The sequence below is a fragment of the Syngnathus acus genome, chromosome 19, assembly GCF_901709675.1.
Source record: "Syngnathus acus chromosome 19, fSynAcu1.2, whole genome shotgun sequence".
In the NCBI taxonomy this organism is placed as follows: Eukaryota; Metazoa; Chordata; class Actinopteri; order Syngnathiformes; family Syngnathidae; genus Syngnathus; species Syngnathus acus.
In genome coordinates, this window is record NC_051103.1 from 8,010,423 (window position 1) to 8,118,225 (window position 107,803).

The 107,803-nt window shown below is 41.1% G+C and overlaps 8 protein-coding genes across 26 annotated transcripts; 3 read left to right on the forward strand and 5 right to left on the reverse strand.

Annotated features, from left to right (window-relative positions):
* The first annotated feature begins 8,152 nt into the window (after positions 1-8,152).
* On the forward strand, positions 8,153-22,422 carry myocd (myocardin). Of its 8 annotated transcripts, XM_037278708.1 has the most exons (14): positions 8,155-8,509; positions 12,264-12,329; positions 15,170-15,316; positions 16,878-17,062; positions 17,472-17,576; positions 17,641-17,945; positions 18,098-18,251; positions 18,344-18,859; positions 18,960-19,436; positions 19,572-19,721; positions 19,920-20,033; positions 20,627-20,684; positions 21,350-21,893; positions 21,930-22,422. In XM_037278708.1, exons 1-13 carry the CDS (start codon positions 8,455-8,457, stop codon positions 21,856-21,858), a joined length of 2,841 nt encoding a protein of 946 aa, XP_037134603.1. In that variant the 5' UTR covers positions 8,155-8,454; the 3' UTR covers positions 21,859-21,893; positions 21,930-22,422. The 8 variants fall into 8 exon arrangements, with proteins under 8 accessions (XP_037134604.1, XP_037134603.1, XP_037134602.1 ...); XM_037278709.1 differs by having other exon boundaries at positions 8,153-8,509; positions 19,575-19,721; positions 21,350-22,422; XM_037278707.1 differs by having other exon boundaries at positions 21,350-22,422.
* Positions 22,423-24,547: 2,125 nt separating this feature from the next.
* map2k4b (mitogen-activated protein kinase kinase 4b) lies at positions 24,548-32,361 on the reverse strand. 4 transcript variants are annotated; one of them, XR_005101171.1, is made up of 14 exons: positions 32,127-32,361; positions 30,935-30,970; positions 30,526-30,558; positions 29,782-29,884; positions 29,432-29,606; positions 29,192-29,311; positions 29,005-29,124; positions 28,871-28,922; positions 28,633-28,760; positions 28,479-28,556; positions 28,256-28,404; positions 27,798-27,843; positions 25,608-26,308; positions 24,548-25,577 (listed from the first exon to the last, which is right to left on the reverse strand). XR_005101171.1 is itself a non-coding variant. In XM_037278886.1 (13 exons), exons 1-13 carry the CDS (start codon positions 32,359-32,361, stop codon positions 26,195-26,197), a joined length of 1,389 nt encoding a protein of 462 aa, XP_037134781.1. In that variant the 3' UTR covers positions 24,548-26,194. The 4 variants fall into 4 exon arrangements, 3 of the variants coding, with proteins under 3 accessions (XP_037134781.1, XP_037134782.1, XP_037134783.1); XM_037278886.1 differs by having other exon boundaries at positions 24,548-26,308; XM_037278887.1 differs by lacking the exon at positions 30,526-30,558 and having other exon boundaries at positions 24,548-26,308.
* Positions 32,362-32,657: 296 nt separating this feature from the next.
* On the reverse strand, positions 32,658-38,224 carry adprm (ADP-ribose/CDP-alcohol diphosphatase, manganese-dependent). The gene is made up of 4 exons (XM_037278967.1): positions 38,101-38,224; positions 33,847-34,613; positions 33,592-33,717; positions 32,658-33,475 (listed from the first exon to the last, which is right to left on the reverse strand). The coding sequence occupies exons 2-4, from the start codon at positions 34,475-34,477 to the stop codon at positions 33,171-33,173; spliced, it is 1,062 nt and encodes a 353-aa protein (XP_037134862.1). The 5' UTR covers positions 34,478-34,613; positions 38,101-38,224; the 3' UTR covers positions 32,658-33,170.
* Positions 36,436-45,541, forward strand: LOC119138428 (myosin-4-like). Its single transcript, XM_037278437.1, has 37 exons — positions 36,436-36,633; positions 36,701-36,844; positions 37,092-37,248; positions 37,319-37,346; positions 37,411-37,525; positions 37,629-37,721; positions 37,838-37,901; positions 37,964-38,062; positions 38,129-38,232; positions 38,314-38,452; positions 38,517-38,635; positions 38,724-38,873; positions 38,944-39,114; positions 39,184-39,490; positions 39,568-39,647; positions 39,716-39,803; positions 40,053-40,170; positions 40,274-40,397; positions 40,472-40,608; positions 40,679-40,934; positions 41,014-41,256; positions 41,321-41,497; positions 41,574-41,719; positions 41,791-41,881; positions 42,113-42,502; positions 42,561-42,687; positions 42,749-42,867; positions 42,962-43,158; positions 43,225-43,408; positions 43,484-43,649; positions 43,723-43,847; positions 43,987-44,295; positions 44,358-44,561; positions 44,645-44,770; positions 44,851-45,021; positions 45,098-45,298; positions 45,365-45,541. Exons 1-37 carry the CDS (start codon positions 36,436-36,438, stop codon positions 45,539-45,541), a joined length of 5,844 nt encoding a protein of 1,947 aa, XP_037134332.1.
* A 984-nt stretch (positions 45,542-46,525) lies between these two features.
* On the forward strand, positions 46,526-61,358 carry gas7b (growth arrest-specific 7b). 2 transcript variants are annotated; one of them, XM_037278881.1, is made up of 15 exons: positions 46,526-46,672; positions 46,779-46,920; positions 51,169-51,286; positions 53,715-53,792; positions 54,187-54,275; positions 55,129-55,182; positions 56,467-56,556; positions 57,498-57,613; positions 57,821-57,895; positions 59,125-59,203; positions 59,659-59,787; positions 59,877-60,000; positions 60,876-60,955; positions 61,016-61,114; positions 61,184-61,358. In XM_037278881.1, the coding sequence occupies exons 2-15, from the start codon at positions 46,822-46,824 to the stop codon at positions 61,295-61,297; spliced, it is 1,344 nt and encodes a 447-aa protein (XP_037134776.1). In that variant the 5' UTR covers positions 46,526-46,672; positions 46,779-46,821; the 3' UTR covers positions 61,298-61,358. The 2 variants fall into 2 exon arrangements, with proteins under 2 accessions (XP_037134776.1, XP_037134775.1); XM_037278880.1 differs by having other exon boundaries at positions 46,526-46,920.
* A 1,021-nt stretch (positions 61,359-62,379) lies between these two features.
* Positions 62,380-79,354, reverse strand: LOC119138529 (myosin-16-like). Of its 7 annotated transcripts, XM_037278671.1 has the most exons (24): positions 79,137-79,354; positions 76,812-76,919; positions 76,740-76,781; positions 73,651-73,866; positions 73,105-73,191; positions 72,817-72,986; positions 71,781-71,871; positions 69,062-69,118; positions 67,593-67,679; positions 67,089-67,334; positions 66,882-66,999; positions 66,663-66,790; positions 66,358-66,554; positions 66,155-66,287; positions 65,828-66,044; positions 65,572-65,708; positions 65,401-65,504; positions 65,017-65,209; positions 64,741-64,944; positions 64,517-64,642; positions 64,278-64,448; positions 63,594-63,794; positions 63,348-63,494; positions 62,380-63,269 (listed from the first exon to the last, which is right to left on the reverse strand). In XM_037278671.1, the coding sequence occupies exons 1-24, from the start codon at positions 79,206-79,208 to the stop codon at positions 63,117-63,119; spliced, it is 3,405 nt and encodes a 1,134-aa protein (XP_037134566.1). In that variant the 5' UTR covers positions 79,209-79,354; the 3' UTR covers positions 62,380-63,116. The 7 variants fall into 7 exon arrangements, with proteins under 7 accessions (XP_037134566.1, XP_037134565.1, XP_037134569.1 ...); XM_037278670.1 differs by having other exon boundaries at positions 76,740-76,919; XM_037278674.1 differs by lacking the exons at positions 76,812-76,919; positions 79,137-79,354 and adding an exon at positions 74,825-74,835 and having other exon boundaries at positions 73,651-73,863; positions 76,740-76,810.
* A 1,277-nt stretch (positions 79,355-80,631) lies between these two features.
* On the reverse strand, positions 80,632-83,657 carry pts (6-pyruvoyltetrahydropterin synthase). Its single transcript, XM_037279045.1, has 6 exons — positions 83,503-83,657; positions 82,727-82,806; positions 82,447-82,469; positions 81,766-81,822; positions 81,511-81,581; positions 80,632-81,067 (listed from the first exon to the last, which is right to left on the reverse strand). Exons 1-6 carry the CDS (start codon positions 83,589-83,591, stop codon positions 80,944-80,946), a joined length of 444 nt encoding a protein of 147 aa, XP_037134940.1. The 5' UTR covers positions 83,592-83,657; the 3' UTR covers positions 80,632-80,943.
* Positions 83,658-83,833: 176 nt separating this feature from the next.
* LOC119138601 (glucagon-like peptide 2 receptor) lies at positions 83,834-89,019 on the reverse strand. 2 transcript variants are annotated; one of them, XM_037278852.1, is made up of 13 exons: positions 88,598-89,019; positions 87,611-87,710; positions 87,330-87,434; positions 86,977-87,104; positions 86,666-86,772; positions 85,931-86,087; positions 85,696-85,855; positions 85,390-85,450; positions 85,234-85,300; positions 85,066-85,154; positions 84,712-84,850; positions 84,591-84,632; positions 83,834-84,470 (listed from the first exon to the last, which is right to left on the reverse strand). In XM_037278852.1, exons 1-13 carry the CDS (start codon positions 88,694-88,696, stop codon positions 84,099-84,101), a joined length of 1,626 nt encoding a protein of 541 aa, XP_037134747.1. In that variant the 5' UTR covers positions 88,697-89,019; the 3' UTR covers positions 83,834-84,098. The 2 variants fall into 2 exon arrangements, with proteins under 2 accessions (XP_037134747.1, XP_037134748.1); XM_037278853.1 differs by having other exon boundaries at positions 86,977-87,098; positions 88,598-89,018.
* Between the last annotated feature and the right edge of the window lie 18,784 nt (positions 89,020-107,803).

A 107,803-nucleotide genomic window follows, 5' to 3' on the forward strand; every position in this document is an offset into this window, starting at 1 on the left:
TGTTCTTCTAGCATCATTTTTTTTTCTCCAAATATAAGATATTGGTCTAATTTCAAATCTAAGATAAACATCTGACAATGTGACAATCCAAACATCCAATCACAATTTCTTGTGCCCAGCCAGCATGAGAAAATACCGTGCTTTGATTCTGACCTTTGGATTCTTTGTTCTTCATTAAAGTAGGGAACCGCGAATCCATGAAATGTTGCCTCCAAATATCTCCTAAATGCTGTCCATCCCATAGGCCAAGTATAACATGGAAGCACGGGTTATATTTTTAGAGTTTGTGCCTACATACCAGAAGCTATGGGAATCAGCTTCAGCAAAAATAACACAATATCAACTTTTATATTGCCATCACGCTCCGGCCAATTGGATGTCGATGCTATCAGGGTTTAAGTGAAGATGTTCTTCAATTAACGCCCAGGACAGCAATCTAGTCTGATCATTTTCTGTTTATGTACCTTGTTCTTCATTTTCAGAAGACCTTGGAAATTTCATTAAAACCAAGAAGCAGGTATCTGGCTTTTGATCCACTGTTTGCTTTCGTTTGACAGACGGCTGTCCGATGATACTAAGACACGCGCTACTTGGCTTTTCGATCAAATTATAAACAGCAAAATCCTGCTGAAAGAATGTTTTGCATCGAATAAAAAGAGAAGAATTGGACCAGATGAGTTTGTTTTATATGTAAAGTTGATATCAAACTATCTTATTTACTTATGTAGAACCAATCTCAAAATATCTCCAGTATCCTGAAATTAACACTTCAGAAATCCAGGTAATATCCAACGTAGATTCCAACATACTCTTAAAAATAATGAATAAAAAAAAAATATAAATCATAAATAAAAAATTATATAAATATAAAAAGGAAAAAAAAATGTTATCAATAAAACCTAATGAGATCCAATTCTGAGTTATGAGGTCTGTTTTTTTTTTGGTGCTCCTTTTTTCCGCAATGTACACCCTTCCCACGTTCTTTGTACATTTAAAGTATGCCAACTTTAATGAAAGAGAATTTCTTTTGCTATATCAGTATGTTTTATTGATGAATGTGAATGTAGTTTTTCATCAAATACCAAGAGCCCTTTCACAACTGGCCTGTCTTGCTGGTATGCAAGCTAGTGGCCAGCGTGCTCTCTGACCTGTAGAGTCTGGAGCCAACAGCAGACCTTTGGAGAATTTCAGACAGCCGTCCCCACAGGCCATAAGTGTTCCTGTGTCTGACAGACAGGAATGATAAGGGTCGCCGTGTAGCACGTTTCCAACCACTAAGCAGCCAAATCCAGCCATTAAATACAAGGTCAAACAAGGTATTCAAACCCATCACTAGATGAGCAGGATTCCAACAAGGCCAAACTGGTCTAAAAAAATTCAATCGTATACAGCAGCGTCTTCCTCTGTAAATCATTTGAACACATTGTAATTGTTTTCATTTATTTAATACAACTGACAATTTTCTGTACTTTTCTAATGCAAGTTGCAATAATGACTGAATTTAAATTCACCTTGTAAGGATTTCTGTGCTTCTTTTTAACTATGTACCATTGCATCGTGAAAAAGAGCAAGCCGTTTTCAAATTCTTTCATTTGTAAAACACCACTAAAGCTAGACTGACCAAAAGTATAGATTTTTGAAAAATAAACTTACTAAAATGAGCTTATCATGAGATTTTGGCCCAACCAACAAACACTATGAAAGTTCGTATCAGCCTTATATTATTGTTTCTAAGGGAGATGTGATTTAGGTCCAAGGGTGGATGTGATAAGTTGAGAGGCCTTCACAGAACGAGTGGAAACGTGATCTCGACGCGTACATTTCTGTGCGGTCGAGGACACTGTGGGGTCGTCACAATCTCTCCCGCCGCCGTTTATGCTCCGTCCCTCCTCCCCCTTGTCCTCCTAGCCCGTGTGGAGTCGCTGAGTTATTTGGCCTGCAACGGTGGCGCGATTCCATGACTCAGGCAGCCAGTGACATCATTTGCGTGTGTGGAAATTGACACCTCTGACACATCATCGCCTTCGTCACAATATGAATCGGAGCTGAGTATGTCATAAGATTATCTGACAATGAGAACGCCATAATGATTTTGCAGACCACTTCAAGGTTTTTATTCCATAATAGAACATGTCTAGAAAGGAATGTTGGGCTAATAATGAATGGGAAAGCACTGTGAGTTTTAAACTGCGTGACATTCAGCATAATTTGTGATGCCATCGCTGTCATTTCAGAGTCTTTAGACACTGTTCCAAACATTTTGGACACGGTGACCGTACACAGGGTAATAATCAGGGAGTACGAGAGCAATACGTGTTGCAAAGCCGACGACTCGGCAAAGAAAGGTCAGACATAACTTTTGGGAGATCCTGAAAAGGTGGCAGAAGCTCAGTGTGGAATTTTCTGGACTGACACATTGCAAAATTTAGAGTTTCATTGGTATGGTTACACGTATTCTAAAATGGAGCTTTCCAAAATGATTAAGATTTATTTATTTGTAAGATCCACATCTGTCTGATTTGGTAATGATTATATATCATTATCTACTTTCAAATAGTAAGCTTATCAGGGGCTTCAAGTTCCTGGTAAAAATCCACTATTCATTTTGCACGAATACTATCGAATTTTGTATTTTTTTTAGTTCTACGGTGTACATTATCCAAATGAATAGGATAATGATTGCCTGTGAATTTATCCGTGACTGTTGGTGCTTTGTTTTGCATCTACTCCCCAAGGTTTGATTTAACCAGTCGACTGCTGAGATGTGAAAATTGCCATCAACAATGAAGTCAAGGCGATTGTTTTTCCACCAAGCCGAATTAGCCGGGGCTTCACTCTCATATATAAACATAAAGAAACACGGCAGGCTGGGAAGGTGCACTTGGGTTAACAAGTACACAGACTGCACTTAAAGCAAAACAATACATCATCGTTTTTCCCCCTTTCGAACATCTGATGACAATTAAACATAGTCAGGGTGTCAAAAGCTACCTCGACTGTGTAACGGGTGAGCATGCAAACACATGTGACACACGTGCACGTATGAAACACACACATACAGACTCAGTCCTATAAATAAGTCTTTGGTATTGAAGGGTCAAGTGGAGTCCAGACCCGCAGATAGCAGGAATCAGTCTGTAGCCCTTGGCAACCTCTGGGTTCTGTTTTCGATCTGTCAACCACTACCAATACTGTACCCAGATCAGATGACCATTTCTGGGACAATTTACATCTATCTCATAAGTGACGTGTGTGCTCATACCATTGCGTATATGTCCTGCGGGGTTGTGGGGAGGACAGGGTAGGTAGGGGCATACCAACAACAACATGGCTCTGTTTGACCATCATTGAAAGAAAGTATGTGCTGGCTGACAGTCCATGTCAGTGACACAACACGGCCAAATATTTGGGTCTTTATATTGGCAGCACTGTGGACAAGTGGTTAGCACTGTCAACCCCACAAAGACATTTCTGGGTAGGGAGATTTCAGCTTGGGGGGGTTGCTTGTTCTCAACAAGTACTCGCAACACCTCCCACTGTCTCAAAACACGTACAGTTGAACCTCTCAATTCGAACTCTCGCTCATATGTCGGAACTATCTACCAAAGACAGTTCGCACATTCATGGTATTCAGGGAAAATATAAAACATTGAAAAAGAAAATTCAACATTTAATGTTAATCTAATTTAATTGGTCTCTGGAGTGTATGTAAGAAAACATTTGGAAAATCTTTTTAACTGCGTGACAATTCATTTCAGTCAATTGTATGAGGTGGATGTCTCTTTTATACGTATTAAAAAAAGAGCTCAAAGCCGACACGCACCATGTTTCATTTTATCCATAGTGTTTAACCCAATATTTTCAACTAATATTGACACGCTTTATTTCAATTTCACCAATTTTTACTTAATTAGTTTCTCTTTATAATTCGTCAAGCGTGATAATCGAAATCAGATGAGAGCCGATTGCTCCACTAAATGCGCCTTTCATCTGCTCCAGTTAGTCACGGGTACACACATTACCAACAACAAAGTAGACTTTAAGTTATTAAATTTCTGATCGAGAAAATTCAGGAATGCCGCGCAAAGCCGACACATAGCCTCTCGGTAATAGGCAGGTGTTAGGAGTTAAGCTATGGTGATGCGGGGCTCGTCTCTGAGCTTGAAGCCTCGCAGACGCGGACCCTCGCTCCTCCTTCGGCCGTGGCCCCTAGCCAGGGCCTGCAGACTCCATTTGAGTCAATTGCAAAAAGCAACCAAAAAAAACAAAACTAAACAAGCAAAAAACATAAAACAGTATCTCCCAGCTCTGTGTTTATGTACATGATGGGAGACAAGCTATCTCCCTCACAGAGCTCTTGCAGTGTTTGTGGATTCCATTTGGAATTGGCGGCAGACATGCGGCGCTCGCGCCCAATGCAAGTGAAGGTGACCGAGCCACGGCCCAGATAAAGAAAGCAGCAAGATTTAAGAAGGGGGACGGGACAGGAGGGGAGAGTCCTGGCTAAGCCTTAGTTCGGTTTTCTATCACTTTTGGTTTGGCTTTTCATGAAACATCTCTCTTCTGAAGCTCAGTTTAAAGACAGAGGAGAAACTGATGCTATCCTGGCTTTCCCACCTCTTTGCCTCAGCTCATAGAAAAATATAGCTGGTTTATTTTGCACGCGATGCCCTTGGCCTCTGTTTTCTATTTTTTTACGGTACTTCATTTTGTTTGCCTTCATAATTCCTCCATCCCCATCTTTTTCTTTCGGAACCGCCAGCTCGTATCGTGGGAAAAGCCCTCGGTTTTTCTGATAACACTGATTGAGTGCTGAGAAATGACGGAGTCACGCTCACGCTCGCTGATGACAAATACAAGTTCCATCAATCAATGTCACGTGGCTTTGTAAATTGGCAAAAACTTAAGAAAATGACAAATGATGAAAAGAAAATTACACCAACTGAAAGGCAGGAATTTTTCAATGATCTAAGAAACTGTCTTTTTTTTTTTTTTGCTCCCAGGCTCTACAGTGGTATGATCCTGTCATGTCTGCTCATTTATGACAAATGTAAGGCAACGTCAACCAGTAAGCAACTCTCAACTCCCTTTAATTAGGCATAGGACAGTAAATCAATTAGCCAAATCAATGAGGCCGTTTTGTTGTTGTTGCTTGTGAGCCCTCATTCCGTCAATAATCCACTCTCAAGTCACTGGTGAAAGGTGTGAAGTGGAAGCAGACAGGCAGGCAGGAAGAAGATAAACGGATAAAGAACTTCTAAGCCTTCCAGTTTCCTCTCAGACCATATTACAGGCATCTACGTATCACACTGGCTCCAATCAAAAAGTAGAGTGCCTACCGAGATTTGGTTGGCAGAGTGACACTTAGATGCCAGCGCTGCTTGAGAATAACTTCCATGTGGGCCCCTTATCAGCAAAGAAAAAACATGCCAGTATTTCATAATTCATTGGAACTGATTGGAACAACGTGACATTCCAAAACTGTGTTTGTAATTCTTGTGTTGAATCCAGATGTTAATGACATGATTTTTGTGCATAGTTTGAGCAAGTTATCTAAAACACAAGAAATCACAGAAAACACAAAATGTCATTTAGTTGATCTAGATGTCTGTGCAGATGGCCAATAAACATTGTGGTGTGCGTGTGCATGTGTGTGTGTGTTGGCTAATACAAAGGCATGTGTCATTTGCATCCAACTAGTAGCAGCAGGCACACTTATTATGTACGATCCATTCAAAATGTGCCTTTAAATCTCTCTATTTGACATATGATGATCATTGGCTCTCTCTTTGTCTCGACCGGCCGGTCCAGGCGGTTCAGATGAGACTTGTCACGTCTGTTGACATAGGGCCCAATTAAAGGGGAGGATTAAGCCAGGGCTGGGTGACCTCTTTAGGAATCTCTCCAAAACACTGTGTGTACACTGTCAAAACCTCAGACAGACCTTCCCTTAAAGCACTTTCACCTGCTAATTAAAGATGTCCATGAGTGCTCTAGTGTGCGTACACTAGTGGAGTGGAGTGTGTGTGCTTTCATTCACAGTCAATTGGAGACAAATGTCTGCGTCAGCGATAGATTTGTAGCCTTAGTAGCCTTTGTGTAAATATTTGAATTTTGTAGCATTGCATGGCTCTCTGGCGTACGCTCCGGCACACGTCAAGGCGCGGGCTCGTAGCAAACGCATAGGGGGTTATTTATGCCACGAAATGATGACATGTTGCGGCGCTCCGGTCCATGCTCCTCGGCAACAAAGGCCAAGCAGTGTTTATGCCGGGAAGAGATTAAAACGGCTAGTAAAGAGCAGTGAGCTGGACAAAGCTCTCAATGCTCTGTGACTTATTAGTGCTGTGTCCCAGCGGTCTTTTACAGAATTTGTACAAAAGGTCTGCAGGAAGATCACCCGAGGCAGTGAAGCTTAACATGTGGCCCAAGGGGCCAAAAAATAGTTGTTAAGCCATCCGCTTTGAGACTAACACTTGGAGGTTTAGGTAAATTAAAAACACTAATGTTGTCAAAACTGAGTGTGACTTTCTCTATAAAATCCAAATGATTAATCGGTTTAATCCATATCGAGAAATACATTTTTGTCTCCAAATCAATGAAAAAATATGTACATACCCCAATTCCAATGACTAGTGGACATCATTTGGTGTTTTTGATTGCAGTGCTGTCCGAGGGATCAAAGGTCACAGACATTCCATGGTGGTTTTTGGCCCAGAGATTTGCCCAGTTTGTCTAAATCTTTTGATGATCTTATGGAGTGGATTTGATGAAATTTAAATTCCTTGAAAAGGTACATACTGTTTGTTCACACAGTGGTGAACCTCACCCCATGTATGTTTGTGAACAAGTGAGCTTTAGGGGGCGGGGCGTTGGTCTTTTGACTGAGACTCACCTGTTTCCAAATAAGCCGTTAGAAAGAAAAAAAAGTTTGCCCCTTTTTTTGCCTGCTTGAATGATAATATATGCGCAAAAAAGTTCAATCGTTAAATCTCAATTCAAAACGTAGGTTTGAAATGATTGTTAAACCATTATTTTTTTATTTACATTTGTCTTTTTTTTTTTTTTTTTTCCCAAATGAGGATAAGATTTCAAAATAATGGAAACTCCAGTTACAAAGGAGAGAGTTTGTTAACCACGATGCTTTTGAAATATTGATCGACAGGCTGGTCTACAGTATGCCGCCACTCATTAGAAAATCAATTCATATTGTTGTGTTATCATGACGTGAGTAATCTGGTAGCCCCCTAGAACAACAATGTCTTTTTTCATCACTCAAACAATCTTTCCTGTAAATGGTTTTTGTGTCAGTGGTTTATGTATTACATTGCATTCCAGCTTCAAATGGATAAACAAGCTCAGAGAAGGCCTTGGCATGACCAACAGACGGACGGATCTTGTTGACGGATCGCTTAAAGAGGAGCGGGCAAGCAGCTTAGTTCTGCTCGGGCAAATATCTGGCCGGTATGTAGGAGCTGGGCGAAAGGGGGACTTGTTAAATACAGAGTGGAGCATCTGCATCCAACTGCTGATAAGATAATCCTGTAGCTCAGCTGCTGGGAGAATGACTAGACTGCCACTTTTATTATACAATGCCACGAAACTTAACTTCAGCTATTCAAATTCAGTGCAAATTTAGAGCTACGATGAATTTTCCAACCGATGGCCTCTTGACGTGCCTTTATTCAACCTCTCTGTTCTGTTCCACTACTATTTTGCGTTCAAGAGTAATATCACAGCTGGATGCTTCTAGAAAAGATCGGAGGAAGCATGAAAAGTTGCCTTCTACACCAAAGACAAATTTTTTCCCCTGGTCTTAAAAATATTATTTCTGCCTATAAGTGTTTCAAACACTGGAAGTTTACTTGTGACAGGTCGAACTAATAATTTTCACTAAATGTACTCGTACATTTATACGTGTGTAGGTCTGATTCATAGAGAGTGTAAAAAGTTTTTGGAAAACTCAAGCTTGAACTTTTTCTGTGACTCTCCCTCTGCTCTCCCCTCCAATAACACACAGCAGGGCTGATAGGCAGATATATTTACACTGGTATCATGGGAGGAAGAAGTCATCAGCCAAACCCCGTCCAGCCTCCGGCTCCTCTTTAGCGCAACCCCCGGGCCGCCTAGCCCCTCCCAGAGCAGGGCATATCTCTGTGTGCTTCTCCTGACTCCGAGCTCAGAGCTCTCCGCTTAGATGGGACCAAAGCCTTAGCAAGACTCACACACTTCCACATCAATCCCCCGGGGGAGAGAAGGGGAGCGCTCGGAGATCCATCCGCCGGCTGCTGTAAACACTGGCCACTTGAAATTTCTGCAAGGTCTGTAGACGAGATAGGCAGAGTCTACTCCGAATCATCTCAGTCTCGGGGTCCAGAAGACACCAAGACGGGCCCAGGTGTGCGTGACTGTACCTTGCAACTTTTGAACCCTGGAACTGTACTCTAAAGCATTATGACTCTTCTGGGCTCTGAACACTCCATACTCATACGAAGCAAGTTTAGATCAGGTAAGGACTTGATGGTTTTACACACCTGTTCTTTTCGAGATTCTCTAGATCAACGTGTGTGCCTTTTGCAAGTGGTTTGCCTGTCAACACATCTACAGGCAACGGTGGACTCATTATGCCCTTTGCCTGTCCCCAAGAACGACTTGTGTTGACACTCACGATGTGCTCCTTAGCTCCGAGCGACAGGTGCTCGGAATAATCCCGCAGTCAAAAGTAAAAGGATGCTCAAAGAACTTTCAGTGGCTTGGATGTTTTCCAGTTGGGGAAAAATGGGACATTCAAGAGTGGCGAGTGCACTTGTTGCACGTCAGCCGCTGAGAGAAACCAGTTACTTTGACACTCTGGCTGGGTGCATACTGATAAAGGAGATTGGGTACTGCTGCAAGGTTGGAGGTTATCTTAATAAGGTTGAATTGGAAGCTAATGGTGCATGTATGTGGGTGAGTGGACCTGGTCTGTTGAGGTACTGATTTAAATGGCCACTTACAACTTTTTTTGGAATCAGCAACATCAAAATTACATTTTGTCTTAAAGATTTATTTATCATTCACTGGAAAACAAAATGTCCAGAATGCAATGTGTAAAAAGCACTTCCTGGATTGTTAAATTGTGACTTGCCAAAATTTGAAGCGTTCATTTGAGGCCGCAAAATATTTTGCCAACAAACAAAAACAAACGGCGTACACGCCGGCAGCTCCTTACAGGAAGGGAAAACTGCAGTTTGATTTTTGTGTCATAAACAAAAAATAATGAAGATAAGCAGTAGCTTGTCAAAGATGGATGGATACTTTCCAAGATGTGATCTGAGCATGTGTTTGTGCACTCGACTTTGTGTACAGTACGTACGTACGTACGTACGTACGTATGTGTGCAACACTGCCACCTCCCTGAAGAAAATCAAACTGATGGTGGCACAGATAGAAGCTCATTTTGGTTTCCACAAAGCTCTTCTTTTTCAAAGTAAAGAAACTTAATGCTGCACGTACTGAGATAACAAGAGCATGTGTCTGAAAAATGTAATTGCATTGGAGGAGTGGCGGACTAAATGGGGCTTTTCCTTTTATGCTGTTTAGAGTAGATTGGCAGGGTGGGAAATGACCCAGCGTGCTCAAGGGAACACGGGCGGGATGCTTCACTACAAACGTGATGTTCAGGTTGTGTGAGGAGCTAGCTGCCTTAATTTGTCACAGATGTGGAGACAGACGTCTTTATAAAGGTCATCTTACTCCAGATCGAATTGATGATACAGTCAGAATGGATTAAACTTGACAAGGCTGAATTCATGAGTTGAAAAACTGTGCGTAAGTCGGGTAAAACTACTCGTAAATTCAACTGCGGTCAGGCACTTTTGGTTTTGCTTTTTCGTCAGGGTAGAAGCTGGCATTTTATCGAGGCATTTAGACTACCAATTTGCTGATCATTTTACAAGCCACATTATCAAAGCCATGGGAACTGTTGCTGCATGGTTGAATTTAAAAGATAAAGATCTGACTTTAAGTGTTCCCCGCGGACCGTCCAGTGTTTTGGGCGAGCGCGTAACGGACTGCTTCTCATGTTGCTTTGATTAGCGAGTCAAATAGCTGACTGATAAGGTGTCAAAAAAAATCCAACTGATGTCACAGGGTGTCCCCTACTGCCAAATCGACCGAGTTAGAAAAGCAGATCTTACAAATAACAAATATTTCTATGGTCATGTCGCAGTTGTATTTTTAGTGATCCGGACTCTTTAAAAGTTGCTTCCTTCTCAATTATGATCAAGTGCGGACCTGAACATCACTAAAAAAAACAACAACCCAGCTGTTGACTTTGAGTCAATGTCAGTGAATCCGATCCATGGTTTTTCTGCAATGACCTGTTGACTCTTCTCCATACTACCTCAGGCTTCCTTTCACAAATCTGCCAAAGATTGTCCGGCGTGCATCGGGATAAGATTGGCGAGTTTATATTCATGGGAATTCACGGCTATTGCTCTAAAATAAACAGTAACATTCGATTTAGGAATACCTGTTTATGAGAACGTATACAGTTGTGCTCGTACATCTCTCCTGAGCACATTTCTGTCTGCTTGAGGGGAAATTCTGGGAATTGATGTTGGAAATTCGACCTGCCTCATTAGCAATATTGACTTTGTGTGGAACTTCTTTCATTCCTACATTGTGCCTTTCTCAAATCACAATCTCACCGCATGTAATTATCGTCACTTGACCACAGCCCGACCGGGCAAAGAGACGATTTATTTACACAATAAATCTGAAATGTTGTAAATATGGTATTGCGTTTGTGTACCGGGACACCCACATTGGAAAACAAATGTCGCTAAGAGAAAAAAGGGCTCATGCGCTCTCCATAACAATGAGGCAGCTGGTGTGTGTCTCACAAAGAATGATTAACTTTGAGACGAAGAGTTAAAATAAAATCATAGACGGTGCGGAGGCTTTTTGGGACAGAAAACACCTGTTCCCTTTCGCCGACTAAATATGTGCTGCTTTTGGAGAACATAGAACCAAACCCCAATGGGGGCCGTTTCCGTTCCGTGTTTTGGTCATCGCACATTCCGCAACTCCATCCTCTCTGTTATGATGCGGCTAACAGGTCATGACTTGTGTCACTGTAAACTAAAGCAGATGTCAGATGGAGAAGCTTAAGCGCTGCCACTTACATAACAGAGATGCTTTACTGCAAATGCGTCGCGCTCGCTTACCTGTTGTACAGACTGACTTCAAATCCATATAAATGGGAGCAAAGCACCTGAAAGAGAAAATGACCCAAGAATGAGAGTCTGGAGAAAAGGAGGAACATTTCATACTTGTGTGTCACATCCAGGATGTCAGAAGACCTTCAGATAGCAGCAGGGAGGGAAACAAAGACAGAAAGGATAGCCACCGACCGACACAAGTCGACCGACAGACATGGGGGAGTCTTGATGTTTATGACCTTCTACTCCCACATAGACTCTTCTTGTACAATTCAACATACACACATGAAACATGCAGGAGTGTGCGCACACCCTCAGGACCACACACTGCTCAACAGATCTGTTTAAAGCCAGAAGCACTGTTTATCGCTGCCGACATCCTGCTCGCAGAAATATTTGTGAGCAAGCTGCTTTGTTTTTTTCTCCCTGTTTGCACAGAATACATACGTGTGTTCATTCCATCACGTTGCGTGAAATTCACATTTTCTGTCAAAATTACTTCGAAAACTAATCGATGATAAAATTCAACACATCAACAACTATTTTAGTAATCTGGTCATCGTTTATAGACCTTTATCGATATTCCCTAATGTGAGCCTATTCATAGTAATGATTTATTCATTTGTGTAGTCATCCATGTTTCTCTTTCGCGTTTAATCAAAAACACGATATTTGCAAACATCTGCTTTTACTTTGGAAAACAATCACCGCATCAGTACCAGAATTGATTTAAAAAAAAGTCATTGTTGATAAATAGTAAATGGGAAAAAAATCATGCAAAATGAAACTTTACCTGATTATTCGATTAAACGATGGAATCATCAAAAGAATAATCAATTGTGAAAATGTAGCGTTCATTTCATCAGCAACGTGTCAGTGTAAAATAAACATGCATCATGCTTTGAATTCATGGAAGGCTAAGCAAATATCATTTCCCCTGCTTTTTTTTACTGTCCCTTTCATTTCACATCTTTATTTCTTGCCTTCTGTTTGTCTTGGCTATCTGTCTGCCTGACTGTCATCATCCTCTTCCTCCCTCCCTCCCTCCTCCACCTTCAGTGCTACAGTTAAGACTTCAGCAGAGGAGGACACGAGAGCAGCTGGCAGACCAAGGCATCATGCCTCGTGAGTAACACCCGCCAACACAGCTGCAGACGGACACATACACACATACACGCTCTTGAAAATAATATCCCGACATGGACTCTTGGTAGGCCCCTGCATCGTTCTTTGGTCTTTACATTGAAGACGATGAAACCGATCAGTGTGCCGATATAATATTTTTTTTTTATATTACCAATATTTACGGAGAGTAGCATTTTTATTTATTTATTTTTTTAATTTATTTCATAATTAAGGTAAAAAAAACATCCTTACACATAAAAAAATAAAACACAACTACACAACCCAAGAAAGGCTAAGAAATAACAACAAAATCGAAGTCCACAAATGTTTCAACATGGTCAATAAAGATCAAAGTCCTGTGTATCCATATTAGTCTTTGGGGCCAAAACATAAACAACTTTTTAGAATGCCTCAGATTAATTTAAGATTTTTAAAATAAAAATAAAGGCTTCTTGTAATAGTATAATAGAGTTCAGTAAGACGATACAATGCTTCCATATTTAGCATCTTGGAGGGTTTTTCCAGCTAGCTTCTGCCATTCTGTGCATGCCGCAACAGCGTTGCATGCATGAAACTTCATTTTGGTTGTTGCTCCTTACAATTCTTGATTGTGCTGCTGATTCTTTATATTTTGCATGCTTGTTTTGTCTGCTTATACTTAAGCAACACAATAACTGGGATAGGTTGTGAATTTTTCATCTTATATATCGAAACTAATTCTTCCAAAAATCTTCACAGTACTAAATATTTTTCCTAATTCAAAGTGGATAAATAGTATTTTTATTCCACTAGCAGCTGGACTATGCAAAAACGGTGCCATTGCAGCGAGACAGCACGGCCAGTGAGTCAGCAGACAAGTGGCTGAATGACCACCGTGGAATGCTTTCATGTGGAGGACGCACTCAGTCCCACGTTGATATGCGACCACATTCGCATCGACCTTACCTGTTTACAACACTGCATTTCCGTACAGAGCGGCACCAAACGAGACCTGCCAAATATTGACTTAAATACTCGAATGTCACCTGAGACATAATGATGAGGACACGTAGACCCGACGGGATTGCCAAGTCTTCATCTTCATTGTATCTAAATTTGATGCTGACCTTTGGAAATACACACAATTAAGACTCGGTTGGCTTTGGTATGAAAGAACCCAAGGAGCTACAAATGTGGAAAGGACTCCTTCAAATGTATTCTTTCCAGTTGTCCTGATCTCGATTTTGTAGGATTTGTATTGTTGCGTCCATATGATTTTCCCGTGTCTCAACATGACGGTTGAACTTCAAGCAAAGGATTTGTTGAACCATATCTTTGCCATCCCCAGATAAACGGTTGGTAAGTGTGCAAGGGAACAGAATCCAGAAGTCCGTCCGGCACTGTCCTATCAGGTTGCAGGAGGCTGTCACTGATAAGGCAGCGAGCGGAAATACAAATGGCTTTTTATCTATTGATTACAGGAAAGTGGCATGAGTTTATTCCATTTCATTTTCGCCAGCCTTAAACCCAATGTGATGAAAGTTTTCAGAAGAGTGCTTGCCTGGCAGCATTATTTTGGCCAGGTAGACGGACGGACATGGCACTGGGCACGGAGGGAACATCTGCTGTTTATTCGATTTAGCAAGCATCCCAATCTACCCCTTCGGACTGGTGTGTAAATCCTTTGTGGATGGAACGATTCCTGCCTAATGCACCATACGTTCGAGCTCTTAGTGTTGTGTTTACCTTTGACAAATACAGTCAAAAGGTATATGTATTACAATGGCTTTCAAGTGTTTTAATTCGACTGGTGAATGTTTGAAAGTGTGTAAGCCAGCTTCAAACTCAGCGGATCATGTTGCAGTCTACCTATGTGGGCCAGTTTTGCAGTTGTTGAGCCGGTTTTTAGGCAGTTTGGTTACATTGTTTAAACAATGTTAAAACTCTGTGACATTAAATCAGGCCGGCTCGAGACAGGAGAGGTGTTTGGGACAGCAGGACAGACTCCATGGCTATAAACAGACGATGATGTCATCTTGACGCTGGGCAGCAAATGGCTTTTCAAAGTTACTCTTGAAGGAAGACTACTTCATCCCTTTGATGGATCATTTGTGCACTTTAACAAGTTCATATTTTTTCTTCTTCAAAATCCAATTTGATGTGTACAATAGTCAAATCAGATCCCATGAAGGTGAAGTTGCTTGATTTTTGAGGTCACACATGATCAGAGAGCCAAAAATTAATCAAATATGATAGCATCTTGAATTCGGGATTGCTTTTTTTAAATATGTTATACATTTTTCATCAGATATGTTCAGCACAAATATCCTTCATTTGCTCAAATTCAGTTTGACCATATAAGTTTTGTTACTCTTTCTCACACTAAGATCATCCAAATGATTTGGTGCGCTGTGCTCGCCTCACTTCTCATCCAAGCAGGTTTGCCCGGGATGTGATTATTTGTACTAGCTTAAACGGAGCGAGATTGTGAAAGATTGAAAATTTCACCTGCTGCAAGACCTTTAATTACAGCCAGTTGGTTTATTTGTCCAGTAAGTCTCTTGCTATACATGGCGTGAGGCCGTTGGACAGATGACAGATACGGGAAGAGTAGAAAACAATATGAAAACACTTGGAGTCCCTCAGTGACTAGCTTTGGTTGCATTTTTAACCCACAAAAAAATGTTCAATTGAGTCAGTTCCTATCTAGTGAAAGTGATTGCATTCTAATTTCAGATTCAGCCTTAAAGTGTGTTGACTGCAAAGGTATTTGAGTACGTTTCCTGAGTAAATGCAATCCGATATTAAAGTCTACGGTATCCCGTGTTGTTGATGGTGTGGCCCTGATGTGTGTTCTCCAGACTCGGCCTCAGTCAGCTCCTCACTGGGGAGGTTAAAGCGAGGCCGTCTCGCAGAGGAACTCAATGAGAAACTGGCTCTCAGGCCAGGGCCCCTGGAGCTGCTCCAAAAGAATATCATTCCGCTAGACTCTGCCCTCACCATGACAGGTATCAGCAGAGAGATGATTAGTGTATTAACACACCATTTAATGCACCTGCAATTCAACATTAGCATTCTCAGCATGCCTGATTCGAAAGAGCATGCTGCTTTTCTAATTATAATTGAGCACACTTAATCATACTGCGAGGGTGCACTTGAGTTGATGTGTTTTTGCACCAACTAAAATGACTCCGGTTTTTATAATATTATACACCAAAAAATAAATAAACAATGGGGAAAAAATGGATTGTAAAATACCAAGAAGATCAGCTATGACTATCTGGAATCCTTATTTTCAGTGATTCAAGTTCTGGTGTATTTGTCTTGAGGTTTAATCATTGTTTATTAGGGAGGTTCAAGTGTTTGGGGAGCCCTCTTGAAACACCCTGCTGCTCTCCTCTTTGATTCCAGCTTGGATGCACTTGATTTGGCTTGATGCAAAATGTCCGACCTGGACTGGAATCCCCCTTGACGTTTTGAGCTGCCTTTATATCATTGCTGACACTGTTATGTTGTGTACATGTTTGACTATAGTGCTTAGTGGTTCTGTTTGCCTTGATCAGTCAGTAAATGAAAGATGCAGTCAACTGGTTTACACGACTGCTGCAGAAGGATACAAGTGCTTTATTGCGATGAGCCACAGCTGTATTTAGGCCCATGTGCTTTCTTGAAAGTGTGTGTTTTGTGCTCATATGTGTGTGTGTGTGTGTGTGGAGGAGGGGGGTAGTTTTGGCACTTGTATCAGCTTTAACGGGCACGTGCGGCTCCAGCGAGCCACCAACAAAGCGATCTGACGGGATCAGGCTGCGGCTTGCCTGCAGCATGAACCAGTCACCTTAAAGAGCTGAACCATGAGCACGGTTCTCCCAACCTGTGCGGTCATTCTGGAAAGTATGTGACCCAGCATAACTCTTAAACAGCCACTTGAACAGTGGAAGTGTCCAAAAGCTTCCTTCGTTATGCCACCTCGGTGTCTTCATGCAATGTGATTGACGCGGTTTCAACATGTACATAAGTCTATTCAGCTGGTGTGTGTTGCAGGGGGTCACTGGGTTTCATGAGCCCACTACCTTGATTGAAAGCAGAGATCTGTTCTGGGTTGTCACATGTTTGGATGCAAAAAGACAATCTTCTATCCCTCACACATACACAGCAATCTACACCACTGCGCTTTCTCAGATAGACACTCTCAGCTCGTCCAATCAGGACCGGGGCCCTTGTCAAGCCAGCCAATCACAATGTGAAGTGGCTATGTCGGTGTTTAAGCAGAGCGCCGTAACACCTCCGGACTGAGTGTGCACCAGGTGTCAGTGAGACATGCAAGTCAAAGGCGGCACGTCTAGCACCCATGAGCACACGATACAAACATATAAGCAATTCGATTTGATCCGTTTTTATTTTCATAAAGGGTCAATGAATAAAATCTGGGCCAACTTTTCTTTTGCTATTTTTTCATCTAGCTACAAATGTATTTTGTTTTTCCGTAGCTACATACTCAAATTTGGTTTTGAACCAAATCAAACGAGTCGCATCCTTGAATCATATTGTATGGATCTTGGATCTTTCCAGTAAACCATGGCAAGTTCCCCAAGCAAGAGGACTCGTATGCCTTTGAGGAGGACAGCAGCAGTGAAAGCCTGTCTCCCGAGCAGCATCACAGCGACGAGTCTCAGGGTTCAGCCTGCCCTTTGTCTGAGCTGGGCGGCAGCATGCCCTCGTCCTCTTCCTCACCTACACTAAGCAGCGCACAGCAGGTACGAGCAACCTTGGGAAACATTTATTCATGTGACTGCTTTTGCCTCCATCCCCATCTGCTTGTTTGTGCCCACTTTGACGGGTTCTATAGTCTGTCATATCTTAATCTGGTCTCCCACCCTGTGGCGTCAGAGTAAACTACATCCTACTAGAGGATGGATGGATGGATGGATGGATGGATGGATGGATGGATGGATGGATGGATGGATGGATGGATGGATGGATGGATGGATGGATGGATGGATGGATGGATATTTTCTGGTTTGTTTTTTATTTTTGGTTTATTTGTATTTTACATGCAGAATTAGTATAAAATGCCAGAGGTACAAAACAAGATTAAACACAAGTCGCAAAATGATATATTAATAAATATTGATCCCGATATATTTTATATTTGTTTGCCGACAGGAGGGCACGACCAGAGAGCCGTCTGACCAAAGACGGGATGAAGGACTGTCTGGAGTTTGCAACAACCATGCCAGCCCCCCAATTCCAGTTCCTGCTATTGTCAAGGTTGGTTCATTAGGAATGTCAAGTTCTTCTATTTTACAAACATTTTGCATACGTTTCAAAACAGTCCAAGACATCGGACAAGAACCGCCATAAGAAACCCAAAGACGTGAAGCCCAAAGTGAAAAAGCTGAAATATCACCAGTATATACCGCCAGACCAAAAAGCTGATAAGTCGCCTCCACCTATGGACTCGGCGTACGCCCGACTCCTCCAGCAGCAGCAGCTGTTCCTGCAGCTGCAGATCCTCAGCCAACAGAAACACGCTCACACTAATTCCCAGTCTCAACAGCACACGCAGATGCAGGGCCAGGCTCAGCAGCGACAGCCTGCCTTCAGTTACCAGCCGCACCCGCAGGCGCAGATGCACAAGTAAGAACATGGCAAAGAGCACAGTGATAATCACAACATCACTGAAACCAAAAGTGACATTTAATGGCAAGCGCCTAATTACATTTACTGCAACTCGTAAAGTATTACAGGATACTGTCTTGCTCTTATTAAATCAAATGTTTGATTTTTAGAAGGTCCAGTGATCAGCTGTCAGTTTGTACGCCCAGTGGCCAATCCAATACTGGAGACGGCAATTCTTCCTCACCAGTCAACACCACATATCCGAACCAAAACGTCTCCCCGGTAAAGCCTGGGCCGCTACCAGCCAATCTGGATGACCTTAAAGTAAGTGCTAGAGTTTATTATTATTATTGTGTGGTTCTAATTCTCTTCGTGGGAATGACCCGTGTAAATGTTGTGTTCTTTTGTTTCGCAAGGTATCAGAGCTCCGGCAGCATCTTCGTATTCGTGGATTGCCTGTGTCAGGTACCAAGACGGCTCTCATTGAGCGACTCCGGCCCTTCAAGGATTCCAATACCGGCTCGTCTCCATCGGGCTCCACCGATATCACCACAGTGACCTTCCCCGTGACTCCGACGGGCTCGATGTCTTCTTACCAGTCTCCGTCCTCTTCCAGCACGCTTTCCCAGGGAGGCTATTACCCTTATCCCAGCAACTCCTCTACCCCACCCATCTCACCGGCATCCTCTGAGCAGTCCCTCAGTGGCTCACTCCCAGACAGCTTCAGCGATGTGCCTATGTCCTCTCCACCACAGTTTGCTGTGCAGGCATCCCCAGGTCAGCTGGGCATGGATGATGGCCTGGGAGGGGCTGGATCCAGATCAGGAGAGGGTGGAATGACTGGCATGGATGCAGAAAAAGACAAAATGCTGGTAGAAAAACAAAAGGTGATTGAAGAGCTGACGTGGAAGCTACACCAGGAACAAAGACAGGTGACAACTGGTTCATGAAGCAATGTTGAAGCTTCCCATCACTGTGTACGGTATAAATCAGCATTCAGTCAAATATTGATTCTTGTACCATTGCTCTTAGGTTGAGGAGCTAAAGATGCAGCTTCACAAGAGAAAGCGTTGCTATGGCACCATCACTCCATCTGAGCCCCACAATCTACCCATGCATAATCCAACTCCAGAAATGATGGGCCTTCATCCCTACCAAGTGAACATCAAACAAGAGCCAATGTCCTTGTCTTCAAGCTGTCCGCTCTCAACTTCCAAACATATCAAGAGCTCCCCAGGGAACTGCATGGAGGACATGGGACAATGCAATAGCATGCTTCCCAATATGGGGGGTGATTGCGGGCCACATTGTATGAACTCGGGCAGCCCGTCCACCATGACTGCTTTCCTCAGTCCGCAGTGCTCACCGCAAGATTCACCCGTCGGAAAGCCTTCCGGAAGCCCCCAGCCATCGGCCCCGAGCAACCCTTACATGCTAACACCTTCAATGGGGAGGGACGGCTGCCCTCATCCTACTTCCCACTGCAGTACTAGAGGATGCATTATGCAGGTATCATGCACAATAATGAGCAAACCTCAAATCATGAGTGAATTAAGGTTGAAATAGTTCCCTTAGAGGAGACTGTGCTGTGGCTTGATGGTTATGACTGGATAAGTCTTTAACATTGAGCATCTTTCTCTTCAGCAGGTACCCCATAAGAATGGTTCTCAGCCCGTCAACTGTTCTTATCCGACGGACCAAAGAGGCCTTCAGGGAGTTTATTCCAATACATCGGATTATAGCCTCAATCACAACGGCTCAGCCAAGCCTGGCAACCCAAATATGCAACCAAAGGTAAAGAACAATTCAATAGATTTCCCAGATTTGTCCTTTAGTTCCGTGACATTTTTTTTTTTTTTTTGCGACCATAAAACCGCCATTTACAAAGACCCAATTGATTGTTCCTTCAACTTTTTTTTCTCATGACGTAAAAAGACCCGTTTGGTAAGCTCCACCTCAGAGCTAATGTCACTTCTCACCTGTTTCATGTAGATGTCATTTTTGCCCCCTCCTCGTCATGTTGGCCAAAAGTGCCAAGTCTCCTTCAATAGTTCACATTCATCTGACTTAAGCCAGCTCCCATGCTATGAGGATGCAGTCATGCAGGTAAATTTGAATCCAAGCTTCAAATTCTACAAATCATGGCTGGCCCTTCATTTATTATTATTAGCATTATTATTATTTTGCCAACTGGCATTTCTTTCCATTCTGCCATCACCTGTTGTATATCTTTCTTCTCGTTTTTGCTCTATCCTCTGCACTTTTTATATGACACTGTATTTATTTTTAACCACACATAATAAAAGAGTAATTATAACTGTTTCGATTCAAAAATGAAGTCACTGAACGGATTAAAATTGTGAACTACATTTCTACTAAATTGTAAATTACATGCTGGTCAGGGTCATTAGTAAAAATACTATACCATGCAGTAAGACTGTATTTATTTATCTTTTAATAGAGTAGTCGCATCTACTTACAGTCGAAAGAAAAACAAAAATCAATAAATAAAAAGCTGTGATCACATGTACCACATGAAATACAAAGGAAATAAGCCACCTGAGCATCTGACAACAAACATTTTCAAGAAATGCTTCAGTAACTGTTCTGCTAATCTGTAGACTGCTTAATGGCTTTATCTGTTCCAAGTGAAATCCCTCAATCAATATTATTTACATTCAGTAATTTATGTGTTACAGCAACTGACCAGAAGTCAACAGATGGATGAACTTTTGGATGTTCTCATAGAAAGTGGAGGTAAGAAAAATGTTCGAGTAACTCATCTGCAGGAGAATTCGATACGTAGCCTGGCCCAATCTAATGGATCCACGAAAGAAGCTCTAAAAATAATCATATTAAAAAGGTTATAATGCACACTTTTCAGATCAGCATTCATGTTCTACATTGTATTCTATTGTATTTACGAATGACAGTGACGTGAGCCACATTACCAAGAGACACGTCTTAGTATTCTGCAGAATAGCTCAACATTGTTGTTTATTTGGAATATTTGGATTTGTGTCACACTTGGTTTAATATGTTATTTGATGCTAAGCAGGAGAGGTATTTCTTTGCTAAGCAAAGCCGCCCTTGTTATTATTCCTTAATAAATATACAGGTCTGCTTGTGGAAAAGAAAATCCACCACCTTGAACTGCTGCTGAGCAACACTTAGCATGTTTGCATTCGATCAATTAGATCAGGGGTGTCAAACTTTTTTTTGTCGCGGGCCAAATCGTCGTCATAGTTTCCTTCAGATCGCCATCATGACCATAGGATGGCCGACCATACATTCATCTCTCGATATATTTATAAGGAAACCGTCAACCTGACCTCATCTTCTTTCTCTTCAAGAGATGCCAGCTAATGCCAGAGAAGAGAAGGAGAGGTTCTCTGTAACCAAAGTCATTACTGTGTTCTCAGGGTACCCCAGCCTATTGGTCCCAAGGCTCCACCGCCACTACGACCACCATTCACCCACACAGCTTCACTATGACCACCTGGAGACTCTGCTGGGCCCAATGAGCAGGGGAGGGGAGCCCATCTCGGTTAAGATGGCCACGGATGACGGGCACCGAGAAGACGACGGCGGGAACAGAGACAGCGAAGGATACAGCAGTCCCCACAATCACCAGCGCCATCCTCACCATCCCCAACAGGAGAAGGTCGGGGCCAACCGAGATCTGCTGGACGCACCTCTTTCACCGCTCAACAAGGTGTCTGCTATCCCCGAGGTGCAGGGGATGGTCAGTATGGCTTTCAGTGAAACACCGTGGGAGACCATGGAGTGGCTGGACCTGACGTCACCGACCTCAACCACCGCCTTCAACGTGCCAGCGCCCATTGTGCCAAGCATTTTCAACGCAGAGTTCTTGGATGTCTCCGACATTAACCTAAACTCCGCTATGGACCTTCATCTGGAGCACTGGTGAACACAGACGGTTGGGTTGGACAAGCCCAAGGCAAGACACCGGCTTTTAGTAACTGATGGCATGAATCAGCTACAACATGAGCTAGGAAAGTAATCAAACTCAGAAGAACAATCTGGATTCAGGCCAATCCTGAACCAACACCAGACTTTAACATGATGCACCTTATGTGTACGCTATGGGATGGGATTAAGATCAATTCATTATTTAAGGAAATTATTTTTTAGAAAGACATGATCTGGTATCAGTATAAAAAATCGTACGTTTTCCCTTTGCCCACATTTCTTTCAAGTGATATAGAAATTGGTAATACGATAAGCAACTAATTAGGAGCTAGGATATGTTTTCCTTGAGGGGGCCGTGGGGTGGCCGAGGATATTTCAGGTGGTCCCAAAAACAAACGAAATTGTTCTGAAAGCACTGATAAACAGAAACAATGTGAGAAAACCCTGAAGACAGTGCCCGCTTTCTGCCAGTGATTATAGGGGCCATAAAGATTCATCATACACAAAAGCGTTACAACAATACTAATCCAAGGCTACTAGTTTTAGGGATTATGTTTGTGTTAAAAAAAAAAAAACACATCATCTTTCAATGTAAATATGAACAAAAACTCACTACGCACCTTTAGTTGAATTGATACAGTATTTGATACACTTTGCTTTGTGACATTAATATGCCTTGAGTATAAAAGTCTACACACCCTTGATGAATTGCCTGTTTTTGTGATGTAAAATATTGAGATCAATTTTTTCCCTCCATTAATGTGACCTACAATTGTAAAACCCATTGAAGGAAAAATGGAATAATTGAGATAATATTGTTGCACAAGTATGCACACCCTGAACCAGTCACCTTCAGACATTTTTAATGGGAGTTTGCCACCAATCAAAGTAGTGATGGAATAATTTGCTCGGTGAACTCGTAGCGTTCGAGATGACACTCTCTGTTCAGCATCATTTGAAATGCCTCTTAAATAAATTCCTGGTGTTCTGGTCGACTTTTACGAATATTTTCTCTGTTGTGAAAAGATATTTATGTTTTTCACTTGAGTTGTACAGATTATTCTTCAAAGTGTCTGGGGGGGTTATGGATTGTGGAATGATTGATCTTGGTCTCACTTTTTTTTTTTTAATATATACAAAAACCTTTAAATAGGGTGTGAAGATTTTTTTTATATGCATTTGTACAAAGATGCCTGTCATTCCTCTGAGGGACCCTTTTAACTCTAAACTCTTAATTGTTAAAAAATATTTATCCATGGAGTGGCAATATCAAAATACCAAATGATTCATTTATCTTCCAAACCGCTTGTCCAAGCGTCTTTGGGTTTTTGAAAAGCGCTATACAAATTGAATGAATTATTAATTATTATTATTATCCTCACAAAGGTCGTGGGCGTGCTGGAATGCCTATGAAAATGATTTTGATCATCAGAAATACCGTTTCATTTCTGCTTCCATGCAAACAATGTCAAATCAATTGAATTGTAATCTATTTTTGTAACAAATACTTTCCGTCCTAAAATGTTCACCCCTTTTAACTCAAAACCAAGTACCATTATTTATTTGGTGAAATATTCTTTGTATTGTTTCATGTATTTATGCTGACATTCCTTTCTATTCAGAGATTGCCACTTATTTTGAATGAAATTGCAAACTCCAGTGCATCAGTCTTTTAAAATGTGATGCAAACTGAAATAGCCACATTTTCTTAAATCATTTGTCATAAGGAATTGTCCATTACGAGCACTTGTGGATAATAAATGTAATATATAAATATACCTGTATCCAAATTTCTACTGTGAATATTGCCTTAAAACTCACCACAGCTGTCTTTTACCAAGTACGTGCCACAATTAGCTGTTTAACTTTGTTACACATGTAAATACTTCACACGCGTTTGACAGCTCTTTGCTTTCTTGTGGAATTTGCTAGATGCAAGGATACGTGTTTTTTGGGGGGGGGTTTTCTCCAAAACATCAGACTATGACTTTGAGTTCCTTTTCACATATTCTCTGCAAACCAATTTATTGTTACGTTGGACATGGCAATCCAAAATTCTGCTTTTCCCTGCTCCAAAGAAAGAAAACACCAAAACAAAATGGATAACAGTTAACTTGCTTCTTGATGCTTCAGATAATGCGTTGGCGTTTATCTCGGAAACATTTTTCTTTTTAGGTAAAACAATCACAGAGATTCACTGAAGCTAAGGCTATGAAGAAATATAAAATCAATCATCCATGTATGCTGTATTTCTGTTTTATAATGTTTAAGATGTGCACTGTATATAATAAAATGTGTTTCCATTGGTTATTTACTGTGATGAAAATGCATGTTTAAAATTGCCAGACAGTACTTGGACATTAGACACATGTATATTATTTGATGTTTCAAGAAAACAATACATCACATAACTGATACTTTCTCTTGTCATTTTGAAATACAGAAGTCAAACCACAAAGAATATTTTGGAATAATTTCCCATAGTTTCACAATCATACAAATAATAATTTCTAGCCATTACTAAATCTATTTTCTTTTTTTTTTTAATGTACCTGACAGAAGCTGCAAAATTGCTTAGCCACTCGTTTGTTAGTTTTTGTTTTTTTTGTAACTCCTGTGCAATAAAATCACCACATTAAAATAAGAAGTGTACTTTTTTTTAGGTAAAAAAACAACAATACAAGCAGTCTTTTCCACAGGAACTTTATTGATAACCCTCGATAGACATACAATATAATATTAATTGCCCTTAATATTATTTTATAATCTAATATGAACATTCTAGTAGATTGCAATTTATACATGTATCCCAGTCACTGGGGCTAGAAAACATACCCCATAGGTGAGGAACAGATCTTTTTTTTGGTAGGTTTGCACCATTTCCGCATTACAGATAAAGACAGACAGATAAGTAGTGACAGAATTCTCCAGTTGACCTACTGCAATCATTTCAATATTCCCAATTTACGACCTAGCTGGCCTCTATTAGGCAAATTCTGGCATTTCGATTGAAATACATAATGTGATGTTTTATTTTTAATTGTTTTGTTCAGTGCAAGCCAGAGCGACATGCTTAGAGGAACATGCCGAGTCCGTCCGTGTTTGACTATTAAAGTCTTTCAGCACTCCCGACAGTTTATTCGTGGCAAAAGTGGAAGAGGACGTTATTTAGCAGCATTTGTCGTTTTTTCCATTAGGAGGAGGAAACCCTTGGCAGGCTATTTCTAAAATAGTTGGACCTGTTTGTCTTTGTAATGCAGCATGGCGGATCTGTGATCAGTGTGGATGAGCAGTCAAACTGTACAGTGCAAGGACAGGATGCTAAGAGGCATCAAGGCCGACTCCGAAACTGAAAAGTCCACTCGATGATTTCTTTTCTTTTTGTTTTTTTGTTTAACCTGCACTCCCCACCAATCTCTTTGCTTTGTTCGACTGGGCCTTAATGGTCTTCTTGCAAAACCTGCCCAATAACAGCAGATTAGATGCACTATATACATACACATATACATCAGTGGACATCAAGTAACTTTACATCAGGCAAGGATTGCATTAGCCAGTTTGTGCATTGTCATTATTTTCAAGTCACAGAGATAAGCATTTCATTTGTCTGCAATAAAAATGAAAAAAATCCTCAATAAATTTATCAGTGTGCTGTGGGAAAAAAAAAAAAAGCAGTTTTAAATGTAAATTTAGATTTCCAATCATAATTATAAATAGCTCAAATAATATGCCAGGGGAAAAAAAAACCCCAATGCTTATCTCAGTGACTTGAATGCAATTACAGGAGAGCCGCAAACTGGGCTGACCTTGAGCGTGAGCATTAACTATTGTGGTAATTGTGTGTTAAGACAGACCCTCACAGTTTCCACATTGAAGCGCAAAAGAAGGACATGAAGCCACACAACCAGATCCAGAATTATTGACCCAGATAAGCGCGCTTTACATACTTATAGTGCAGCTAAAATCCAAGATGGCTGTGTGTTTACAGAGTATGTCTAGCTGATTACATCTGTACATTTCTTCAGGAGGTGAACACACAAAAGTATACGTACAGTCGACAACGCACAATCCAATAGTGGGCTATTTTTAGCCATGAGCACCATTGCTCTGTCTTTTTATTTGGTTGATTCTTTTTTTTTTCTTTTGTGAACAATGAGTGACTTTAGACGAGGTGTGGTAGAATAGTTGGCTTAACAATATTCATCTATCTCACCGCACCACTCGTGTTCCTCTCTTCTTTGGAACGTGACTAAATTGGTGATTCTGTAAAAGTCCAGGAGCTAAGATTGCAGGCATTACCACACAAAGCTTGATGGGTTTTCCTCCCAACTCCTTCAGTCCACATACATAGGAGAGATGGGAGAGGTGGGGATCTGATCCAGGATCCGGCACACGTAACTGGCCACATCTACAAAGCGCTCTTCGTACATGAGAATGAACGGATGTTTCTGGGGGAGACAAACACACACAACAGAACTCTGATGTTATTTCAAAATCATAACAGTACAACATAAAAAAAAATAAAAAAAATAGGATTTATATGTGACTTTGACTAATATCGCATAATTCTACCAAACAAGTGTGGTGTAAATAAAAATTAAAAAAGTGAGTAAGTAGGGTTGCCAACTGGAAATATAAGCACACGTCCTGAACTGAGTTGTAAAGGCTCGCACTTTGTCACATAATACCGAGAGAGCCAAAAATAGTCTGGAAAATGTTGATGGAATTAACGAGCGACAGTGCATAACGCCTTACAGCATAGGTGTCAAACTCAAGGCCCGGGAGCCAAATACGGCCCGCCATGTCATTTTATGTAGCCCGCTAAGACAAATTGTGCATCGAATTCATGTGTCGATACTAAAATTGCAAATTCTCTTCACTTTAAAAAAAGGAAACATATTGCTAGCAATTTCCATTCATCTTTTTAAAACATTTGAACAGTTTTGACTGATTTGGAAACTAGTTATTCATCAGTTTGTGTACAAAAATTGAGTTTGACACCCGTGCATGACAGTAACGTTCCTAGAGCACTCCCCTCCTCATGACAATACAGAATCCGCTCATCTTATTGGTCCAAGTACTGCCGCTCGCCCAACCGGGTCGCAGAACAATACAATGCAGCATGAATGACAATGACGTACCTTGGAGCAGCAATGCGAACAGCAGCAGTCGTAGGCTTCTCCGAAAAAAAAAAAAGAAGCAGTCACGGTTGCAAAAATACCGAGGACTGGGAAGCAGAAAACACACAGCTCCAAAAAGTGTGAGGAAAATATCCATTGCGATGTCTGCTGGCGCGCTTTTTTTCATAGCCCATAGGCAACACCAGAAAATGTAAATGATTTTTTTAACCCTCTGATCAAGGTTAATATGGGATTGTGCAATGAATGTCAGCATTGTATGGTATTGCTGAATTGATGAAAACAATTGTACAGTTTTAAGATAAGCAGGAAAGGTTTCTGTTTTTTATTTTGATAAGTTTCAGTGTTAAGGTTTTGATGGAGAAAGGGAGCAACGTTGTAAAGTTTGTTTAATATCTGTTTCACTCACAAGGAAAAAAAAATAAAAAAAAATAACACTAAGAAAGGTGAAGGCAATCAGGTCGGAGAGTTGGCAACCCTATCACTAAGTCAAAAGTCAGATGACAACAAGAACGCAAACAAAAGCATCTTTTATGTGGACTGCACTTCATCATGGATTCTGAAAAACTTTTCTAACTGTGACCTTGCACTTTAAACATGAGTGAGGAGGGTAGGAATGAATAAATAAATTGGCCGCTACCCCTTTTGCTTCAACAAATACACTGACCATGAATGAGATGATGCACAGTTTGTTTTTTTCTTTAAAATTGCAATTTTCCATTTCTATGGTGTTGTTTACAATTCATGTGTCTGCTGTAGAAATGTAGCCATGACATTTTAGACAAAAGGAGACACTTACCAGCAACTCCCTGTACTTTGGCCTTTTCGATTCATCCTTTGTAAGGCTGGGGAGAAGATACAAGTGTCATTTTACAATCCACAAAAGATGATGTCATACACAGGGACCGTTAACATTTTCAATTTAATGTTGACTGACCTCACTGTTCAAATGAATTTGGCAGTGTGGTCATATTTGAATACCATGACAGAACAGAGAACATTTTCGCAGTGGAGGCCTGTCAAAAGCTAACGATTGATCAAATAGAACTCATGATTCCGTTTGTCTAACTGTGGCCTTTAAGGACTTTTAGAAGAATTGGAAGGAGAATGCCAAAAAGCGGCATGTTACACAGTTGTTTCATTTGATACCCTAATTTGTTGTTTGAGTGTTCAAGCTAAAACAATTTAAGTATTACTCTAGCGCCATCTGGCGGCGGCACATTGAAGAAACCTGAAAGTATGATCCATTACACTTACCATAAGTTAACAAAATTGATGAACTTGGGGGAGAACTGCCTCTCCTCAGAATTACTGAGCTGCGGAGGCTCTCCTTTCACCACTTGGGTCAGCTGATCAAAAACGCTGTTCCACTTGGGGTACGGAAACCTTCCAGTGGCCAGCTCATACTTGAAGCAATCAAAAGGCCTATCAATCCACTGGGAAATAAAAGGCACTATATGTTGGGAGATGGATTTCTTACCAAGGTGATTCCCAAGCTCCACACATCAGAACGGACGTCGTAACCTTGTCTCGAGGCACTGGGGTCTATTCTTTCAGGCTGAAAAACACACAATGAAGTTGGTATTTGGGATGAGGACAAGGGTGTAAACATGTATTTATTTCTCTGGACTGACTGCCATGTAAGGCCTGCAGCCAGCATCTCTGGTCTTGGCTATGGAGTCCACGAGCTGGCCGCTGATGCCGAAATCACACAGCTTGATGTTACCCTTTCGGTCCATAAGAATGTTGGAAGGTTTGATGTCTGGAATGGGGAGATGAATAGAAAATGATCGCTTGTACCAATAATTCATTTCATCAAATCCCAGCACAATATGACAAACAAGAATAATTCTCAATGCAGCATGGCCTCACCTCTGTGAATTATTTTCAAGTTTTCCTTTAAGTGGTTCAGTGCTTTCACCGTCTGTTAAAAAGGCACATAAACACTTCTAATTCTGATCATATATACGTGGGGGGGAAAAAAAAAAGTGAATAGCTTTACTCACCGCTAAAGTTATTTTGCCTAATATTTCCTCTGGAATGACATCATCGAATGCACAATATACATATTTATAAAATTTGTCTAATGAGGTAGACATAAGCTCCATACAAATCCAACAGTCTCCCTGAAACACAAATAAATGGATAAATAATACTATCATATGATGATTCATTGAGTGTTTGTTGTCATACCTCCCTGAAGAGAGCCCCGTAGAATTGAACAATGTATGGACAGTCGCTACTCCTCATCACCACGTCGAGATCCATCAACAGCTGTTTCTGCTCCTTTTCATCAACAGTGGAACGAATCCTCTGAGGGCAAAAATACATTTTGGAATCATTGATGATCGGTGCTCAATTAGTAAGAGATACAATCGGCGACTAAGCGGTTAGATGTCAGACAGTATCGTTAGCTCCTATTGATGAAGTCACCTTGACTGCCATGATCTGGCCCGTGGGTTTGTGGACCATCTTATTGACGGAGCCGTAGGCGCCGCGGCCGATCTCCCCGAGGTCTCTCAGATCCTCTGCCGTGAAGTCGCAGTGCTGCTCAGGAGAAATCTTAAGCTTCCCTGATGATTCAATGCTGTGTGTTCTCAGCCGCTCTCTGGACGATCATGATGGAGGAAATTACAAGATAGGCCCAGGAAGTAACAAAAGCATGAAACCATAAGAGAACATTATTATTTGAAATGTTCATTCTAAAACAGCCTTGAATCACCAGGATTCCTCTCTCGCCATGACAACGGGCAAAATAATGGCTGAAAATATTGCCTACTCACATGTGGGTGCTTTGGAACGCAGGGGGTGTCGGATTGAGCGGGGGGCGGGACGCTGGCTTCACCGGAGGGCTGGCGAAATTTAGCTTCAGCGCCTTACGTTTACCTGGCAATACAACAAGAAAAAACAGACCAGTCCATCGTGCCACAACATGCACATTTCACGTGATGCACTGCAAAACATGGCGTTAAGTATGACTGCTTAACAGTGATGGGAGAATGAGGCGTCAAAACGATTCATCAAACAGTTGCTGTGTAATTTGGACCCTATGAGGATTGGTGAAATGATCAATAAACTCATTCAAACGTGAAGATGTGCTGAGGCAACTTATTGCTCATGGGAAATTGTGTATCCCAGGATGCCACCAGTTGAGAAGCCCCCGCCCGGTCCAGAACAAATAATTGCACCATCTCTGCATTCCAGTGTTAACATCCTCTTTGTCATGCCCAGTTCAAAATAAGTGCAAAATGATCAAACACTAACGCCAACATAGACGTAGATAGCTTCCTCGGTCAAAGTTGAGTTAAGCAGTGGAGAGTGGACAGACTCCCAATCTACCAGAGCACCACACAGGCTCCCTCAATAGTATACAGTGGCTTCCTTTCACCCATTTCAAAACATCAAATGAAGAGCTCCCCATGATGCTGAATGACACGCATTAGGAAAACCACCTTAGACTACTGAGGTATACGTGTACCCAAAAAGAGATTAGAGCGGCGTGATTAGCGTGCAACTTATTTGCTTACTTTGGGAAACTCCAGAGAAGCTTATCTGAAATCCTGAAGTAAGAATAAAAGAACACACACTTACTTTGGATTACGATTGCATCATTATTAGAAAGTCTGCTGAGAAAGTCTGCTGATTATAATGTGCTGGAGAAACCACAACTGAGTGTTCCCTGTGACCGCTTGTGAACTAAAATATAGTTCATGAACCAAAGCAAGATTTAGTTCAAAAAGTTTATTCGGAGATTTGTGTCATTCGTCAATCAAGGTTTGACTGTATCAATTCATTCAAGTGACAAATAATAAGAAAGCATAACAGAATGGGATGGGTCGGGAAGTATTGATCTTATTTGCCAATACAAGAACCAAAGTGTAAAAAAGAGATCATGTCCAACAGCAGACTAAAGAATTGTAAGGTAAATGTGAATACCTGTTTCATTTTGACATCTCCAGCAGCTGTTGGTTTCTGTAGGGTTTAAATCAGAGATTTGATACTACACACGGGCCACAGACTAAGATCATGCAAATACACGTTTGAGAGGAGAGTGACGTCACAATTTTCATGTAAGGGGCTGGGGTCAAATCATGGAATGGATATGCCATTCATCCGCTAGCATTAACACTGATGTTGTCTAATGCGCCATCATACTCTTGTCCAGAAGAATTAGTCATTAATTATACAAGTGTGTCAGCAGGTTGACACATTTGTCATTCCAACCCAATACGTTCGGAACTTGCAGCTGGGAGTTTTATCACATGGGAGATGACCCTTATCCTATAAATATACTTTATTAACATTTAAGAATAGAGAACACAGCCAAGAATGTTTGAATCTGGTTTACAAATGATAATGCTGCAGAAAACATTATTTGATCTAAACGTGTACCGTGTTGGATAATGCAATTGGCTCAGCCACCAACATTTGATGACAGAAATCAAGTGGTGACATGTTTTATTCTTTGAGTTGAAAGGATATAGAGAGAACAGAACAGTAGCCTAGCTGAGGAGAAATACTTTCAATTCGGGCCTGGCTTGCTCATTGCTAGTATCAGCAGAACGGCAGCATTAGCAGTGACGTTGCTTCTATATTTACTTAAGAAATGTGTTGCACGTTTTTATAACTGCTAGTTTTTATAGTAATGCGGATCGTGTCGCATTACTTTTGCAAGTCTCCACGATGCCAAACAGGCCCGACGATGCAGTAGCAGCAGCTAAAGTAGGCTACTGCATCATTGCTAACATATTAGCTTTAAGTTGGTTGTTGGGCTGTTTGAAGCTAGCTAAATCAAGCTAGGGCGTTAGCGGAAACACTTCAACATAAACTTGTCTTGTTTTACCTTATTTGTTATTCCTTGCGTTATTAATTATAACTACGCGACAAATTGTTCATGATACGTTTGGCATTTATAATCTTAAAATGTTGACTCTTGTTCTATTACCTTATTTGTATGTTAAAACAATTAATTTAGGATACAAGAGAACATATTTTATTTTGAAAAATCAGACTAGACAGTGCGATGAAAATGAATTTGATTTGGCAACAGTTCCTACTTCTGGGAGCTAATGCTACATTTCCTTACAGCTCGCGCTCGACAACAAGATGATATATGTTTGTTGCGTACCTTGCATATTGCTACTCGGTGTCTGCTGGTGGAATTGATGCGACGCGGATCCTACAATGCTGAAGCTGTTGCTGGAGCTCGAGGAGTTGCTGTCAGGACTGGGAGTCGCCATTGTTGTGTTGGGTTCCGGCGGCCGGTGGGCAGCAGCGCTCGGGCTGCAATGCAGATAGTGAAAGTTGGCCCTCTCGCTGCCTCCAGTCCAGACGGGACACTGCGCAACTTGAACGCAGCACATGCGATATGGCCACGTCTTTGCTGGTGCTGCCTTCACGAACTGTCGGACAAACCTTAGCTTATTGCCTACTCGTCCACAATCGTTCCGAATAAGAAATGCTTTTTAATTACTATATTAGATCACCTTAGATAGCAACGGTATAGCACGATAAATCATAGGAGATCCATCTTTTGCCGTTCAAAAAAGAAATGTATTGACCAATAGGTGTTGCTAATATTACGCATCGCCTATGTAGCCATGGTAACCAATTGATCATTGAGGAAAAGGTGGAATTAAAGAAATCTCTCCTACAAAAATTGTTCTTCCACCTTTTTTTAATGTGCTTACAATATATTTCAGATTTAATACAGGCTGCACCAAATATTGAGATGTTGCTGAAAGCGCTAAACAAAAGTCAATATACCTGTCAAATATTTTACATTTTTATTTGTTTCTTTGTCCTTAAGCAAGCCTTTTCTTCAAATATTTTTTTACAACTTGTCACCAATGCATTTACATAAATGTATCTAGAAAACGGCCCGACTTGACAAAAAAAATCTAAATGTTATACAATAGATTCAAAATTTAAAAAAATCTTGCCAGTGTAAAGGAAAAGACTATGAATTCATAAACATGCCTTCCTGAAGACATCACATTGTTTTCCCTCATAAAATATTTGTTTGACAATATGCTAAAATCCATTAGATTGTAGTCAGTTCAGTGCAAAATAATTCATGTGCAAAGTTTTCTTACAGACTCATTTTTCTCTAAATCAAACCTTTAATGGCCTACACAATGAAGACAGTTTGCAATCTTTGGTTGTCAATGCCTCAAAGACTGGTGTCAGGGAAAAGAATATCAATATCTGGAATCCTCCCAAAGCCCTTCAACACCATCCTGTCTTCATACACTGAGATGGTTCCAAAGGCGTTGCTGTCTGGTGGCGTCTCAATGACTCCCTCCAGCGTAAGGTGGTGAATTCCTGTACTTTGATCCAAGCAATAGCCACCTTCATGATCATGTCCTGCTATGAAACACACCACACTACTGTGAGATTGGATAGTGGATAGCAGCTCATCAAAGTTCCAGGCCAGGCACACGGGGGTGGTGGACAATGGATGGACTGGGAGGTGGCCTGAAGAAAAAAGGACCATCAATATTACATTTTTCTTACTCCGGGCTAGACTTTGGACATTCATTACCTTTCTGTCACTCATCTGACATTAAGGTAGTCAAAAAAATACCACTTACTGACAATGGTGACTTTCTCATGTTTCTTGTCAGTCAAAGCCAAAACAGAATCAAGCCAATCCAGCTGGGCCTTGCTGAAACCACCATTAAACTTGGAGAACCTCTGCTCTAGGTCATCATATGAACCTGGGACAAAAATGAAACAAAAACACTCGAGTTTAATGAAGGAATATTATTCGGCTAGACATTTTGCACAGTTAAGAGACTAACAACATTCAGGTGACATTTAAGCGGCAAGAGCCTGCAAGATGTTACCTGGAGGAGAATTGAGGTCCTCGTTGCTGTTGTGCTCTCTTATCCAATTGAAAGCAGTGTGGTACTGCAGACTGTCCTCATCTACACCAAGCAAGCTCACATCATAAGCGTCCAACACAACAAACGTGAACCCGGGGAAGGGACTGAAGCTGTAGGCGTAAATATCACCACCGAGGCTGCTATCTCCAAGGACGGAACTGTTCAGCTTGGAATGCAACAGCTCGCTTCGACTGAAGTTGTAGAACTCGTGATTGCCCCACACATGGTGAACGTCGATGGCACTGAGGCGGAACTCTTGCAAGACCTTCTCCAGTGCTCGGCTTGACGCGCCGTGACCCTTGTTAAAGCCGTCGATGATGTCTCCCAGTTGAATGATGAACTTTGGACGGACGGCCGAGTGAGCCCAGCTCTCCCTGGCTTTTCTGAGCAGCCCAAGACTACTTCGATAGTATCGAGTCCTTGTCTGGCTGAAATTCAGACCGTCGTCCATGTCGGCGTACTGAACGTCAGCGATCACGCCGAATGTAAACAATGGCTCGCGTTGACAGCTGTCGTCCATCGCCGGTCTTTCCTTGGCTAACAATCGGGAGCAGGTAGGTGTGTTTATGGGAGCGTTACCGGTGTGCAGCATACGTAATTCTGAAATATCAAAGCTAGTTCATCATTGCAGGGGTAGAGTATTTCCCTCACGTCAGTTCCGAAGATGACAATCCTGGAGCGTTGTCCATTTCCGTAGTGGTGTGCCCGTATTCATTTCCGGCTTATACCTTCAAAATAAAAGTGAAAATGGAGAAAGTTACAATTAAGAAGTGGGTGAATAATAAGAAAACAATGATTTGATATGACTTATTAACTTCTGTAAACGACCATATGGCTTTCTATAGATAACTTTTAACCAACTTCACACTTTTTTAAACACTTGTGTTGCTCTTAATCGCCACCAGGGAGCGACAAAATCATTATAATAGCAGCTGCTTCGTAAATAGTATGCATCCTATATCATGTGATCGTTTTTTGTTTTATATATATATTATCATTATTATTATTACAAAGATTAAAATCCATATGGAAAAGAAATTCCTTCCATTCAAATAATCAAATGATTGTCTGCATTATTTTCACAAATGACTGTTGTAAATTTATAATCTCAAACAGATAATAGACTATGACCTGTGCTTAGCACCCCCTTATTTAGACAACTTGAACTCAACTTGACATTTACTCCTAAGCCATGAGATTTGGCCATCTGTTACATTACAGACTACAATAAACTCTTGTTGCAATCAGTCTGGCTTTCAAAGACACACAAGGAAGTGCTGGTCCTAAACCATTTCAATCAATAGAAGCACATAAACAGTGCACTTAAAACAAGCTAATTTTAGTATCACACATTGTCCCCTTGAGAACACTCCCGAAGAATATCTACTAAATCGATGGAGCCCATACTTAAGATGGAAACAATGTAAGGCTGAAGGTTCATAGCCTGCTTGTTCATGATTTAACACCCTTCTTGTCAGTTTACAGTCATCTCATTTTCTCCTGCATGACCCTGACAAGGGATTTTAAACTGACTGACAGTTTAAATACATCACATCAAAGACTATCATAATATAGGGGAGAGCGGGGCGAGTTGTCACATTCCAATTATATTCTTCACCAGAGGGCGCATATTAAAGGTGGAATGTTTTTGTTACTTTGACCTTTTTATGGTCAGGGACCTTGTTCTGGCGGAGAAGAAAAATAGTACATTGTAAGCCAGTTAACCAATAGATTTCATCCAATATATCATTTCGTGATCATTTGAAATATGCGATGAAAATGGAGTGAAGGGATTCATTTGTCAAGTTTGAGTGTTTGTCATCCAGTGCAAGTTGCATAAGTATATTTAATGGCTATTTCAATTGTTGTTTTTTCATTATAACCATTTTCTTACCTTGATTTGATCATGTACGTGTGCCTAAAATTGGCAGCATACAAAATAGTATATTGACTTAACTGTGTGTCCTTCAAAGATGGAAGATTGAGAATAGTCCCTTGGTATTAGCATGTATTGACACATACTTTGGCCAGCATCAGCCCATGATGAGGCATTATTCGAAAGCTCTCTTGATTTAGCTTTCTGAGATTCACATGTACGTCGTATGAGTGAAATCAAACAACTGCAGCTCTTGTGTGTTGTGCTTGTTGCCAAGGCGGAATCATCTTTGATGGAGCCTTAATTGTTTCGGGCTTTGTATCGCTTGTAGAGGTCGCCATCCTTTGACATTGTTTTTTTGGTTTTTTTCTTTCATCTTTAATCCCAGTAACTCCGTGCCTTGGGTTTATAACAAAAGCTCAGTGATATCCCCCATTAAATCACATGCCAAAGTAATCGCTCCTCTACCCGCCACATGGCTTTGACCTAAATATAGGTGTCGGAGACCTTATAAAAGACTTTAGCGCCAATGGCGTTGGCATTTTTCAGCTGAGACGTCTGCTGGTAAGTATGTTGGACCGTTTTGGGTTGTTGAGTGATGGAATGATTTGAGTCATTCGGATAATAATTCATAATATTACGGTTGACTTGTACTTTTAGAGAAGAGTGCAAAAATGGATGCTGACATGGCTGTGTTTGGGGACGCCGCTCCGTATCTAAGGCGGCCCGAACGGGAGCGGATCGAGGCCCAGAATCGGCCCTTTGACGCCAAAACCTCCGTGTATGTGGTCGATCCAAAGGAGCTTTTTGTTAAAGGCACTATACAGAGCAAAGATAAAGGCAAAGTGACTGTCAAAACAGACGCCGGAAAGGTATGGCTAATCAAACCAAAAAAAAAAACAAGTATATCATCCAATTGAACCGTTATTAACATTACAGGTTGTCACGGTGACGGATGACGATGTGTTTCCTATGAATCCGCCCAAATTTGACAAAATTGAGGATATGGCCATGATGACCCACCTCAATGAGGCGGCTGTGCTGTACAACCTCAAAGAGCGTTATGCGGCGTGGATGATTTACGTGAGCATGGCAGCAATTGCTTGGTCTATATTTTTGCATTCTTGCCCAATTAAGTTTTAGTCAAGTTGAATCATCTTCTAAAAGATGGAGTAAATTAAAAAGTACAACATTTTTTGAATTAAATGTAAATTAAAAAAAAGTAAATTAAAAGTAAATTAAAAAAAAACAAACTCTAGGTTACTTGCAATTATTGTCTCTTGTATTGTATCCAATCATCTGCTTTAAAATGGACTGTTTATGTTTTTAGACCTACTCGGGACTCTTCTGCGTCACTGTGAATCCTTACAAGTGGCTTCCAGTGTACAACCAAGAGGTCGTGGTGGCCTACAGAGGCAAAAAGCGCCAGGAGGCACCGCCACACATTTTCTCCATCTCTGACAATGCTTATCAGTTCATGCTCACTGGTAAATTTAAATCCAATGAAATAAATGAAAATGAACATTTAGAATGCAACGGTCCTTTTGTTCATTCCAGATCGAGAAAACCAGTCCATCCTTATCACGTAAGTTGCAAGTTTAAGAAGGGAAATGAAAGAAAAATGACCCCTGTTTATTTCTATCGGGTAGCGGAGAATCCGGGGCAGGGAAGACTGTCAACACCAAGCGCGTCATCCAGTACTTTGCAACAATTGCAGGCTCCGGGGACAAAAAGAAAGATTCTGCTGCAGCTGCCAAGTTACAGGTGACTAGCAAACGATTTCCGTTTACCTTCTTATGAAAATCAAGTCACATTTTTTTGCATTGTATGCTGTGTATGTCTTTTGAGTTCGTTTTTATTGTTGTAGGGAAATCTGGAGGACCAGATCATTTCTGCCAACCCTTTACTTGAGGCTTTTGGAAATGCCAAGACTGTCAGAAATGATAATTCCTCACGTTTTGTGAGTAAAGCGATCACGCTCAATTTGTTGAATGAGATCCAATTCAAACCAATTTTATTTATGTATATTATAATATATATTAATTAATATACTATATATATTTGTTTTATTTCCAGGGCAAATTCATAAGAATTCACTTTGGAACAACAGGGAAATTGGCCTCAGCTGATATTGAAACATGTGAGTTGAATCAAAATCAAAGATGCTTTTTATTGTTGAGCTTTTACTATCATTCTTGTTAGATTTGCTGGAAAAGTCAAGAGTCACTTTCCAGCTATCTGCAGAGAGGAGCTACCATATTTTCTACCAAATCATGTCCAACAAGAAGCCTGAGCTAATAGGTAATATTAGGGGGGGGGAAAAAATATAACATTCTTACCCATTGCGGCTCAAAATGATCTTTTCAGAGGCTCTGCTTATCACCACCAACCCGTACGACTACCCGTTCCTCAGCCAAGGGGAGATCAGCGTCGCCAGCATTGATGACAGCGATGAGCTGATGGCTACAGACGTAAGTAGAAAAAAAGAGAAAAACAAACAAAATATTTGATTGAAGGATATCATCAGAGGCTTTGTCATATTATTCTTTTAGAGCGCCATCGACACCCTCGGTTTCAGCGGAGACGAGCGGATGGGCATTTACAAACTCACCGGTGCTGTCATGCATTATGGCAACATGAAGTTCAAGCAGAAGCAGAGAGAAGAGCAAGCAGAGCCAGATGGGACAGAGGGTAATTTGGATCATCTCATGATCAATTGTCATATTTCTTTGATTTGCTGCTTTCTTTTCATTAGTGGCTGACAAAGCAGCGTATCTGATGGGCCTGAACTCGGCCGACATATTAAAAGCACTGTGTTATCCCAGAGTGAAGGTGGGCAACGAGTATGTCACCAAAGGACAGACTGTGCAACAGGTACATTTACACGGGAATTGCAAATAGCATTCCAACCTCCTATACATTGTACTGGATGCAATCCAATTTCCGTCTCGTCATTACGCAGGTGTACAATTCCATCGGTGCTTTGGCCAAATCAGTGTACGAGAAGATGTTCATGTGGATGGTCCTTCGCATCAATCAGATGTTGGACACCAAGCAGCCACGTCAGTTCTTCATCGGCGTCTTGGATATTGCTGGCTTTGAGATTTTTGACGTACGTTCCCGTTGACATGGAGTTTTTTTGTTGTTTTTTTTTGCAAAAGTCAAATTGTTGTGTTTTTCAGTACAACAGTCTGGAGCAGCTTTGTATCAATTTCACCAATGAGAAACTGCAACAGTTTTTCAACCATCACATGTTTGTGTTGGAGCAAGAAGAATATAAGAAAGAGGGCATCGAGTGGGAGTTCATCGACTTTGGGATGGATCTGGCTGCTTGCATAGAGCTCATTGAAAAGGTCGTTTACAAATAATCTTGTCATTGTCGAAAAATATTCATTTATTTTTTTATTGTCAACTCATTCCAGCCAATGGGTATCTTCTCCATCCTTGAAGAGGAATGCATGTTCCCCAAAGCCTCCGACAGCACCTTCAAAAACAAACTGTATGACCAACATCTTGGAAAGTCCAACAACTTTCAGAAGCCCAAGCCTGTGAAAGGCAAAGCTGAAGCTCACTTCTCCCTGGTGCACTATGCTGGCACCGTGGACTACAGCATCACAGGCTGGTTAGACAAAAACAAGGACCCGCTCAATGAAAGTGTAGTCCAGCTCTTCCAGAAGGCAGGCCTAAAATTATTGGCTTTTCTCTATAGTAGTTATTCATCATCAGATGGTAAGCCGTATTATCTCTCTCTTTTTTTTTTTTTTTTCTTTTTTATGCTTGTAATCACATAAGACGTTTGCTGTCAGATAATTCAGCTGGAGGAAGTGCAAAGAAAGCGGCCAAAAGGAAAGGCTCATCCTTCCAGACTGTTTCAGCTCTCTTTAGGGTAATATTCTATTCGACTTGGGCAAGTTTGCAATATTATAATGACAATGACTCCCTCCAATCCAACAGGAGAATCTCGGGAAGCTGATGACAAATCTTCGGAGTACCCATCCGCATTTTGTTCGGTGTCTCATTCCAAATGAAACAAAAACTCCAGGTATTTCAAATGAGGGTACCTCAAATGCAATTGTTTAAATTATTAGCAGTAATAATGGATTGCCATACTTTATTTTTCAAAAGTATGTATACATTTGTCAGCAAGTTAGTTTTTGGTGTCATTGAGAAGGCGAGATATTGGAAGAATTGGATTTTATTTGAAACAATTTGTATACTAGGGCTGGTAAAAAAAAAAAAAAAAGGATTCCTATTGTTTTCATTTTTACACGATAATATTTCTGTCAATTAGGAATTATGGAACACCATCTGGTTATCCACCAACTTCGATGTAATGGTGTGCTGGAGGGAATCAGGATTTGCAGGAAGGGCTTTCCGAGTCGAATTCTCTATGGGGATTTCAAGCAAAGGTTCGTTCGGGACCAAAGCGCTATGATTTCATTTCATTCTGTAAAGTTATGCAGAATATGGGTCCAAAACCTCAATTAAAAATGTGCTGTTATTTCCTTCTAGGTACAAAGTATTAAATGCCAGTGTTATCCCTGATGGCCAATTTATTGACAACAAGACGGCTGCAGAGAAGCTCTTAGGATCGATCGATGTAGATCATTCTCAGTATAGATTTGGCCATACAAAGGTATTTTCCATTCCAGCCACCCTCCTCATACTCCATAATTGATCCTTTTTTTTTTTTCTTCTTCGTTCCTGTAGGTGTTCTTCAAAGCAGGCCTATTAGGTCTCCTGGAAGAAATGAGGGATGAGCGACTGGCCTCGCTCATCACCATCACTCAAGCCTTGTGTCGCGGCTTCCTCAGGAGAAAGGAAATTCAGCAAATGTCGGAGAGGAGGTAAGGAGAATCATTGCAACACAAATATTGATCATCATAATGACCTTGCATGCAATCCATTCCCTTCTAGAGAATCGGTTTACACCATTCAGTATAATATTCGCTCCTTCATGAATGTCAAACACTGGCCATGGATGAAGCTCTACTTCAAAATCAAACCACTTTTGAGAAGTGCTGAGACAGAGAAGGAAATGGCCATGATGAAGGAAGAATTTGCTAAATGCAAAGAGGATCTAGCTAAATCTGAGGCCAAGAGAAAGGAGATGGAAGCCAAAATGGTTTCCCTGGTGCAGGAGAAAAATGATTTGTGTCTGCAGATCCAAACTGTGAGTAGAAACTTTAGGACGGATGGACGGACGGACAGCTAGATAAAACTATATTGTTGTGTTGTTTTTTGTTATTTAGGAAGGCGAGAGCCTGGCAGATGCAGAAGAAAGATGCGATGGACTCATAAAGAACAAGATTGCATTGGAAGCAAAAACCAAAGAACTGAGCGAACGACTGGAGGATGAGGAGGAGGTGAATGCCGAACTCACGGCAAAGAAGAGAAAGCTGGAAGACGAATGCTCGGAGCTGAAAAGGGATATTGATGATTTAGAGCTCACCCTGGTCAAAGTTGAAAAGGAAAAGCACGCCACTGAAAACAAGGTTTGCAAACCTAAGTGTGGAGCAAAAGAGGAGCATCTGTAGACTTGATTTCAATTTTCTTCAGGTGAAAAATCTGACAGAGGAGATGTGTTCCCTGGATGATACCATTGGCAGGTTGTCCAAGGAGAAGTCAGCCTTGCAGCAGGCGCACCAGCAGACGCTGGAAGACCTGCAAGCAGAGGAAGACAAAGTCAACACTCTGAGCAAAGCTAAGATCAAGTTGGAGCAACAAGTCGATGATGTCGGTCTTTGCATTTTGATCGAAATTCAGACGGAGATATGAATAATACAAATATATATTTGTGTCAATGGCTTAGTTGGAGGGGTCGCTGGAACAAGAGAAAAAGAACCGCATGGATGTGGAAAGGAGCAAGAGGAAAATTGAAGGAGATCTGAAACTAGCCCAAGAAGCCATCATGGATTTGGAAAATGACAAACAAACGTTGGAGGAACACCTTAAAAAGTAGACCATTACAAAAGTATTTCAACAGCATCAGAGTTTCATTTTGAATTGTTTTTTTTGGACATTTTCAGGAAAGATTTCGAATTAAGCCAACTTACATCCAAAATCGAAGATGAGCAGAGTGTAGCGATGCAGTCGCAGAAGAAGCTCAAGGAGCTGCAGGTAATTGATGGAAATTATTCTGAATGAATTATTTAGAATATTAATAAAATAAAATACGAAACGTAGCATGGAACAGTCCATCCCTTGTATTGTTATTTGAACTGTGTCATCATAAAATTCTAATTTGCCGCTCTTCTCGGATTGTCAGCCAGTCCAAATGATCAGTCCGTAATTGTTATTTGAACCGCTTCTGTACAATTGTATTATATTTCCAAACGGTTCCTTCCCTAGGCACGCATTGGAGAGCTGGAAGAGGAGATTGAAGCAGAACATGTTGCCCGAGCCAAGGTGGAGAGACAGCGTGGTGAACTCGCACGGGAGCTTGAGGAGATCAGCGAGAGGTTGGAGGAAGCCGGAGGGGCCACCGCAGCTCAGATCGAGATGAACAAGAAGCGTGAGCTGGAGTTTCAGAAACTCAGACGGGACCTCGAGGAGTCCACGCTTCACCATGAAGCCATAGCCGCCGCCTTGCGGAAAAAACACGCCGACAGCGTTGCCGAGTTGGGAGAGCACATTGACAACCTGCAACGGGTCAAGCAAAAGCTGGAGAAGGAGAAGAGCGAATACAAGATGGAGGTGGATGACATGTCTGGCAACATTGAGGTTACAATCAAAGCAAAGGTAAGAGGAGATTGCTGTTGAAATGGTTTTTGGGAATGACTTCAATCAATGAATACAGAGTCATTACGAGAAGCTGTGTCACTCCATGGAGGACCAACTGAATGAATACAAGTCCAAACATGACGAAGACTCTCGCTTGATCACGGAATTGAACACACAAAGGGCAAGGCTCCAGAATGAAAATGGTGAGAACGTGCTGATGCCCATTCCTGTCCAAACACTCACTCAATTGAACTCTTCCATCAGGCGAGTTTACTCGTCTTCTGGAGGAGAAAGAGGCAATTCTTTCTCAAATGTCCAGGGCCAAGCTTGCCTTCACCCAGCAAGTTGAGGAGCTCAAGAGACAAGTTGAGGAGGAAACAAAGGTCTGCTGTCTTCAAAATACAAACAATGAGCATCTTAGCGGCTAATAGAGTAGCCTCGAAATAAAAAGATCTCCTTGGTGTCCCTTTCCGTTAGGCTAAGAGCGCCCTGGCTCACGCTCTGCAATCTGCACGTCATGACTGCGATCTGCTTCGGGAGCAGTTTGAAGAGGAGCAGGAGGCCAAAGCCGAGCTCCAGAGGGCAATGTCCAAAGCCAACAGTGAGGTGTCACAATGGAGAACAAAATACGAGACTGACGCCATCCAGCGCAATGATGAGTTGGAAGAGGCAAAGTCGGTATTGTACTCAAAGGAATACTTGGAATCATTGCTCAACTCTTAACTGTTGCATTGGTTCAGGAAAAAGCTCACTCAACGTTTGCAAGAGGCCGAAGAGGCGATGGAGGCTATGAATGCCAAGTGTTCCTCGTTGGAAAAGACTAAACAGAGGCTTCAAGGAGAAGTGGATGACCTCACGGCTGAAGTGGAAAGGGCCAATGTGCAAGCAGCTCTCCTTGACAAAAAGCAGAGAACCTTTGATAAGGTTAGACGGCGGGAGGGAGGGAGGGAGGATACTTAGTCACTCGAGAGGATGACCACTTAATGATGTTGTGTTTAGATTTTGTCTGAGTCGAGACAGAAGTTCGAAGAGAGCCAAGCTGAGCTGGAAGGATCACAAAGGGAATGTCGTACCCTTAGCACAGAGCTCTTCAAAATCAAGAACTCCTACGAAGAAGCTTTGGATCACCTCGAGGTCCTCAAACGAGAGAATACAAATTTACAGCGTAAGAGCCTTTTTCTTTTCAAAAATAATATGCGGATCTGTGTCTGATAGTGACTCTGAAATATTCGTTGTAGAGGAGATCTCTGAAATCTCCGACCAACTTGGTGAGAATGGCAAAGTCATGCACGAGCTGGAGAAGACGAAGAAACACACAGAGAGTGAGAAAACGGAGATCCAGACTGCTCTGGAGGAAGCTGAGGTAATGTGGCCGGCCGACTTTTGGACAAAGAAAGTTGAATGTTGTCCAAGAGGCTGCTTGGTCCAGAAATGTCAAAGCATCTTAGAAAAACCTCCGCCTCTGTTGCCTACACTATCATTTGCTCATTTTTATCTTCCAGGCTTCTCTGGAACACGAAGAATCCAAAATTCTCCGTATCCAACTTGAGCTGACTCAAGTCAAAGGGGAAGTGGATCGCAGGCTAGCTGAGAAAGACCAAGAGATTGAACAGATGAAACGCAACCACCTGCGCATGGTGGATACTTTACAGTCCACCTTGGATGCCGAAGTACGCAGCAAAAACGATGCCATGCGAATCAGGAAAAAGATGGAGACCGACCTCAATGAGTTGGAGATGCAGTTGAGCCACTCCAATCGGCAGGCGTTCGAGGCCCAGAAGCAGCTGAAGAGCATTCAAGTCCACCTCAAGGTTCCCAAACGCTTTCAGTCCACGCGCACACAGCAGAATTTCAAATCTGTTTCTTTCTGCAGGAGCAAACTCTTCACCTCGGTGATGCGCTACGCAGCCAAGAAGACCTCAAGGAGCAAGTCGCCATGTTGGAACGCAGGAACATCTTGATGCAAGCTGAAGTGGAAGAACTGAGGGCTGCTTTGGAACAATCGGACCGAAGCCGCAAGTTAGCTGAGCAGGAACTTGCTGATGCCTGTGAGAGAGCTGGGCTGCTGCACTCACAGGTGGAATTCATGCAATTGCTTATGCTCCTGTTTTATTCTTCTGAGATAAACTGATTTTTTTATTGTTTATCTTTGGAATACAGAACACGAGTCTTCTCAACCATAAGAGGAAGTTGGATGCTGATGCCAGCCAGCTGCAGGCCGAGCTGGAGGATGCAATCCAAGAGGCTCGCAATGCTGATGAGAAAGCAAAGAAAGCCATCACCGATGTAAATATCATGAAGATAAAAATAATGTGGTCGTGCTGAAATGACGCCATCTCATTTGTTACTCATTTCTGAAAACGCAGGCAGCCATGATGGCAGAGGAGCTCAAGAAAGAACAAGACACCAGTAGCCACCTGGAGAGGATGAAGAAGAACATGGAGACCTCGGTGAAGGACCTACAGCATCGTCTCGATGAAGCCGAGAGCCTTGCATTGAAGGGGGGCAAGAAACAACTCCAGAAACTGGAGGCTCGGGTACGCCACAACCTTCCTAAAGCCTCGGAACATTACAGAGAGTGAAGCTAAGTTCTAAGTTTGGATTATGTTTCAGGTGCGTGAACTGGAAAGTGAAATGGAGAGTGAACAGAAGAGATCTGCAGATGCTATCAAGGGAGTCCGTAAATATGAAAGGCGGATCAGGGAGCTCACGTACCAGACGGAAGAGGACAAAAAGACTGTTTTGAGACTGCAGGACCTGGTTGATAAACTGCAACTGAAAGTCAAAGTATATAAACGGCAGAACGAGGAAGTGGTAAGGTCTTAATCGAGTCGCCTATAAATGACAACTAATGTTGATTTCAATTCATCATCTTCTCAGGAGGAGCAAGCAAATCTTAGTCTTGCCAAATTAAGGAAGGTCCAACATGAACTGGAAGAGGCCCAGGAACGAGCAGACATTGCTGAGTCGCAAGTCAATAAGATGAAAAGCAAAAGCAGAGAATTTGGAAGGGTAAACTCATCATCTACATGTTTTCAAACCATCTGGAGTGGATGAACATTGATTTTTCTTCTCTCCTATTTGTTTGTGCCCAAGGTTGCCGATTCAGAGTAGAACTCGAGAATATCTACGACCAGAGAATCGTCAATATCAACCCCAAATGAAATAAAAATGAATATCTGAATTTAATTAGATGAACTTGAACAGAAATGATTCAATTTTATGCATGTTTACTTCATGAACCAGTGTTGTATGCATGATGTGGGAGTGGTGCAAGCTTTTGTGTCTAGTTGAATTGTTGCCGTTCCAGATGCAGGCAGGCAGGCAGGCCTGTGGACACAAATGACAAGACAATTACAAGCATTCGATTGAAAGAGTTGACTTGAAAACGCACAGGCCATGTCGGGCTTATTTGGAAGATTCGCACCTGCAGACAGAAAGTAGAACATGAACACAAATGCATTAAAAGACCTGTTTTAGAAATTCTCTGGTGGATTTATGCAAACGCTGCTTCGTCTACTTACCTTCCGGTCGTTGAAGACGTTAACTGCCAACGCTAGCTTCTGCAAACTTTTCGCGCAGCAGGTGGACCAGAGCATGAAAAGGAAATGGACATGTTCATTTCATTCTGGCTTACATACAAGTGAATGGGGGCACTGCCGTCTTGTGGTAGCTTGGCGTCGTTACATAAAGCGCTTCATAAACGAGTTAAAAGCCTCGTTAATTCATGACATTTTTGGATACTATAATAATTGTCACGCCTTTATTGACGTGGATGAAAATAAAAAAATAGCAAGTTTGACAATTTGAGTGAAGTACAATATTCGTTTGAGTGCAGTTTTTACAAATAGCAGCCTGTGAAGACGTTTGTGTTTCTTTCTAGTTAAATGTCGCCCTCTTGTGGCAATCACGCAACATTACAAGTTTTTAAAGATTTTATTTGTTTTGTTTCTCATTTTCGGGGTTTTATTTTGAAGTCGTTATTGGTTTCCTGTTTGCTCTTCTTCCCTTTGCGCGACTTGACATTTAAGCTTTGTGGCCTGAAACGGAGCGCTCAGGCAAGCAAGCATCGCGCAGCAGAGCAGTGCGGCGCGGCGCGGTGCGGTGCGGGGCGTACTGAGCGTGACCACCTTGCAACCTGTTCATCTACTTGAAACAAGTTTCACAACAAACTGTCATTCTTCCGAGGTGCGGACCTTTAGGGACAACATTGGCATCGGGCATCTTGTGTCTGAAAACTTTTGCTTTTCCGGGCGATGTCTGGATCATACTGCAAAACTTTGTACCCGTTCAGTGGAGATCAGCACCAGCAGGGACTGAGCTTCGATGCCGGGGAGATGATCATGGTGCTTCAGTCTCTGCCTGGAGGCTGGTGGGAAGGAGAGAAAGATGGAACCCGAGGATGGTTTCCTTCAAGTTATGTCCAGGTACTGGAGGTAAGATTTTTTGTTTTTTTTTAAAAATGATACTCAACATCTAAACTTGCAACCCAATTGTAAAATATTGCATAAATAAAAATTCAAAATCATTTCAATTAGGTTGACTCATTTAACAAATGGCAGCCACTAAAAGAAAAAGTCACCATGAAGTGACACATGCATGAATGACTAGTTTCCCCGAGTTGTGTTGATCACATTGGGTGAAACTTCTTCCAGGGACTGGCATCTTGCTGAGTGGCCGCTCGCTCGCTCGCTCGCCCGCCCGCCCGCACACTTCCTCATTCCATTCGCATTCCATTCCAATTCTCAGGTCTCCTCGGAGTGCGCGTGAATGCACTGGCTGCTCTCGTTGCTCATGGTCAGCTCCTCACTTGAAATGTGGGCGCCTACAATCTTGAAAGTCTACCCTGAAATTAAGTCACGATGTAGTTGTGCAGTTTTGGACAACACGAGTGGGCAAAAACAAAAATACAAATATTGTGGAAGCTGTGCAAAGAATCACAGCACTACTGCATGCCGTGCACTCACATATTTAACGACCGTTTTAGGATTAGATTAAGGAAGAAAAATCACTTTTAAACTCCATCCATCCATGCATGCATCCGCCCATCCATCCATCCAAGATAAATTATTCTCTATAATATCAGAATTTGCCATTTTTTAAATCAATTGGTTTATTATTATAAAATGATTGTGAATAGGTGTCTTGTGTTTGCTGATATTTCGTGTGACTTATCACAGTCTCCGTGCTTTCACAGTATCTTTGACTGAAACTGTGGTCGGATATTTGTGATGTTTGAATAAAGTTTCACCTTTGAATGACTCACGCAGCTTTTGTTCTTTGAATGGAAACTAACTTCAAATTAACTCTTGGCAAAGGGAAAGATTGGCCCTTATCATGCAGATGGTTGAAGTTTGGAGTTGACACTTTGTTACTTTATTACTGCACCGAGATTTAAACACTGTCATGCCCAAACTTGTGAGCAGCTAGCTATCACATCCAAAATACCGTCATTTGTGTCATCACACAAATACATACAGTCAATCAAAACGAGGCGGTGAAATGTTTGGCTGTGACACATCCGCTTTCCAACTTGGCCTCAAACTAAAGAACACATTGAAGGTTTTCACATATCTTGTGGTCAAACTCTCAGTGAGTACCTCGGGACAATTTGCTGTGCATCTTCCCAGCACGTAGTTGCTGGAGAAAAAAAAAGCCTTTTGTGTTGTGGGAACAGTCCGAAAGCTTTAAATTGTGAGAAATTTTAGCTACCAATTTGAGGTTTTTGAGGTCAAATGAACTTTTTTTTTGGTACTGGAAGCATGTCACTGTTTCTATTTTGAGTTGTGTTTTGAAAAAAAAAAAAAACATTAGCTCAGAGTAATTATAGTGATTTTCAGTTGGCCTAGCTTTACTATTTCATTCCTCATGATGCAAATGAAATATATCCTAAATAATATCCTACTAACAATTGCTCAATCCTACTATTTTACTATTATTATTATTTACTATCCTGTTGCTTCCATGTCAATAGTAACTAGCCTAACGGCAAGGTGTCCCGATATTTTCTTCGACTTCCATGGAGTGATTATGGTTATTCTGTTCTTGGATCATTTTCATATTGTAAATTAGGGAAATGGGTGGTAACAAAATGGTCATTGTAAGGACTTGCCTACATGCACGCATGCACGCACGCACAGGACCTTAAGCAGACAATGGCAGCAGTTAGTGTGCGCATATGTGCATGCACTGAACAGTGTCAATGTCTCCTCCAGTTTCTCAAGTCTCCCACATTTCCCAAATGCATATGTCCAAATAAAGATAGCCTTGTTGTTCTTTCCCCCTTCCAAACACTCATTATCCTTCACCCCTGCATTGAGTCGTTCCTGTTCTATCTTGGGTGCATTTGTCAAGCAGCTAGTGGCTCAGTGTATGTGTGAGAAATTTCTCCCTGGCTGGATTTTTCATGAGGTCTTGACTCTTGCTGAGCGATCCCAAAGGAGTTGGGAACTCTGCGTGTGCTCCAAAGAGTGCTTACAGTACAGGGCCTGCTTATGGCAATGGTGATGATGGAGTTACGACTCCCTCGAGGGACTGCGTGGGAGTTTGTGTGAGGAGAGTGTTGGCTTGTTTTGTATTGGCCGTCATGGGTTTTCAGCTGACGTGTGCATTTTCTCTTCTTTTCACATTGTGATAATGTTATTTGAAAAGAAAAGCCTCTGGAATCCACACGGGACAACTCCAGTCAATGTAAATTACAAGCAATGCTCTTGAAGTCTTTTTTAAACGGCAAACTATTACTCAACAATTTGATGGAATGATCTGTTTATTTATTTATTGCACTCTTGCATTCCTACATTAGGCTTGTTCATTCAATGAGCTGATCTGTTGACCATTTGGACTGCTGACTTTGCTTCTTCATCCTCCTCCACACAGCCAGTGATCAGGGGAGGGGGTCTGACTGTCTTTTACCAAAAATCATGTGACCAATGGTGACGGTGACACAGATGATGACAGTTGGGACAGTGTGACTCACCTCTTCAGGACAATGGCACAAAGTCTGTCCTCAGACGTTACTAACCTGCTGATGAGTCAACACTGGAAAGAAAGAAATGAAATGAAAAAGTTTAGTTGTTGCTCAAGGTTGGAGTCTTTTTGTCAACTGGTTACGCCAGTGTCCATTGGGCCACGTCATCATTACATGCAACTATGATGAGGAGGTTTTGCGGCAAAAAACGAAAGACAAAGAAGAGTACCATCATGTTTGAATTGGTACTCTTTTGTGCGGGTTAGGGTTAGAGAATGGATTTTTGTCTTCATTATAATGCCTTAAGTCTTTGGACACATTGGATTTAAGTTCATAAGTTGTTGTCCTGCATCCCTTTATTTCTCTTGGAGAAATAAATGTTCCGGAAAGTTCCGTGAGTGGTGTCGCAAAAGACGTTTTATTTTCTTTATTACATACAGTTATGTCATTTGATGCTGACGCCAATACTTGCTTGCAATGATTTCGCAATCAAAGCCCATGAATAATGCAGATCTGGGAACGTAAAAGACTTGTGAGCAATATAAAATCATTTAAATGTCAATTCCAGGTGGTTCACAACTTGTTCATTTTGACTGAAATCATACGTATTTTCTTTTATTTCCGTGATGACGAGCATTGCATTTAACGCAAAAGCCGAATTTAAATGACAATGATAAGAAATGCAGAATCAAATAGCTTCCATTGCATGATTGTTGTGGTTGCTTCTCAGTCTGTGCAGAAGGATGAGTGCGTTTGCCACAGGCTTTTCTGGCATGCTGTGAATGTGGAGCCAAAGGCAGTTTTGTTCAGTTATAGAAGTTTAACCATCTGGAATGGTGCATTATTTAATGTCGCATATGCTGGGACAAGAACGCTCCAAGATTTGACACTACTAAAGTCTTTCTTATATGCTGGACTCACAGAGTTTGGTTCAATCCTGGAAGGCATCCCCAGGCAAATTAGACAGACATCTTCACATCGTCAGATGTCAATAAGCTTCAGGAATTGCTGCCTAAAATCCATGCTGTTCAAGCCACCACCGACCGGATGGCCACCATCTGTGGCCCAAAGAAGAACAATCCTGGAGTTTAGTCACTAATACTGAACATGTGACATCAATGACACAAGCAGGAAATATAGAGAATGCACAAGCATGTTTTGTGGTATGTCAGAATACATTTAAACACATCAATAAAAATAAAAGACATGAAATATTTGGATTTTCCTTAAAGCCAACTGTTTTCAGTCAACACGAATAAATCATTTGGCCTCACCGTTCCAATACTTTTGGAGGCGAGTGCTGCTGATAATCTTTTGACATGAGAGAGCAATGCCATTTAGTGGATAGCTGCTGCACATTTTCAAAGCAACTGACCAAATTTTGTCTTTCAAGTCTCTCTGCACAAGATCTTTACAATGGGCTCTTTCTTCCTCTTCTGTATTCCTGCTAACCGTTTGCAGATGGATGCAGTTTGCCTTCTTTTTGTCATTTGCGTTCTATGGACATATGCTGGCCGGATTTGCCAGTTTGTACATTATGTAGCAGCAGGACGCTCTTTGCTCTGATGTCATTGCTTGCTTGCTCGCTTGTAAAATGAATGAGGAAATTAAAACCGTATAACATTTTTGTATCTCTTGGGAGGCTATAACATTTGTCTGGACAATATTGCCGCTTAAATCCTTCCACTTATTTATATTCCTTCTTCTGTTTTGACAGAGAACAGCATCGCTAAGTCAGCTTCCGCTGGAGGACCTGAAAGAGCCTCTGCCTCCTCACTGGAAGTGCTACATGTCTCCACAAGGGCGGCGATACTATGTCAACACCATGAGCAATGGTATGACTATATAAGAAAAATAAAGAAGGCTCACCCGTTTTCTGAGTTTGATCATATGACATTCGCGAGCTGAGCCACGATTGGTCGCTCGTTACCTGAGCCCTGAGAAATGGTGATGGCCGCCACCTGAGATGGATAAAAACAGGTTCATACATATCCCACTAAGTGTATTATTTTTGCCAATTCCGAGTTTAAGCTAGTGGGGCAATTGATGCACTAAAAATGTGTTAAAAATCAATTTTAAGTCACTTTATTGTTATGTATTAAAGCGAAATGACTAACAAGAAAATATGACGCAAACTGGCGGTGTGACAATTGAGGATGTTGGTCTCGACCGCAGCTTACGGAAAGATGAAAACACACTTGCTGATGAGTGATAGTTTCCCTAGCAACTGTTTTTTTGTTTTGTATCATTTCTAAAGAGCAGAGCAAAACAGATGAAACCGCAAAGATTGTTCAACCACACAAAACAATGCCTGGGGTTAGAAAATACCTATTCTATTATCAACCACCACAGTTAGCACCCCTTTAAAAGCAAAAATGTTAATATGCTGCTTATTGTTGCTTGAGGCGTAAGAGTACATCCTACATGTGTAACCACATCTGTGGATTTGATTTGACATCAGAGCGGAACCATTTTCCCACAGAGCTGTTCGCATCTTGTTTGTGTCTGATCATGTTTCCAGCGGTCAAATGGTGGCCAGGACTGGATCTAAATTTAGCACAGACACAGGCAGTAAGGAGTCACTCGTCCTAATCCTCCTTTCGTTTTACTCACATGAACTTTGGTGCTTAATGTGATGATTGTTTTACAAAGTCCAGACTTTGGAATCCTGAGTACTCATATTATTATATACATTTAACATTTTAAGTCAAAACTGTGTGAGGTCATATCATGTTTTTTCAAAATGAAATTAAAAAAAAAAAATACGCCATTCAAGTTGCACCAAAAATTGAAAGCACCATTATGTATGATTTCATGAGATAGCGATATATGCAGACAAACTTTAAAATACATAAGGAAATTTCAATTCAGCTGGCATCAGAGGGTTAACATTGCAAAGAGGCGTGTTTAAAGAGTGCAGTAAGCATTATACACACACACACACGCACACAGCCTTATATTTACAACTACAGTAAAAATACATGAGGATCTATTCTCATAAGAGCTTTTTACTTAGGAGACCAAACTGCACTGCAGGTGTGGACGGACTTCTTTTCAAATTCACAACTCTTATCTGATGACATTCTTTGTGAACAATAAGCATTTATAGCATGTCTGCTATTTTCTCTGGCCTCTTTTCATTACGCTGCGATATGCAGCATGATCAGATACTGTCCTGTGTGTGTCTGGGTGCCATAGTAACGGAACTACATGCGTAGGCGAGGGCAGTGTGTCCTTGTTCTGTGTTTTGGAGGTTTTTCCCTTCCTGTGTTGCTGGGTGCTACAGTTCTTAGCAGCAGTCTTTTGAGAGTCTCCACTCATCCCTGTCTGACCAATGGGAAACTACATGCACATGACTAACACTAAGGAAAATAACCAAGTGATTCTGAAAAATTGGCCAGTGTGTAGGAGGAAGTGTGTGTGTGTGTGTGTGTGTGTGTGAACCATCGTATACATGTTGTGGTCAGACCGCAGAGGTGAGACACTAAGCCATCTTTTTTAGTCCGCTTTCTGATTTCCTAACTCATTTATGCAAAGAGAAAAAGGTCATTCATGTGCTGCGTGCTGTCATTTCTATTTTGAATCTGCATAATTAAGGCTCCTTTCTGGTGTCAAAAGAGGCTGGCAGGAAATGAGCCATGTGATACACAATTTCGATGCTTTTGGCTTCAGTTTGGCGCTGACGATTTACTGCTGATGATGCGGCATTTATAAATGTGACAGGCTTCATAAAAAATCATCCAAATGACTAGAGATCATTTCGCCTGCTTTTAATTGTCCCTTCCTGTTGTCGATTTGAGCCCGAGAGCCGTGCTTTCTGCTCGTGGTTCATCAAATTGCAAAGCATGCCTTTTATCCTTCAGCTAGCTGCCAGTTTTTCACTCCATGCGTGTCATTTAAGGAGATGGGCTTGGCCCAACTGCCTCCTCTGTTCAACAGCACCCCATAGAGCCGAGCCAACCCAAAAGGCCCGAATTAAATAAGAGTTCTTTTTTTACATGTCGCCTTTTGTTTTCTTTTTTCTTTTCGCATTCTGACAGTGAAGGCTAATTCTGATGGATCCTGTGGTGAGAATGGACCTGTGCAGAAAAACAAAGCAAAAAGAGCACTTATGAGTCCAAGTGCAGGAAAATCTGGATGTATGATTGGACTTCTGGGGAGCTTGAGTGTTTTTTCTATTTGATACATTTATTTTAAACAGTTACCTCGATGTCACCATTTTTATAAAAGTCTTCTTGTTGTATTTTCTATTCTTTTCATCAGAGACAACATGGGAGAGACCCTCCAGTGTTCCAGGGACTCCCAAATCATCCTTTCGCCACAAGAGCTCCCTTCCTGCAGGTTGGCTATCTGTTGGAATTATTTATCAGTGCAACTTGCTCATCTTTTAGCAACCCCAGGCTACAAATTCTCCTCAAATTCCACAGTGGCACAAAGAATCCTTTCATTCACACCACACACATCCAAACAGACACTTCCTGGAACTAATTTTATCTGTAGCTTCAATTGCAGAACTAAAGACCCCTTTGTCACTCTTTTGGCTCAATCTATCTATCTATCTACCTAAAGTCTGACAAAGACAGAGCCTGGGAGGATTCGAACATGTTTCCAACTCAACCACTGAAAGTTGCTCTCCTTTAGATCTATCAGCTCCATTGAAAAAAAAAAAAAAACGTCATTCATATACATAGTGTCATGCTTGTCAAATTATAAAATAATCGACTTGTCGCCGCAGTGAACGGGTTTCACTCAGATGAGAGCCCCTGGCATCCCATGGAACTTCCACACAACAATATGATCCGGAAAGGCAGCACTGAGCAACAGGTAAAACACTACACTACTATATATCAAAGTCAGGAAAAGTAGTTCGGAAAATGGATTTTCCGAACTTCTCGTATGTGGCACTCGGCTATAATTACAGATGAACTCCGAAGCTTATGCTTGATGCTAAAGATAATGACGTGTCATGTTTTTCCACATTAAAAATCCCTTTCCTGGTCGAGATGCTGACAGCAATTAAAAGTAGATTAATCCCGCCTCCACTATCTGTTCCTGTGATCATAATTAACAAGGCAATGTGGGAGCAGCAACAGCAGCAGCACTTTCAGAAGATCCACCCACCACTTTCTTTCACTTTGTCCCGTCATATTTACTACTTTCCTGCCCGTCACACCTAAACACAAGAAAATATGGATAGTCTTCTGTTTCTATTTGTTATATTATTGTCTGGTTTCTTTTTATAACTTTATAACTTGGTTCATGTAAATTTGGTTGAACCCAATACAACCCAAAAAATATTCTCAAGTAAAACTCAAGCATTAGCATTAAAAAAAGAAATAAACATCAGAAAACGTGATTGCAGCCTTTTAAATCATCTTATTTTCCAATAGTGTATTTGGTGCTTTCGCAACAGCTGTTGCAAAGTCGAATTTATGAGCGAGAACACAAACCCCACATGGACACTCAAACACAAAGCTGCGCTGCACTGTCTTCACTTCTCTGAACACACACACACTCCCTCACATCATGCATACACGGCCGCAGGAGCAGAGCGAGAGCTCCGCATTGGAAAGGAAAGGAAAGGAAAGGCGCTAGAACAACTGTACGAGAGTGTGGAGTAGTCATGTCTGACATGGAAGACGCTGGCTTTGACGGAGCGTCCTTCCTTTCTCCTCAGAGCCCGGGACCAACGTCGCCCACCAGGAGACAGAACAAGGAGACCACAGTGACGGTGAGTGGGAACACTTTCCAACAACTACCTTCAGTAGACATCAAAGATCTCATTTACTACCAAGCGGGGACTACATTTCCAGTTTGAAAAAAAAAGAAAAATACAGATATTCCTGGTGGGATCTTTCTTTCCACCCATTATAGCTGCAGTACATCACCTGTGTGAGCAGTTTTTCAGAATATGAAAAAGCAGGAAAGCTCATTTTTAAATTCATTATACATCAGTGGAATTTCTTTCCCATCTTTTCGCTAAAACAAGATCCGAGTTTACGGAAACAAAAAAAAACGTATTGAAGACTTGGGTTGAAGCTACAAATCTGAGTCAGAAGGTCCTTTGATGTAACAGACACGGCAGTAAATCAGCAGGACTTTGGTTCTGAAACGCCGCATGTGCATCAAACAGACTCCATGTGGTCAGTCCACTTAGTAAAAGCCCAAAGGGTTTACGTCACAAAACGACAGTCTTACCTAACACGCTGTCAACAACAAAACAATCTATTTCTACTTTTAAGATAGCAATGGAAACAAATCAATCATGGAATGACAGGCCAAACTTGACCCTGTATGTTGCTTGTTTGGTTTAATACTCGAGCTGGAGTCTCGTGACCTAGTTGGACCTCTAATGTTCTGCACCTTTCTAGACAGTTTGGTCAAATCCAGAATTGTATGACGTTTGACTTGTGGCTCTGAACTTGTCAGCATTTCTGTTGGTTCCCACCAACCACAGCAGTGAAATATTTATTACCTTTGTTGTCATGGGATGTGACTTCATCCATCCCCTCACAGACAAGTGCTTGTTGCTTCAGTTCCATCTGAGGAATTCTTTGGACTTTCTTTTGGCTGGAGGAAACACCCCTGTGGTTCTCTTTCAGGGGGAAAGTGTCAATTATTTTTCCACGTCTGATCATGTAAATCATGTTCACAGCCATAGGTTTAAAACAACACCAGTATGGACTTACGGTACTTGACCTCTTTGCCCGTTTATAAGATTTATTTTTCAGGATAGATTAATGCAATCCCACTAACACGTTTTGAGCAACACAAAGTGAGTGTTTGATCCATAAGAAAAATGATTGCGTAATCCAATCGAATTTCGGAATGTGTATTTATTTTGGCACGATACGATTTTAAGAATTAATCCAATCCAGATGCAAAATTCAGATTAGCCACTTGGTGCTTTTTTTCCTCCTAATTTGTATTTTCCAAATCGTCCCAACTTTATCCAAGTTGTGTTTGTATAAATGAGCCATTAATCAAGTCTCTCGCTGTCTCTCCCTCCCGACAGATTAATAGTGTGACTTTCCCTCTGCCTGCCTCCATGACAGAACAACAGCTGCTTAAACCAAACGAATGGAGTTACTGTGACTACTTCTGGGTGAGTTCTAAAAAAGTCTGAAGCAAAATCACCATCAACATTCCAAACTGTCACCATAAAATCAGAGAATCACATTTGTTTGACATCTCCCAAGCAGAAACAAACGACAAGAATCCATTCCACTCTGTTTACAATGCCCGTCTTCCACTTGTTTGACTAAATAGCATCCCGTATATAAGCGTATCCTTTTGAGAGGCCGGCCGGATAATAGATTGCGTCCATCTCTGCTAGCCTCTGTGTGGATCTCCTGCAGTGTAATGTCTACCACGTGTGATGCGTCTGTCCACAAGTCGAAGCCGCGGCACGCTTCGAAGGCATCCGAGTTACGTAACATTTCCGAACAGTACTGTATACTAAATTCACTTGCTTACTTCATGTCATTCTGTGCTTGTTGTACACAGTCCATTTTCTTGTAAGTCCCTCGATGGGAGCAAACAGGAAAAGTGGAGTCAGCAAAGCCAAGACAAATACTGACCATCTTCAATTTTATTATGTCATGTATGTTGCTAAGGGAGAAAAATAATATGTTTGACGTTTCGAAGCCAAGTCTTGACGTTTCTAAGCAACAGTATTTAGCCTAGATTTGAATGAAAAACACAACATTGTTTGATGGCATTGTATTATAATAATAAGGCTCCTCTCTAATTGCCATGGTAACTCCCAAATCTTCTGGTTGCATGCAGTGTTTACAATTTTTTCAGCTCAGCTACTTTTCCGCTTCCAACGGCACGGTTAGCGTTGTTCTTGACGCCCGTTCAACTTGGCCGTCCGTCCGTGCCTGCTCCACTCCGAGCTTGCTTTTGATGTTATTCCGCTACCTGTTTGCTTACTTTGCCACAGATCAAACCATGAAGTACTACGCTGAGGTGTGACATTCTCATGTTTGCTGCTAAGTGTTTGTTCAAAGTGTCTCTTGTGTGCTTGTTTTGTTGATCCTTTAGACTGATAAGAAAGATCCCCAGGCCAACAGCTACATCAGCGGGTTTGAAGTTTTATTGCAGAAACAACTGAAAGGGAAACAAATGCAGAAAGAGATGGCCGAATTTGTACGAGAGAGGTACCCGCAGTCTTTTGAGTCTCATTCCTCTTTTTTTTAATGTTTCATTCTCAAGTTACCATGAAAACCACACAGTTCCCACATGTGGTTTCCCCTTTTTTTTTTTTTCTGCGACATCACTGTGTTGCACAACACAGGAAGTGCGTCGTCATTAATTGCACTGTGCAAATGCACAACAGGTAATGAAACTCTTTACTTCTCTCTCAGGATAAAAATAGAGGAGGAATACGCCAAGAACCTTTCCAAACTTGCCCAGATACCTCTAGCAAGCCAGGAAGAAGGGTGAGTCAATAAAGTGAAACTTCCAAAAAGCAGTGTGATAGCATTTTCACTTGACTCAAAATGCAATATGGAAACTATCAATGGTCATTAGAGGGGGGGGGGGATATTCCTTCCTTAAATGCTCACATGATGCATATAAGACTGAAGATAAACAAGGAGGCTGAAGTGGGGTGGAATTGTTCCATCCAGAACCTTGAATGGGTCAGCCCACACTTGCACAATACTTCCATTCTATCTCCCACGAAGGCCAGCTCTGTTGTCAAGAAGGACAAATGCTGTTTTGTTGCTTGCCATTCAAGTACTGTATTTGCAGCCCAGCACCGCCAGCCTTCAACACTTTTTTTTTTTTTTTTTTAATGCGGCACAAATGTGATCACAAAGAATGTGAGCACATTTTATTCCTTCTCATCCAACCAACGACAACAAAAGAGAGGACTTGAATTTGTTATTCTACATGGCTGTAGCTTTACAGCTTTGGTCCTAGGTGATCTTTTCCACCTCCACTGACCTCCACCAGGTGTTTTTTGGTCTTCCTGACTTTCTTTTGACCTTCGGGATTCCAGGATAAGGCCCGCCTGGTGGTGTTAAAGTGATGTTTCCTGAGGGTGTTTCCAAGCCAGTTTCTCTGTCCTATCTCTATTTCAAATTGTTTGGTAATGTTCCCCAGCTGTTTATTAATTCTCATCAGGATATTGTTGCAATGTAAAATTCGACAGGGTTTCTTATGTTGTTTTTTTCCCCAATTGTATGACTGGACTTTTGGAGTATTATGATTTAGAAGGCATTTCTATTTTATGAGCTTTAAAAATCTTAATAGGGTGTACTTGTCTTCCACTGAGGACTAAACTATGAAACAAGCTGCTTTCCTAAAGTCTTCCACCTCTCACCCCTTCATTAATAATCCTCCTTTCTGTCATAACAAATATCTAGCATTGCAAAATCTTTGCATAATATGCTCATTTATCTTTGAGACACCACAATCATTTCCAAGTTGAGCCATAATGCGGGAACGGAGCACATATCTCATACATCCTAATTATCTGCTGAAGTGCATTTGGACCTCCAGCTCTCCAGATTTACTGGTTAGCGGTGTAGCTGGTGAACTTTTGCACCGGCTCCTCGACTCATCGGCAGCTGCGCGCCCTCACCGTCATCTGCGGCACTCCTCCCTTTTCTCGACACTTTCTGCCCATTTTTCGACATAAAAGTCTGTGTGGTCTCTCTCTTAGGACACTCGGGAAGGCGTGGGCCCAATTGAAGAAGAGCCTGGCTGATGAAGCCGAGGTTCACCTCAAGTTCTCCTCAAAAGTATTTGGCACTTTTCAAGCTGTTGTGGATATTAAAGATAAAATACAGATATAACCTACAATGTATTTTCCGTCGACCAAAAAGTTGAACGGACATCTACTCCTTGAATGTTTAGCTCCATTTTATACATAAACTCACAGGGTCCATTGACTTTGACGGTCACAAAAAAAAAAAAAATGCAGTAAGGCAATTCAACAGATTATAAACAAAAGACTCATTGAGACTAAATATTTGGCTCAGAGCTGAGTAACATTAAAATAGTTTCATTCTAAATGTACTGTTAAAGTTGACTTGAAACTTTTGTTATGCTTTCACCTGTCGTGATTCTACTTCATCATTTTTTTTGAGCTTGCTTTAAAAAAACAACAACCAGTTAGCATGTTCTGCACATGGCCATGCATTTGATCCCATTAATTGTTATTATGACTAAAAAGCATACCTCTATTGTGGTTCAGCTGCAGAGTGAAGTGGAGAAACCTTTACTGAGCTTCAGGGAGAACTTTAAGAAGGACATGAAGAGGTTGGACCATCACATTGCAGATTTACGGAAGCAGCTCGTGGCTCGCTATGCTTCTGTGGAAAAGGTAGACGCAGTTTCACATTGCAGTTCTGCCCAAGTATCAAAATGTCAGGTTTCATTATTTGGATGTTTGCAACCCATGTTTCCCTTTAGGCCCGTAAAACTCTGGCTGACAGACAGAAGGAGCTGGAGTTGAAAACACAGCAGCTGGAGATCAAACTCAATACCAAGACTGAGGAAGATATCAAGAAAGCCCGAAGGAAATCCACTCAAGCAGGTCAGAGTTGGGGTGGGAGGGAGGGCGAGGTCAAATGTAACACCCAGGTGTTTATTTTATTAGCTAGACCAGATGCTTCAACCAAATGGGAATTTTTGCCTGCTCCATAGTGGCAGCAGGCGTTTACTGAATATCATCAACTTTCGATCGAGTATATTCAATGGAGGCTGTCTGTCGTCTAGCTTTTCAGAGTACAAAAAGAATGTCCGTCCAACTTAAGATGACTTTGGACATAAGATGCATTTTGAATAGCATTGCATTCAAGAAGAAGCTGAGCTTATTGGGATGAAAAAGCAGATGCCATGTGATGTCATGAGTCGGCCGGCCAGGCACCGACCACATGCTGTCACAAACAAGTGTGAAAGCATCCACCGTCCAAATAGACACAGAACACAGTCTTCCTTCCCTCCTCTATGGCGCTGGCTTATGCAACTGAGGAGAAAAACAGCATCAGTTGTTGATGCTGCTGCTTGCCTGCACTGCACTAACTCCAGTGTGACGGAAGAGGAGCAAAGACTCCCATAACAAAGACTCATTATGGTTATCTTGGGCTCGTTGTGCAACGTTTTATGTAAGCGCAGGTTTTCCCAACAGCTATTTCGCCAGTCACGAACAAGTTTTACTCGACGTACTTCCTCTAATTGGAATCACTTTCTGTATTATTATCACTCGGGTTCAATTTATGCAATTCACACACATTTTTATAATTTCACGTGTATGTACTATACGTAAATAAGTGTATATATATATGTGTATATGTACATGAACTGGATTTTATATTGGATTTGTCTTTCTGAGTTATACAAAATCGGCTTGATATATTGAAACAAAAGAGTGATTCGTGTGCTTCTGTCAAATCTTAATTGTGTTTATAGGAGACGAGCTGATGCGTTGTGTGGACCTATACAACCAGTCACAGTCCAAATGGTTTGAGGAGATGGTCACCACCAGTCTGGTGAGTTTGCGTGTGGACTTCAACCGTTTGGGAATGTCAATAACACGTTTTTTTCTTCAGGAATTGGAACGGTTGGAGTTGGAGCGAGTGGAGATGATCCGGCAGCACTTGTGTCAGTACACCACGTTACGACACGAGACGGACATGTTCAATCAAAGTGTAAGGAGCCATGGACCAGATTTTGTATCGTCGACAGTCTTACTTAGTCTGCTGTTTCTTTTTGTCCAGACGATGGAGCCAGTGGACAAGCTTTTACAGTGTGTGGATCCTGCCAAAGACAGAGAGCTCTGGGTGCAGGAGAATAAGACTGGAGACATCAGGCCTGTGGACATTGAGATATAAATTAGAAACAAGACAGCTCTGCTCCCCTTGCAAAATCACCAATGATCCCGATATGACTTTGGACAAAGGGTGGGGATGAGAATCTTCCACCAAGAACCTGCTGAGGATGATGATAGTCAGATGAAGGCAACTATTTCTTTATGCACACTAAAATGATGCCAGGACTTTGTCCCAAGGGTGAAGAAAGACAGTGTACATATGTTCGATTGCCCTTTGTCACTGTGTGCTTTTGCTACATGTTCTAATTCTCACCCGTATGACTTCAGAAGTGAAAATGGTTTAACCCCTGCTGCTGAGCAAATTGCATTCCGACGAATGAGTCTTGTATCACTGTATTATGACTGACCTGATTCATACGCACGTCACATGCAGTGCCCCTCACGCTCTTGCTCTACGTAGTATCTCCATGTAGCTACGCGTTGACAGATGAGGCATAAATATTGACAAGACGTTTCAACTGCTGTGCTTTTTGAGGACTGATTTCATTTTGACTACATTAGAATGGTTGAAATTGCGTACATTGTACAGTTATAACCACAGCGAGTCTTATAAATGGTTTGTATAATTGTACTATTGCTACTTTTAGTGTAATATAAGCTTTACAAGGATGTCCAAATGTAGTTTCATTCCCAAATCTAAATCTACTTGACATTCCATAGAATTGTGATGACCCAAATGCTGACTGCAGAATAAAAATCTACAAATTGCAAATTAAGAGCCAAATCGGTTCACTAAACGTCAACAGGAAATATTGGGCATTTGTTATAATCAGGGGTCATACAATGTACACGCGTGACATGCAATACTGAAGGGGCTCAAGGATGGAAGAAAATGAATAAAAGACAAACTACTCAGTTATTTGTCAACTAATTGTTCATTCATTGTTTAAACTATCAAGTGAAAGTGTGAGTGTGCGTGCGAGCTATTTCAAGGATAATATGAATGATGCTTTCCTCAAAATTCAAACAGATTCACTGACTATTTTGGTTACACCAGAACAAATTTCCACATGACATGGCACGAAGTACAACACCTGAGGTTCTCCGTCCCGTTTTTGCTTTTAAAGCGCAAAAGTGACAGAATTAACAACTCAAAGAACACGTTTTATTTCCAAAAAATGACATTTCACATTCAGCAATAAAATGCTTTGGTCAAGTTTTGTTACAGTCAAGGGCAGTAATAAGATGTGCTTGAAAATAAAAGTAATATTAGTCAATATTTTTAGGGTTCAATGAATCTAAATGTCAATTCCAAATGAATTAGTTAACCAAGAAATGTCACTTTGTACCCACCTGCTAGTTTATGGAGTGTTCAAAATGAGACCAAATATAGAATGAAATGATTGTCTTGTTAGTTGGCTACTTTGTTTATCCGACATCTTCAATTCTGATTTCACCTCAATACACTTTTTCGCATTTTAAAACCAATTTGTCAGGAATAGCCAAAAACATTGTAGCTAATAAATGGTCCACATCTGACGTTTCAAGCGCTACTTACATTTATATAGTCAACAGTAACAGACATTTATCAAGTGGAAATTATTCATGTGAAAAGGACAACACACTGCAATTAATTTGGCTGTGGCCTGTAATAAAACAGAGGCCGCTCTACTATATTGTTTTAAAACACTATTGAATGTCACTATCAATAGTAGAGGTACAGGATAATATGAAGTGAGTTTAAAAAAGTGTTCATGACAAATAAGAGATACTGGGCTTTGTTCATTAAGTGAAAGTGGAATAAAAATACAATTTCAGTCTTACTTTTCTCTCTCGACTTCATACTGAACGTAATTTCTGTCACGTCGTAGAAAACCTTTCTAGTCGACCATAAGCTTCTTGAGGGAATTGAGATAAGCCGGAATTAGAGAGCTGACCGACTCGCCGTCGTCGTTGAGGATCTTCTCGCTTCGACCCTCGGAGCCCACGGAACTGGCCGAGCGCACCAGACTGGGATACGGGGTACTGTAACCCTGCACGCCACAAAAGTACAAATTTTAGGATTACATATTATATATATCTATATATAGAGAGAGAGTGATATGACATACAGAGGAGTATCCCTTGCTGAAGCTGCCTCTCTTCTTGGTCCTTATCTTAGTAAGCGCCGACTCAGCTATGTCAGCTCGTTCCTCAGCATCATCCAGCTCATGGACCGTCTTTCTGTACTTGGCCAAGTTCATGTTGGCTTGCTCCTCCTGCACCATTTTGGACAAATCCAAAATATTATGAAACTATGCCAAGATGCAATTTGAATTTGAAATGAGCTTTTTCCGTAAGAATCAGATCACACATACAGCCTCTTCCACTTGTCTCTTGTAAGCCCTCATCTTGTTCTGCAGCCTTTCCACCAAGTCCTGCATTCTCTGCTGGTTCTTCTGGTCCTCCTCAGACTGGAAAACAATTTCCTTCAGCCGGCGTTCATTCTTCCGCAGCGTCTTCACCGTCTCGGCATGTCGCTTCTGCTCGGACTCCAGCTCCAGTTCCAACTCTTTCACCTGCAAACGCGACATCGCTTGAACACAACTATGCAATTCCAGCAGGGGACACTAGAGGGTGGCAATGCTCTTGTCCTGCTTTTCGCAAGAACTCCATGAGATTTTCCTTTCACCTCCTCTTACACCACAAAACCCAAACCACAAAAGAAGTATTTCCTTGCCATGCTGGCACAGACAGATTAAAAAGTAACATCTGTTTTTTCACATTTCATACGGTGACCATTATGGAAGGAACATCCGTGTTTCCAATCTGTTATCTTCGACTTTTGTACATGTACTCTGTATGGATGAATAAGCTTGATTTTCCCATCAGCCCAATGTTAAACCAAAAGTGTTATCTCGAGGAGTCAAAGAAAAAATACAAAAACTGTTTCATGAGGCAAAATTGAAGCTTCATTTTCCATCACTACAGATCAGGAGCTACAAATTGCTCCTCAAGCAACACCTCATTGACTTAAAAATAGTGAGTCCCTGACAGTTTACCTTTCCTTCCAACTTTTGGATCGTCTTCTTGCCACCTTTGAGCGCTATCTGCTCTGCCTCCTCCAGCTTGGTGCTCAGGTCTTTCACCTGAGCCTCCAGCCCTTTCTTCACCTTCTCCAGTTGGAGCGTGTGCTCCTGCTCCAGGCGTAGCTCCTCCCCCACTCGGGCCAACTGAGCATATCCAATACCTTATTGGTCGCTCGATATCTTCATGATTTCCTCTCGTGTCGGTGTTTTACCTCACAGCTGGCCTTCTTGGACTTGTCTACGAGTCCCCTCATTTCTCCTTGGAGCTCCTCGTGGTCGTGTTGTAGAGCTTGGAGATCCACCTCGAGTTTCCTCCTGCCGCTCAGAACCGGCTGGAACTAAATAGAACGAGATCAGGTTACAGGATGATCAATTAAGTGATGATCATTCAGTGAATTAACATCTCATGTGATGCTCATTCTTTCTCTCTGGTCACCTGGTTATTGAGATCGCTATATTTTTCATTGGAATCTCGCAGCTCTATCTCCAAGGCTTTGCGAACCCTCTCGGTACTCTCCAAGGTGGAGCGAGCCTCCTCTCCATCACTAGCCAGCAGAGCGCAACGTCTCTCCAAGGCCAACATCTCCTCCTTGTGCTCCTCACGGGCCCTCACCTCCTCCTCCAGCTGAGCCTGGAGCTCCTAAAGAACAGAGAAGTCATCCAATAAGTTTGAAGTAGCACAACAATGGTGGTGATGGTGTTGTCATCCAACCTTGATCTGTTGCTGTGTCTTTTTGCTGCTCTTGCTGTACTCAGTGTTGCTCTTGGTTAGAAGATCCACTTGAAGCTCCATTTCAGTGACATCAGCCTCTAGTTTCTTTTTGAGCTTTGTGACCTCCATCCGACCTTTAATCTCCACATCCAAAGTGGCCTGTAGGGATTCCAAGGCTCTCTGGTGGCTTTTTCTGATCAAGAAGAAATCAGAGTGAGCTCATCTTAAATGTATTTCTTTGCTCTTTTTGAATGAAGAGGAAGCAGAAGAGACAGAGCTTACCTCAGTAGTGCTTTGAACGTTTTAAAAGGAAGTAGAGGACAGTATTAAAGGCAGAAAGGAAGATAGTGTGTGAGCGGGACAGAGATTCTAGAGACGTGGTACCGAGCAGCATCGATCTCTTCCTCTTTCTCTTGAAGTCTGCGCTCCAGGTCTGACTTGGCCTGAGATAACTCCAGCTGCATCCTCAGTAACTTGGTTTCCTCAGCCTAAAAAAAGAATACATCCAACTTGATCATAAGTGAAATGATGGAAGCTTTTTTTTTTGTACTGTACCTCTAAAGCTGCCTCTGATTCTTCCAGTGATGCCTGTAATTCTTCTTTCTCCATCTCAATCTTCTTCTTTGCTTTTTGGAGCTCATGGACACTCTTCCCTCCATCTGAGAGCTGGTCCGTGAGGTCAGCTATCTCCTCTGTGTGGAGGGGATTTGCAAATTAAGAGCTATTACTGGACTTTAATTCTTAAAAACTGTATTCCTGTGTTCACATTCATTGAATCGTGTTATGGTAACTACGGAATAACTAAGTATACCTTGGTGGGCCTTGTTTTCCCTCCGTAGCGCTTCCAGCTGCTCCAGAGACTCTTCGTGCAGTGTCTTGAGTTTGAAGAGCTCGCTTGCATGTTGTCTGCTCTCCTTTTGACAGCTCTCCACCTCGGCTACCAGCTCCTCACACTTTTGCTTCCAGTCTCCCAGTTGCTTCTCTAGAACCCGCTGCTTCTTATCAAGAGCCTGTCCACATCCGCTCGCCTTAGATGGAGAGCAAAGTGGATGTTGAAATTTGATCATCACGGACTGCCGTTGACATCAAATGTCCACTGGGCTGGCAGTGAATGAGTTAAAGAACACCTGTGCTCTACCTTCTCCAGGTCCATACAGAGCTCCTCCACCTCTCCCTGGAGCCTCTGCTTGGTTTTCTCCAGAGAAGAGCATTTAGCTTGTGTGGCTTCCACCGCCTCTTCTGCCTCTTGCAAGCGCAATACCAATTTTTTTCTGTGACACAAAAATGATTCAGAGCAGTAGACCCGAACGCAGCACACTTGCCAGTATCAACTTGACCTACTTGGTTTCCTCCAGCTCGTCGGCATACTGGATGGAGTCCGCCTCGTGTTTGGTCTTCAAGTGTGTCACCTCACTGTTGAGTTTGGAGACGAGCCGCTGCAGCTCTTGCTTGCTCTCCTGCTCCTCCTCGAGCTGCTCCTTGAGCCCCTCGTACTCCTGCCGCACCGAGCTCAGACTTGCGCCGACTGCCTGCTTACACTGGCAAACGCAAGATGTTTTGGTATTTGTTTCACTTGCCACATTCAATACTTCATTTCCGTTTCATTTCAATTTGGGGCTTTTGTATATCCACACTGTGACATTTACTTTGACCTCTTCATCCAGCTGTTTCTTCACTTCCTCCAGCTGAGATTGGAGAAGAGACTTGGTACGACTCAGTTGGCCAGATCTGTTCTCGGCCTCTGCCAATCGTCGACTTGTGTCTGTATTATCGGCTTGAGAGGCAAATGGGAGTTTTTTTTTGTTTTTAGACGATTTACTTCTACTAAATTGACATGAAATGAAGAAGGTCTCTCACAACTGTACCTGTGAGTCTGTTCTTGGACACAGTGAGTTCAGTGAGTGTCCTCTGTAGGTCATCGCCTCTCCTGTTGGCCTCGCAGAGCTGTTCTTCTAATTTCTTCATCTGGCTATCTGAGGTCATCTGCGGTAACACAGGAACACGTGAGTTCACACGGGAATAGCATAGGGCTTAAGTTACTTGAGTTGAAACGGTTTTCCATGTCCCCGAACCTTGGCTTTTTGTAGACCTTCGAGCGAGGTGGACAGATCGTCCACTTCCATTCTCAAGTTTTGCTTCTCCTTCTCCAACTTGGCCCGAGTCCTCTGCAGGGACTCGCACTGCTCATTTAGCTCGGCAATGACATCGCCATGGCGTTTCTTCAGGGTCACAGCCAGCATCTCTGACTGGACAGATGTTTCTTCCAGGTCTCGTCTCAAACGCTGGAGCTCCGCCTCTCGCTTCTTGTTCATCTCCAGCTGATAACCACACAAATTCTTCTTTATACTAGGTGGAATTTTTGAAGTTCTATCGACTTCTTTTGCCAGATAATTGTATTTGGAGAATGAGTGCAAATTTAAAACATCTGTTTTTTGAAAGCATAAACATCATCTTTAGCTCTCAGTAAAATTATACAGCTGGACTACTGATGGCTCGATATCCTCGAATGACTCCAGGAAGTCCAACCACGGGGCTTGTTTCAAAGTAAGCCTATGTCAAATTGTTGTTTTTTTTACCTGCGAGGCGGTGACTCCACCTGCTTCCTCCAGTCGATCCGTGAGCTCTTCGAGTTCCCTGCCTAAATCTACTCTCTGCTTCTCCACCTGTCAAATAGTTAAAAAAAAACCTTTTTATATCTATTTCCAAACTAAATTCAAAACGTGTTGTCAAAATTACCCTGTGACGTGTACATGCTTTTATCAAATCTAAAATGTTACATTAAAGGCCCCTTATCGAAATTAAGCAGTGAATGCAAAAATGTAAAGTGACCCAACCAAAGTCCCAAGCACAACTGTAAAAGGCACGCTTACAAGATGCGCAACGTAAATCACACAAAAGACTTTTCCAATCTTGAACTATTACGTACACAACCATCTTACATGTTTTTTCACAGCTGTTTTAAGGACAGAAGGTTCACAAAGTATCCTGTAAAAAGCTGTAAAATCCTTCATACTAGCAAAGAAACACCTGAAGCTAAGGCACAAGTGAAAACATATACTAGGCCCTATTTTGGAGCAATCCTTCAACAGCTACCTCAGCCTGGTATGTATACAAGTCTATGGACATTCACCTTGGTTTGCTGCATGCTGAAACTAACATGACTCACCAGAGCCCGTAAGAAATGGAGGATTATCTAAGCTTCAAATGTGTCAACCACATGGATGCTCCTAAGGGAAGATGATTACCGTATTTTCACATGCTTTGAACCATGCGGTTTTTCCAGATTTTTATGATATTGTAAGATTTGTGCATATTCTCTTATATGGAAATGAAACATGAAAACATCTACGGTTTATAGTCCAGTGCAGCTTATATATGAACGAAAAAGGAGAACCCCCCACTAATTTTTACTGGTGCGGCTTATAGTCCAGAAATGACGGTATTCTTTATGATAAAAGTTAACATTCCATGTGGGCGAAACCTCCATGAGAACTACACTAGTTGTGTCTGTCAGTCATTGTCTCCTGGTGATCTCTCACCTTTTGCACAATAAGGAGCTGTTCTTTGTGGTGAAGTAATGCTCTATTTGAGATCTTCCTGTGGAACAGATAAAGCAAGGCAAGTCCTCACTTGCTCCGATCTTCACTCATGTGGCTTTAGGTATCCCATAACAAATAAAATACCACCCAGAATGGGGAGAGGGGAGCAAAACATCCCCCAAGGGCCTACTCTCAAATATGTAGGTTTTTTTTTGCTACTGGAACATGCAACTTTTCAGTCTTACGAGGAGTTGTGCGCCTTAAATACACACATCAAGTCATGTGAAACAACAAGCACTTCAATAGACCGCCTTGGTAGATTTGCTTTATAGAAGCCAGACCGACCGGCCACCAAGCTTTAGGCTTTTTTCCACCGATCAGTGAAATGTTGCTAAAAAAGGATTTCATATGCAAAATGTGTAAGAAGAAACAGGTGTGTGTTTTCCGTAGATCGTTTCGCTCAATGATCCTTATCTATTTTCGGCGAGGGCAGTCGTGCATCGTACCTTTACTCTTATGGCTCGTTCGGCTTCCAGTTCCTCTTCCAGCTCCTCAATTCGGGCCTAAGGAGGGAGACACAGTTGGAATGGATTTAGTGCGGCAAATGTTTTATTCCTACTTAAATATTGTAAGTATAACTTATGCATCATATTGGCTGTGTGAGAGCATCTCTCCAGTAGATGGTTTGTTATTTCAGGGCAGTTCAACTCAGTTGGTTTCCGCCAATCTCTGGGGATTTGGAATGTTTCTGGATTTGACTCAGGTAGTAATTTACAGCAAGAATGTCTGAGGCCACAGTCATTGTTGGTATTCTGACCAAGGGCAGGGTCTACCATGTCGGGTTTTGGAGCCTATCCTAAAATTTGAAGAATTTATGGGGTTTTTTTCCCTTCAACTCCTCCCAGTTCAAGCAAATGTTGACAAGCAAATGCTTCATTAAGAAATGTGATACAATTACTGATCAATACGTCCAATTTCCGAACAGCATAACACCCACAGAAATCATGTTGTATTGGCCCCATCACTCCTAAAACATCTTCATGGAACCCAGAAACGTGCAAGGTCAGATCAGAGAACAGCATTAAAGCATGATGATGGATTGGCAATAAATCATCTCCAATGCTTTCATCAGTTCACCTCAAGCCAAAACACTATTTAGTTTGACTAATAAGAATCAAATTGCCAGTTTCCTCTGAGAGTAGTTCTTCTCCCCGTGTTGTGTCATGTTCCTGTGTTATCTGCAACGTCGATCCAGTGTCATATTGTCAGGAAACGAGTCTGACAAGGCGCGTAGCCAAGAGCCATTCACGTAACAACACAGGTGAAAGACATTCACGTGCTACCCACAACTTCCCAAAAACTAAAAGGCATTCTCAATAAAGAAAAAAACCGATTGACAGTTTTGAATGCATGCAAATATCCTCCGCAAAATTATTCTAGATATTTTGCAAGTCCCTAATCAACATTTTTTTGGATTCTCCAGCCTCTTGAAGATGGAGCCAAGTTTTCAACAACATAAAACACCTTAAAAAGTCATCAACTCACATGCCAGCGAAGGACCTCTGCAGAGAGAACAGCCATGGTTACACAGCAGCTTGACTGACTGACTTGTCTCTCGCTCTCTCGCTCTCACACACACACACGGACGCACACATGAATGCCTACAAACACACATTATTAAAGCCCCACAGTCCTTTCCAGTCCACACCCCCTTGTGTGTGCTTGGTTTCTTTTCTCAGCATGCACTATTCACATTTCTACTTCCCTAAACCTTCAAATAAACATTGTGGCTTTCACACAACACATCAGCATCAATAATGCCGATTCGGTGGTTCCATACAATTTCTTCTCTTGGAATATTTTTGCAGATGAACTTTGATTGAAAATGCTTGATGCATTTGATGTGTACTCCTTCCCCAGCCAGGACCTAAAAAAGTGGCTCTGAATTACATTCAGATGTGGCCTTTGTTAGGTCTCTTCTCCCGTGTCTGATGGGAATGTCAGCAGGCGTGGGGAGTTCGATCTATCCTCTGTGAGTCCATCAAAGGGGGAAAACATAAGCCAAACAACTGCGAGTAATGCTCGGCAATCGTCAACACCGAGCCGTGCGGACCTCCTGCGGAGCCCCCGACCATACTGTCCACACATGTTCACATAATTCAGGTCCTCAGCAACACTGTTGGAATTTACCACTTTGTTCTTTTGAAATGTCTTCGAAAAGTCATTTATGGCTGTTTGCCTAGCTTGAGAGATCAGCAGGTGACAACAGGTTCTCTTGACCTGCTTAGTGACGATGGGGTCAAAGAAGTAGATATGAAAATGATGGGGAAGAACATTTTCAAAACTGTGTTGACTCATAAAGTGTGGGGGATTTCTTTTATTTTTTTGAACCACATGATTTAAACCAAAGAGCCTTTGGGGTAAGAAGAACTTCATTTTGTCAGACTTTGATGACCCTTCCTCACCTGTCTGTTTTATGAGCACGTACTAAAATCGCTATGAGCACAAGATTGTTGTAAAGAAATAACCATGAAACGTTTAAGAGTTTAACCTTATTGACATTTGCTCTTGGCCTGAATTACAGCTCACTTAAGAGCAGCTTTGTTGTGAAATGTAAATGAAATGAAATCATCAAGTTCAGGATCAAATAAAGATCACACAAAGTATTGTGCATAAAGTAAAGCAAAGTAGATTTCCCTAACAACTGTTCCAACTTCTCGACGGCCAAACAGTAGTACTGAAATAAATACAATTAAAATTGACCCCAAAAGCTCAGGTATGAAATTGACAAAGATGACAAAAACAATGACACTAATTGTAGTTACTTTTAGTTTTTTTATAAACTCCAAATGAATATAAAATCCCAATTGTAGGTCTTGAAAAGAAGGCCAATTGCTGCTTGTCACACCATTTTGGGGAACTAGTAGATGCCTATCACTTTGAGTTTCAACCTTCCCCCTGACATGACTGGATCTGTGAAATGAGCCCTGCAGCTCTGTTGAAAAGCAGGAATGCATCACTTACTGCTTTGCAAACTACAGGCCAGCATGTCCTTACCTTAAACTGACCTCCGGCTATGACCCCAGGGCTTATTTTCATGTTTGCCTGTTTGAAATTTGTAAACCTTTATCTTCCACATCAAATACTCACGTATGACACGTAAAATCAATTCAAAAGAGTCATAATAATAATAATAATAACGACCTGATCAGAATGTCATCTTACCTGCATTTCTTTGCTCTTCTTCTGCAGTCCATTGTTGAAGGTCTCTTGAGCTTCAAGCTTGGAGAGAGTACTGCTCATTTCCAAATCCTTCCTTTATTGACAAAAAGATCAAGAATTTGATTTGAAACTAGAGAAAGAATGAATTGAATTCCTGCCATTCGGTTAAAAATAAATACATTCTATCCATCTTCATCAAATGACATTGATGAGTTCACATTCGAAAGTGACAAAGTAATACTGCTACGTCAATAAGTCTAACATGAACGCAAAATGTACGATAGCGATCACATTTGTGTGATGAGCTACGTGCCCGGGAGGGAGGGAGTCTTTATTACCTGTCATTAACAAGACAAGCATTGGCAAACGAAAATGTCCCATTTGATTTGAAGATTTTTTTTTTTTCTCTCAAACTATAATCAAGCACAATATATTCCGAGACCAATATGCAATGGCAATAAAATGAAAGAAATATAAAATGAGTGACAGGTTTCATATTAACTTAGGTCATGGACTGTTGGAAAAAGTGGGTTGCTTGGCAACAGAGTGACTCATTCCTTTTTATTAATGATCCCTGTGACAGGGAATCTTTTAACATAACCACTGGCAGGTTGAAACATTCGAATGCAGATTAAAGTGCTCATTGGTGCGTGTCAGAGAGGCTCTATTATGACACTTGTTACTGTGGATGACTCTGTTTGCTCTTATTAGTGAGTGCATGTGGGTGGATAGTGAACCTCAGAGGAGGAGACATCCTCCAGCATGTCAGAGTTTAAGCGTTCATGCTTCACCAGAGGTTCATTATCGGGAAATGACAAGATGTTTTTTTTTTTAGTTCAGTGGTTTGGAAATATTTTCAAAATGAATATGTCACAGTAGTCAGTTGGATGGAAAATCCATTGTGGGTTTTTTCTTTTTGACAAGAATTATAGCAAGTATGGAGCATACTAATATAGGATATAAAAAGTTTACACACCCCTGTCAAAAGCCAGGTTATTGTGATATAAGAAAATGGCCACCAGCAAACATGAGTGCTGACCTTTTGTTGACCTCTTCTGGACCATTCTTTGTCTTGTCCACCCCTTCCAGATTTTCCTGATTGCACCCGTCGTCAGCCTCCATCTTCCTACTGTTCTTCTCCAGCTCCTCATGCAGATGTCTCTCCAGCTCCTCGCGCTGATGGCGCTCCTGCTCAAGCTGATACTCCAGCTACCAACAAACCATGCCAATGCACGAATGATTGTCAGAGTAGGTGGACTCTACCAAGGCTGCTCTTGGTCACAGATTCTGCTCATAACCTTTATAGACATAACAGAAGTATACTCACATCTTCTACCTTCTTCTCTAGTTGGGTTTTCTGTTGGATTAATAGATCCACCTTCTCCTCCTCACTGCGCAGATCCTCGATAGCTTGCTGCAATGGGAGCAAGGGAACACAAAACAATAATGATAACGATGGATAATGGCAATAGGAACACAGAAGTGGAGAATCTGTGAACCGGCAGAATGATCACCAAATATTTAAGGCGCTATTTTTGTGCCCATGAATTGATTCCTACAATGATAGAGAGGGTTCCATGCTGTTGTCTTTCTTATGAATGAAAGCAAATATTTCTGCAGTGCTCAGAATTGTTCAGCCTGCATCTCAATCAAATTCACAGAAATGATGTAACAGCCGCTGCGCCACAATTTAGACCCGTTTCCAACTCTCTCAACTTTGACACACATGAAATTACCTTGTATGTGAAATGTGCTGCCTGGATATTATTTATTTTATGATACCTCAAGAATGCTCATCTTCAACTTTGCTGAGCTCAGACTCTGGTGACAACATACAGTCAAATATCATTCAGTGTGTCAAATGATTCTCTACCGCTTTATCGTGTTCACATGCAACTAAGGCGCCCTCCAATTGGTCCAGGTCCTGTCTGAGACTGTTGCACTCTTCCTCCATTCTGTCTCTGTGGAAAGTCAGCTGAGTAGAACGGACCTCCCCTTCTTCCAGACGCTCTGACAGGCCAGATAATTGTCGCTCCAACTGGCGTTGCGTCCGCTCCAGCTGGACACAGCGCACTTCTGACACGTGCTCCTGAAGGTTAATTCACACACAATGGGAATAGTTGATACAAAGGTGCACTACTTTGCACTACATGCAATCCTGAGCAAATCTCAATCTGATTTGCATTCTAAGACAAATTTTGTCTTGAATAGTTTAAGATTCAAGAGTTTTTATTCGCCATGTTTATACGTGTCCTACTTTTGTAATGCCTTTTTTTTACGCATGCAATCCTTAGCAAATCTCAATCTGATTTGCATTCTAAGACAAATTTGATGACGTAACATTTAGATTGTTCCCTATGTTTAAAGGTGTACTCAAAACAATACTCAAAATGATGCTCATGATTGATATGACTTATACACATATGATAACCTTTCCAAAAATAACAATGGACCAAGTTATAAATTTGGCCTCTTGATTTATGAAAAGCAACCTTAACAAATTCAGTAGACCATCGTCAAATGATTATTATGATCATTATAATAGAATGCAACAGAGATGATGGCTAGAATCCATTGTGGTCCTTTTCCATCTTTCAAATAGTGACAAGTGAATAAACAATGATAGGAGTTAGTGAAATTGTTTGAATAAAAAAAAAAAAAAGGCTTTCAAATGTGCTAGATAAATGAAATCAAACTTACCCCAAAACGTGTGTCCCTCCCTACAGCCAGAAGAAATCCTTCCCTTTGTTAGTCTAATCTCTCCTTAATATAGCTCTGCTACAAAGATCAACACAGTGACGTGAGGAGCTGACCTGATAGACCAGTTTAGCCTTATACTGGAGCTCATGGTCAGCGGCAAGCATCCATAACAGGAGTGAAAAGACCTCATTGTCAAGTCTGCTCTGGATAATATTCATTTCTTATGAAGCAGTCATCACAGGCAAGGTATTTGCTCAAAGAAAACACTACCCGCAGACGTGGGCATTTGTCAAATTACCAAGCAACCTATTTTCCATGTGCGGGGTCTTTTTTTCCCATAAAAGTACTTGTCCTGCGCCTTGGCGGCTTTTCTACATGGCTGCTCCCCAACTTCTATTTTTAGAAAATGATATGAGGGTGAAAAGGTGCCTACCAAACCTGCTAGTAGAAGGACCCAAGGCTGCAATGGTACCTTTGGAAAGTGTGGCTTACCCATTTAAACAAAATAAATACAAAATATAGAATGAAATATATAAAGGTAAAAAAAAATACGTGCGTGACTCAACAGTTCAAATCAAATCATAAACAGGATGTTACGCATTCAAAGCAGTAAAAGTCCACCATCACCGTGCATGGCACTCCCAAAATCATCACTGAAGTGCTAATAGCTCCACCAAACTACATAATTAACATTTACGTACACTTTGTATTCTGTTGTCCAATGCGGTGCCAAAGCCATCCCAGTCCAGCTCATCAGGTTCCGGTTGTGGTCCGGGGTCATCTTGGCTTCTTTTACTCTCTTCTGTGTCAGCTAAGAGGAAGTGCTGAAGTTGAGGACACCTTAAAGACATCCTCGCCGTAGAGACAAACACGGCTTTTCTTTCTTTCTTCCAATAGGTCTAATTGATTGCCTCTTCTGTAGCTCAAGATGTGCAGCTGTTCTTGTTCCACTTGGATCCTGGCTGAAATCACGCTAATAATTCGCTCACTGATGTTGATCCAGCAGATTATTGCCTATTCATCTGATGTCATCCAAACATGCCCGTCATATGTTTATCCAGCTTGTTACTAGGAACAATCAGCAACCTCTCGTGTCCGTTTGTGATCAAACAGGTCGTACGACGGTGATGTCATGCCATAGAAATACTGTATATCCCTTTAGTTGTTGAAACCATACAACACACTGGCAAAAACAAGAATTGAGATTGCAAAATGTCCATCCTCCTTTCATTCTTGATTAAAACTGCCATAAATGTCTCACACCCACATGGCCGCCCACAATCTAGATTCTTCTCCTGGGAAGAACACTGAGGGCCTATTATGCTTTGCTCAACAAAATGGATGATGTGCTTCTTGTTGTTTTTGCCAAACAGGTATTGTGACTGCTCATTCCTTGTTGTACTATCTGAGCCTGTGCTTTTTCCCATAAGCACTACAGACACAATCGAAACCTTTTACTTAACCATAAGCAGGTTTTCATATTTGCCATTCAAGCAAGTTGACTTTTCTCACCATGCACTAGCTTAAGTGCTTTGTTGCAGAATCAACTACTGGCTTCTGGGCAAACAACTGACATTCCTCAAAATGTTACAGGAAAGTCAAACAGCTACAGTTAGGCAAGAGAGAGAATTCTTCAAAATAAACAGTCCAAATTTGTATATATATATATTCCTATCTTTGTGGTAGTTTGTCCTGGATATGAGATGACATAACATCCGAAATATTATTTCCATGTCTTTACATCTGGTTGTGACCTTTGTTGACTCCACTCACTTTTTATACAGTATTGTGATTTAAAAAAATAAAAGATAATCAGGCCTTTGGAGCTCTCACAGGGCCACAATTTCCTATTTATGATGTCCATAGCAAATTATTCATTTGATCTTTGCTAAGTGTCATTAGCCTCTCCTCACTTGTCTCTTTGGTTCTCCACAATCATTCATCATTCCCTTTCAAGTTTTTTGTCCCACTTTTTTTTTTGTCCCAAGAACACAGCTCTTTTTCACACATGCAAAATTGGGACATCTGGATACTTTATCTATCTGATCCCACATTTACTTTCCATTTGCCCAAATTTTGAAAAGAAGGGATGTTTGTCATTATCTTATGAAAGAAAAGAAAACCCAGCTAATTCACACACTTTAGAAAAGGAACAATACAGCCCAATTGGAGGATGCCCAAAGCACAAATTCAGCCCAAGCTAAAAAGTCGCTGAAGGATTTAAAAAAAAAAAAAAAACAACAGTAGAAAAAGTCAACTCACAGTGTGATATTTGGAAGCCGCATCATTCTTTTCCCTCTTAAGCTTCCAGTTGTGATGCTCAAGCTCCCGAACCATTAAAATGAGCCGCTCATTTTGCTCCTTGGTCCTTCTTAACTCCTCTCTGTCCTTCATCTCCTCCTCTGCTTTGTCAATGTCCGACTGCAACGTCAAGGGCCCCACCTGGGAACACAAATAAAATTCAAACCGTGCCATTTATTAGTGTTGCAGGCTATTTTAAATGAAATGTTTACAGTTCCACTAATCTTGTAAGTTTTAAGACACACAGGTCTTAACTCATAGGTGTCAAACTCAAGGCCCGGGGGCCAGATGCAGCCCGCCACGTTGGTTTTTTTGGGGCCCACAAGACAAATTTTGCATCGACTTTGTATCATGACTAAAATGACAAATGGTCTTCACAAAAATAAATATTTCTTGCTATTTTTATTACCATTCGGCTTTTTAAAATATTTAAACAGTTTTTACTACTTTCTGATTTCAAAACTCATTTGTTTTGTAGCCTATCCAACTAACTTTCTTTCGTTAAAAAAAAACAGGTGCGAGTTGATTTTAAAGTGCAAGATTAAACGAGAGTTCAAAAGAGGAAAGCGAATGAAAGAAAAGGCTCGCAGGAAAACTTGTTCCTGCTTGAATGTGGGGTCTGTACTTTTCGGAAAACAAGCTGTCATTAGCTGAATCCGGACAGTGATCAACAACAAACTTTACATTCTGTCAGTGGGAAATGATATGGGCAAAACACGTGCGTCCATAATTGCCATGGTGTCAGAATTAGATTTAAGACGTGTGCTTTAACAGGCGTGAAGCTCCGCGCATCACCGAACATACCCCGGCCTGTAGTTACAGTACTTGAAATTGTCAATATTTACCTGTCAGCGCAGGATTTGACATGGCTGGCGCTCACTATCAGTCTTGGCGCCAATGCAGAGAAATGTGACACATCAGTGCTTCACCTTTCACACAATTACAAATTTCAATCAATAAGAACAAATCAAACAGGATCTTTATCTCTCTGTCTTGGTGGTTGATGGATGGATACGGGAAAAGAGAGACATTTTTTCCATCTCATTGATGGAACTATAAAAACAGTTCTCGTATAAAATAGGAAAGTCTTTTCCCCCTGCATGCTTCCAAGAGGATTAATTCCATCATTCCATTCTCTCACTTGAGCAGCTGTCTGGCATTGGAGTTTCTCTTCACACCTGCATGGTTCACATGCTACTGGCTTTGGAGCAGCGTCACCCAATCATAGATTTAAAAAAAAAACAGGCTCAAATTAAATCCGAATGTCACCATTTTGCTGAATAAAGATTACTTTTAGGGTCCAATAAGTGCTTAAGTGAGATTTTACTGCACACTTGAGACTCTTGCTTGAGGTGATGGGACTGCGGGGTGAGGCCTGGCCCCTGGCTGAACCCCGAGCCCAGGTCAAGAGGAACGCGGTTGCTGGCTTTGATCAGTGAAGCACGTGGCATTTCATGCACATGACTGGCCGCAGGTCAGGTAGGAAAATAAATCATATCAATGACATGATTGTTGGGAAGTCATGATGAAGAAGCCATCTCTGTTGATATTATAAAGCTGGCTATTGTTTTGGTAGGGCTGAAAAAATTGTTGACTAGGAGATGAATTAGATGTGATGAATGCCATACAAGCAAATGATTTTTGGTTGTGGCTTGAATATTTGAAAGATGACAATTCTCCATGTTTTGCTTTTTAGAAGAAACATAATTGCCATTAGCAAGAAGCCCCTGCAAAGTTCCTCTGGTAAAAAAAAAAGAAAGAAAAGTAAAAAGACATGCTAAAAAGGTTACAATTTGCCAAAATACACATGGAATGGCCGAAAGAGAGAATGGAGCAAATGATTTGCGGCCTGCTGAAATTAAAATTGTTGTTTTTGGGACAGAGGGGCCGCAGACGGTTCCTCAGACAACCACCAAACACTCAATTCAAGTCGACAGAGATTTGTGAAAATGAATGTCAGAAAAAGACTTATCTGCCCTCTTTCAAAAGGTGTTATGACCATTTTTTCCCCCATTCAGACTAGGCCGTAACAACTCAATATAACCGCAACCACGAACAATTGTCATTGTGTTAGCTGCAGCAGCTCAGTGTTTGCATTCTTCTGCGGCATATGTATGTGTGTGGGTTGGACACAACAGAAAGAGAGGAAGACACAAGCTGCTTTTTCCTTCAAAAATACCCAAATGAAAAACATTCAGGCCTAAAAAGTTGACCTCATTGCTCTTAGATGTACTGTAGTGAACAAGACACACCCCCTCCCCTCTTTGGCTTCAGACAATCTGCCAGGAGGAGCCCAACACATCCAAAAGCGACATGACCCAAGCTGACGGAGGAAGACGAGAAGAGTTGCTTTCTTACATGCGCCAGAGTTCTGACGGTCGGCCGGTATTGATGGAAGTCCGTTTGGATCACACACACTTTCTTCTCCATCCTCACAGCTCCCAGCAGCCCATCTGTCTTCACCCATCAGGCGTTGAGGAGGAAATGCACTCTTAGTGTGTGTTTGGGATTTGAAGGAGGATTTGTGTGATGCAGAGAAGGCGAGACAGGACAGATAGAAAGGGAGAAGGTTTGCAAAAGCACCGTGTTGAGTCTGCGAGCCAACCTAAAGGGAGTGTGACGTGTTAAAAAGAAAACAGGAATCAACTTGCATGCCTTCCCCCCCGTTTACCTCATCGGACCCCCCACCACACACGTATGGCTTTTTTGTCTTGATTTGCAAATCACAGTACAGTTCAATATTATTGCTTATTTATTTTTGGAGTTCTTACTGGTTTTAGCCAGTTTACTGTGAATGTGATGGAGCTTTAGTGCTTGCCAAAATGCAGCAGGTAAGCTCCAGGATCTGTGAGCTTCCTTTGATGATGATCACATGCCTCGGAGCTGGCTGGCCATCAACCCTTATTAGGTGCCTGCTGAAAGCAAGCACATACGGTCTTACTATGCACATTCTTTTTCGATTGCTTAGTATCATTTCCACTTTGCCTCCTTCTCGCGTGACCCGTTGGCAAAATAGTTTTGCAGTAGAACTAACACAATTCACTCCAAGTCACTCTTTGACCTCTGATATTTGAATTCAGAAGATAAATCGGGAGATTGTCAAGCATTTCAGGTCATCAGTTTATGACTGCCGTACGCTTTTTTTTGGCTTAAAAAAAAAAAAAAAGATTAATAGCTGAGAAAGAGTGGGTGCCCTGTTGCAGTCTAAACACGCTGCTTTTGTCAACATCATACATTAGCGAGCGATTCATCATATGCGCCACATCTTCTGTCCGGATGTTTAAATAGGCAGTCTGCCATTCCAAGCGTATCAAGAGCAAATATTCAACTTACTCGAGTCACTCCCTTCACACTCTTTCCAACAGCCCCCAGACTCTGAATACTTTGCAGATTGAAGAAGAATGGCTTTGTCACACCCTTTTGGTTCAATTTCTCCAGCAGGGATCTGGCCCAGTACCATTTCCCTCAGAAAACCTCTTACCATTTGCAGAAGTCACAGTAGGATGGCGGTGGGCCTGGATCACATTTAATTCCATCATCATGGGCAAAAAGTAATGTAAACCTACTTTTGAAGATTTAGATGCATGCAGAAGTTGTTTTTCCCAGCCCAGACAACAGGACAAATGTATATATATATATTTTTTTTCATCTCACCTGTTGTGACAGTGAATGAATTTTTAGGTTATGTCGCCATCTGGTGGTAAAGCTTCAATGTTTTGTTTTTGTACTTCACAACCAGGATAAGTACAGAATACAATTAGTTCTCCTTTTTGTGTGGAATGTCCATTATTTATCGAGCTTTAAAGGAATTCCCAGCATGAAGAGGATTTGAAAAGAACCGGAGCTCAATGGGTCAAGGATTTAATTCAAGAATTTATTTCTAATACAAGATTATTGTCACACACAAAAAGGTCAATAATCATTGAATAAAAATGTATTTTACAGAAGAAACAACACTGAGCCTCTCTTTCATTCAGACCCACCTCCCTCAAAAGGAGATGGCTGTCAATCTCAAACGGCTATACATAAATACTGGAAATGATTTTGGTATAAAAGTAACACAACTATACCAGCCTAAATACAAGCCCAGCCTCATAAGACACGTGTCCAACAAAACTTATTGTGAGTTACAGTACGCAAACCACACAAGGTTTAGAATCGACATCTACTCTCCTCTATATGTAACAATATTCTTATCTGTCTCATGAATTTTAATTTCATAGAGAATATTAGGTGCAATAGACTTTGCCATGTTGTTCCATATGTAAACAGCCAGGTTCTCGGTTGTGCTAGGAGACAGAAAATAAAGGCGTTAGAAGGAGTAGGAATAAAAAATAAATCAAATGAAAAGATAACGGCTGCATTTTCATGTCATCCAGACATGACAAAGTGGCCTTAAGCAGAAAGTGTCCCTTCGATTTGACTGTCATCTGCACAGCAGTGAAAGGAAGTACGATGATTTATTATCGTATTACAGAGACCGTGAATACAATGAAAAAAGCAGGGGCCCCAAAAGTGAACCCTGTGGAACACCATTTGAGAGTGGGGCAGAGCGGGAAAACACAAGAAGTTCTGTCTGTCAAAAAGGACTGTGAAGGAAGGGGCTTTCCTGCATCAAGGAAACATCACTTTGTGGTCTTTTTTTGTTTCCTTCAAATGAAGTAGTTAAGCTTATTTGATAGCCTCCACTGTATTAAAAAGGAGTATACTGTCACAGAAGTTGGATGCATACCTGGGAATAGTAGCAAAATACGGGACATCCTTATCCAGGTTTTTATGATCAAGTGGAATCATGATGACCTCCTGAAAATGGAATAAATCACTCAAATTACATTTGACTTGGCTAGCACTGGAGCAAGCTGGCTAGCTAGCAGATGTCAATTAATGCAATTCAATTATTTAACTTTAACCAACAACATGTTAGTTGGCTTTTACCTCATATTTGGAACATTCAAATCATTTCTTGCTGTTATTCTGCTTTTCTTACCTCTATGGACCTCTTCAAGTCAGTCAGGTTCATTACCATGCCGGTGATATGATCAATCTATACATAAACACACGTTATACTTTTCTCCTTTCACACTGCAGGGCAAAGATTTTTTTGAATCCAATTCCAAAAGCAAATGAGACTTCAAATGTGGACTCAACCGCAAACGTATGACCAATGCCGATGTTAAAAGAGGTAAATGTCACATGTCACCCAGCCAGCCGCTCACTTCCATTGACATCACAGCCATGCCACCGCAATCAAGTAACCAACCTTACCTGTCCTGGTTTGTTAAGTGGCGTGTTAAGTAGTTAAACTGGGTCGGCACTCCCAGCAATTCATTATCAGTCTAGTCAGTCACGAGCCTCCCATTCCAGAACCAACCAGAACTCCTTCTCTCCACTTTCAATCAAATCAATAAATTCCCCCTCGTGCTGCATTTGGCTGTCACAGTAAACTCGGCAGGTTGCTTAATCGGTCAGGCTTTATATTGTACTGGTAAAAACAGTGCTTGTAGTCACATAATATGCATTTAGTGTCAAGGCAGTCTTATATTTTTCACTGCTGTATATAAATGTCTGGCTCCGGCAGTGTATTTTTAGGACTGTTGAGACATTGTATGCTTGGCATAAAGTGTAACGGGAGGTTCAAAAAAATAAAATAATAAAGCTTTACACTTACCTTTCCACGCACAGTTATCTCCACTGTGGAAACAAATAAGTTGTAATTAATGAGTGGGAACTATTGAACAGCGATAGGAAGAGTTGCAGACACTCATTTGTAATACGACTGTTAAGTACATGCATCGTTGGAATGGAAAGCCTCCTCGTTTAAGGTCAATTTTCACAGGATCGTGAAAAAAACAAACAGAGTTATCCAAAGTTTACCTAGACCAACCAAAGTTCATTCCAGGCCACACAACTTTAACAATTGTGCTGCACAAGTGAATACTCAAACCTACCTTTGTAGTTGTGTCCATGGCCGTGAGGGTTGTTACATTTCCCAAAGACCTTGAGATTATCTTCATCAGTCAAGTGAACACTACGAAGAAGATAAGAACCATTGACATTGTGTACTTCTCAGGGCAAACACAAATGATGAAGCAACAAAGTTAAAGGTTATTTCACCACAATATTGTTTTCCTTTCACTTTATACTATATCTTCTTTGCAGATGATTGAAATGAATAGTCTTTAAATGAAGACATGTTGAAAAATTAAAATCTAAACTGCCCCTTTAAAGCATTAGCCAGAAATGGGTGTCATTTTGAAAGATTTAGAGTCATAACTTCATATTTGTCTCATAAAAATGATGCTTCTAACAGTTATTTGATCATGCCAATCTCATGTAACTCAATATTTAAAATTCTAAACATGCACTGTGCACAAAGAGGATACTGACAACTAATTCACATTTCTAACATGAAAACTGAAAAGTACAGTCACGGGTATTTTTATTCTAACATTGACCATAACAACCACGCACCAGTTTAGCAATAAGAGAAATGCAATCGTTTCCCACAACAATGCACACAATTGCTTCCACGGCCGAATGAAAAGTAAAAGAGACAGAAAGAAAAGCATCCAAATCTTGCAGAACATGTCAAACACACACAGTGGATTTAATAGCGTGTTTCCTGCTGACGTAGGCGCTTTCCTCGGGATCCTAAACTGCCAACGCAAAGCAAATGCAAGGCAAAGCTGCCAAGGTGATCAACGTCCTCCAAAAGCGACCGTACCTGTGCAAGCGATGACAAGCGCTGAAGCTCTGAATCCGGGTCAGATAGCCCATCGGTTCCGAGAAGCCGTTCATGGCGGAACCAGGCATGTTCAGCAGCCGACTGGCAAAAGGCTGAGCAGTGAGCACGCACGCACGCACGCACGCACGCACTGTGGGTGGGTGGGTGGTTGGTTGGCTCTTTAAAGCTGCAGCGGCGGCTGCAGCTTCTCGTGACTCATCCAGCAGCGTAACAATTGGGCGTGCTTCAACTAAGCTCACATGATGCACACAATCATAGTGATCGGCCCAAGTCAAAAAAAAAAAAGGCAATAGAAGGTCAGTACTCATGGTAAATGTGGCAATGTCACGCTTTTAATTGCTCAATATTTCAATATTCACATGTAGAACAACAAATACATTGTATTCCATTTGAAGCCACATGTATTGGCAAAAGCAGTGTGCATACTGGTTTACATATGTGATTGATTTACGAATGACATAACTGTGTGATGTTCATGTGTAGCAGCTACTATTTCTACAAAATACTTTGGAGTAGTTGAACATTCCTCCATTGGTAGTTGAAAGTGTCTTTCCATCCATTATTTATAAGTGCATTCAAAACTGGCTCTCCTCCAGAATCTCCTCCATGGTCTCCCCTAGCGTCATTTCCCCGTCACTACTGGATAGACTCTTCCTGGTCAGAAAGTCAAGACCTGTTGCATCATATCCTTTCACCATCTGACGTTGATTCTCTCTTTGTCCACGGGTTCCACCGCTCACTTGGAGAGCCACCTGGAGCAGGTGTGGGTGGACGGTGGAACTTGAAGTTGCTCCTTCATCACAGGAGTTACTTTGTTGACACTCTGGGCGGTGCATTTTGGTGCACTTCCAAAGGTGCTTGAGTGGTGCGCCTTGAAAACAGCTCCTGAACTGGAAGTTGTTGTTGAACAAGAAAATCTGCCAACGCTTCTTCAGCTCAGCTTGTACCTGATCACGGGAAAATGGAAAATAATTAGGAAACAAACTGTTGCTAACCTATACGTTTGGTAAGGAGTCAAAGGAAATACTATATAAAGGAAATCATTTTAGTTTGACACGAAACCATACCTCTCCATTGGCGAAGCAATACAACACTCCCACCAAGAAGCCCTTTACAAGAAAAAGCATGATCATAATTATTGGATGACAGAATCATAGTCAAGCATGCAATCGGAATGATTAATCTTACCTGAAAAGAGCTGAGGGTGAGATTAACGAAGTCCCGAGCGTATCGACCGCTCCCCTCCATACATTCGTCAACGAGGACAGTGAAGACTACTTCGTGGATTCCCAGAAGAGGAATAAGCACCAGTGTTGCCCTGGCTAAGCTGGCAATCATCACAACATACAACCATATCATATTTTGCAATCTAAAATGTCACCAGTCAATATCTCTTGCAAACAAAGTGGTAAGTGAACTATCTTTATTTATTTACAAGCATGGTGCATTTGATTCAATCCACATATCAATTTGAACAAATGTAGTTTCGGCCCACACTTTCTGAGAACGACCCATATACGTAGCTCATAAATATGGCAATACCTGTATCTGTAATCGGTAAATTTCACCTGATCCGCTTTGAGCTTGGAAAGCAGCAGCAACAGAATCTTGATGAATATGAAGAAAATGATCTGCAACATGCATTCAATGTAACGTGAGCAAAAGCACAAATGTTGGAAAACAACTACTGCAGTTCCAAAAAGTTCTTACCAGCACTGCCAATGTGATTGGGCCCTTTATTATCCACCAGAACCATCTGTTCACAATCGACCAGCACCTTTAAATCATTGGAAATACATGTAGGGAATCTCGATGAAAAATAAAATGATTCATTTCATGAATAAATGAAAATGAAGCTACACTTACTCTGTGTTTTCATATAAAATCTTAACAACTGTCCATGGTGTCACAAAGAAGACAGGCATTCCTGAAAAAACAAAATGAAATCAAGTTTTTACTGACCAGTCAAATTATCCCGAAGAGGGTGCAAAATGATACGAAGCGACAGGAATGTGGCGTGTTTCCGAGAGCAACGAATCAATTTACGCCGCTTGCACTGATGACGTCATACCGACAGCCTCGTTGCTCTTTGCGTTTTTGTTCTCTGAAAATGAAAAAGGAGCGTACGCCAGCCAACACGTAATACTTCCATACAATTTGAAAAGGACATACCCCATCCTAGCAGCATGTAATTCTTCAACAGGCGCCGTTTGGTCAACACAGCAGTGAAAAGCAGCGTGTGAAGGAAAATGGCTTCCACCAAAAGCCAGAAATAGTTACAGGCCACAAAATACTCCATGGCCACTTTTGAGAATTTGCACATCAGAGATGTCTGTCAGTGATACAAAAAGAGGATGCATCAGTTAGTCTTTTGAAGCAATTCAAATTGGATTCGTGGTGATTGTACCGGAGAACTTGAATATGAGTTCCATCCAGGATCATCCTTGGGGAGGTTGGAATACATGATGTACAAAACAATTTCTTTCGAAATGACAGCAACCGCTCTCAGGATGAATGAAACAAAGAGATTCATGTGAATGTAGTTCCTGGTACAATGGAGCTTCCTGGAAAACACAGATACTATCAGAAATCGTTACAGAATACCCTTTGGTTCATTTGGATGAAGTGGACAGTAATTGGATGATCCAAAACAGTGGAAAAAAACACTGAAGTAATCGGATGACCCCAAGTAGGTTCTCTTTTCATTTAAATGGAACACTTTGCAGCGTAAATAAAAAGGTGTAAGAATTGGAATTGGATCTGCTTTGAAAGGGCCTCCCTCTTTCAAATACGATTGAAAATGAGAAAGGAACCATCTGTGACGAGCGAGACTGCTGCGTAAAAGGACAATTTGAGGCTGATGTCATCGAAAAGCACATGACATGCTCAATAACGCCTCCATGTCAAAGTCAGCTGAATGAAAAAAAATCATCTGCAATAGCACTGTCCATTATTGATGCTCAATTAGAAATAAACATCGTGACTTCTGACGCGGCCGGCCGGGCCGGCCTGGCATCTCACCAGGATCACATTTCAAACACTGAATTTAAACACGGCTTTATCGGCCTCGTTAGTTTGCAGACAGCTTTCATATGCATTTAAAAATAGTAAAAAGTATCACGCGCCATACGTGATGACTGACCTAAACATGCCCATGAGGAGCGTTGCAAACATGAGGGAAGCCAAGGAGAGTGAATAGCCAATGATGGAGACCACCCGCAGGGCTGTCTGCCGAAGCATTTGCTCTTCCTGCTCACAAGGATAAACAAGACAATGGACACAATTGAAGACTGCATGCTCACATGATGCCTTATATTTGGAATCAAAAGCTTTTTCAGATGTGTTACTGTGGTGACGAGTGATGTAGTATCCAAAATAAAAAAAGATCACTTCATTAAGGATGGCAGAAATGTTACTCGGTCAGTCGTCTGTTGGAATGAAATTTGTCCTCACCTTGTCTTTAAAATAATGATCCCCTTGACATTCGGAGTCATCCCTCCAAGGCTCTGAGGAATTTCCCTTCTGCCGCCATCTTCCATTTTCCAAGCATTCTCTGTGCGCCTTCCTCGAAATGTCTGCAGCTCGTTCAAATTCACATGCGCAATTAGTTTAGGGACACAAAGCGTGAAACCATGTCAACGGTGCAATTTTCTATTACTACACAATCATGTGTTAAAGTGCTAGTGCATCATTCGATTTGTTTTAGTCATACTATAACAACTGTGTGTCATCATTTCTCTCAGGCTTTTTGTTAGAAAACAAGCCGTTGATATGGCTTTTTCATTGACGAAATGTCCAAACATTACCCATGCTGATCCATGGCAAGTAAGGAGGGCAGGGGACGGAAACATTTCCGGGAGGTGAATGAGGCCAACACACAAATGCATCAAATGTTCCTTTACAGTAGATTCCTGCAAGGCATAAATTGGAGTAATACAGTGGAACCAATACATTCTTTTACATTACATCACCAAAAAAAAATGGTTTTAGAAAATGGTGTCATTTCTCCTTTGAGTTATTTCTTCCTGAAAAGAAGAATTTGCTCAGCATCTGGAAAATGATTCCACGTACAATAAATGAAGCTTACCAGTTTTGGGGCGTGTACTTGATGTGAGAGTTCTGTTGCAGTCCTCCCAGTAGTCTGTGCGCTCTGCTATCAGACTTTCAAGCACTGAGCATGTTATCTTCTATGCAGAGGCGGAAGGAAAAAAAAGATCATTCCATTTATGACATTCTTTTCATTCCTAATTTGAAATGACCTGCAGCTTTTGGGAGTCTACCCCTCCATTGTGAGATTTTAACCACCACCGAATTATAAGACATTATTTGAAACAGCTAATACTTCACTGACCCTGGACCAAAGAGACATGTTGATATACATCCTTGCAGGTCAAAGGTCATCTTTCTCATTCTTCCCTCAGAATGACATCTTTTGTCACGCGTGGCTCATTGTTTGGGTTGTCGACCTTTTTGTAAACACCCTCGTATGAAAATCTGGGTCGGTTAGGGTCGCTTTAGTAGCTGGCGGCAATATTTGTAAAACATTAGGATCTAAAGGTAGCTGTTCTTTTCAATGACCACTTGGGGGGAGTATTTTAAAACATTTAGCGGCACTCATTGCGTATCCATTTCTCTTTCAAAAATATACACTGCCAGCTTGCTTGGGTCTGAATAGACATCAAATCTGGGTACACTTTCCTCTCTTAATCAAAGCTGAGAGTCAATTTATCCCAAGCTATCTTTATTTGACTCTTTTTGGCTCATTTACACTCATTTTCATTTTCCAAGCACGGAGCAGAATATGATACTCTTTCTGAGAATGTTTCAAAAGAGATCAGAAGGCTATGATCGATATAGATAGATAGATAGATAGATAGATAGATAGATAGATAGATAGATAGATAGATAGATAGATAGATAGATAGATAGATAGATAGATAGATAGATAGATAGATAGATAGATAGATAGATAGATAGATAGATAGATAGATAGATAGATAGATAGATAGATAGATGGACAATTATATTGTGTATGTCTTTCCTTTATGTATGTTTGTAGTGTATTTTCACTTACCTGATGTTTTGAGATCATAAAAAAGAGGAAAAAGAGCCTCCCTCGTAAAGTTGCCCAGGTCTTCTTGTTCAGGATGGATGGCAGGGGTGACATTGCCATGTTTACATTTAGAATGAAAGTTATTTCATGAATTTGATCGCAACTTGTTCGCTCTGTGACTTATCTCACGCAGGTGCACTTAGTTTGCACCAGTCACATTGCGCCCAATGAAGATTCACTGCATGCATTGAAATATTTGCAGAACAAGATGGCAAAATTAATAGTCCACACTTGGTCGATATTTTTCCAAGGATTGTCTTGTCTGACCTGTAAAAAGTAAAACGCCATGCCCATAATCCATTCTTTCTGTGTTTGAAGACGTCAACGCCTTCAACGCTGTCCTGCCTATAGTTTGGAGTTCATCTGAAAAAGTGCATGAAGAACAGATTGCCTCTCCTACTCTGTCCTCCTCCCACCAACCAATCAAGAAAAGGACCAGGGACTAATCTCGTTGTCCCGGAAATACGTTCCATAAGGAGCAAACACGCAAAATGGCATATAATGTAACATATCATAACACTTGCACATTACATCATTAATAATAATAACAGTTTGTTATGCAGCACTGGTTAATTTTCAAATTTCCCACATATCAAGATCATTGTATATTTTGCTAAGGATTATTTTTCAATGTTGCTTTCCTTTATTTATGAGGGTTTTCATGTTACTTTTCCTCAACGGTATTGTGTGGCTTTCATTACAAACAAACAACAAAAATGGTGGAGTTTCTAAATGTCTTTAAAGTATGAATGTGACAGATGAATTATGATTATTTTGTTCCAGGATCTAGTGAATCAGCGATATATATATATACTATGTAACTATGATGCATGAAGGAACTGCTGAAATTCAATTGCTGCCAGCTCCATAAGTATGACAATATGTGGCCGTGATAGAATCATATGTCCACATTGGGCAACATTTAGAGCAGAGAGAAAAGCATACATCAAATAGATTGGATTTTCCTGTTGGATGATCGAAAGTGCAATAAAGCCGCTGGAAAATAGAAAGCACCTCAGAGGTCAAATCTCTTTTATTCTTCATTAGTCACTGATGGTGTAGTGGTTCACTCGGCTGACTTCTGTGCACAAAGTGCGAGTTCAGTTCCCAGTCAGTGATCGTTGAAAAGTGCTCATGTGGGGTTTTTTTTTCACGTGACCTCTGATTGACCTGCAACCAGGTGCTGTCAATAAAAATGCTTGAAAACACTACGTCAGAACACTCAATACAATTACTAGCATGGTGATAGTATTCATCTATGGAGGAGTGAGGTATCTATAAAATCACCTGTCGGATAGTTTTACTAAGTTATGCACGGGCACATACCAGAAGATGACTGTTACGTTTAGAAGTCATGTCAAGTTTCTTGATATACTTTAGCTTCCAAAAAGTGTTTTGACAAGCCCCACCGCCCCTTGTAAAGATGTTGCTTTTAATGACCTGGGGATACGCAGCCTCATAAATACGGGTATTATTCCACTTAGTTTATGACCCTATTAAAAAACAAAATGCTGGGGCTTCACAAACAGAAGGAAAAAAAAAACCCATGAATATTCAATTAGCTCCTTTTAATTTTTATGGATCTGCTTGTGTATTGCCAAATTATTGAGTATAGCTAAAGAAAACTACAATGTTGTCTTTAGTATTGACACATGAAGTCGTTGCACAATTTGTCTTTGCGGGCCACATGAAATGATGAGGCGGGCCACATCTGACCCCGGGCCTTGGGTTTGACATCTATGAAAGCTCCAAAATGACCATAGAAAATACAGCCCAACCAAACACTCAGGGAAGATTGATTCCTCATATCCTTTGTCTGTATACAGGTTATATAATCCAAGCATGCTGTCGTTCCAGCGAGCAATTTAGGATGTGAGTGGACTTTCTCCTCTTACATACACATACTGCTTTTCTGTTGTGAAGATGTTACATAAAATCCACAAATAATCATAAATTAAGGAGGTGAAAGTGGAGTCAAAGTTGAGAGGGGTCAGCCACATTAACATGCCGTGTGTGAGTGTGTGTGTGTGTGTGTGTATCCTACCTTGGTTCTCAACTCAAGTGGGGGTTTGGCTTCTAAGCACGACTTGGCTCCATGCACGCAGCTGTGAGTGTTTACCATCCTCTAGAAATGCATTAGGAAATGTTTAGCAGACACGGTGTGTGCTATGCGGAAGGCTAAACACGTTGTACCGCTGATGAATAAACTGTTTGGCTCTCACATGCCTGCAGCTATGTCCTGATGCATCTGGGGAATTGCACCATTTTTGTCTGATGAAGTCTGCAAATATTTGATGAAGATGCCAATTGGGTGTGAAAATAACATCAAATGGTAATAGAGTGATGACATAAGCAGTACAGGGGGAATGATCAATCATACTCTACAGTACATTTCCAAAGCAGTGGGAGTTACAATTTGGATTTATTGAATTTTTTGCCATACATTTTATACTTCTGTCAGATTTTATCACAGTTCATTTTTATTTTGTTTGGACTTTTTTTTTTTTTTATTCATTACAGTTTCTTTCTAAAAAATTTTTTCTTTCTAAAATTCTTTCCATACCAGTGAGAGCTGCAATTTGGATTTTTGGCATAGATTTTATACTGCCACCATATTCGTATATTTTATCATAGTTACTTTTTAACTTGTTTGGACTGTTTTTAATTCATTAGTTTCATTTGAATTTGTTGGTTTGTTCCTAAAATTCTTTGCTTTAGTTTAATTTGAGTGTTATTTTTTTTATTCACGCTGTATTTGTCAAGTGCAAGATTTAAAAAAAGGTCACTAAGTATTAGGTCATAAAGAAAATTATGTCTGTTTGAAATAACCATCCGAAAGTTTCTCTGCTTATGAACAGAAGCAAGCAGGTTGTGCCTTACTAGTTTACCAAAACGATGTTTTATTTTATTGTTGTGACTTGAATGACATTTCACGACTATCCAGGTCAAACTTGTATCTGTATATTATACATCACATACAAAAGGTGAATATTTACATTCTTTCATGAGCAGACTGATGACAAGGGCTTTTGCAGGGGGTAATGGCAGCTCAGTCGGAAAAACAAACAAGTGGCGGGAGCGAACAAAGCCCAGAGCCTGTGCTCGCTCAGGAACATTGCGCCTCGGTCAACAGCGGTCACAGCTCCAGGCGCCGGCACGTTGCTTGGTCGCCAAACAACAGCATCAGCACGACATCCATTTAGCTACAACGCTGTGGGCCAAAGAATCGAATCACTCGTTTCATTTGCTCCCAAATCCAGAATGTCTTCTTTTTGAAATGTAAACTAAAATCTTGATTTGATTTCCAAATCAAATGATCCTTCAACCAATAAAGACACTTCCAAGCAAAAGCGAATTGTCACATTTGCTGAAAATGTCACGTTTACAGGAATGAGGACCAAAATGCATGAAATGAGTAATAAAAGAAACAAAAGAACAATACAAGATACTGGGCTGAATGAACACAACTAATTGAAAGGCCTTATGTCATCAATAGGTCAGGGGCATTTAATCACATAGTAACCATTGAATCGGCAATACTACGTGAAATGTTTGATGTTGAAATGCGTGTGTGGTGCTCCGGACCAAAACATTTGCTTCGCTTTGGTGTGTAACACCAGATGCAGTAGTGTTGACATGGATCCAAACAATGTGTAGCTATTCAAGAAGACTTGTACGCTGAGCAAGACTATATATGGAGCACGTACAGTAAAAGGTCTTGTACATCTTACAGATGGCCGAGATGAACGATAGAGATGACAGGAATATCCTTTTCATTTACTTGCAACTTCTCATAGATGTGCTGAATTTGTTCAAGCTGCTGAGCAATATTGGAATTCCGCAAATGTGCGTTGATATGCTTGCATTACTATTTGACCCAATGAAATGCCTACTGTTTAGTTGGGGGTCTTCCTAACAGCCTACAGGAACAAAGGTGGAAAAGCAAACACATTTCCATGACGTCCTACTTCCTAGTGTGACTCATTGACAACATAGCCAGCCAGAGTAAATACAAAGTCTGCTTGGAAGAAGAATGATGCAGAGTGGCTCGGATTTTCAAACATAAAAGATGTCACATAGTAGCTGCAAATCAAGCTTTGTCTGAATACAGGCGACTGACTATCCAATGCCAGTATCAAACTTGTGCAGGGGACCTGGGGCAAGTGATAAAAACACCTCTTAAGGACGTTAACAGGGCGGTGACACAAGACTCGACCCTCTTAAGTCTTCATAACTGCTCCATTTGTTCTTAATCCAGGTGGCCCACAGACACTGAGATCCATCTCAACCTGAACAAAAGCTCTCTACACTCCTCGGTGACCCCTTTCATTTACAAAATCTATGAATCAAACCAAAGTGTCCTTCAGGTATAAACATCATTGGTGATTGATATCAAAAATGGATCTTTGACATCTTTAGCTGTCAATGGAGAGTTTCTTCCAGCTCCTCCTGTTATGCCTGTGAGGCCACCTAACCCTAACAAAAAACATACAAGTAAATTAGAATCACTAACTAAAATTAGATTGTATGTGAAAGTTCGAAATGTGCCCATTGAGATAGGTCTAGGAAGCATCTGCGAAAAAAATGTTGACACTTATGGACGCATAACCCAACTCCCCTCAGAATTCCTCAACATAAACACCATCAATTGCGTCTGTTTGCAGGCGGTGGTCCAAACACTATGTTTGGGTTCTGTTTGTACAAGTTCTTCCGTCCCAAGCAGATTTAGCTGCAAGTGTCTTCGACTTCCATCTCTTTCTCATCACTTCATTGAGACTGGAAGGTGGGGTTGCGTTCTGACTGAGTCCACATTCTTTATCTTTGAGGGATTACAAAGTGAAGGGTCTGGTAAAGGGCCATTTTCCCATTACATAATGCGAAGATTCTGCCAGAGAATAAGATAAGCTCCCACGCCAAAAAAGGACGATGTGCAGAGCGGTCCAATGTCAGTTGTGTCTAAGTCTTCCAGACAATCTGTGCTGCATCATCCTGCATGCTCATTTGTCTGCAGGTTGTTCCACATGCTCTTGTTTTTCTCACATTGTTGCTCGCTTAAAGGTCAGGCGACTATGTCCTGTTTACTTTGTGCAGCTCTCCGTTTTATTTCTCCATCTTACTGGTCATTCTATGACCTAAGTAAATATATTGTCTGTTTAATTTTCATCATCTAACATTTAAATGGTAATATTTTAGTCGTTAATAATTATAGGATAGCATAGAATAGAATTAATAATGTCATGTTTACAAAATGAACGTGATTAAATCGAGTAATATTTGCTTGAAATCCATTTCATAGACTTTCTTTCATGTTGAAATAACACAAGTGTATGTTTTCTTTCTCTTCTTCTCACTTTTACTGCAAGATAAGCAACTGAAGAGATGCAACAAAAGCGACACGCGAGTTCCCCTCATGCCTACAAAGTTTTCTATTAACTGGAGGGGGCAGTGTTGTACTTCTTGACTTGTGTAGGAACCTGTGCAATTGGTGCAAAACATGAATTAAAAAAAAAAAAGCTAATTCCTCACCTGCCTTTTAATTTGACATTTAAATTCCTCACAATTAACGATGCCTAAATGAGCCACTTTAATGAGCAACTTGTTGAGAAAGTTAAAAAAAGAATAAAATATCATCACTGACAGACAGATTGTGAGTTTACTAAAGTGCTGGCATAAATTGCAGCAATTACAATTAGACAAAATGACTCAGTAATTATGCACACAGTAATTGGAGAAGAAAAGCACAGAGGTGATTGTCTTTCCCATGTAGGCTAAAAGATTGGCACCTTAAGTGACTAATGTGAGATTTTGTTAGCGGGGAGTAAGCACATTTTCTGCTGCTCTAACGACTTCATCTCGGGAATAAGCTACGGGGATAATAAAAGTGATGATGGATGGAAGACAGAATTATTATTCAAACCATTGGATTTAAGTGTTAGCGATGTCAGCGTGTCATGTGGCGTCGTGGACAGGATGAATCAAATGTTGTTTAGTGTCATATTGACAAGATTTGTTTTAGTGTCACAAAAGATACATTCAAAAACCCTGACTGCTGACTCATTACGATCATGCATCTATCTCCTCACAATGCACTGAGCATCTGACCGTTCCTGACTGAGAAGAATTTGTCAGAAGCAACCTCCCGACTGACCGTTTGTTTCCTCTTGCAAGGTACAGAACATTGTGGGAGCATATTTTGTGCATCTAAAGAACATTTAATACAAAATACTCCTTGTGTGACAGGTAGGTTACGCAAAGTTCAAACAGTCATGCATCATCATTCTGCAGGCATAAAAGTTCAAACCAACAGTCTCATATTGTAACAGAAAACTATCGGGGGAAATCCAAATGATTGGGAACTCGTCTGTTTCCAGTATGAGATTTAGAAGTGCCAAAATAAATCCTGTCACAATTTCATTTCCTGTCCTTAAAAATCATTCGTCATTATACTGTATGTGTCTCCTCCATTATCCTCTCAATCACATTGCAGCGGGATAAATGGAGGAAATGAAATCAGACCGCATTGTGCTGGAGGCAATGAGACAAAGAGAGCGGCTTGCAAAGTTTCCACTGCAGAATGGGCCATTTTGAGCTTTTCATATCATAACTAATGATTATCAATGCGCTCCTTACTCATTGTGAGTTGTATACCGACCATGTGCCTGAATACAGACTTATCGAGATAATTCATCACATCGACGTCATTCGTATATGGCCTTACAGATAGATGCATTCCATCTTGTGATTTTCATCATATTCATTTTGTAGTGTGGCAATAAAAAACAGAGCAAGTTTTAATTTGAGTGTAGGAGTCCTGCTTCACAAATGAAGTATTTTTCATAAGAGTCCCATAGCTCATCAGAACAGAAAAGAAATGATATCCTTAAAATATTTATGCATTACGTGCACCACAGTATCTGCGGAGGCTGCTCTATTATCAATGCTGTACATGTATTTCAGATTTAACAGGTAAATGTATCAGCCAATAAGTAAATAAAGAAATAAATCTTTTTTCTTGCTCCGTTTTGGTGTTGGTGATTTGCACTCCAGGCCACTGTTGACCATGCATGTAAAAGTTACATAAATGTTTTAAACCCAATCAGCCGGTGCGCACATACATTTCACATTTTCAGCAAAATAAAAGGGGAAAATACGCTCCACCCTATTACTCACAGCCAACAGGCATCCTATTTAGTCTCACCTTCACACAAAATAAAACGGGCCCCAGTCCAGTGTGAGAGCCTCTGATGAATACTAAATTTATGGCCAGTAGCAGCATTTTTCAGCTTGCCATTATCTCCTGAGCCGGCCGGTTGTGACATTTTGACGCTCATTAGGATGCACGGCTTATTGAGACAATGGCTGTAACCTGCTTCCTTTGATTTATTTATTCTACTATTTAGTATGTATGCTGGGCCACCAGTGCAAAGCCAATGGCTCAATTGCTTATTAAGAAACTTGGGTTCCCAAGACCAGACTAATCGCTTTCGACCCAAAAGAAGGGATTCCAAAGAGAGAATGTCAGTGAAGAAATGCGCAAAGCCTTCCATAATATGGAACACATTCAATTTGTAAGCGCTCCATAACGAATTGCTTCATTTGCATACACGTGGTGGAGAGCAAACCATCTTGGTCACATCCGATTGGTCAAAGTAACGGCAATGTGTCGGTGTGATTTAACTTGTTTGCCCCTTTCTAATATTACACAATAGTAATCAAACAAAGAGACATTATTTTTATTGAGGACAAATTGGATTACTTGACTGTGCTCGATTATCTGATGACAGATTATTCCTGCCGCTAAATCTCGTCTCGGCCGCCTATCAGCGCTAAAACTTTGGCATCATTTTTTTGTTTTTCCACCAGGGCTTTTACTGTTTTCTGTTGTTTGTTTTGTCTTTTTATGCTTTCATTATTATTTTAATGATCCTTTTTAATATTCATTAAAAAAAGAGAAATCAGGGTTGCCATAGAAACAGACAACTGTAGCCTAGATTTCTTTCGACTTTATTTATTTAGGTTTCTTGATGTTATTCATTTCAAAGTCTATTATTTCTTTCACATTCCCTTTTTGTAAAAAGAGTTACTATTCATAAAGTCAATTCGAGCCAGCAAGTAGCTTTTTTTTTTTTTTTTTTTTGCGGCAATCAATTATGGAGGTCTTCTTATTTTGTCGTCAAGGGGGAAAACAATTGTTTTCAATCCACCCGCAAGCGAGTCAAGTCAGCAAAATGCAAAGACTCATTTTTACATTTTGACAGTTTCATTTCACCATCGTTGTTTTCCCAATATGTTGCCACGCTGCATCTCATGTCTTATTTGAGACTGTATTTGTCAGGTTTTAATCAAGGTCTCCTTTTCTATTTGGTGTTTTCCTCTTCCTGTCCCTTGTATTTTCCACCTGCACACCTGCTCCCATGCAGCTGTCCTATAACAATCTCTGGCTCAGATTGTTCAGTCTACTGTGAAGTATAAATGTCAGGCCTAATTATCGATGTTGTTAATCTTACCTGGTTTCTCCAACAGATGTCTGTAGCAACTGCTTTTTTCTCCATCCTACCTACCCTGCTTTCCAGATAATACAACGTAGCGTTCCACACACCATACAATGTCCTTTTTACAATAAAGCCTTAACTCAAATGGAAAAAAAAGGAGAGTGAAAAACGGATTGAATCATTTGAAACAAGATACAATAGAATTGAAAATAGACAGAAATAAATTGGGGGAAAAAAGCATTTCATTTTCATCTGGATGCTCTACTGTTATGGATGAGGTGACGGAATATTGCTCACCCAACAATAAAAACGACCTTTGGGAGAAAGTATGACAGGGTAGTTGGTCCATGTCAAGCTGGCAGCAAGTGAATGGTTCACTGCACATGCACACTTTGCTTCTATTGTGCAATCTTTTAGTATCCATCCATCCAGCCAGCCAGCCAGCCTATAAAATACGTTGAGCTAAATAGTATACCTTCCCAAAATGCATATAAAACCAAAGAATGGGAACATCACCCAATAAAAAAAAGTTGTGGAGATAGTATAGACTTTGAAGAAGGGAAAAAAAAAGATAGTTTGAAATTTCTTGAGTCCAAAACTTCATGATAGGGGGAGGGGGAGCTGAGGAAGATGAATGAATGAGGGACATGGCGCAGATGCTTGGATAAATTATTCACTTCCTTCTTCAATAGTGTCCTGCCAGCTGCCTTTCATGACGCCTGCCAGGTGCCCACTGAAGATAGTGAGGGGAAATGTCACTCATGTCAAAGAGTGGGTGGAAGAGAGGGAAGTTAGCGGAGAACCATTTTTTCTTCAAGTTCCCAAAATAACAGAAAGCTTTTTTGATGAAAGGAAATCTGAACATCACTTTTTCATCTTAATTGATTTGTTGAGAACAAAGTAGCGCAAAGATCAATGCGGATCATATTCAAAATAGGAATTAAAGATGAACATTTATATACCAGGGATTGGAATACATTTTTACAAAATGTTCTCCAACCATGCTGGAATCAAATACAATGTAAAAGAGGACATACTTTATTTGATAAATAGTTTTTTTTAAGTGCAGGTAATCTTCAAAAAGGTGCACTGCAAGCAAGCTATCCTGAATTTTTGCAGAACAGTCAACTCACCAAAAAGTCATTTACATAGAATCACCCATCACCAAATGTCTCCACTCATGCAGCGAGAAAAAATGTGTCATGTTGAAGCAGAATAGAAGCAGTGTGATGTGAATGCAAGCCAGCAGGGGACTGGGGATGGAGGCGATCAAGAACGACTGTGCCCGAAGGCTACGTCCACACAGATATTCGCCAAAAAATGCTTATTTTTCCATCTTGGGTGTTACAATCTTCACCCACACTGGCAAATTTCTGTCCTCATGGAAAAGGATCACATGCATGCCAAAGCAATGGGGGTGGTACGTACGTACTATCACGAGCTGGCAGACATGCTGCTTCACTATTGTTATCTGCCACCTCCAAAAATGACCTAATTCAGTGGCTTCTTATTGGCTAAAAGTCCCATTCTGCATTTTGGAAGACATCGACACGATGTGCATGTGACACAACCACAGCAATAATGATACCATACTATGTGAAATCAAACATGTGTTGCTGTTCCTAATGATTGGAATCAAGAACAAGGATTTTGCAGACTGACCTGAGATTGAGTGCTGAACTCCTCACGCATCAAAGCAAACTAGCAGATTTTCACTTAAGCCTCCCAAATCTCAGTCTGCTGTAGTAAACCCTGCAGGTCTCCCTTCTTATGATGTGCAAATGCACCTCCCAGATTTGACATGATTGAAAAACAAATCCAATCAATCTCGTGTACTGAATATATAAGTCAGCGTCGTGGTAATTTGTTTACAGGCTGATAGGTGCTAATTGCTGTTCAGCCATGGGTCTTGTTTTTTCAAGGTTGGCTGGACTGGCCACTGATGGGCTGGAATGAAAAAATCCACCAGCTGGCTGAACCATTTAGTGCGCTCTCCGTATGGAAAGCACTGGGCATTCTTTTCATCACAGCCCAACGACAACCTCCTATGGAAAGCTGTTAAATGAATAGATCAATCAAATGTTTATTTCTATTTACCTCTGTTCATCAAAAAGTCAGCTAAGCTTCCTTGGAGGTTAGTAGGGGACCAAAAGAGGAAAAGAAATGTCTTAAGATGGCTGCAATGGCTGCAATGGCTGTCAAACAACTGACAATACTGATTAGAAACTCAACATATAAAAGGAGATACAGATCGAGACTAACACAAGGAGGAAATCAAGTTTCTCTGGTAAGATAAACAGAGAGGTGTCAGTCAGACAACAAATAGCCCTGCAGGGCACTTGACTGTGTAGGAAAACTAATTGCAAACTCACTGCTGTGCTGGATGTGGAAGATGAAAACTAAGAAGACAATTGTGAAAAATCCATCATCAGAAAATGAGCATCATTATTAAACTTGGAAGCCAGGTCTCTGACGTGTATCGTCTGACAGGGTCTCAAAACCCACAACATAAACAACAATGACAAATGGATCACAATGGTTGAATTCAATGAGCATTTCTGGCGGCACGTCAATCAACTTCTTTCTCTTTGGAAAATGCCGAAGGTACTTTGACAAAATTGTGTCACATGTTATGAAGGCACCTGGGAAGGTTTGGGGGGAAAAACACAACTACACGAGCGGTCTGCTTTAAAATTCAAGCTTTATTTTTCGATGGCCGGGGGCTTGTTTTAGTTATCTGTTTTAATAACTAGGTCGGAAACTGCCGTTGTGTTTTGTATTATTCCTCCTTCGCCCAAAATAACCCTTTTCGCTAATGAAGGAACTCATACGTTTATTTCCTCAGCGGCTTTATGTATGTATCTTCATTCGTATGTCGATCCATTGTGGACCGGAAAGACGTGTGGACAATGTGGAGTGGAAACTCACTGGGGTCATCATTATTCATTGTTGTTGTGTGCTCCAGGCTTAATCTTGATTTTGAATTGTTATATATCCACTAGTGACCAATTACTAGTCAACGCACTGTATAGTGATTTTTTTTTAAAAGTGAATTTGAAAAACGAAATAAATAGGTTCCCTCTAAAAACAATCTTCAGCCACCATCCCACTGAGAAGCAAAACAATTGTGAGTGTTTTCAAAGGCAGCCAATGTTGCATTCTTGTCAGAGTTCGTTGAAGGTCGCAAATGTTCAAGGTCCCGACACAGTTCCCCGTTGTACTCCGGTGTCAAAGCACAGTCAAAAATTCATTTCAAAATGCAGTAAGCTAAAGAAAATCATTGGCAAAGAGTAAACTGGTGTCTTCAAAGCAGCTTGCAAAATAGCAAAAAAAAAAGAAAATCCAGTTGTGAGATGATCCAATGGATAATTGTTTGAAATTGGCTACAGAGCGGACTGCAATGAAGTTTTATCGAGGTAAGAAGCGAATAACGGAAAGCCGAAGCACCTTTTCTTCCCTCTGAGAATTGAAGCGACTCTTTTCACCTCAGGCACAGAGAGTTGTCTTGCTAAATGCAGGTTTGCGAAACCTTCATAAACAAAACAGATTCAACCATCCGTCTTTATCTGCACAGACAAGATGCTATTATCTCACTGGTACACAACGCTGTTCCAAAACGTTGGAACAACAGAGAATAATCAAAGCGTGACTTCAAAATGAAGACCTCAATTTCCAAAAACGAAGAGAAGAAGCCATTGAAGTTGTTTACTGTGTTGCCATTTTTAATTAAGTGAGCCAGACACGCTCTTGGCCAGAGGAGAATGCGCTCTATTCAGTGGAACGAACGTATAGCTCGGTGGTGATGAATGGGCTGTCATCGGCCATTGTTGCCAAACCTCTGTCTCCTTGACACGGGGCCATTTCCTCAGCAGCCAATCACTGCCTCAGACTTCTCATGGTCTAAAGGCCAAAGGTCACAAAGGTATTCTAATGTGGGCACAAAGCTGAGCAGTTCGTAGTCTGACGGAAGATGAGGTCAGACTGGAACAACTTGAAATGCTTATCGTAGCTGTCCTATGATGACAAATACAATCTTCGTTTCAGGAGTCTTGTCAGACAAAACAATCTACGATATCATGTGCTATGTCTCGATTCTGTCACCAATGAATATAATATGACCACAGAGCCCATATGATGAAAAGGATGGATGATGTTATGCATGTTGATGCATTGTGTTGTGGTGCTTTGTAAATGGAAACATTTTATGGACAGTTTGACTGTAACGTTTGGCTCCAATCATTCAGTGGGGAGAGGATAATAAAGGGCTTTATTTTTGTGCATAAGGCACTGTCGAAATGTGCGCAGAGTTGAGCTCAAACAAGTTTTGGCATTTCCGCAGACGCTCGCAGCTTGGCGCTTGGCACTTTTCGGCATCAATTTCGCCCTAATGGAAGCAGCTCGTAGAATGGAAATAGAAGCACTGTCCGTCCTTGGCATGGCGGTACCACAAGGTCATTGTCACTTTTGGAGACAAAAGCTATTGATATTATCATATTTTTAAGATGCACTGCTTTACCATTTCACGGAGAATAATTGAGAGACTTACATTTTGCGAATGTTACTTAAAAACCGCAGTCATTCAATGTTTTATAATGGCAACAGTAAGTCATGTTTTCTTTATAATTGATTCTAATGGAAACAATTGGCAGTTAACAATATATACTTTGACTTGAGTTAGGGATACTAATTTATACGTCATATAATCTTCCAGAGGTCATGAAAAGAAATGTGGACATCTGCCCGTGTAATGCTGTGACAGGTGACTTGACAGGAGCAGCAAGCATGTTCCCCTGAGGGAGGTGGCCACATGAGGCATTCAACACCACTTCACCTGAATGTCAAAGTCAAATAGACAGCACTATATTTCTTCTTTTATGATATCATTTAAAAGACCTTTACTGAGGTCCCAGGTCCGTGTCTTACAGGAATTGGTTGACATTATTCTTATTCACAGTCCTGTCAAAAGTTGCCAGCATGAATGTCACTGCATTTACGTCTGACAAGCTTCCTAAAATGAAGATTGGATTTAGTCTCCTTGAACTAAAAGAATTACACTTTATGACTTACTTGGATTAATTCCTTGCCCTCATTGAAAACTTTCAATAGCTTCAATCACCCAAGGAGGATTTATGCCGCTCGTGAAAATAGAGCCGCACATTTTCACCTATATGTTAAGGGCAAAAATGCAACATTTAGTTGAGTTGTGTTTTTAGCCTTGCACACTGTAGCCATCCTTCTCAGAAGACTAGAATGTCATTGTATACATACGTATGTCGTCTCATCAAGGTTTAAAGGTTCTACTTGACTATGGGACATGTTTTCATATTCTCTCGACTGAAGCGTTTTCACAAATCAATTGTTTTGTTGATTAATGACAGTATCTCCTCCTCAGGATGGCGCAGGTTGCTCAGACGAGACCATCCGTATCATAAGTCCAAGAGCAGAGCATTTGTACCGACACGTTTGGAGGACAGACGTCCTTCCAGAATGACAATGAGGGAGTAGCAGAGAGCCACAGCTGGACGTGACAGAAAGAGATGAATGAGGCCCGAGAGGGGAAGCTTCAACCCCTCCAACACACCTGTGCTCCACTTTTACTGGTCTTTCTCTAGAAAACCCCAAATAAGATGAGAAATATGAACGTCGCAAACTTTCAGACTCAGTTTGCAAAAGATTTTCTAAGAAAGCAAAGTGTCAGATGCAATAAGACAATTAATGAATGCGCAGACAAAGGCTTTTTTGTCATTACCTTTATAAAATAACGCTCATCAATAATGAAGCAAAGAAAAAAAGGTTCACTATTTTTTAAAAGTGAAGACAATTTTCAATTTTAGTACCGACATGAATTTCATTTGTCTTGGCGGGCCGCATCTGGTCCCCGGTCCTTGAGTTTGACACCTAGGCTATACGGGATTTGATGAGGGAATTAGCACGAAAGCATGACAGACGTGATCTTGTATAGGGGGGGAAAAGTCGAACACGCTATCTTGACCTACTTTGAGCTGACAGATACTTGTTGCTTGTTACAGGGTGATGCAAAAGAGACACAGAGAGAGAATCAGAGTATCAAATCTGGAAAACATGAAAAGTATATCCAAAATTTCATTTGGTAACCTGGAGCTATAGAGCATAGAAGTCTGCTTCCTTCTGACAGCTTTTCTTTGCCCCCATATCCAGCGTATCCATTCTTTAATCACAGTTATTTTCTCCCCTATCTGTCAGTTAAAAGCTCATGTCTAATTAAAAGCTTTGTGCTGCGGGAATTTTCTATTCAGCGATTACCCCAGCGTCGGCCGGCCGGGCTGTGCGCTATCTAGGTCAGAGCGGCAGTGAACCCTGAGGTTACAATGCGCTGGCTGTATGCTTTCAGGATGTATGAGCGCCCCTCTGATCATATCCTAATTCCCCAGATCTTTTTCGGCTCTCTATTTTGGTTTCACACAAGGGTCGACGGGAGCGTGCCGTGCACCAAACTTCAGATTGACTTCAACAGCGCTGGGAAAGCCACAATGTGCGTTCTCTGCTGCAAATGTACATCAATGCCAATTTCACATTGAAGTGTGACATGCTGAGGAAGAGGTGAACCTTTGTTTCCATTCATGTCAATCCATTTTTAGTTCCTTCAAATCTAACAATTTGATTGCATCACATTTTAGCCATTCCAAAAACGTAACCATCCTTTCCAGTGCAGCTTCAGAGCAAAAATACTTCTCTTGTGTGGTCACTATACTCTATTCGAGTGCTCAATAGAAATGAATTGCTTTCTTTATCACGTCTAGATCGGATAATCCTGGATGGCTTACACAGCTAGGGTTCTTTGGACCCTTCAGCCTTAAGTGAAGAGGTTTTTGGAAGGACCGATGCATTATTTTAACCATCGTAATCCCAAACATTGTGTCATTCATTTCATACTTGTTTTTTGAAGAATATTCTTTTAACAGGACTCCACCACATCGCTCACAATGCAGAGCGCCATTTCGTTTGACTGGATTCGTAGATACTAAGCGTCAGCTGCCACCGAGAATGAAAATGTTTTGTATTTCTCCGACATGTCACATCCTCCCATTAAAAGTTGCTGCTGGACAGTGTTTAAGTCTTAATTAAAGGCTTGTGGTTTGGTGGAATTGAAAAATCTGTACAGACTAGTGATTTGTGACTTCCAAAGCCGAGGTGACAACTTTAATGACTCACTCTGAGGATGTCACAATTCTCTCTGCAGACTTGAAATCTATGGCTTCATCAGAAAGACGTTTCTTGCCTTCTCCAATCAATAGCTCCTTTCTTGAAACTTTCAAACTCTCCCTGTTCTGACCCAGTCTATGTTAGAAATGTTTTATAATGTACCAATTCTATTGGATTTGTTGCCTGCACAAATCAATACATCCACAACATCTGACAGCCGGGGTAGGTTCCAGAGTGCCCAGAACCTGTCGTAAAAGTCCTTCACAGGCAAAGAAATTCAGGATGGAAGGTCACAATGTGTTTATCTGTTATTGCCACAAGGTTAGAAGTGCTTCCTTCCACCATGCCTACTATGCCTTTCCCCAGATTTGAAGAGAGTCTCCTTCAAGAGTCCTTCGTTCATCCATAGCTAATGCTGGAGCATTACGAATGCAAAGTCTGCTCTGTATCTAAACTAACCTGGAACACACAAACAGACAGTTTCATATATATAATATGAAATATTCCCCCTGTATCATTATGGATTAAAAAGCATTATTATATCAACGGATTTATTTGGTTCAGTTGGTAGGCTGTATTTATTGAACCCTAAGCGACAATCACGCACCATTCATCTCACATTGACAATCAATGTCACAGGAGTTGCTAATTGCTGAGCATCGACTATTTCATCTGAAGAATCTTTCCGTTTCCTTTGAAATAAACCTTATCTGATTTGACTTGGAGAGAATGCATTCACTTAGCATATTTCCATCCATTTATTGATGCACCGTGGGGGTAGAATCATGCGGGACAATGAAGAGACTTGCATGAAAAATTCAATGCAAAGATATGCTCCTGGAGAACTGGATTGATTTTCGCACCACCGTGTTTGTGTGTGTGTGTGGGTGGGTGTGTGAATAAGAGAGCGTGAGGGAGGGCAGAACTAAATGCAACAGGGTACAACCAGGATAGCCAAATAATTTTTGTAGGTACAGTATGTTCTCCCATTTGCAATTGAGAATTGTAACCATTCATTGTTTTCATCTGCATCATAAAGGGAAGATGCAGCTCGAATTGATTTCTATCCAAGCTTGGCGGGAGAGCGGTACAGCATGTCCCCCCAATGCCATCCCTATAAACTTGCTCATACATCTCAGGCGAGGGAAGTAAAAGCAGCGTATCGACCGGCGATGGCTGCGATATTGTCTGATGTGTCGTGTGCGGCAAGTAATATGAAGCGTTTCAATTGATCTTTTGATGAAGTGTGCACAATTTATTTTGTTCATGTATTTCGCAATATGCATTGTCACCATTCATCACGGTTTCATTTCATACACTGTTAACATGTGAATTGCCAAAATGGGAAATGGGGTGAAGCAATTCTGCTTATCTAGTCCCGTCCAATTTCAATTTTTTATGTTCGAGGATTCTTGCGGGATCAATTCTTATTTAGTGACTATAGGACATTTTTAGACTGCCTATTATCATCTCATTTTAAGTGACCCATATCCAATATATCCTACATTAGCCAATTCCACACTGGCGTAATAATAGATTGGGTATTTATTTACCTATTATTAGTCGCCCAAGCAGGACATTGCCTTGACCAACGCGTACATTCATCCACCCGTTGCAGCTTCATGCATGCATGAGACCACATGCCTCTTTGCAACAACCTATTTAGTTTGCAATAACTTCATTTTGCCAAGATAATGCATCCATCCTATTTTGCCTATGTATACGAATTTGGGGTCCAAACTTGCTCTTCCTAATGCAAGCCCTGTTGGATCTATCCGCCTTTGGCATACCTCCTCCGTCACAGTCAAGCTATATGGCATGTTTTCCTGCTCACAGTCCCAATGATTCTTCTTTCTTAGAATCCTCATCTTCAGTGTAATTGGTCCATGTGCCCTAGCACCTGAGACCCTCAATAACATTGGGAAAAACAAGAGTGCTCCGTTGTGAGATTCTTCACACAAACAACTTACTTGAAAGTAGGTCAGGAACCTTATTATGTGATGTCTGCAATCTGTTTGTCGGAAGGTGGATGGACGCTGCTGTTCTAAAGTTTGGGCTCACCCAAACAAATGAGTGTATTCCATGAAACCTCACAAAATTGCGCAAGGGCTTTCGAGGGCTTTCTGTATAGAGTCTATTCCTGATGAGTTGAATGTTATCCTCATTGAAGAAAATAGCCATTTTATTTGAAAAATATCTCGAAGTGACCCCAAACTTTTGAACGGTAGGGTATTTTGCTTTAAAAAAAAAAAAAAAAAGAATTTGCTGTTGTATAAACCTGATGTTGTTCAGTTAGGCATGTCAATTATGGGGACACGATATCAGTTTGCCTCTAAGGGGTGATATCTCATCCTAATAAAGTCAGCAAATGTGTTTTTGATTCATTCATGAACGGCTTTGTACTTTGATAGCCTAAAGGTTCCACCTCTTTTCAATTGAATATTGAGCTTAAGCTGTGAGAGAATGCTGGGGAAGAAGGAGTAATGACTCCCACAAACCAGATCCAAGGAAGCCTGTAAAGCATCTTCATTTGCTCGTCATGCAGTCTAACGAGCGAGAGATGCACTTTGTTGCTCATTGTTGGCTGTAAATCACCTTCGAATTAGTTTGCACTTCAGGTGAATTTCTCGGCAAGTCGAGGTTTGAGAGTGACTTGAAGCCTCCGAGGGATCTTGACATGATTTCACTCTTGCCGAAATTGATTTGCCATGTGAATGACTTGCACCGACACAAACATGCCAGCAAGCCTGAACTGCAAGGGTAACCTTGACATCCATTTCATCATGAGACACATTACAGGAGTGGGTCATTATAGGGTCTCATTACGAGCTAGCAGACCCAGCATCATCATCATCTGTGCGTGGATGAGATGATTTAACGAGGACCTGGCTTCTACGTGTTACAGGTCTGATGGGAGTATGTGACTACTTGGTTGGAGGTGTTTTCTTCCTTTTTGTTTATATTTCACTGAATGGTCTTTTTCATGATTAAATATGGGTAGTAATTTAACCCCGAACGAACGGATTATTTTGGTGTTCACCAGTGAAGCTTTTGAGTGGATTTAAAAAAGAAAATTATAAATACGTACAAACATGTCTACATTGTTATTTTTCTAAATAGAATTTGCAGCAATATGTGGCCTTGCATCAGTTTCAGGATATAGCGAGACATTTCTGCACAGAAACAGTAAGCTAGGGTTAGAGGTTGCAGATTGGGGTTTCCACCCAAACATCAGCGAGCAAAGGTCTTATTTGGCCAGAGATTTGCAATTACCTTCCCTTCATAGTGACATAGTCATTTTCCAAAGCAATGGGTCACAGAAGCTCCGCTCTTATTGTGTATATCATGTATACGTAGTGTAATGTACCTCAGGCTAAACCATGGCTCACCTAAAAGTCTCATCCAACCATTTTATGGTTCTAAAAAATGGAAGTCTAAATAAGTCAAATGTGTTTTGACTCCCATGGAGATGACAACATTTGGAGGCAGAATA

Excerpts from the sequence above, each read along its gene's own strand:
- myocd (XM_037278707.1), top strand. The coding sequence starts at position 8,455 with ATGACTCTTCTGGGCTCTGAACACTCCATACTCATACGAAGCAAGTTT. Across the intron at positions 12,330-15,169 it reads AGACCAAGGCATCATGCCTC|ACTCGGCCTCAGTCAGCTCC; the intron begins GTGAGTAACACC and ends TGTGTTCTCCAG. Across the intron at positions 18,252-18,343 it reads CCAATCTGGATGACCTTAAA|GTATCAGAGCTCCGGCAGCA; the intron begins GTAAGTGCTAGA and ends TTGTTTCGCAAG.
- map2k4b (XM_037278886.1), bottom strand. The coding sequence starts at position 32,361 with ATGTGCTGCGTTCAAGTTGCGCAGTGTCCCGTCTGGACTGGAGGCAGC. Across the intron at positions 29,885-30,525 it reads CTTCTCTGGAGTTTCCCAAA|GTAAACGTAAGGCGCTGAAG; the intron begins GTAAGCAAATAA and ends TTGTATTGCCAG. Across the intron at positions 28,405-28,478 it reads GGAGCTTGGGAATCACCTTG|TATGAGCTGGCCACTGGAAG; the intron begins GTAAGAAATCCA and ends GATTGCTTCAAG.
- adprm (XM_037278967.1), bottom strand. The coding sequence starts at position 34,477 with ATGCTGCACACCGGTAACGCTCCCATAAACACACCTACCTGCTCCCGA. Across the intron at positions 33,718-33,846 it reads GGACCTCAATTCTCCTCCAG|GTTCATATGATGACCTAGAG; the intron begins GTAACATCTTGC and ends TTTTTGTCCCAG. Across the intron at positions 33,476-33,591 it reads TGAGAAAGTCACCATTGTCA|GCCACCTCCCAGTCCATCCA; the intron begins GTAAGTGGTATT and ends TTTTTTCTTCAG.
- LOC119138428 (XM_037278437.1), top strand. The coding sequence starts at position 36,436 with ATGGATGCTGACATGGCTGTGTTTGGGGACGCCGCTCCGTATCTAAGG. Across the intron at positions 36,634-36,700 it reads TCAAAACAGACGCCGGAAAG|GTTGTCACGGTGACGGATGA; the intron begins GTATGGCTAATC and ends TTAACATTACAG. Across the intron at positions 40,171-40,273 it reads TATGGGGATTTCAAGCAAAG|GTACAAAGTATTAAATGCCA; the intron begins GTTCGTTCGGGA and ends ATTTCCTTCTAG.
- gas7b (XM_037278880.1), top strand. The coding sequence starts at position 46,741 with ATGTCTGGATCATACTGCAAAACTTTGTACCCGTTCAGTGGAGATCAG. Across the intron at positions 51,287-53,714 it reads TGTCAACACCATGAGCAATG|AGACAACATGGGAGAGACCC; the intron begins GTATGACTATAT and ends TCTTTTCATCAG. Across the intron at positions 57,614-57,820 it reads GCCGAATTTGTACGAGAGAG|GATAAAAATAGAGGAGGAAT; the intron begins GTACCCGCAGTC and ends CTTCTCTCTCAG.
- LOC119138529 (XM_037278670.1), bottom strand. The coding sequence starts at position 79,208 with ATGGAGAAGAAAGTGTGTGTGATCCAAACGGACTTCCATCAATACCGG. Across the intron at positions 67,335-67,592 it reads GTGGAGTCACCGCCTCGCAG|CTGGAGATGAACAAGAAGCG; the intron begins GTAAAAAAAACA and ends TGTGGTTATCAG. Across the intron at positions 66,045-66,154 it reads TCTGTATGGACCTGGAGAAG|GCGAGCGGATGTGGACAGGC; the intron begins GTAGAGCACAGG and ends TCTCCATCTAAG.
- pts (XM_037279045.1), bottom strand. The coding sequence starts at position 83,591 with ATGCCTGGTTCCGCCATGAACGGCTTCTCGGAACCGATGGGCTATCTG. Across the intron at positions 82,807-83,502 it reads GCTTGTCATCGCTTGCACAG|TGTTCACTTGACTGATGAAG; the intron begins GTACGGTCGCTT and ends TCTTCTTCGTAG. Across the intron at positions 82,470-82,726 it reads CCATGGACACAACTACAAAG|TGGAGATAACTGTGCGTGGA; the intron begins GTAGGTTTGAGT and ends TTGTTTCCACAG.
- LOC119138601 (XM_037278852.1), bottom strand. The coding sequence starts at position 88,696 with ATGGCAATGTCACCCCTGCCATCCATCCTGAACAAGAAGACCTGGGCA. Across the intron at positions 85,451-85,695 it reads TTACATGCTGCTAGGATGGG|GAATGCCTGTCTTCTTTGTG; the intron begins GTATGTCCTTTT and ends TTGTTTTTTCAG. Across the intron at positions 85,301-85,389 it reads ATTTTATATGAAAACACAGA|GTGCTGGTCGATTGTGAACA; the intron begins GTAAGTGTAGCT and ends AATGATTTAAAG.